This window comes from Mastacembelus armatus, chromosome 17 (genome assembly GCF_900324485.2).
Source record: "Mastacembelus armatus chromosome 17, fMasArm1.2, whole genome shotgun sequence".
Taxonomy (NCBI): Eukaryota; Metazoa; Chordata; class Actinopteri; order Synbranchiformes; family Mastacembelidae; genus Mastacembelus; species Mastacembelus armatus.
Genome location: NC_046649.1, coordinates 21430832 through 21575010, shown reverse-complemented (window position 1 = coordinate 21575010; position 144179 = coordinate 21430832). Strand labels below are relative to the sequence as shown.

Below are 144179 nucleotides of genomic sequence, written 5' to 3'. Positions count from 1 at the left end.
ACCCCCCGGACTCTGAGCAACACCATGTCAACATCCGCCTTAAAGTTCGCCCACACAACCGCCAACTGTCAGAAACCCAAGGTCACAACGGCCTCAGCCTCACCGCTGGACATAGTGCCCAGGTGAGAAAACCCAGGGGGAAGGTGGTTTCTGCTGTTCCACCCATGAGGACACTTTAATTGTGGAAACTGCCTCACTGACAGATCCACTTTGGTATTCACTGGTGCACTGAATGAAATATCCTGTTCATGTCCTCCATAGACAGAAATCATAAACTGCCTCTGACCATCACAGTATCACAAAAGAAAAAAAGACTATATTTAGCCCAGTGCTACTCTTTTGTACGAAAGCAGATTATACCAGATATGTTGATGCTAGAATAACAAAGCAAAAGACCAGGCAGTTTTGCTTCTGTTAAGGTGATAAATATCACTTTAAGTGGTGCCTGTAAAGCAGAATGGTAAAAGCCTTGCCAAAGCTGATGGTTTCCTTAACTGGCAAAAAGGGTTTCAATTAAATGTTGAGGAAATGTAACGCCAGTCACACGTTCTGCTTTTGTTTCCATTATTCTCCAGCTGCTTAGGAGCTAAATGTCTGCACGGCTGTAACGAAGTGGAGTAAATGTCTTAAGATTTCTAAGCAACCTGAAAACAGTACTGCAGTAAAAATGCCCATGGACTATTTGCCATGTCAGAAACGCAAATGTAATTCTACATTATGAGACAGTGGAATCATAAGTGTCTGTGTGAAGTGGCTGATTGTACATACATGAATCTGCTGTGAAGCTGCTTGTTACCAACGTTGTCTTACTATGTTTTGTCGTCTTCTGTCCTCAGGGAGAATCATGAGCAAGACAAGCCAGCACTAAACAGTCTATCAGAGAACACAGTGGCCATGGAGGTTACGTAGCCTCCCGTATGCAGCACGGGGGAAGCGGGACTCCTTTGTTGTTGTTTCTGTTTGTTGTTTTGTTTTTTCCCCCCGTTTTTTTTTTTTTTTCTTTTGTTGTTTGTTTTATTTTCTTTTTTTTTAAGGTGCTATGCATCGTTCGTTAGTCGTGAATGCAATTGGTGGCGGAATGAGCACGGCAAGGCTGGGTTTCCATGGCAACTGTTTTGGGACTTAATTGCAATGCTCGTCTCGTACAGTTTTTTTTTTTTTTTCTCTTCCCCATTTCCCTATTTGTTACTGTTAATAAGAGATCATCTGTAAATTCTTAATATGGCAATTATATGTACAGTACTGCATATTTGTAATACCCCCCTTCCCACCCCCTCTTCTTGTATATAACATTACTTGAATACAGAATTGTTCATTTGTGATGTTTTGCACTCGAGATATTAAAAAAAATCAAAATTAAAAAGAGAAAACGACAAACTGCAACTGGTGCGAGTATGAGGTGTGAAAGTTGTACCACAGAAAAAATGTATGTCATCACATGCATGGTGCGGAACCTGCTGTTTGATCTATTTATTGTGCCGTGTTTACAAAAGGTTTTTTGTTTATTTTTTTTATCTTTTTTTATACACTGTACCCCCCCACCGGTTCCCCCGTGCAGTAGTCAGTGTTTAGCTAGATTAAAAAAAAAAAAAATCAAACACAAAAAAAAAAAAAACTCTGTATTTTTTTGGATGTTGTGAACATGGCCAGGAGGTCACCCGTTTTTGTTGGGCGTTCTTCCACAATGTTCCCATGTGTCATGTTGAATCGATGGAGACATGCATTCATTCAGATTCAGGTGCAGGGCAGTAGAAGAAAACAGGTGTGAATTTGTTGTAGGCATCAGTTTGTCAGTGGGTTATTCATTTTCCACAAAGCTCTTCCATACGTATATTATTCCTGAGACAAGTAACAAAACAATGGGGATGGAGACTTTCCCAGAAGACTTTGCTGCTTCTGACGTATCTAAGCACTATATATATATATATATATATATATATATATATATATATATGTATATAATATGTTTTTTGTTTTTTTTAAATTGATTGATGCTGCTTTGATATGATTTTCATCTGGTTTGCACCAGGTGGCTTAATTTACTTTTTTTCTCTCAAAGGTTATTCCCTCACCTCCCCTCATTTTTAAAAAAAATATTTTTGTATGGCCCAGTTTATTTTACTTTAACTTTAATCACAGAAGACTTCATTCTTTTGTTACTTGTTGATCAAAAAAACTCTATGGGAGTTAAAAAAAAAAACAAAAAAAAACTGACATTTATCATTCCAGCTTCTACATAAGAAAGAAAACATGTATTCATTGAAAAAAAGACAATTTTCTCTACTTTTAGAAACTCCAGAAGGCTGAAAGGCCATGAACCACAAGTTATCGGGTGCCTTCATTTGGGAAAAAAGGTTTCAAAATAATAAAAAACTTTTTAAAAAATCGCTCTCTTCTGTGAAGAGTTTGGTACTGAACAAGGCTACTTGTAGTTTCTCTTTGTCTGTACCACAATCCCAATGCCCATTCCAATGGCCCACTCATGAGGTTTTGTTTCGTTTTTTTTGTAGACCCTTTCAGCGCGCGCACACACACACACACACACACACGGGAAAGACTAAGAATCCTCTTGAATTGTCACAAAAAGAAATAAAAATCCAGGGCATTATGTGTTTTGATCAGCATGTCTCGTTTCTTTGTCGTCTCTGTGCACTTGAAGTGAACGAGTTGGATGCAGCACATTATGGGTGAAATGCTGTTACACCTTTGGTTGTGGGTGTTTAGTTAGTCTGTCCCTTGGGCTCGTACCCAGCTAACGTTTGTGTATCTAATTTTAGGTGAGAACAGAGACCATCCACATCAGCAGCTCTCTGGCTTTTATTATTGAGGAGGCTGCTCAATGCAAATGGTGCAAGCGGTAAATTTGCAGTTAGAATAATCTTGTGACCTGTTTGGTGCTGAATGATGCAGTGACTTCACAAAACAAGCACAACCCAGACTCCTTTGTCTCAAAGTGTGTGCACAGTGTTCTGCATAAGCTTTTTGTTTCCATTTGCTTATGTAAAACTAAACTAACCACAGGAACTGATTTTTATTTATTTATTTTATCAGTGCATGTAACTAATAACGCATGCAAAAAATTCATGGATGGCGTGTCATGCTAGTAGTGTACCACTATTGTGGCTTTTTCAGAAGTGTGGGCTCTAAACTGGAGGAAACTTTTTAAATCCTCGTCAGTGCATTAGTTCAGTTTTAGGTGTTTTTGACAAAGACTCCTGCTGCTGCCCCTGTTAAAGGGGATCCTCTGTGTTGTGCAGTATTACTGCTGCAGTACCAAGTAGTCTGGCAACTATTAGATACTGTTCAATTTAGGAAAACTGATGAAATGTGTTTTGTTTTTTTTTTTAAATCATTGTGATGTGCATATTTTGTTAAGACAAAGGAAAAGTCTGCACATGCTGCAGCGAAACCTTAGCAACATAGGAACGATCATATTATAATTTATACACATTTATACAATGATCTGTGGTCTTGTTTATACCTGAAGATATTGACAGAACATGTCGGTGTTAAACTGCAGGTCACAGAATCAAAACAATCAGGTGGTAGCTTTGTTTTTTGTTTTCTGCTGTACTGCAGTATACACTTGACTCCATTAAAGGGGAGTTTAGAAAAACTAATTTTTGCTGAGCTCTTTTCGGTCCCAGCCAGGAACACTGTTGCTGTTTACCTGTGGCTCTTACTCCCTGCAGTAAACCCAAATTGGGTAGGATAAGGGATGACATTTAAATGTAAATTCTGCTTCTTGGAGGAAGAAAAGAGAAAAGTCGATAAGAGCTGGAAAATAAATAAGCTGAGCAGGGTGTAACTCCCAGAGAGGGACTGCCTTTCCTGTGCGTCTGACTTGATCATTTCTGAAACTTTGCCTGTAATTGCTTGTCCAAAAAAAAAAAAAAGATGTAGAGAAACTGTAAATGCAAACGGCTTTTAGAGATGTGAGATAACAGGCACTAAGGCTGTGCAAGATTCATGTTAAATAACCTGAGAGTAATAAATCTGGCGCCATGTTCAGAGCAGAGATGGCAGGAAGCTGTAAATGCAAAGAAAGAAATTGTTGGAGGTGGCAGAGCAAATAAAAATAGTCGGGCTGTTTGTGTCAAACTATCATTATCTAAGTGAAGTGTTTTTATAAGTTTGTTCTCTGTAAAGAAGTTAAGTCTGATCCTCTGAAAACCAGTTATCTTTGCTTTCTGATCATTGGGGTCTTACATGAACAGACCAAGAACAGTCTGTGGTTTTCTAACAAAGCTGTGGAGGAACCTGCTGCAAATAGACAGCAGTTAGTGACATTAACACCAGTCGGCATTATTACCTATAACCTAATACAGCATTTACTTTTGCCAGGTGACTTTATCTTTAGGTGAACTTCAGGAGTTGTGCAGGGTAGGGACTTTTTTGGTTTTGTTATCCAGCTATTTATTTTTCCCACATGGACTGGTATGAAAAATCAAACAGCTGGATTAAAAATGACAAATTTGTCAAGAATAATATCTTGGTATGTTCTGAGAAACTTGTTTTTGTTAAATTGGTAGTTTTCAGGCGGCTGCTGTGTGACAGTGGTTGAGGGTTTTGGTCGAGGTTATTTTCTGGAGAGTACGATCAAAGCTGGAGAGAGCGGAGCTCAGAGACGCGCTCGCACCGCGACCTCATTATCTGCGCTCTTGGCCTGCATGTAAACCGACTGCATCTCTCCCAACCAACTTCATAACTTCATCTGGAGTCGTGGCTTTGAATTGCCAGGGACAGTCCTAATGAACAGCAGACGCACTGGCAGGCTCATTAAAGGCCGATGAGTCACGGGGCTGATGATCAAGGTCTGTCTGCAGCTTTGACCAGATACACGTCTGGTTTCTGAGCGTTGAGTGCCTCAGCTTTTGTTCTTCCATCGCTCTCAATCTGTCACTCCAGAAACGCTGCACTGCACCAAGACGAAGGTCTGTATCTGCTGGAATTTCAATTAGCCATTTCCCACTTTCTGAATTTGATCAGTAAATCAGTGGAAACATGTCCAACATGTCCAGACACCACAGCCAGTAAATGCACCTGATAAATCTCAGTATGTTTGCACCGCAGGGTCTTTGAATACTCGATCGAGATTCTGCAGAAGACATCACAGATGTGATACGCAGCTACAAGACGTCACGAAGAAGCAGAAATAAGGTACAATTCACCTGTCACCTCCAAAGACTTGTCTAGATGTTCTAGATATTCAGTAGTAGCTGTTTTCTCCTCACTGCTGTCAGACTTGTAGAAAAGCTACTTTCTTTATAAAGAGTTTAAAAGTGCTCACTAATGTCTGTATTTAAAAGATGCTTTATATATCAGAACAAAAGTACTAGTACGTGTGAAGTATCTGTGAGAAGCTCCTTTGGCCCGTGTAGTGCTAATGCTGCCATGTTAATAAATGCTTGTGGGTTTCTCACAGTCCAGTAATTGTTCGAGTCTTGCAGTTAAAAGTATCTGTAAATCATCAAAAGTGTGTGTTTGCACTAATCCACTTTATAAATGAAACAGACTCTTAATAAATGAGTTTTGCTACTGATATTTTGCAGCTCTCCCAGAAGGTAAAGCTGAATTAGAAGCTTCATGATTAATTAAAGGCGGAGACGTGTAGAAGAGGCTAATGGTAAAGATGCACCCTTCTCTCCTAAAGAAGGGACCTGTCCAGGGTGTACCCCTGCCTCTCACCCAAAGGCTCCAGCAGATCCCCGAGACCCTAATTAGTTATACGCAGGTATAGATAATGGATGGATGGACTTAAAGAAGGAAAACAGACGGGGGAGGTCGGCTGTTGCTTGACCATCACACAGGAACATCTGTCGGAGCATGTTGGCACAGCACTGTGGCGTAACAGTTCAATCAAAGAGCAAATGTTCCTTCAGCAGCAGTGATGTCGAAGCGTCAGAGCAGGACTGTGAAATAAGAACCAACTTAAATGAAACTCTTGGGCAATCGGAGTCATCGCTGCAGCAAATGAAACGTTACAAACCACAGGAAAATGTAATTTAAATGATAATCGACATTTGTATTATGATAATTGCAAGACGTAAAAATAGAAGGTGTGAAGAACATGTTTCGTGTGAGGACAAGAAAGGGATGAGAAATGAGATGAAAGATGAGAGAGGGTTTAATGAAAAGACGAGTTTCCCCTGGAGGAGGGTTGGTGGATTCGGACCAAACTGAACTCCGTCACCAAAGGTCATGTTGTTTCTTTTGTTCCAAAATAGACTCTGGATGTGTTAAAATGTAAATTTAAAAGCGTCGTGTTTCAGGATGTGACCACTAGGACAGAATGTTATTTCTTTTGTCTTTTGTTTTTTTTTTTTTTTTAATCAAGTGAAAGAAAAGGCCCATGTCAGTGCGACCACAGAGCAGAACTCAATTAGGAGTTTTTGATTGTGTCAGCAGAAACCGTCCAAAAAGCAGCTCTGTGGTGAGGGAATCCTAATTTCACAGCCGCCCACATGCTCCGGTTCTGCAGATCTCATATTCCCCTGGATCCCTGGAGGGGCGCAGGATGAAGACAGGAATATTGGTTACACGATTGCATTATGTATCTGTGAGTGTGTGTGTTTATGTGTGGGTGTGACACAGAGAGCCAGAAGGGAGATATTTTTATGTAAACTTGTTAGTTCGAGGTGTGAAAGATGAGAGAAAGCGTGACTGTGTGAGAGAAATAAGTTCATTGTGTATGTGTGAGGGGTGTGTGTGTGTGTGTGTGTGTGTGTGTGTGTGTGTGTGTGTGCCTGGGATTTTTACAAACGTCTGCTCATTGTCTCCAAACGAGTCCTAAACACACAGTAATAATAATAACCCTGATTGATTTCACACTAGTTCCTATGCACAGATTAGTTTTTACTAAATGTTGAAAGCTTGTTGTTGTTGCTTCACTTCGTCTCTACTTTTGTTCAGTGTTCGGAAACACTTCAGCTGCACAGAGATGCTTTTGGAAGTGGGCATCAAAAAGCAGTTTGTCAGCAGCATCAGCAGCTTCTGAATCATGATATTTTAATCCCAGAGGGTTACATCTTCCCACGTGTGTTTGGGGATAAAAGAAGATCCAAATTCAATTATTCCACAGTGGGAAGTGAAGTAGGAAGGCGATGGCAAGTGTGGAAAATCCTGTTTTGTCCCAGTCTGTGTGTCGTGTGTTGAAGTTTCATAAGTAGAGAAGCCAGAGTGCAGAGATTGTTGAATTCATGGCACCATCTAGAGGTTAAAATGTGTTTATTAATGTTCTAATCAGAAACACTTGATCAAACACAGGATCTGTGTAATAGCTTCAGTCTGTGTCAACATGTATTGTGCAGGATTTCAAGTCATACTAGAATGAAAACATTAGGGTTGATGTGGAAACATAAACATGTAATGATCCTCAGATGGCTCATTTAAAACATGACCATGCTCAAAGGTTCAGTGTGTAATATTTATGATCTATTAGCAGAACACGGGTCATAAATATGTTCTCATTAGTGAATGAAAAATACCACCCGTTGCTTTTCTTAATGTTAGAATCAGACTTTTAAAGGTGCAGTGTGTGAAAATGTGAACGATTTAGCAGCATCTAGTGGTGGGATTGTAGAATGCAGGTTTCGGATGGAGGGTACGGTGATGGATGTCACCTTCAAAACAAAACATAAAAGGAGACCTGCTTCATGTGTAGATTTAAAAGGCTGCACAGGAGGTTGCATTCTGCAATCTCACCAGTAGGTGTCGCTAAATCTTTCACATCTTACACATTGCAGCTTTAATGTTTCGTGTGTAAAGCACATCCATGTTTGACGTGCAGTATAAGAAAGATATAGATAATGGCCAATATTTATCCGTTAAAAACAATCTATGACGTTGACGATGGAGCTCGTACTGTTTAGACAGTTCAGAAAGTAAAAAACATCCAAATCTGAGTTTTGACTGGTTAAAAGCTTTTAAAATTCAAACCCCTTACAAAGAAGCAGTTTTCTTGGACCCTGGTCACAGGTTTCAGATGTGTCTGAGTTACTAGCAGCTCCACCAAAGACACACTTCCCCTCCAGTCTCTTCAACTGGTTTCATTTAAGTAAATGTTTGAAGGCAAGAGGTCACATTGTTCTGTGTTCCAGGGAAGGAAAAGTACAAAAAGGAAAAACTAATTTGTGCAGCATAGCTTTCCTTCTTTATTCCTCCCCGTCTCTCACAGCACCACTTCATTTAGTTACCATTACCACCTGGTAGTGTCATGACTGTCAGGCACACTTTAAGTGTGGTGGTGTGACTGTAGGACATCTGCTTGTAATGCTCGTTGGGTCATTGTTTTTGACTTCTTCTCCCACCACTCGTTGGCTTTGCAGGTGAAATAAAAGGACAGAGGTCATTTTAATTAACCTTTATTTACTCATGGTGGAGAAATCAAGTATCCATTCAAACAGTTTCCCGTGAACACTCTGCTCAAAGCTCACGCCGTCGTGCACCGCTGCAGAACAGCCACAGTCATGTTTGTTAGTTATTGAGCAAATACACTGAAATATTTAGAGGTTAGGTGTCTTGCTCAAAGGAAGAAAACCGACATCTTACTTCAAAGATGTTGGTTATGGTGGTAAAAACCTTTGCTGCAGCACTTTTCACTTCACCCTACAGGACCTGTCTGCTGCTCACCTGCTTTAAACAACTCAGACTTTCCCCTGGAACTGGATGGACCTAAATGAAAACTTGCCGTTTTTGGTCAATTAATGTTTGGAAAATGCTGCTTGTCATTTGTATGTGAGACTGATTATGTGGTGAAATAACATGTTCAGTGTAACATGTTTCTGCTGTTCACAGTTGGATGTAGGAAATCAAAAACACAAAACTACTTCATAGTCAGAAGACACTTGCCATTGGCAATACATTCAAACAGCCACAGTACCCAGAGGCCGGTTCCAGCCAGAGTAAAGAAAACCAGCACGTTACAAACACTTGAAAACACATATTAAAAAAAAACATCAGAGCACTTGTAGTATTAAAAATGTGAAAATATAAAAATATACACATAAAAAAAAACAATGTTTTCTTGATTATGCTAAAGAAAGAATAAAACAAAGTGACTTCATAAAATGATTATTAGCAAACATCTACTTAAACCCTGATTTGGGGTTTTAAAGTATAGAAACCGTTAGTGTAAACACACTTTAAAACCTTTCCACATCATTTTTCTCAGATTCCTAAAGTTTAATACAATTAAATCACTTACAGTGTCCAAATACATTTCACTGACACAGTGTCAGTCCTTGTGCTGAGAACTCTGTCAGTTTGTGAGTGGTGAATAAAATGGAAAACCCAGAATAACAAGAGAAACAGTGACACGATTAAATCACAATAAATCAGGTGGTGACGCTGAAAAGTAACAGCAGCCACAACCTTTGAGAACAGGGCTTAAGAAAACCATCTGGTCTATCTATGTCTGCATTTACCTCACTCAGAAACAATGTCCTAAACACTTGAGATGCTGATACTGAAAACCAGCTCTGGAGAAACCCGTCGAGTTTTTCACAGTCCAGATGGACAGTCGGCGTCACCTCGGATCCCGGCTCTCAGACGAGATCTATGACAGTACATGAGCTGCGTGTGTGAACACAACGTCCAGAGTTCAGAACGTGAATGACATAAATAATAAATTGATGTTTTTGAGACGTTAAAAAAAAGAATCAACAGTTTCGACTGGAATAAGTGGAGCCAGTGAATGGACGTGTTTGAAAGAGGTTCACTTCAGCTGAGTGTAGTGGAATCAACTCATCCAGTCTTTTCACTGGTTTTAGGAAGCGAAGATGTAACGTGAGTCGACACCTCAGATGCGATTGGACATCATCCTGGTGTTGAGTTTAAGAAAGAACGACCTCAGTTTGCACAGAGGACACTTTGTCTTCTTCCTCTTCTTTTTACTGCTCTTACTTTTCTTGTACACTCCTTGATATTTTCCCTCTTCGTCCTCCTCTTCGCTCACCCAGGGCACCCAGGCTCCACCGTGGCGGCCGGGGTTGGCTCGTGGGTCATCAGGTGGAAAGTAAACCGGCACCGCCGTCTGGTTGTAGTAGGCGAGCCGGGCCAACAGCTGCTGGACCACATCTGGCCTCTCCTTTGCCACGTCGTGCCGCTCGTATGGGTCTCCCGTGATGTTGAACAGCCAGACGTTTTTGTGGGGGGAGGATTTGGAGAACGAAGAGAAGGTGCGTTCAAGGTTCCACCAGCGACCAGGGAGTGTGGAAAGTACCTGAGGATTGAAATTTAAAATGATTCGTGTTCTTCAATTTGAAACAGAGGAACAATAATAATAAACTGACCAACACGCGTCTGAATGTTTACCTGGGGGGGCACCCAGTCTCCATGGCCTGGGTCTCCTGTTAGCAGCTTCCAGTCTCCAACTCTGATGGCAGCCTGGACTGATGTGTCCCATACTGGCTGGGACAACTGGAGCCTAAGCTGGGGTGGTGGGTGGGATTTGGGCTCCGCTGTCCCTGTCTGGGACATGTTCTGGTAAGGGGATAACGTCCTCTTGGATTTTGACTTTACATGGAATTTGAGCAGTGTCTTGGATTTCGCCTGAGATGGTCCTGACCGTAACAAGTCCTTCCTGGATTTTGACCTTAAACCCGAAAGCAGCTGGGGCTGAGATTTAGGGCGGGATGTTCTGGACTGAAAACCTCTGGGGTGGGACTTCAGACGTGGCCTGGAATGGGACAGGGGCTGGTGCTGAGAGTGGACTTCGCTCTTGGATTTTAGCATCGGTTTTGATTTCAGGAGGGGCTTGGATTTCAGTCTGGGTTTGGCAGCATGTTGGGAAAACAGCAACGGCTTCTTGGTGCTCTGTAACCTCAACGCTGATTTCTGCTTTGGTTGCTGCCTCAGAATATTCTTCTTCTTTGGTGCCTTAAATGCTGGTCCTGGGCCTTTTGGAGTGCCTACTGACCAATCAGATAACAGACATGAGCAAACTTTCTTTTAACCCTTGCTTTAAGCTTTGCTGGTGTGTGCGACCAGCTTGTTTCTATACTGTGTAGTGACCGATAAAAGGTGCTTACATTTCCTTTCTTTGTTTTTCTTCCACATATTCCTCCTTCCTGCCTTTTCTCTCTGTATTAATTATGGCTTTTCTTTTCTTGACTTTATGTTTTGGTTTTTATTTTGGCAGTTACCTGAGTCTCCGTCTGTGCCCGTGTCCCTGGTCCTGGTTTTATCAGGAGGTTTGTGCAGAGGGTCGATGTTGTGAAGGATCTCGTGACGAGGAGAATCCTTCCCTTCACTGATGGTGGGCCAGACATCAAACCCATCCAGGCCCGGACTCTGAGGGGGATACGGACACATGTGGTATATATCACAGACACAAAGCACAAGGTACTGAGCGGTCCCTCTGATGTCCATTTTATATGTGCCAGTAAATACTGTGACACCCTAAAAACTGATCCCTAAAACGTCTGTGAGGCCAATGGTTAAAAATACTGCACATGAATCAGCATGATAGTAAAATGAGGACAGTTTTAGAGAAACCTGAAACCTGAACTTGAGGCCAAGGACTCATGTAGATAAAGCTGCACATTTAACTCTGACAACAAATACACTAACGCATTGATATAAAATCAGTGGGAGACAATGAACCAAAGAAATAAACTTTACCAAAGTAAAAAGTTTGGTGAGAATTAGAAAAATATATAAAACCTGAATCCAGTGGACTCTGAAAAGCCTTAAAGTGACTCATGTTAGTAGCTTTGGCGACTGTAGTCAGAAACACATCCAATCTCTGGTCCTTTTCACAGAGCAGTAATTACTTACCTGTAATATTTAACATTTAACTGTCACCGTGAGCCTAAAAACTGAGGTCTGGACTAGAATGGACCTACAACATACACACATTAATGGTGAGAAACTTCAAAAATCCACCACATATGATGCTGTGATGAGAATATACTGACCTGGCTGATGTTTCCTCCAGCCAGACCCACCAGTGTGGGGAACCAGTCGGTGATGTGGAGAAGAGCTGTGGAAACCCGTCTCCTGCGTTTCAGCAGAGGGCTGTGCACAAACGCCACGCCACGGACTCCACCTTCCCAGTATGTTCCCTGAAAACACAACAAATGAATCTCCAAGTACATTTTTACACAACCTTTTTGCAGACTTGTCCATAATCACACCTTCCGTCCTCTCAGGGGCCAGTTGCTTCCTCCTGTAAACGGCTGGGCCCCGTTATCAGTGGAGTAGATGATAACACTGTTCTTGTAGTATCCGTATTTTCTGAGGGCGTAGGTAATGTTTCGGACCGCCTCGTCCACTGTGGAAACCATGGCGGCAAACTTCCTCCTGGCGACGTTAGCCATGGCGTGGTACGGGTAGATGTAGGACTTGGGAGGCTGCAGAGGAGTGTGGACGGCCTGGTGGAAAACAGTTGAACAGCGAACCCTGCAGTTATACAAATTATTCATTGTAAAAGCAGATGTAAGTATGATCGGTATCAATATTAATATCATCAGCTATGGAGGAAAGATAGATTTATTCTTAGATAAACCAACAGTGGTTCTCTTTTCTCCTGCCTGTCGTATTTTTGGATAAAACTCTGCTTGGTTAACCCACTTTCCTCAAACTTCATTCTTCAAACTTCATCTATCGCTACCTGACCTGATTTTCTGAGTTTCTCACATGACACATTGTACTAACTAAAATGTAATAAACCCATTGTCTTAAAAAACATTCTGAGCAAAACTCAACAATAACATAAATACATCTTGTTTGAGTTACAGCACTTTTGTTTAAACATTGTGCAATCGACAAACAGAAAGACATTTCAGAAACTGTTGCTCCACAGTAGATTCATGTTTCTGCGACCTCAAGTTACATTTTCTATGTGATGTGCTTCTAATTATCTGGTTTGGGTCCATGTGAGACAATCGCTCTCTGAACAACAGGCGGCGAAACGCTTTAATGTGGCCTCTGTGGTCCCATCCAAACATAAACTAATGCAGCATCTAAACACGTCAGGCTGTATTCAGTTTGAGAAACAGCATCTCTGCACGTTTGTTGAACGCTGCAGTATGAACAAACGGCAGAGCTAGAAACAAACTCTGTGCTTTTGATTTGAAGTCACCTGGAGGGAGAGCAGCAGGAAGAGCGGCCTGTCTCTGGGGCTGTGACTCTGCAGGATCTTGCGAGCTCTCTGTGTGAAAAGCATGGTGGAGTATTTCCCCTCCTGGCCCCACGCCACGTCCTCGTCATCATGGAGATCGTACCCACACAAGCCTGGACCGTCACAGGACCCGTAACTGGAAACAGATGGGAAAATGTGAGTTAGAAAGATGCATTAGCCAGACATTAAAACACTGATATAAGTCTGCAGTGAACTCACTGGTTATAATACTCGTAAGTTTAGATTTTTACCTGTAGTAGTCCACACTTCCTGTTAAAGAACCAAAGAAACTGTCGAAACCCTTTCTGGTGGGCAGACATGCTTTCCTAAAGAGAAAGTAAACACAACATATTTCCCACTGGGGAAGGTTTTGAAGGTGTTCACATGCAACCTGACAGTCTTCTTCTGTCCTCACTCTCTTTACGTATTAAAGTCAGTGAAGTGGAAATGAATTCACCTTCAAGTCTGTGCATGTGATACAAACAAAATGAGGAGCTGTAGTGGCAAAGGCCTCCAGAGATCACCTTTAACATTGACAAAACCTGGAAAATATATAGGAGACGATGTGATGTGATATGATATAAAATCTTTTCCAGCATCGGATTCCGACAATTTCTGCAACTTCCTGAAACTGACAATCCAACGCTCACACCCACTTTACGGTTCGGTTGGCCTGGTGTGTGGAGGTGGAAAAGTAAACCAGATTTCAACTTCTTAGTAAACTTCATGGCAAAACTATGCACGCCTTTGAGGGAAGAACGTCTGAAAATGCTGCTGTTGAGAGCAACTCTAAATGCCTTCAGTTGTGTTTGGCATAAACAGATGGAAACGTAGGAATTCAGCGTTACGTTCACCACGAGCAGATAAAGAACAACAGTCCCGACCCAAACAGAAGCAAAAGAACATGTTGAAGCAGGACAAAGACAGAACAACAGGCTTTGCTAGTTTGGGTAAATCACTCTGCAGTCATGAAATTGTTAATAGTGACCATACAGTGAAAAGCCTCAGGTGTGGAGGTCCATCCTAATACAGTCTCCGTCCTACCTGTAGAAGCCGAGGTGCCACTTGCCGACCATGTGTGTGGTGTAGCCGGCCTCACGCAGCCTCTCAGGCAGCGTGTCCACGTGTGAAGGCAGACAGCTCGGCTGGCTGGGCCTGATGATGGAGTGCTGCAGGCCTGTGTGGATCTGATACCTAGAGGAAGAGAGATAGTTACTGGTCCCAGGTGAGCTGCCTGCACAGGATCTATTGAACCAGGGACTCAATTATTCCGCTCAGGTTGTCTAATAATCAGATTATTCAAAGCATTTGTCAGACTCAGTGACTGTTCTGTTGCATCAGCATGTTCTCTGAAGGGAGGATCAGTGTCTTATCTTGAACTAACAGCTACGACATGGTCTGACCACGTCTAGAAAAATGACTGGAAACAATCTGACAATGAAACCTGAGTAAAATAAAAACCAGAGGGTCGAACTTATTGCTGAAATGAAGCAAAAATACCAAACACTTCCTGTTTCACCTTCAAAAATCTTTTACGTGGTCGAGACTTAAATATATGGATGGACATCGCATTAGAAACTGTGAGGGGCCTTTCCGGTGCAGCGGGGTCAGTACCTGCCGGTGATGAGCTGGCTGCGTGACGGGGTGCAGATGGGCTGGACGTAGTAATTCTCCAACCTCACGCCTTCTGCCGCCAGTTTGTCCAGAGTGGGAGTCCTGATGGTCGGGTTGTGGTAGCCGATGTCATTAAAGCCCTGTTTCAGTTAAAGGTTCTGGTTGATAATCTTTCAAATTCAGATTTTTTACATGTAACTTGTGGTTCTAGTTAAATTTGGCTTAAACACTGATAAGACTGGCTGCACAGAGCTTTTTTCTTTTTCCTGAACACCTCTGGTGCTTGAAGCTGCTCTGTCAGCTCTGTCTATGCATTTTGTTTCTATGGCTCCGACCTGCAGGCGGAGAACTTTTCCTTTGTGGAAGCTGGAGGCCTCTGTCCATGCAGTTAATGTGTAAACTGGCCAGTTTACTGGAAGCACAGATCACTGATAAACCAGTCGACTCTCAGCAAACAGCGAAGCTGCAACAAGCTACTGTTTATGTTTTTAAATAATTCAGAACCAGAGTGGTTCACCTGCTTTAAATGGAAACAGACCAACAGCCCAAAACTAAGAAAACCTTCATTTATCAGCACATATGATAAAAACAAATTGCTTTAATAATAACACAACAATCAAACAGGTGCTAATTAGTCTTTTTGTCAACTAATTAACTAATAACTGATCGTTGCTGCTCTAATCAAATGAGGGTTTGAATTTATTATTTACCCATACGAGTGAAAACTGACATTTTTATTTGTTTTACTAACGATTAATTAATATTAATATTAATTGACTGAAACTGTTAAATTACTAATCCAGGGACTTTTCGTTTGTAGGAAATCATCTCTCCTTATGTAAATTTGAAATCTTGGGGTTTTGTCGTCACATTTAGCTCCTTGTGCTGCGTGAAATGAAACTGCTGCTCGGCGTGTGATCACACATTTAAGAAAACACACAGTCTGCTCTGTCACACACACCTGGTCGTCTGTGAGGATGAATATGATGTGTGGCTGGTTCTTCTGCTTCGGCTCCGCCTCGTCACTCGCGGCGTTTCCGTCACTCTGGTGCTGTGTCTGCTTTGGTCTGGGCCGGTGGGCACTCAGGCCGTCCAGGCTGATGAAAACACCCAGCACGGTGAGAGCAGCAGCAGCCGCCTGCATCTTTACTAGAGGCGCCTGCAAAAAAAACAAAGCAAAACAGAACAATACATGCAGAACTTCCAGGGCCCAGTGAAGTGCAGCTAAAAAATGTCTGAGTCTGCACAAATTCACACAAGCGTGCCACCACTGGAGGACTAACTGTAGATCATAAAACCACATTTGAGATGAACTTGCCAACTTGGCTGTAGCTGTGATCTGAAACACATCCATCTGGTAAAGTGAGAGAACTAAGACTCAGAGGAGGCCTTTTTAACTATTTACAATCTTTGGAACTGAGCAGTACCAGTAAAAAGTAATGAAAATATTAGTCGGGCCTCAGAGAGCAGGAACAGATCCGGTTAAAAAGTGCAGGGTGAGGATCTGAGGATCTGAGGACCTGAGGACCTGAGGACCTGAGGATCTGAGGATCTGCGATCGTGTGCCGTTGCATTTATGGAGTTTTAGTTGATACAGTGTAGGAGTGTGCAACATTAAGGAAATCTATTACTTTCTATAGAGTTTAATACAGTGATGTCGATATGGATTGTGATACTGTGATAGGTTTTTCTGGATAAATAAGTGAGGAACAGTTCATGGATAAAATATCAGATCAATAACAGATCAATGTCCCTGATCACACAGGTGAAGTCCTGCTCATTGACCAGCAGAGCTACCACAGTATAAATACACTAAGTCTAGTTTTGATGTATTTTACTTGAGTATTTCCAGTTTATACTTTTCACTCCACTGCAGTGATGAAGTTGGAACTGACTTCTTAGGATTAGGATTCCACATCAAGTCTAGTTAAGTCTATAAAATACGGTGCATTGTTCAGGATTAGTTCTCAGCCATGTGACCTCAGTGTGTGGTTGTGTTACGTTTCGCCAGCATTTTACAGAAAGGTCCAAAAGAGGAATGTAACTTTGTGTTGCAGATCTTTCTTACCCCATTAATGCTACCAGGACCCGTCAGATCTGTCCTGTCACCCTTATAGTTTGGGTCTGGACTCTGTCTGGTCTAAAAAAACAAAATGTATTTACTGCTGTTGCTCCACTTCAACCAGCTATAAATGTAAAATTCTGCTTATAACCTATTAATAATTTTATCTTCTTCACCTTTACCTTTTCTGTATTTAAGTGGGATTTTGAACACAGGATTTTTACTTGTACTGCAGGCGATGGCCTCAAACAGCTGGTTTTGTCTGAGTGACAGCCCAAAACCCAAAAGACGAACAATTTACAACATAAAGCCGACACAAAACAAATGATGTCAGATTTTAGACGGATAGACGGAGAATATTCACATCTATTATCAAAGAGTTTAAACCCACTGAAGTGTTTTTATTGGTCAACACTGTCTCAGTTTCAGTAGAGTTAGATTATAACTCTACTGGATGACCTGCAGCTTAGTAAAACCAGTGAAAAGCAGGCTGGATACGTCTGTTTAATGTCTGAGAGCAGCAGTGTTGAGCTGAATGAAAGCAGCTACTGAACTGGTTTCCCACTGGTTGAGACCCTGGTGTCCACACACACAGACACAGGTTCGTGGACTGGACCAGTTCTGCATGGGTTCTGCTGAAGTCTGCATCCTCAGTCAGGTTAAAATCTGACTGGACCTCATTAGAAATGAAGGATTTGCTCATATCAGTTTGTTGATGTTAAATGTGACAACAGAAAGTGCAAATAATCCAAAGAGCCTCCTGTTATGTTTTATATCAGCACTTTTCTAATTGAATACACATCTACTCCTCACAACAACTGTGTTATTTCAAAGACAGGCCTAAATCAATACCTCGATATGGGATCAATGAGAGTGAACGGCTCTTCTCCCCCTCTGGTCTTTCCCTGCGCCTCCGATTAGTTCATTCTCCACAGCGCGGCTCTTTCTTGGGCTCCGGCAAAGTTTGGTTTGAGTAAAGTTTGTAAGAGACGCCGCATGTCCCCTAAGTCTCAACAAAACCTTCCTTCTCTCAGACTCAGACTCCGCTTTCCAGTGAAATACCAGAGAAGTCAAGTCAAAACAATAACACGCTGACAGAGCGTCTGCCCTGTCAGAATAAAACACCCAGAGACAAGCGCAAAAACCAAATAGGTGTCTGGTTGTAAATTAATTGATTCCAAGCAGATATTAAGTACATTCATGTTAATAAGCCTATAAACAATAATTCTTTTCAAACCAATTAAGGTGTCCTGGGTTTATCAAATGTTTTGCTACATTTAATTAATAATAATCATAAAGTATTATGTAACCTACAGATCATCTTTAACAAAAAAAAGTCCTGCATACACACGCCGCTGTAGCAACAGTCTCACCTTTACTTGGGATCAATAAATTATATATTAAACCTTTATTAGATTTTCTTTACGCGGTTTTATTTTGAAGGCCGAATTGCTTAACATCTGCTATTCTTGGCTTTTATTTTGGTAACTTCACACGGGAGGAAAACCGTAATTAAGCTTTCGTGCGCATAGATCATCTCACGGCCATGCACGTTTCTTTAATGTGTTTCTTGTCTCTTCTGGTTATTGTCATTATAACAGAGTGCGCTCCTGGGGATGGTAGGAGCCGAGCCGAGCCAAACCGAGCCGAGTCGAGAGCTGTGCCTGCAGCCTGGGCTGTGACAGACGGGGAGCCAGCTGGCACAACACAGTAAACCCAGGAATTTCTCTCTTTGCGCAACGGACACATGCATTAAAATATCCAGGATGACAACGGAAATAAGTGAGCCTACTCACAAAATAAAAGCTCCTCTTATCTCATTATGAGAAGTGAGAGATGCAGGTTTAGAAACAGAAAGACACGAAACATTCAGATAAGAGATGTCTGAATAAAAATAGTCTGCAGCCTTATGATGACCTGGACACATACTGTGATATATACATACATAATATAATAATGTACATAATGTGTAAAAATACAAATACAGTATATCATCTATAGAAAACAACAAGGTTCAGGTTAGGAAATAGAGTATTTTCATATTGGTGCTTATAAATTGTTCTGTGCACTTACTGATGTCCAGCCCACATTAGGATCCACTGTGAAATATTCTCCAAAGATCAAATTATTATGATTGTTATTATATTCCCTGGTTATTATATTAGGAAGAGAATGTGGGTTTATGAAATCTGCGATAAACGATTTTACAAGTGTGATTAATTAAATAGATGGAATTAAACAGCATTAAGGCTCCACAGTTACAGGGTCACATTTAATTTCACTGCTTGGCAGGAGCAGCACTTGTGCTGTGGCTGGTTCCTCATTCAGTGCTTTTATTTTGAAGGTTATGAACAGAAGTCCTGTTGTTCTTAACTGTGACTCCTCAGTCATGATGGATGGATAAATGAATAAAATGAATGACTGAAAAAATGAAGGGAAGTTATTTTTCCCCAGTGAGTGGATGTTTTCTGAGATTCTTTAAAGACTGAAATATTTCTTCTGACATTTCAGATGATCTGTCTCTGTTTTAGACATACAAACACTGTGATCAGCTCTGGGACCCTCTGCCTCTGTTGGGCAGCCTCCTCAGCCGGCATTAGGTCCTGCTCCAAGTTTCCAGGAAACACAGCGGTGTGTGATTTATTAGGGGCTTATTCACTGACAGTGAGCAGTACATGGAGGAATGTTGCCAGACGTCGTTTAGCTCCTTAAAAGGAGAAACACGACACAATATCAGCCTGTAAAAGGCCTTAATTTCTCCATTAAACTTAACATCAATTGTTGGTTTAAATGCAAAAACCTTAATGATGGTTGTCGTGGACTTTGCACAGACTCATAGATGGAGGTTATGGAAAACTATTTCTGTCAGTAAAACAAAGACATAAATAAGGATGGAGAGTTAAAAATGTTTATGGAAAGAATTATTTCAAATTATAAAATGTCAAAGTGCTAAAAGATGTTTACTTTTTTAATTACAATTAATGATTAGAAGTTAACAGCCAGAATTACCATGAGGGTATATTGACTGTGTGTATATTCATGGGATGTCAGTAATCAAAAGTATGATCTAATGAGTATGAGACATTAAATCACAAATGTGAGTTAAGAAGCTTTAGTTTCTCACAACATTTAGACTTGGATCATTTTCAGGTCCTGTTGGTCCTCACAGAAATAGGCTCCTGGTAAGATCCGTGTTTTGGGGCCAGAGTTTGTTGCTGATCAAAACTTTTTCCATTAAATGTTAAAAAAAGTCTATTAACTGACTCCTGCCTGTACAATTAACACACTCCCTGTTTTGCAGGTTGCAGAATACAAGTGCAGACAATGAGCCTCCCACTAAAAAAAAAAAAAAACTCCACCTCCCATGCTGCATTTCGAGGGGGGCGTCGTCAGCGCACATGGACGCACGCCGAATAGCGACAATGAGGTGAAGTGTTAATAACATACACTTTTCGTAACATTACGCTTCTCGTGCTGTTTCGCAGTGGGACCCATGGCTTCCGAGCAGGACCCGGCTCTGCTGTCTCTGATCTACCAGCACCTCAGGGTGAGCGGCTTCAGCACAGCTGCCCAGCTGCTGGAGGAGCACGTTGCTCAGGTGAGAAGTTTTAATCCGACCTCATACCTCATTTCAGTTTATTCGCGATTTTGTTGCAGTTTCTGTAGCAGCCACGTGTGTTGGGCTTGTTTTATAAAAAACAGAATGAAACATAAATGCGATTTTAGGGTTTTTTTTGTTGGTTTTTGTTGTTTTTTTTTTGTTTCTTTGCTTCGGCTTGGTTGTAATTGAGGTCCAGGTGAGGTCCTCAGGCCTCCTGAAGGAGAAGAACACGGTGTTACAGAAGCTGCAGGCCTACAGTCGCACCCCTTTCAAAACCTTTTAGCATTTAGGCACAAAATTCATCTGCAGCTATTTGTGAATATAGACGAATCAGTTCAGCTCAGAAACATTTTCATGGTGCAAAACTTTCCATTACAGTTTTACTTTTCACAGTTTGGGACATTTTATAGAGCAAAGACCTGAGTAATTATAGACATCATTTATTAACCATCACCGCTGCAGCCTAAAATGTCCATTGTGCACGCAAATTGTAATAATGCAACCTACTTGCTGTAAATCAGGCTACACGCTCCCTCACTGTTCTTCAAACCCCGCGTTCAGTCAGTCAGAAGCAGGCAGAGCAAGGATGGTTGGAAACAAGGCTGCCACTCCTGTAACCGTAGCCAGACCTGAAGCAATGCAGAAAATTAAAGGCCCTACCTTGTGTCCGTGTGCTGTTCTGCTCACTTTCAACAGACCACAACAGACAGTGTCAGACTCCTTCACTACCTTAGGGGACGTTTCTCCCTCACACTGTCAACGTGATTTCCCCATTTGAACTTAAATTCCTCACACGTTCCCAAACTGTTAGTTGCTTCATGGATTCCTGAAGTTGCACAGGGAATTTGCTCCTTTGGACCTTTTTTCGTATTGATGTTGATCGTTGAGTGGCAGGTCCATCATCCAGCTGTTTGGTTAGAGACGTAACGTTCAGGGAGTCAGTGAAAACATGGAAAATGTGCTTTCTAGACCAATCTACAGTATTTATTGTGTGTGTCTGTGTGTGTGTGTAGGTACCAAATGAGCGCTTCAACCTGCGTGATGTCTACACAGGCTGGATGAAGTAAGTCAAACATGCCGGAGGCCTCTCAACATGAGTGTTAAACAGAAAAACAAATGCCTGCTGTGTAAAAAGCTGTTTTGGATCAGTAGGTCTGTAATATTGTTTTTAGAATGTGCTTTATTTCTAAATCTGCCTGTAAATAAATTGACTTGGCTCATTAAAATTAATAATTTACTGCTTTTTACCAGCAAGAAGAGAAACAAACAATCGTCCTAAATCCACCAGACTGCAGCTTTGAGTAGAAATCAACATCTCTTTTTTTAAGATTGACCCCTTATTCTGATCTGGTTCAGCACCGTTCACGATTGATTTAATTCTTCCCCCCATTTCCTCTGCGTGTTGCATCACCGAAGAACAGCTGTTTTTAATACGCCTGCTCTGACTGCTCCTTGTTCTTCCAGTGTGAGCTCATCATCTACCTGCTTAGAATTAGGATGTTGTATGGATTTGGGACAGACGGGTACAGTACATGGACCAGAAGGAGCCGGGTAGCCTGGCAGACAACACATACCAACCAAAAACCAAAAAATAAATCATTTTTTACATGTTTTCTCTGATGTTAGATGCTTGGCCATAGGAAAATAGTGAGTATGGTCACTTTGTGAAATCACCTTAGATATTTCTCAGTAAGAAATAAACCTGTGTGTGTGTGTGTGTTTTAGAGTCTGCTCTTTAGTCCAAGATGCCAAGCAGGTGACAGGAGAATCCACCGCTTCAAAGATCAAGAGCTTCAGCCCAGGACCTGCCGCAGGAGACGAGGAGGATTGTGATGGCACCGAACTCTCCAACGTCACAGGAGATGAGGTCTCTTCTCTCGGTAAAGTTTTTTAAGTCTGGTTTTCTTGTTTTAGAGTATGAACGTCATTATGTGCATTTGGCGGAATGACAGAAAATTCATCAGCAGCTGTTTTTAGACATAATTTCAGTAACTACCCAATTAAAAAAATGTTTGTTGCTTCTTATTTAATAGTGTTTTTATTTGGAAGGCAGCTCTTCAGCCAGACTGGGACATTTCAGTATGTTCCTTCTGCTGATTAACTGGTTCACTGAAAAGACACTAAGCTGGTCGTCTTAGTGCTGATTAATTATTCTCTGTTCTGGCTGTTCACTTTGTCAAAGACTTAGTAATAAATAGTTCCTCGTTCCGCCCACATACGTTCGTCTGGATTCGTTTGGTTTTAGTTTATGTCTCAGGTTTGTTGTGCAGGTTCACAAGATTGTGGGTTTGTTTGACAGCTACAGAAACATCGTGTGTGTATTTAAGTATGTATGTAATCAGCTCAGTCCCAGTGAGCGTGCCCCACTTTATTCTTGCTCTCACTCTTTCAGAGTCCAAGGCGGATGATGTGGAGTCCTCCTGTGTGGGGAAAAAGTGTAGCTGCACCTGTGAGCAGCAGCTGGACACTGCAGGAGAAACCGATTCCTGTGACGGTGGACAGGAGGAGCAGGAGGTGAGCAGGGAGGAGCGCCACACATATAAAAGAACTGGTTTACCAGTGATACGCTAACACACAAACGCACACGGCAGCTGTGGCGTAGAAGTGAGAGAAGCAGGTTTATGAGGGGATGGTCAGCAGTTTGGTATGTTCTCACACTGTTTTATTGCACACTGTTTTATTGCACGCTCTTGGTGCTGCCTGCTCCTTCCATCAGCTGTGTGCAGCTGTTTACCACCGTTGCCAGGGGACAGGAGTGGCAGCCGTAGTGACGTGTGCACAGAAAATAGTAGAGACAAACAATAAAAGAAGCATCCTTCACTACCTGTTGAGGGACCGACTGTGTGTTTTCTTGCTGGCGATAAGGAAAAACCACTAATTGTGTTATTATGATGTGCAGAGTCTAGATCATCCTCTGAGAACATGTGAACTGCAGTTTGGTCAGATAAACCTGTCGGGTTCGTTGGTCTGCACACAATTTTTACACAGTCGGACTCAACACAAACACAAACGCACCCTTAAACGGTTTAGTGAGTCCTGTAAGTCATGTGACCCGGAGTTTACCTGAAACACAAACAGGATGAAGGATTAAAACTGATATTTTTATCTTTGGTTTGTGGTGCTGCTGTAACTTGTTCTGGGTGTTGTTGCAGCAGGAGGAAGACACACACACACACACACACACACACACACACACACACACACACACACACACACACACACACACACACACACACACACACACACACACACACACACACACACACACAGACATAACTGTTGTCCAGTCACTGTAATAATGTCCTGACAGATGAACAGTGGTGCCAGTGTTATCATAGGCTTCTTAACTACAGACACATCTGATGGTTACATGAATTGTGTGTGTGTGTGTGTGTGTGTGTGTGTGTGTGTGTGTGTGTGTGTGTGTGTGTGTGTGTGTGTGTGTGTGTGTGTGTGTGTGTGTGTGTGTGTGTGTGTGTGAGGGTGTGTGTGAGGGTGTGTGTGTGTGTGTGTGTGTGTGTGTTATATTGTCCCTGTTCTTTTATGTTGGCCCAGTGATGCAGGACATAATGTTGTTTGGACAGAAAATGTATCTGACCGACAGATAATCTGTTGAGATATATAGAGTGTGTGTACTTGTGTGTGTGTGTGTGTGTGTGTGTTAGTTATTGGGTCATTGTGATGGTGTCTGCAGCTGCTGGAAGCCCTGATTGATTTATGTCTGGGAGCAGCAGAGCTGTGGTTTTTACTGATTTCTGTTTCTGCAAAGACAGAACCAAGATGTTCCCAGTGGACAGATTTAAAGCAGACTTTTTTTTTTCTCCTACCTCTGTCTATTATTATATGTAATAGAATAATCTGCTGGACACTTGTCCAAAAAAAATAATATCTCGTTCCAAGTGTAGTGTCAGAGGTTTCAGTTCAGTCTTTTTAACACTTTGTAAATTATGTCTGTCAGTCAACCACTTTGGTCCAAACTCAATTATCTCAGCAGCTTCTTGATGAATTGCCATGAAATCCTGTACAGACGGTGATGAAGAGCTTGACATTTGTGGCTATGAATGAAGTATCTTTTGCATAGATTACTGTGGCATTTGCTCTACGCAGCCTGTTGATGAATTAAAACTGCTTTAATCTGGCACCATCACCAGGCCTCATTTTCCATTTGTCCTGTTCTTTGGTTTGTATCAGATACCTGCGAAACTCACGACGTTCCCATCAGCCTCAGCTCTCTGTGCTCTGTGCTACTCAGCAAATATCTAAGTGCTAACATGCTGAACAAAGATGGTGAAGTACAGTTGTGACCCAAATTTATTTGACCACTTTATACTAAAAGGAAGCGACATAATGTTAATGAATGTAAATGTCCCTTCAAAGTAATGCCACAAAGAGAAATCAAGTTCATTTTCAGCTATGAGATACTCTTCAGCCCCCTTTGAGTGTTGCATTGTGGGAAAGTAATGTAATTATTTAATTAATTAATACTAAAAAATTAGCATTGTGTCTTGTTAATTTTCCACACATGAGAATAAAACCTGCTTAGAGGGAGTGAGCCACATGGATCTGGGCCATGGTGATGGTAAACGTTATACAAGCTGAATGTTAGCATTTATCTCAGAGCCTGCTGTGCCTAATTACAGCCTGACTGAGCAGCTGGCTCAGCTGTTTGGGACTGACATCGTCAGTCACACCCTGATTTCTGTGACCAGTGCATCTTTTAGCCGTGTCCGCTCTAAGTGGCGTCCTGTGCGTGTTTTGCAGTCAGCTCCTACTGAAGTGTCGGCTGAGGCAACAAACGGGGCCGAAAGCGGCAGCTCGGACTCCTCTGACTCTGAAGATGTGATTGAAATCACCCAGGAAGACTGCATCCTGCTCAGCCCCAGACAGACGACCTCTAATCAGGCTGAGGCTCGCCCTCAGACCCCTGAACCGCCCGAGACCTGCGGCTCCGACAGCGAGAGGAATGAGGAGAATTGGAAGGACGACGGTGAGCCAAAGCAGGTTAGTGGCCTGAGGCTGCACCTGAAGTATGTGGTTGTGCAAGCTCCTTCTCTTATTTTCAGGGAGTTGCTTCCTGGCTCAGTGAAGCCTGTTCCCTCAGCTCACCATCTGCACATGTGGAACTTATTTTGTAAAAAGCTGTGACTGGCTGAAGTACATTGTGTTGTTTATCTTCCCGTAGGAAACACTGCATGTTGGTTTCCTCTGTGAAGTCTCAGGATTTTTAAGGATATTCACATGTCCACGAATAGTTTTCACTAGTGTGACTTTTGAGAGCAGGCTGCCCTAGTGATCTTAGTGTTCAGCTGAGATCAGCACACAATTGTTAGTTTGACTAGAGACAAGTTCACACTAGTTATTAACCTCAGCAGGTCAAATTAAAGGGAAAAATAGTAATTCATAAACCTAATTTCTGCATTTCAGAGTAAAACAAGGAATATTGGGTTAGTCAGAAAGTTTGACCCCGAGATCTTAAAGCTACAATACATACAGTAAACCAACTAGCACCGACAGCTGAACTTTCTACCAACATTTCAGCTGTTCAGCTTCCTCTGAGCAGTGACTGGACTCATTGTTGGCTTGTTTACAGTTTTTCTAATCATCACACTGTGGGTTTCTTGTCAGTCGAGGTTTTCATTAAGGAGATGTCAACATTTTTCCACATCTCAACAGTTACATCAGTGCAAAATTCAATAATCTAGGGAAAGGATGGTCACAGCTACAAACAAACCAGACTAATCCTAAACTGCTGCGATGTCATTCAGCTAAACTTCTCTTCTCTGTGCTCTGTGTTTTTCTTGCTCAGGAGCCAGAAGGAGCCATGGATGCCTCTAATGTCAGAGAAGAAGCCTCTGAACCAGAGCACACACCCCCCAGCACCGTGCAGGCAGATGATGAAGGCAGTTCTGCAAAGGTGCAGAACTTATTATTATTATTTTCTTTTTATAGATTTGTTGATCACATCCTTTTTGGTCCCCTGATCCTAAAATCTGGTACCGTGGGTGAATAAAGATAAAGTTTAATTTAATGCTGTAGTGCCAGCAGACTGTTATTTTAGTGCTCATGGACTAGCAGCGTGTTGGTCACGTCTCATTTTTTATCTTATGTCCATGTTTGTAAATCAGAATTGGAAAAAACTGTAACTTAGAGAGAATCTGTGCTGTGAGTGAAAACATGAAATGAGAAATAATAAACTGTCTTCATGTCTGGTGTAGGAGACTGTTGTAGACCTGCCCAGCCTGGCTGAGCCCGCCTCCTCCCACCTGGCAGCTCAGCAGACCAATGAGCAGCTGGCAGAGAGTGAAGCCCCGCCTCCTGCAGGTACCTTTAATAAGCAGGTCATTCTTGACTGAGGCACCTTTTCTCTTTGTCACTGTGCTTATCAGACTCATGATGTTGGGAAGGAGCTGCTCTGTGTCACAGCTGCTAATGATACATGATGTTTTTCTGTCTGTCCTTTATTATGAAAGTCTAAACAGAAATGATGCCCGAAAATCAAACTACTGGTTTGATTGTACAGTTGTTATAAATTTTATAAAGTCAATACCTGTTGTTGCAAAAGCACAAGATTTATCACAAGGATGTAGAGCCAAAAAAAAAAAAAATTATATATCAATTGATCCTTTGTTCATCATATAAATATAGTCGTCATCATCACATTGATCTGTGTCTGATCAAACCTTATAGTAATTATTATCGGCACATGAGAAAAAGAAAATAAATCCTAAGTAGCTGGAGCCTTTGGCCTTTTTACTTAAGCAACTCTTTTTGTAATTTTACTGTAAAAGCATCATGTGTGTGAAAAACATTATCTTAGCTTCCTGCATCCTCAGATGATCACTTCACTTCCACAGGAAAACTTTTAAAATGAAGGATTTTAGTTTTACCTTAAGGGAGCAGGAAAAGAAACACACTTTGCTGCTGCTGCTTTGACTGACGCTTTAATCTGAAACAGGCAGATTTTTTACTTTATTGATTTTCCCAGAAGAAAACCTGGATAAGTTTGTTCACCACAATCATATTGAAATAATTTTCCACTGTTTTTGTGGTATGTAACCATAAAGATAGTTTCAGATTGACCAGGTTTTGATTAACTTGGATCATAGTATTTAAAAATTCAAGGACAACATGTCTTTCCAGAAATGTTTCATACTTGGGAGTTTTACTGCTGTATGTATATATATATATATATATATATATATATTTTTTCAAAATAAAAATATTTTTTCTATTACATTAAGGAAAAAAAGCAGCATATTTCCTTTTTGTTGGCAGCATTGTTTGAGCACAGACCCTTTGGATTCTTTTATTTGCAGAAAAGAAAGTAAAGCATGAAGTTGAAGACTTTATCTTCAGGCACTTTGACTTAACGGCAAAACTTGTAAAATCTTTGAAGCCTTGCTGCCAAAGCCCAGAGAAACAGCTCTGGCTGCTCCTTTTTTCCACAGTGTCGCTTGTTCACAGGAGTTGGTTAAGCTTGTTAATCAGACTGGACTGATAGCTGGTCTGGGAGTTATTCATCTGGAACACAGACACCTCATTTACTACCTTAAATTAGTTCAGGACTGGTGCAGAAACTAAAGCTGAATGGACATTATTTTTCACATCAGTGATTTAGACCATATCAGTTTTATATTACTTATTTCTCTTGCAGAGTTAGAACCATCCTTACTGCTGTCTGGTAAGAGTTGGATTCATTTGGAGAAGGAAAGAAAAGAAAAGAAATGAGTGCAGTGACTCTGCAGGATGCCCAAGATTTATTCTGGAAGAAAAATGATGTGCAGAGACAGATTTTTAACAGCTCACTGAAAACTTGAGACACTCATCAAGCAAATATGTGTGTGAATATAAAATATGACAAATCTTATCTCTGCTCTCCAGTTTGCTGTCAGCAGAGCCTTGTTTTAAACATGTGAGAGCTCTGGTGGATTTTTGGATCTCTACCCGAGGAAGTGACTCGAGGTCCTGTTGTCAGGGAACTTCTCATGTTTGTTATTGTTTTGTTTATGTCTGTTCTGCTTGACAACCAGGAACAAACCACAGGTGATGCAAAACTATAATCCTTGGTATAATTTAAATTCATGTTGGTAGAGATGAATTTAGAGGAGTGGGACTGCTGCCAGTGAAGCTCAGTCACATGTTTAATAAGTACTGGGGTTTCTCCTCAGTACTTGTGTTCAGAAATAACAATAGTACATTCTCAGCATATCTGTAATACCAGGGCCACTGTGCACGCATAAATAAATCATGTTATAGTGTGTTGATGTTACAGCCCCACACAGCTGCCAGCATGGCCCCAGTCCTGGTGATTTACACTGAATCCAAAGAAACATTAGTGCACAGAAGCCTGCAGAGTATTTTTTTTTAATATTATTTAAAATAAATTCAGCTTGGCTTCTTTTTGTTGTAGTTTCCCCAGAATTGTTACTGTGAAAGTTCTGAATAATGATTCATAAAATATCTCCAGTGTGTCTAAATGTTACATAAGTACTTCTGATGCTTTGAAGCAATAAGAAAATATTTGACAGGAGTTGCATTTGTTTTGTTTTTTTCAGACCCAGACCCTGAAAATCCAGAGGAGGGGAGAGATGAGCCGGAGGAGAATCCTAAGGTACCCCAAACAGTTTTTTCTCGAGGGAGTGATGTGAGTTGGTGGCACAACGGTATGGTGGTAGAGAGAATGGATGAATGGACTGATGTGAGCTCAGACTAACATAACAAATACTTACAGTGCTATTAGGCCTTTCCCACAGCAGTGATTAGTGTATATATGTTTATACAGGGCTGTGGCCTCACATCCCCCCTGAACCCCAAGGACCAGGTGGATGCGTTGACAACCACAGACCCTGCTGACCCGCCCCTCACTGACACTGGTAAGACATTATGGTCAGATGTTTTATCCAAATCATACATTACATCACATTTTCAACATGTACAGTCTTATTTGAAAAGAGCTGAATAAAAGTTTACTTCAATTTTCTATGGTCTGCACACAAGGCTCACATCACAGGTGCTCCATATGGAATAGATGATCTGATTAGGCTTTGGAGCACTTGTATGCATAAATCTGCATATTAATGGAGAAACTGTTGTAACTCCCTTAATTACCAGATATGTACCATGCATATACAAACGTTGCTAATTAATGAGCTAATTGGCTTCAGTAGGAGGAAATTGATTTGAACTATATATAGTCTGAGTTTCATAATTACACTGCATGTGTAATATTGTTTTTCAGATGTCTCTGCACACTGGACTTAATTTTTACATAATATGTGCAGTTTGACATGAGGATGATCTTGCAAGTTATGACTCATTTTGAAATAATGGCTGTAATATTCTATTTTTGCCTTATTTACCATATTTGTGATCATACATATCTCTTGTATATTCTCACCAGGATACAAGATAGTTCACTTAAGAAGAGTTGGACACTGTTTTAGAAACCAACTTTGTGCCATTTTATTGTACCTGTTTTAGATTGATATGAACTGCACATTTTCAAAATCAGCAAAAGAGAAAATGTTTAAAGTGTTAATTGTGTTCTGTGCCTAGAAAAAGCGACGGTGGTGCAGGCGGAAGAGCAGGAAGACCCAGACGACTGCATCATCCTCAACGATGAAGTTGAAAACAGCAAAGCAGCAGAGGGAGAATCCAGCAAACTGTGCCCTGAGTCCTGCAAGAACTCTGAAAGTCCAACAAAACAGACGAGCGAAAAGGACACACACACACCCACCACTGATCCAGTCAGTGACACTCCTCTTACCTCCGAGTGTGCCAGAAAGAAAAAGAAAGGCAGAAAGATGCAGAGGAAGGTGGCAGAGGAAGAGGATAAGCCTCAGGCAGCATCATCAGAGAAGAAGAATGCAGCTAAGAAAAGGAAGCGGAAGATGGAAGGGAAGGACGAAGAAATGCTGACAGAAAGTCCAAAGGAGGTTAAAGGTGTGGAGGAGGAGAGTGAGGCAGCAGAAGTGGTGATGGAGAGTCCAGTAGATACAACAAAGGGGACAAAGAAGATGAAGAAAAAGAGAAAAGGGGGAGGAAGACAGGAGAAAAAGAAGCAGCAGTCTCATGAAAGCCCAGCAGGGGGCAACAAAGACACAGACAAAAGCCTGGACACCACAGGTAGTGTCTCAAATACATCTATCTAATCAAGAGCTTTTAATTAAACCAAAGGGGTTTTAAACATTTTCATATTGAAGTGACAGGTGCCTGATAAGTTTTATTTAGTCACAGTGCTGTTACACATCAGATCAGTGAAGTGTACATTTTTTTCCTCTGCCGTAGACGGGGACTCCTCTCAGCTCTCCTCGGCCAAAAAGAAACAGCGTTACAAGAAGAGGAGGTTCAGCCTGAAGAAGAGACTGAGGTTATACAGGAAGAACGAGTCGAAGAGCAGCAGCTTCCTGGCAGGAGACACCACAAGCACGTCAGTGGATTTATTATCATTATCATCATTTGGTATATTTGTTTAAAAATGTTCGCTGCTGTTAGTGACGGCTTTTAGATTTCAGTGAAATTAGAGCAGTAAGACGGATAATTCAACAGGCCAGATATTTTTACTCATTTTAAACAGGAATTTATTTCACTAACAAAACAGCAAAGATTTTAAGTCCTGCCAAGATTTACACTGAAAAGTTTACTTATGGCTGTCCTCCTTAAAGGTCTTTTCAGACTTGATGTGAAACTAATTTTCCCTTGAGAGAAGAACAAAAAGTTTCTCTCCACTGTCTCATGTGGTTACTGGCAGAAAACTTCAGAAATTAAGCTTATAAATTAAAGTCTTACTATTTAAGACACATCAGACAAGAGATTTAGTTATTGTTCAGAGTTTTATTTCTAGTTCAGTCATGTTTTTACTCCAGCTGAAACATTTGACTTGCAGTGGCTTTCCTGTATGATGTGACACAGTTTAACATCTGTTTCAACACTAAAACTCATCTACTGCTTTAGTTTTACTTAGTTGAACCTGATAAACTGCCATCAGAGTATATCTATGGATAATATGTATATATTAACTTTTAAAAGTGAAAACACATGTTCAAAAAAAAAAAAAAAAATGCATCTTACAGGGATCACGTGGAGACGCCCAGATCGAAACCAACCAAAAGACCCCAACCAGACCCTCCTCAGGAAGAGGTGACACCAAAGAAGAAGAAAAAGATGAACACAAACACTGAAGAGAATTCCTCAAAGGAAAACCAACCTCCACAGAAGAAGAATAAACAGAAGAGCTCTGCAGAAGAAGAAAGTGGAGTGGTGAGCGACATGAGCATTGACTTTCCTGCAGAAAAGAAAAGAAAGGCTGGAAAAGGAAAGAAGTTCACACGAACTTCAACTCCTGTCACTGCGAGCCACGATACCCCTGCAACGAAAAACAGTAAGACACTTTCTACTTATTACACAGTGTGTTGTAAAGTGAACAATGGCCATTGACATCTACAGGTTGCTTGTTTTTGCTTGAACAGTAAAACATCAATCAGATGATTTGATTAATTATTTTAATCAATCTTTAGTGATCATTTCCTGTCAAATGCTGAATTGTTTAAGCATTAATCTTTACTGTTGCTTTTCAGTGTAGAAATGGCTTATTAACTCACCATAGATCACATGGGCAAGTTCATGTCAGACATAATATAGAAACATAAATTTGAACAGTTTGTTTTTTTTCTTTTTTTTAAACTGTGGAAATGTTTTGGACAAAATTCAATTTAAAAAATGTAAAACTGTCTGAGCTTGTCAGATTTTTAGAACTCAAAGTATTGAGTCAGGCTCTATTTTTACTCCTGTGTTGGCTAATTCAGAAATGAAGCTCATTATTTTTAGTGAAAGGCTAATAGTTTTCCTAATGTCACAGGGAACAATAAGCAGATATTCCAATGACCGTGTTCATTTGGTAGAGAACCAGTGTTGGTGTAGTTTACGATGGAAAACGTACCAAACTGACCTGCAGCTCTCAAACTTTCTGAGGCATGTGTGAGATTTTGAATTTGTAAATAGTTTTTGTGACATGACACTGAATTTAACGACGTGTTGTCTGTTTGCAGAGAACAGAAGAAAGAAAAAACTGGAAGAAACAGAAGCTGCAGCAGATGCCACCCCCCCTTGCAGCTGTTCCTGTGATACGACCCCTCCCCACACACATCTGTAATAAGAGAAACAATCTTACTTTCAGTAGCAATGTTTAATCAGAAGTTTTAATTTTAACATACTGTTTTTTTTCTGGCATTTCCAGAGGTAGTAGTCCTATAAAAAAGATCAACTTTGATTAAACTGAGGTAAGTAGCAACTCAGTGGACACTACAGGAGCAGCTTTACCTGCTCAAGCATTTCTTCTCTCACTTTCTGCTTTATAAAACATTGTTTGGGAGCAGGTTTGTATCTGTATGGTTTGTAAGCCTGTACATTTAGGTTTCTGTCTGCACGCTCAGTCTTATAGGTGTTCACGTTCAGGCTTACAAACTTAGTTTCACAAAATGTGTGTTTACAGAAGTTTTGTGAGCAGAGCTTCATAGAAGAGTCACACAGGCCATGAGAAGAGAGAGCAGGACATTCAACTACTGACCAGTTAGCATCTTTGGAGCCACTATAGCCCACGCAATTGGCTACGTTGTTCTGTCAGTCTTGGGACAATCATTTCAGCCCATCCAGGTAAAACAGTCACTTAACACCTGATGTATTATTATGTATTACTATCTATAGAGAACAGATGGGGCAACAGAGTCAAAATTAAACTGGCAACTCAGCACTGTTAGCATGATGTTAGCGTTAGCTTGCTATGTGCTTTAAGGTAAATTCAGTTTGTCTGGATTTGGGTTAGATGGAAATTGTTTCTCCTAAATGTCACTATTTTACCCTCATGTGTCAAATATCATTATGGATAAAATAGTGACATCTGTCACAAAAGATAATGACAGCCAGTAACAATAATGTGACGAATGTAAGTTAGCTTTTAGCACATAGAAAGCTAACACTAGCTGCGTTGCCTTGCCTTCCTTTAATGCCCCTTGTCCTCAGGTGTTGACTGTTTTACCTGGTTGTGTGAAGTCTGAAGGTTAACGTGTTTCTTAAAGCTTCTATTAGCTGATAACTGTCACATGATTCAAGAAAACCACAATGCTGCCGCAGCTCCAAAGAGGCTGATTGATCAGAAGTTGAATGTCCTGCTCTCTCCTTCAGGTCTTTCTGGGCCTGTTTTAACTGGGCAGGATCTAATAGATGCTCAGCTAACAGGTATATGCCTGAATGTGTTTTCACTGGTCCAAAGCCCTAAAGATAAAACAGTTAAGACAGCAGGAGATCAGAGATGGTTGCAGGTCACATACAGCCTCAATTAGCTCCAAGTGGGTGATTTAGATTCAATGTTTTCTAAAAGGAACAAAGGCATTCATCAGCAAATCACTACCTTAATCACTTGTTCACCCTTGCAAACAGGTTCTGTGGTGTTTGGTAATATATACTATATTAAATACTTGGAATACTGAATTAGTGGTAGAAAGAGTGAAAAATGACCATAGGCTGCACCATCTGTGAAAGCTGATCTCACATCCTGCTGTTTGTAACTTCCAGTTACCAGTATTACCACCAGTTCATCCAATCCAAGTAAATGAAGCATTGAGTATCTTGCATTATAGTAAGAAATGCAGCAATGGCTGAATAAATCAGTGTTAATACTAGTACCTGAAAGTCAAACACAACAGCCTATAGCCATTTTACCCTTTAATCCATTTCTTCCATAACTATTAATTCAATATTCCAACTAATTAACATTATCAAATGCACAAAATGAAACACTGACAAATACTGCTGTCCCATATAGAAAACAAGGAATCTGGATCACCTGCTTGGAGATATTTAAAGCTGCATGTCTGACCTCTTCTTGTCATCTTTAGGGCTTTGGTGATTGGTTGAGATCCTGTCCAGTTAAGTCTGGTTCAGAAAGAGTCCAGCAGAGACTCTGAAAAGAAGCAGTGATTGAAAGACACAGATCTGTAACATTAACACAAAATAAGCAAAACATTTGTAATTGAAATGTATGAAAATTCTTGTTTTAATCACACTTTTCAGCGTAAGGCCCATAATTTACACAAATTGTAATTTCATCGCATAATGGATCATCTCACGTTCAATTACAAAACAAAAAAGAACCAAAGTAAAAAATAAGGTCAGATCAATAGTTTCTATATATAGTCTACACTTTGCTCTAATGGGTAATAATTAGGATTTTTTTTCTTCAGACTTAAGTGGAGGATCATTGGATCTTGGAAACTACAGCTGAAACTGACGCAACAGCCTGCACATTGCTGAACATTTTTCTGTTTTGAGCTCATGTTCTATATAATCTGGGTTTTACTTCCAGTCAGTTATAAACCTGTTAAATTCTTTACTTGGAAGAGGTTTTGTTTACAATGTTTTGTTGTTTACACTGTTTTTGTAAATGCTGTGACCTGTTTATCCCCCTGGCTCACTGCTGTTATTAGAGGTTAAAATTTATGTTTCACTTCTTGCTGTTACATGTTTCAGAGACTGTGATACAGAATTGCAAAATAAAAAATTTAATTTTGCAGCCGTGATTCTGCTGTTACTTTCAAAACGGATTTACTCTTAATTATTCTCAACTGTATGATTAGCCTTTATACCTGGGATTAGACATTAGCAGCTAATTATTAAACACCTTAATCCTTCAGATTCTAAAAAACAAAAGCCCTTTATTCTTATGTTCTTTAAGTAGAAGCTCACATCCTTTATAACTGAATCTGACATCAAAAATGGTTAAAGCAGAAATAATGTTTTTGGCTCTGAGCTTCAGAAGAGATTATTTAGAGTTAACTGTTCACTCACCACTGCTGTTAGTCGTCTCACTGATACACAGACATGGTTTTCCCCTAAAACACAGAATTGTCAATGGGTTATTTTGAACTGCTGCAAGTTTATATATAAGACACTAAGAGCTAGTGCTCCAATCAACAGCAGAGAATAGGAAATCAACAACTGTACTTTTTCATTTAAAAATAAAAAGAACTCACAGAATATAATTATAGCAGGTCTAAGTCCAATTTCTGAATGTTCCTTTTTCAGTTTGTTTCTTCAATTAAAACATTTTCTGACAAAACTTAATTTTACCAGCAACTGATGCTCTTTAAACCAGTCATTTAAAGCATAAAACTAGTTTAATGCCCTTTTAACAAGACATAAAACCAGGCAACACATCTTAGTCATCATATATAGGATTGGAATTTTAATGCAGTTAATATTTGTTAAAAGTATTTTTTAAAACTAAATTTAAAATGAGAGTGGAGCAAACTGTTTAGAAATGCAAGCCACTGACTGGATAAAGAAGGAAGAAGCATCACCACCTTCTGCCAATGTGCAAAACTGCAGCCAAAATATCAAACAAGGCGACCGACATCTTTATTTTCTGACACATTTTGCAGCCAGATTCTGTGCAGCAGTAAGCAGAAGTGGAGCTGCCAATTAAAGCTGTCAGTCATGCCAAATATACCAGATTACATAATCAATTAATTAAAAATCAGAAATTTGACCACTTGTACACAAATGCCTGTAAAACTATCTACATTTTTTGGGGGGGAAAAAATGTATTTGACTGTAGTGATCCACCAGGGGGCGATTAAAACGTCAGGTGAACTGTCATGTCTTCCATCTTTATCTACAGTCTATGACACAAACATTCATATAACAATACTAACTTGTAATGTTTTGAAAAAATTAAGGGCCCAAACAAAAATGTTAAAATATTTTACAAAGAGTGAGTTACGTTGTGGTGAAGCAATACATTTGTAGTGCTCAGTATTATTTAGAAAAGAAAAGACTTAAAATGGATGAAATTACCTGGAGTTTGGTTTGGTGCAGAGGTGTTTAACTTGTGAGCTCAGGAAGTGAGCTGGAACAGGTTCCTGTCAGGCTGCAGTGGTATGATTTCCCCTGTAAACAAACAAAGATGAGGGTTACTAAAAAGTCAGGAAGTTACCTTTGACCTAAAATTTCTGATCATCACAATGCAAATACCCACGAACAGTAACAACAAATTTTCAGAATGGCTTGGGTTCAGCAAGTTGAGGTGGTTCGGGCATCTGTTTCAGACACCTCCTGGGCACCTCCCTGGGCAGGTGTTTTGGGCATGTCCCACCGGGAGGAGACCTCGGGGAAGACCCAGGACATGCTGGAGGGATTACATCTCCTGGCTGGCCTGGAAACGTGTCTGGGGAGGTGGGGGTCTGGGCGTCTTATCTTAGACTGCTGTCCTTGCAACCCGGCCCTGGATGACCTGAAGAGAATGGATGGATAGATTTATACACCTTTCAATAAATATAAACCTATGCACCAATTTCATCACACGACACGACATCAACTTTCTAAAGCGAAAAGACTTGGCTTTAAACTAATTTTGACATGACTCCCTCAGCAGCATTATACATAAGTCCAACGCAATTAAAGAGTGACGCTCTTGTCTGGATACATACAGGGATAGTAACAGACAGGATTTTCTTGACTGTAATTATGTATAATTACAGAGCTGAGGCAGCAACCAAGTACGGCCAGCAGCATTAAAGTGGCCATAATAACATCTGTGCCTTATATAGTTCTTTCATACAGTTGTTTATTCACAGCTTTCCTACAGCTTCTGTTCTTTTTTTTCTCCCTTTTGTAAAGAACCGGAGAAGTGATTTAGTATTAAAGTTTCTCTCATTGACTTAGTGTCGGTGTAAAAACATTGCTGGGTTTCTTAGACCTCTCCAACAGTAAATTGAATAACTGTGGACAAAACAAGTGATCTAAAGACATTATCTTGGGCATTAAGCAACTACTGCAGACATTGTTCACAGTTTTTTTTGACATTTTTAGACCAAATTATTTGATTAGTGAAAAGTGGCACATTATTTATGTTAATGAAAACATTAGCTGCAGCTACAGACCCAATTAGCATCAGCGTTAAAATACTGGACTTGAATTGTGTTAAAATTTGTTTGTTTTACCAGCTCTAGACAGTTTATGAAAGTTAAGGGAATTAAAGGTAAATTATGATGTTATTGGACAGATGTACTGTAAACAAAGTCATTCTGTCTGTTCTTTTCTAACACTTATGAATAACGTCAAATACTCCAAAATGTGCATTTGAATGGATTTCTATCAAGATGTGGGCACAGCATTTTGTTTTAATGCTGACTGAGCATCATTAGAGGCTGATGAGTGAACCCATAAAGCATACAAACCTCACATCAGCATCTACAGCAATTGCTCAGTCATTTGTACAGTGAAACCACCACTGCATAAGAGCTTTTGTACAATTTAGCCCTAACAAAAACAACAAAACTCCACATTTTAACCTTCCTGTGACCATCAGATCTTGTCCTGCACATTTCAAAAACGGCAGATCAGCAAAGAGCAAATCACCTCTTCAGCACCACATTTAAAAAAACTCCAAAGATCCTCAGTCTGACTCACTCTGCAACATCTTCTGTTCGCCATTATAAAGAGATATGTGATTCAAATATGTAGGTACCATGAAAAACACGGCATCTAAATACGTCATCTCCACTGCCACTGAAAATACATCAAGGAGAAGCAAAGTCCAGTTTGTGTTCTTCAGACAATTGCATTTTTACATGCAGCTCACCAAATGTACAAGTGCATGTCTGAAAACATGTTGCTTCATTAGTGTTAACTCATTTTTGAGTTAAATTCTAGTAAACAAGTGCTGTCGTTAAAGTAATAAAAATTCAGATCTGTTTAAACGTCATCACACATGAAAATAATTAGAATTTGTTTTATTTTTTTATCATGTGTGGAAACTTGTTGTTTAAGGTTCATAGTTTGACATTAAGACATTGAAAACAGATCTCTATAGTCTTTTAGGTTTGCAATGATAAGCCAGGCAGCATTACTACCAAACTAAAAACAAAATAGTTTGTGCTTTGATATCGATCTTTTTACACCACACTTTTAATTTAAGGTGAGCTTGAATTATTCAGTGCAGGCATTGATGAGAAAATTAGTATAATTTTCTTAATTTCTGGCAGAATAATTTAAATTTATTTATTCAATTTAATGAAGCTTTAAAGAGTTCACCTTGCCTGTGTCAGAGCGGGCTCGAGGCTGATTACAGCGCAGGTAAGACCACTCCATAAAAAGATTTCACACTAAAACTAACTAAAGAGCTCTAACCTCACATTAGACATCTAAAACAGGTAATTATGAGTAAAGTTTACTTACCAGTTGAAATAAATGTTACACTTTTTATAAGCGAGATATGGAAATTACAGAAGGTCAAGCATGTACTAAAACAAGTGTCTGCTGTTTAATCCCTGTAATAACGGCTGCATCAACACAACACAACACCACACAGATGTTTCGAGATGTTCACCTTCAGCAACAACATATTCAGCTCATCTACAAACCAAACGAGTCTGTGTCTGCTGGAGCGAGCAGAGCACAAACAGAGCCAGAGCTGCAGTAACTGGCAGTAATTAAAGCTCATTTCACAGCGCTGCAGTTTGTGATGCTGCACACATGGAGCTATTTGTCAAAATTAGTTGGGATGCTCAAAAGCACATCATACCTGTCAATCAATGCACAACCTCTCTGACCACTGATCTGGTGCTGACGAGACCATGCACTTAAGCAATGTGGGTCACGGCTTTCGTTTGTGATTAACTATATAAATCATATATGGAGTTGACTTGAGTATGTTTTGAGCAATGCTGTTTCAGGTTTTCACTCACTCAGCCCTCATATTATCAACCAAAATAGGTTGTATTACTAACTTCATATGAATATACATAAACAACTAAATTAAAAAAAAACCTATAACAAGGTTTTAAGTATTTCTCACCATATGCAAAGAGGTTCATCCTCATCACCCTGTGGACAACTGGCTCATCATCACCTCCAAATCTGTAGATGATGTGGTTTTATCTCCCTTCTCTAATTTTACCTGCAAGATATGAAGAGAAAAGCAGATATGATGACAACTGGCATTAAAAAAAATCTTATTTAACAAATAAATACGACACAGTGGTAAAAAAGTAACTAACGTTACATCCGTAAAAAGCAGACGTCAAAAAAACAACACAACAATCTAGTAAAACCACCAGTAGTTGGCTAAATGCTAATATACTAAGGAATAAGGCTTTTATTGCACATTTTCACTTAAGAAAATATAAAAACAAATTGCCGTTGAGTAAAATACAAAGCCCCTTAAGGATCAGGAGCTTAAGCTAACGCTAGCTTACTTAATGTAATCCACACAATGCGAATCTTTTTGCGAGCGAACACAAAACTAAAAGACTAAAAAAAAATTGCTACCTGATACTAAAGTAGTAAAAATGACTAAAATAAGAGGAAAATTAAAATCAGCTAACGTTAACTTAGCAAACACTGTCGCTCCCATTAGCGTTAGCTAACTAGCTAGCTAGCGTTAGCGTTAGCTGTATTTCATAAACACTAGCTAGCTAGTTACATAAAGACATACGGTCAAAGTTTAATCAAACAAAACCACCATATGCTTACACACAAACCATGATTTTGTGGTGGCTTAACAATACCACAAGTTCTCCATTTTACAGATGTGTAACTAGCTAACTTACGTAGCGTTACAAAATAACTGACGGTAACGCTAGCTAGCAACTGTTAACCGCTAGCGTCAGCTAAACTTTTAGCTTATGAGCTTATGTTTGTTTACATTTTGTATGCTCACGTATGCCGAATTAACTATTAGAAGCTCCTTTTGCAATGTATCATTGCTTATACTGTCAGATTTTGATTAATTGTGTAGATTCTGTAAAAAACTTAAAAACGTGATGGTTCTCAAGCAAGTTCTGTAACATTACCTTGGTTCTAGGGCGCATCCTGTTTCTCTGATTCTATGGACACGTGTTTTAAGCTAATAATACTCGCGAAAAGTCCACGTGAAACTAAATCTAAAAATATGGATTTGACTGGATTATAAAAACACAAACCGCTGCATTCAGGTGCTAATGGTTTGCCCAACGTGAAGTTGTCTCTGAGCTGCAGTACTACTGATAAAACTAACATTACTACAAAACTAGTTAAACTACTACAACTACAAGCAACCTGCTGTTCTTAGATCATATGCATGAACCTGTCCCTCTCACCTCACCTTAATTTAGACAAGTGTTTCTGTATTTTTCTCACCCTATTTTTATCAATGACCTAAATAAAAAGAGACAATTCTCTGTAAAATGCAATTCAACAGCAGCACAAATGACCAGAGTCAAGACATCTAGTTTAGTTTAAACAATTTAAATTATTGCTTTCATTTATTATAGGACGTTGCATTATTTTTAGATACACTTTTTTTTGTTAGGAAAATTAAGCAACACAATAAAAGACTTAAAATTTAATTTAAAACTGAATAAGTCATTTAAAAACACAAATAGATAAAACAGAATCTATGTGGATAGGACAAAATAATGAACTGTATGACCTTTAGTCTCCACACTGATTTCTGTTGGAGGTTTCTTCTGTTAAAGGGAGTTTTTCCTCTCCACTGTCACCAAATGATTGCACAAAGGAATTTATTGAGTTTTTGTAAAGTGCTTTGAGATGGTTATATTGTAAATTGGTGCTATATAAATAAAGAATTGATTTAGTGATGTGATTTAGTTCTTTCAGTTGTTTCAATTACAGTAAAATGTCATAGTTTTAAACTAAAGGGCTTAAAACAAATGTGAGGTTCTCTTTCAGATATTTCATTTTGCCACCACTATTTTAAAATAACAACAATGCTTTTACATTAGCCTTGTTCTTCTCCATTCTTTAGATAACAAAAACAGCATCCAGAGATAATGACCATTACCTGCTGTGTACTGTAACTTTGATTTGTTGGTGGAAAATAATCATTCAGTGCAAGTGGATGGACATTAGAAGGAAAAGAATAAGCAGCGGACAACAATCTGCCTTATACCTCAATGTGACATTGGGATTTTCATTTTCTCTCTATTCTTTCCTTACTGACCTCTCAACAGAAGCAGCTTCATTCCTACCCTCCAACACCAGCAAGGCTACAGATCTTCCAGCAGGGAGCAGTGTTTGTGTTTGTGAGGCAGGTGCCTGCTGAGAGTTGTCCCAGTGATTTGTTTGTCGTGCTGAATGAGTTTGCTGCCTGTCATTTAAGCAGTCAAGCAGGGAGAAACAAGCCGTCTTGTCACGAGCCCCTGTGTGGCTGCGCTGAGTTCAGCTTTCCCCCAGCTCCCTGTCTGCCTCTCTCCATATATGTCTGTGTTTGTCTTCATCTGTCTCTCTCTACTCGCCTCATCCATCATGGTACAGACAGGATCCCTGCTTCTACATTTCAGGCATTTAGCTGATCCCGTCATCCAGATCAGGTGAAATCATTTCAGTGCTGGAAAAAGTGCCAAAGCTGCTGCTCTTCCAGCAAAGAACAACACACGGCCTGAACTTTGACAGCACAGAGAAGAGTTTTAACTATCTTGCAGTACAAAAGGGAAATAATATGCACCTAGCTGCCAGTTTATAGGGTACACCTTGAAAAACGAATGCAGTGTAATACATAGCCCCCGAATAAATCATGAAGGTTGAATCAACTTCAGGCTGTATTTGTAGTGCAGGTGTTTCCATACTTTAGCCTACTCACACTGGAGTGGACAAAACAATACAAACACCAGTAAATATAATATAAAACAGTGAAACCGTTAGCCAAACTACGTATTAAATGATACAGCCGAATAAACACCTCTCTGAAACAAACAACAACCTTTCCTTACACCATTCAACCAAAAAAACCAACATTATGACCTTGACGACTTATTGGAGAACTTCCCGAACAGCACTCGAACCAAGAAGATGAGTTCATCTCTGCAGCCTGAGAGCGTCCTGAAGCTGTACATTACAGATCATTCTGACTGACTGGTTAGCTCTATATATTCTGTATACATATGCAGTGTCAGGATTCTCTGCACAGTCTCTATTCAAATACACAGATAGTAGAGAACCTATATCAACACAGTGTTCCCCTGAGGCTGTGATATATTACTCATGCCGGTTGGGGAATATGTTTGCACATTTTATGCATATATTTTTACCTGTGTGTGGATGTAAGTATATGTCTATTTATCAGCACCTCCCAGCTCTCCAGACATTTCATTTACTGTATATATGGATCATTGTGTGACAGTCCAGTCTATAGTAAACCTGTTTATTTCCTGGCGTCTCTGAATAATCACTGAGCTGCAGCCCTGCTCTCTGCTGACGTTAAGGCTCTCAGGTCGCTCCCATACATTTCAAATGTAATGGTCCCTTCTTTTTCAGATGAGATGAGATCTGGGAGCCTGTCTGCCTTTGTGGGAAGCTAATCAACTTGTCTGCCCGCCTGCTTGCCTGACTTTGCACTGTTGTGCTGCAGATACTAAAATCAATTTTACAAGAACTGCAGCAGGACAGTAAAGGCAGCAGCAGATTGAGCTGTACTCAGCATCAGTGAAAAAAAATGAAAATCATCCAGTATCACAGTCACCAAGATGGTACTCCAAAAGCAAGGGATGGAGGACAAAGTGGGGTGAAATAGTGGTCACTGCAACTACGCAATTACACAGAACCCACAAGACAATGACTTTACCCTGCAAGCACCACTGGCAGTGATAGTCTGTCTTTGTTCTCACCAGGGACAAGTATTTTTACATAACAAAAACATGAAAACGTTTAGTGGTTTATCTCTTTGGCCGCAGTCACAGGATTATCGATTATGTGCTGACTAAAAATACCTTAGAACCAGGAGTGTGAATATAGACAAGACAAGAAAAGAAGAGGGTGTGGATGGTTTCACACTTTAAGATGATTTGAAGCATCTTTAAAGGAGAATCCTTTGAGTATGCATTGCAGCACACTGCTTGTTTCTGTGTAAATATTATCAAAAGGAGGCACAAAGGTAGAAAAACTATAAGTCTGATTTTGCAGGAGTAGGGATTAAACAAGAGACAAAAAAACAAAGGGTCTGTTGTAGTAGAGAAGGCTGACCTGACCTAATAATTAAAGAATATTAACTGTGAGGTTTCAGGACACGCTTCTGTGCAGTTTAACACTTAAAGACTTTTGGAAGTTAATGATAACTCCCAAGGTGCAGTTTGGCAACACCCAAAAACAGATTTAAATTCTCTTATGTGCAGCCTTAGCTGTGGATGGCCTACAAACTGCAGCTTAGATTCATTTATTATTGAATTTAGCAACTGCGTACCATGTTTAGTTAATTTGAGTGGCAAAGCTTTTGAGGACTCACACATCTGGCTGGTTTATCCTACATGGTGACCAATGATTCCTTATTTCTGACCTTCATCTGTGATCAGCACCACCTGCAGCAGAATGACCAAAATGTGTTAACTCAGTATTGTTTTTAACATCCTGCACTTGACACTCAGTTGTGTAAATCAGCTGGGTGTTACAGAGTAAACCCCAGTTGCCAATGTTGGGGTTTTATTTTTAGAAAGCGGCTTTAAATATTCCAATACTCATGGTCTCAGTTAGTCGTGTAACTTCAGGAAACAAAGATTGAACTTAATATTTTCAGGTTTTCAAGGACTCTCCATTGGTCTTGTACCTTGAATGACTGACTGTGAATGAAATATTCCAGCGCTCATGGTTTCAACTAGTGCATCACTGGAATACTGAATTATTGAGGTAATCGCTGTGGCATGCTGTCTTTTGACCAGAGGCAAAATCTGAATTTTGAGCTGAATATTACAAAACAGCCTGAGGTGACAGGGGAACAGAGGAAGAAAGAAGTTCTGCAGTTGTGGAGTGACAGTAAACCACAGTTCACAATTTACAGTATTGACACTTACTGCTAAGAAACGTGTAGTTCAAATTGGAGTAACCAGCACGGACACAGCCTGACCTGAAGTCAGTTTCATGGTATAAGCACAATGAATGGTCCAGGATTGGACAGGAAATCTTCTCCTAGTGAGACTGAGCTCTACTTCAGAGGACAGAAAATTAAACTGAAAGCAGAAAGTCAAAGCTGTTTAGTTACATCAGTGTAATCAGAACTTTTCTATAGGCCACATATAATGGAAAATAACCTCAGGTCACTTACGAATCATCTACAGCCAAACAAACGTGTGAGACAAAAAAACCTACTCACTACACTCACTCCTCCTTCATGGAGGATAAAGAAAAAAGCTCCCATCAAGACATTTCAGTCCAGAGGAACGACACTGGCCTGGTCTGGTCTGGTCTCAGGACAGATGTGGTCATTGGACATCAAGAGGTTAAGACTTGATCAGAGAAACTAAGGGCTCCTCTCAACAGCATGATAAGGTTTGTTCTAACAGAGGCTTCCTTGGGATTTTCTTTCTCTTCACAAGGTTCTACACATAAAGCAGGAAATCCACCTGTCCTCAATTACACAGTCAAACACACACACGCAATAAGAAACCAAAACACTGTACCTGTCTAGAAGATAACTTTGTAATGTCCTGATTTTGGTCCAGTTAGCCAGGTGTCCTGCTCCTGTAATGGCTGCTCTTCTTCTTTGGTCTTTATTGCAGGCTACAGAGCAGCAGAAGAGTGCATAGTGCCACCTACTGTACTGGGGTGGAGGCATTTAGGACTTCATGCTCAGGATACTAAATACATACAAAAACATGATTATCACTTGATGAAACTGATAATAATAAATAACTTATAGTTTTATCAATATTTTGGAAAAAAAATCTTTCATTCATCCACTTACCCTGCAGGCTCAGTTTTCAGTACTTCAGTTTCTCTCAGACAGAGATCTGTTTGAACCCACTCACTGAAGTCTAAAGTCTTGAATTAGCTCTTCATTCTGGCCTCCACTGGCTCCAGGCTGAGCCTCTGGGCCAATCTCAACCTCCAGTCTTCATACCTCTACACTTTCATGGCCATCTTCCACCAGTTTGCAGCCTCTTCCTGGCCTCCTGCTTCAGTCTGTCCTCGTTCTCTTGCCCCTAAACTGTCAATCACCTGCAGACATGGATTGAGCTGTTTTTCACCTTACACAGAAAATCCAATTAGTGTCTGCGTTGGCTGCAGAGCTGCTGGTTGAGTTTCCAAACTCTTTTCTTCTCCCTGTGTCCACAAAAGTCTTGTTCGTTGACCTGTGCCAGTGCAGGTCAGACAGAGAGGAGGTGCTGCAAATGTCTCATTGTTTCTGTTATTCATTTGTCCCCAGATTGTCCAAATCACACCCCGTTCATCCTGCCCTGTGTTTTCAAAAGGGCTGTTTTAAGGTCTCTGGTGTGTTTTATCTTCACCCTAAAAACATTTAGACTTAATTTTCACTCAGAAGAAATCCCAGAGAGCATGTAAAAAAATCACAGCAACATCACCAGCAGAACTTATGTGACCTTCCTAAAGCGAGACACAAATGACCCTTGTGAAACTGTTAATTTCCTTTAGCAGCGTGCATCTGTTTTATTTGCATACAGAATCTGTTTTATTGTCCTCTGATGAGACATTCAGCTCTGTGGAATTTAGAAAACACAAGTTCCTACTTTTCTTTCCATTTGGCAAACAACAGGAGTAGTTAGTGTGATTGCTTCAACTGGAGAAGACAGCATGACTAAATGTTGTGGGTTTGTCTCAATTTAACAAAGACAGTGTGAGTAGTAACAATAAACCATCACAGCATCCGTTGTCTTTTCTTCGAATCATCTCATCAGCATTAGAGAGTCAGGAACCACTTTTCTAATTGTTGTAAAAGCCAGTAATTAAATGTGGTCTGTGTCAGTGATATGTCACAACTTCCCATTAACACAGAGAAGCCCTAGAGGGAATTCAATGTTCAGAGTTTTGCACTAAAAAACAATCTCCACCTGACAGCAAGAGCCTCCACACTTCACTATGCGACTGCTGAGGTTTGCTCCCACTCAGCCATAAGGGCATTACTGCCCACTCTTGTAAAAAATATACATTATTTCTGCAATATTAAACATTTTTTAAACTGGAATACGTGTACAAGCCCAAATCATGAAGGCCACCCTCCTACAAAACATGTCCACATGGCAATACTGTATATAGACCTTTACCTGTTACTTTAAAGCCCACATACTATTGCAGGAATAATAGTTGTAGGGGCAAGAACAAAGCCAAGCTGCTGGAGTCTAAAAGCTTTTTCCTGGTGATCAGGATGGACAGATGAGTCTGGAAGTTTGTGTCTCTGAGGAGATAGTTTTTTACTCCAACGGATGGAGCCGCCAAAAGAAAAAGAGAGACTGATGCATGTGGCAGTGGGCGAAACGATGCTGAAGTTTGTAAACTGGAGTCTGATTGGTTTGTACATAAGCAGGAGATGACAAAGAGGAGACAAAAAAAAAAAGAAGAAATGGACATAAGGATGAAAGAGAAGTAGAAAGAAATAATGACAGGATGAAGAGACAGAGAGGACACATCCAGACTCCGCTCAAGGTAAAGTGAACATTGTAGGTTTACCAGCATCTCCTCAGGCTTAAAATAAATGGCAAATGACTTGGAAGGAAGCGAGAGGTGGAAACATCACCAGGGAATCTGTATTTGATGCAGAGAAAAAGGAAAAGCGGGGAAGACAGATAAATGGAGATCCTCTGGGGAGTTACGCAGTGGAAAAAGTAAAACTGTTCCCCTCCTTCACTTTGACAGCCTTTCCCCGGCTTCCTCTTCTCTGTCAGTTTTCTTTTTCTTCCTTCCTTCTGACGTCCACTTTCTCCAACACATTCTCATCCCAGGGCATCAAATACTGATGCTCTGTCAAGTTCCTCTGGTGCCTCAAACCGATGTCTCTTACCCAGTTCTCCTCCTTTTACCGTCTTACTGGCAGTGCACTCTACCAATACAGGCTTCTTTAAGGTGAGGATTTACCTGTCATGTAACAGAAATAACGTTCAGTGTCAAACATACAGCACTGTTGCGGCTGTTAGCACATGTGTGTGTCTGCATGAAAAAGCTTATTGGGTTTTTCTTTGTATATATTTACTAGCTGCCATTTCCAAGAGCCACTTCTTAAGTTTAAATCAAATTCATTCCTAATTAATTATATTGTGTCTCCGAAGTGCTCACCACACTCTAGAGGAATTGGTTATGGATTTTATAGGGTGAGGAAATGATTCTCTTAGCATAATAAAATTCTCTCACTTATAATATTTGAACTGCACTGTTACCAATCTGCCATCACTGTTAGTTTTCCTTATGAAAATGTCACTTTGTAAAGATATTTAACTTTGTATAAATGTTATGGTGGGTAGTTACTTTAGTCAAGAGCTTTTTAAACTTCATTTATATAAAAGTATTGGCAGAAAATATGAGATGATTAAAATATGGATGTGGAAATCTTTTGACTGACAGCGAACTTGTGCGCAGAAACATCAGGCGGGCTAACGATCGGGCAGCTTCAGGCTGTGGAACAGCAGCAGCTGGATGGACTACCACTGAGGAGAAATATGTTGACATCATCAGGGATTTAAACACCAATACCCAGCAGGCCGATCCACTCTGCAGCGATTAACAGGACTCTGATGTTTTCGTGTGGGTGACAGACGAATTGGAATAAAACACTTCCAGTGAGTGAGTGAGAGTTTATATGAGAGCAGGAAGGAGTCACAGAGTGAGACGGTAAGAAAAAAACGAGACAAAGAGAAGGGCTGACAGAAAAAGACGCGGAGGTGAGAGGGCAGATGTGGCTTCAGAGGCTCAGAGACATAGTTGGGAGTTCATTCGTTTGTGTGTCTGTTGATAGAAACATCACAGGTCCATCCTCTGACTGAAGGCCTGCTATCAGCCAGCTGCAGCCTGGTGTGTGAAAGAGAAAAAAATAAAAAAGAAACTAAGTGAAGCAGAAAGTCACAGTTGGAGTTCAGCAGCTTGAAGTTCATTATGCAGATTGCACAGTTTAAAATGCCTCCATTCTTCCACTCTAATTTCTCTTTTGTGGTCTATTTGAGCGTGGAAATGATCCATTACAGGTTACCAACAGCAGTGAGGTCAGAATAATCAGATTAGAAATTCAGCTCTGCATATCTATCAGTTTTTTCCTTTTGCCATCTGCACCTTTGAATCTGATTTGGCCTACAGTGAGTGAGAGTTGGAAGAATTTTCTGTTAAAAATGTGAATATGAAAATAAATGCACAAAAGCTCAGGGTCAAACGTACACACAAACACACACACACACACACACACACACACACACACACACACACACACACACACACACACACACACACACACACACACACTCTCACACTCCTACACATAAACAAATGATCATTTGTTAAAAAATATGGATAAGTCCTTTATCTTCTTATGTCTGTTTGGCTGCAGCAGAAGCTGTAATTTAAATCTCTAATTATAATTGTTCACTGAAGGGAGACAAAGCAGCCCTGTACTGTATATACTGTAAATTGTGGTAATATAACATTAAGCTAGTACATTTAATTTTTACAGCTTCTGTCTGAACATTGTTCTGCTTATTATAAAAATTGTGGATGTGCTTGAAAATAAATTGTGTCATAAACTATTCTAACAAAAAACCCCTCAGGTGCACCAGTGGACGTCAGTCCTCAGGGACCATAATGCCCGGAGACAGCACGGTAAGGTAAGGTAAACTTTTAGGTCTTTATAAATTCACACACTGCAAATAAAATAACATGTGATCTCTGGAGTTTCTGTAGCTGTTGTCAGGTCAGGACCTCCACTGTGAACGCAACACTGACAAATCCTCACATGACATGGTGAACTAGTCAGTGAACAGCTGCTGCTGTGGAGCAACGTGTTCGACAAATGGGGGCATTTCCCAAGTCCCTTATTTTAACGTCATCTTTTTTAAACGATCTGGTATTTAAATGAGAGGACAGGCCTGGGAAAAACTTTTTAGTACAGAAATAATGGTTTGCTCCAATTGTGAATTTGGGGTGGTCCAGACTGAGACAGAAACAAAGACTCAGAAGGTTCGGACTCATGATGAACAGCTGCTGGTGGTTTTACAGCAGTGAGGATTATAGAAGGAAGTGACACTGTAAGAGAAGCAGGAAAGTTGTTGCTATTAGAAGAGAATAACAGGTATTAGAGTTGGAGAATAATAAATGGAGCTGCAGAATCATTCGTTGGTCCCTATGTTTTGGTGTTGGGCTGCAGAGTAATGAGAAGGTCTGAGAAACTTCACAGAAACAAGCCAACAAAGGGCTGTACAGAGGAGATGTGAGGCTCCTGGGAAATCAACATAATGAAACCTTCTCACCTGAAAACAGACCGTTGGGCTGCGGAGCGACTGCTGGATCAGACAGAAAAATGAGCAGATGACAAACAGGCTTCTAAGAGACAAGGATGGAAAGATCTACCACTGGTGCACGTTACCTTCTCTGCTGCTTTTAACCATCTAGTCCAACACATGGGAAACAGTCCTGGATGAATCTCATTGAACTGGTAATGTCTTAAATCTGATTAGTTATCAAATAAATTCCCAGGATGCTAGAAAGAACCACATGATGTAGTACAAGTTAGAACAGAGAGCAGATTGTGTTTAGGTGGCACATTTACAATTATTTCCAAATGCAAAGATAAGCTAGTAGCCTTAAAAGGATAACAGGTGAGCTGAACATGCAAAATGTAAAATGATGATGAATAAAGTTTATCTTATTATATCTTATGTTAAATATTCAACACAGTTTAAATGGAAGAATTTCTTTCTTGGAAATTTCCTTCAAGCCAAACATTCTTAAGGGTTTAACCTTTAGGAAAATGTAAAATAAAGCACAACAGAAAAACTGGTGGAGGTGGGTGTAGTGCATATTTTAATCTTTCTCACCTCTGTCCAGGACCAGCAGACAAGGGTTTTCTCTTGCTGAAACAACAATTAAAACAGAACATATTCAGAAAATTAACCAGCAAACACTTTTAGAAAGTGACACTGAGTCTCCCAGCTGTCTGTCAGGCCAGGCCCACTCAGGCGTTACAGTAGCTACTTAACGTAAATGGTAGAAAATAATGAATTTTAGTTGAAGTTTTAATGTTTATTAGATTATCACAGCGTTGACATATGTCATAGGACAATGGTGCAAACTGCTAGACATTAAAACGGAGCAAATCAAATGTCCAGACACAGGTTTGTCCCCGAGTCTGTGTCTGGGTTAAGTAGCTTCTGTAGGCTCCAGCCTGGCCCAGATCTAATATAAAGGCAATGGACTGACTCTTCACACATAATGAAAAGAGCCACTAACTGCAGCAAATGGGAACAAACAATCAAATGATGTTGAAATGAATATGGATCAGATCTCATTATGACTGCAGGTGTTTTTTTTCAGCCATGTGTGAATATATTCCCTGAAATTAGCTGCGTGTGTGTGTGTGTGTGTGTGTGTGAGTGTGTGTGTGATGTGAGGAGATTCCAACTGTGTTAAATACATGACACATTTCATCTGGACAGAGAGAGTGGTTTGGTCTCAGACGGATAGTATTCCTGCTGAATGCGATTATGGAATAATGTACGTCCATGTCTGTGCCATCTGCTCTGGTAGTTTCACTGCTTTTTATGGATCAGAGGAAACAGACATGAAGGCGTGGATGAAATATTGCACTGGAGCCAGGATGACCTGACTGCTGCCGGTTCACACATCTACAAATACGCAGCAAACACATCTTTTATTCCAAGGTGGCAGAAAATCAATAATTTTCTAGAAGGGAAGTTAAACAAGTGACACAAATGACAACTGATAGTCAGATTGTGTTTTATGTGTGTAACGTGCAAGTGTTGGTAGCAGGTGTGCTCTGTAGGGGGGAGCAGGTGGGCTCAGTGAAGTGGTGAAGTGAAGTGGTTTTGTTTAAGGGCACAGTCAACCATCCATTGCTCACCTATGGAGTAGATTCAAGATGTGTTCACATCTCACATTCTTCATTCTTGACAGGCCAAATTTATTTGTTTTTTGAATCTTGGCATTGAAGCAAAACCACCTGCAGCTCCTACACCACCAGACTACCCACTGCCACAACCTACAATCAGTTGTAGTATACACATTTCCCCACTGAGTAAGTTTGGATTCGTGGTCCCATTACCTGAAAGAGACGGAAGACGTGATAATGAAAATGTCAAACACTATAATTTTCAAGCGCAGATGTTTGTTTTTCTGGGCTGGTAACCGAGCCTCAAAAGTGTCAGTCTTTCCGGGTTAACAGAAACAGAAACTGTGACCAACTAGTGCGACCATGTTTGTGGCTGGGTGTCATATTAGCTCACCTCCTACAGTAGTTCACCAAATCCACCTGCAGGCCTGCAATCTCCACTTTATATGTGACAATGACAGGCAACCCCCACAAACTGCAAAATCTCTGTTGCCAGGTTTGACAGTTTCTTGCATGTATTATCCACTGTTCAATTACAAAATAACTTTGAATTATTCCTTTAAATGGCAACACGTGATCCTGACAGAGTTCACTCTCTGTGTGACTCAGATGTTTGCAGCACGGGACCAGATTAGCATGAAGGTCACCGTGGTGCACGTCCCCATTTCTCCTGTTCTTTCTAGAAAGCTAACATCCCTCATTTCTTTCCATTTTACCTGTTCATATCAAATTGTTTTTCAAACTCTAAAAGCCCTGAGGAGTGTTGAGTCGTGCCAACTCTTACCAAACCTCTGAGACAGGAGCTGGAAACAGTGAAACCACAGCAGGGCCATCAAACAAGGCGATTCGGTGGTGGAGGCTGATGTAACGAGCTGCTTTATTGTGCTGGTGTATTCAGCTCAGCCGTGACCGAACATGAAAAGCCCACAGCAAAAACAGGTTGTTGTTTGCCTTCCTGGATGAATCCTCTGAGAGCTCCTTTCCCAGTGTTCAAACAAAACAACACCGAGCAGCTGATAAGAGCAGAAACTGACATAAACATGAATCAATAATTCTGAGGAAAACAAAGCTGAATTATTAATTATTCATCAGTAAAAAAAAAACACTTGTCTCCTGAGACAACAATGAAAGGTGACTGAAATGGCATTTTACCTTTTTTTTACTGAAAGCAGCAGCCAAGGAGACTAAAAGAAATCTTACCCTTTGGTCGATGCATGTCCTGTAGTCTTGGAAATGATTGGCACTTCTTTGAAAACTTCTTTAAAGGGACAGTCCACTGAGTTTACCCATGACGTTCAGTCTACTTACCATGGGGCCTGAAAACAATTGTAAAATGTCTGTGGCTCTGGATACTTAGACGTTTTGACCCAAAGTGTGCAAACCAAAAGGTGTGGAGTCAGTTTTGGTTCATCTGAAACCATCCTGTCATATTATGGGAAAAGTATGATCCAGCGTCCTTGGAGCCCAGCCCATGATAAGGAGACAAAGCTGGTGTCCACAGTGACTAAGTTCTTCCATGAGAACCGACTGGTTGTAGAATTTTTTATAAGTGTAACACAAGTTTGACAAATAATGAACAGAGACATTGAGACACCAGTTCACATTCAGTCCACTAATCTTGTTTGCCTTGCAAACAGCACATTGACAAGTGTGACAAGTTACATCAAAACTGAGAGACTGATGTGACTCCTCGTTTGACACCCAGCTATCCTCTCTGCTGCACAGACATCACAGGAGGGACATGGGTTGTCTCACAAAAACAGAACGGCCCTGAAGGAATCTTCTGCTCAGGTTGTGTTCAGGTTGTTGCAACTGTTTCAACTTGACACAAATTTTGTCCTTCAGGCAAAGAAAAAATATTCCCTCACCAAACCAAACCAGTTTACATACAAAGCTATTTAGTGATGGTAGATTGCTGAGCACGATGCAGAAGGCCTGACTCTAGTGACATTTAATATTACAGTCATGAAAACAGAACAGAAGTCATTGGTGACCTAAGCCTTATCTGACCTAACCAATCAGCATCTTATTCTGAAGAATGGGAGCAGAATTTAGCAAAATATGAATAAAAAACAGGCTGTATAGTCTGTGCCTCTGTGCCATCTTTGTTTTGTGTTGCACTTTGCAAACAGATTCTGCACAGTAGTGACCAGAGGTGGACGGAAGGAAGGGGACGACTGACTTCATCATCCATTTTAAAATACCGCACAGTCTCCGATCACAGTCTGATGACAGTTGTGGGGCTGTTTGATTATGTTGCCAGGCCAAATGTAAAACTTAACTATGAATATTTTTTTTTGTTTGTTTTTGCAAATACATAGTTGTAATTCTTGGTGAAGTATCTAGCCACAGCAATACAGCCGCCACTATAATTGCAAATGGGTTTTAAAAAATGTTCCTTCTGGTTTTCAGACACAACGAAAACAACACATTTAGTTTGTAACATCACATCTTCTAATATGAGATCTGTCAGTATCTGCTGTCTGATTTTAGGATGCGTAGCAGCAGTTTACTATGTCTCAGTGGTGTCCTCAAGATAATTTGTCGTACATGATCAAATAGTATCAGATTGTGGTTCATCGTCCCACACGGGAGAATATGGAGGTCATTTTTCATTTGGCTGTTCTGATGCTTAACTGAGAAAGATACCAAAAAACAAAAAAAACAAAAAAAACCTGCCTTTTCCCGATTCACTGAAATCTGTCTTTGTCTCATGTAGTTCAGAACCTTGTAAACTAATAATCCATCACTGTGCTCTGACCTTGGAGCCTAAACTGCATCACTGATATGCTACAGACATACAGAGTGAGTAATGGCACAGCCTTTAACACCTGGCCTGACTGGCTCTCTGTCAGTAGGAATCTGGATCCAGGTGGGATGTGACTGTGAATGTGATCACAGCTGTAGTTACATAAAAAAAAACCAAGTGACATAGAGCGTTGGCCACAGTCGCTCCAGAAAGATTGATGTGGAACATGGTCTGTTCTGCTGCATGTGGTGAACATATTAAAAATAACAAACCTAATTAAAGGTAGAATAATTGTCAGTAGTGATAGACTGCAAACGGTTTTTTATCCCTGACACATGGATATGACAGCTTTTAGCTTGCTCTGATGCCACCACAACAAATGATTCTAGTTTCAACAATAGAAGAGAATAAATGTCAACATGAGTAAGTAGGAAGTGACTGAGGTAGTGCAGTTGAAGTGCTGCACTGTGATAGATGTGGACGATGTGTATCGCACAGTGGACTATTTTACTGAGAGACGGTGTGTGGGGAAGGGATTGAGGGGTCTTGGAAGACATGCAAAGGGCGGGCTGAGGGTTGATGTATAACGTAGAGAGAGTCAGTGGGGGTGAGAGTGTTCGATATTGAAAAGTATAATACAGCGTATATCTAATCTGACCTCAAGGGAGCACCAACTGTTGTTGCACACAGTGCCCTTTACACTAAATGATACCAAAAAGATGAGGGATGGAAAAGATTAAGGCTGGTGGTTTTACATTCCCTTAGACGGAGCACTTGATCTACAGAGAATATGACCTAAATTTCTATTAGGTCTCAGTTTGTGGGGTTGGGATGCTTCTTATTGGCGCCTGCCAAACTCTATATTTAAAAACATATTAAACACACTCTATATTTTCCTACAAGTCAAATCAGTTTAATTTGTAGTGCCTTTAATCAAGGCTGCAGTCTCACTGGGACTCACGACGCCTACATTATGAAACCATGAATGAAAACAAGGATAGTTTTCTAAAAACAAAATCTGCCCGGTAGGGAAATGAAACTGCACCTGTCAGCTCTAACTCAGCTCTCCTGCTCCCTGCGTGATCAAACAAATAACTACAGAAAACCCATCTTAGTTTAAATGGATCTATTTGAAAAATGCATTATTCATGTTCCCTTTAGTCGACACTAAACTGGCTGTAAATTACAGCTGGAAAACATTTCTCTTGCCTCATTGGGTGGATACATTGTGCTTTTAAAGAAGGGCTGGGTTGACACTAATGATTGCTGCAGTAGTTTACTGTAAGCTGCTTTACTCTGCTGTAGATTTGACATATAAATTCCACTGTCACAACAGAAAAACAGATTTTTGGTCATATTTACAGGGTTTATTAAAAAACTGCCTTCTGAGCATCTCACCAGGCACCAAAACACTAAACAGATGTTTACCCTGTCAGGCTACTGTCAAAGCATCTTGGTCCCCCTGCCTGTCACCTGGCTTAAAGCTAAATTGAAGCTAAATTGAACACTATAAAATGCCGCTGCTGTTGCTATGAGTGTCATTTCACACTGGCTTGGCAACACTTTTAATCCTATGAAACTAATGAGCAAAAAAATAAAATAAAAATCGACAATGTCGAAGAGAGACAGACTGACAATGATCAGCAAATACAGCAGCAAATTGAAGATGGAGAAAAAGAGAAAGGAACGAAAACAGAGGCAGTAATTTGAGGCAGAATGAGATGGAGGCCCCCGCTGAGCAGAAAATAGCTTACCATCCCTGTGTGGGAGATAGCAAAAAATAGGAGGCTTCTGTAAATGTCAGCCTGTAGGCGGGTGTAATGGGAGGTGTGCCACGGGGTAAATGAGAGACTTTAGGTGGAGAAAGCCTCATGATATCGATAGTAATGGGGACAGCTCAGGTGATACCTGGAGGAAAATGGAGCATTCCTACAGGGATAATTATATATGACTGAAAACACTGAAAATGCTCATACCATGAAACTAAGTTGGGCACATTGCATCTCATCTCAACAAGGCATTTAGGGCGAATATGAGAAATGTGGCACCTGCAGGTGGAGGAATCTTTATGTTACAGCAGAGCTGAAGGAACTAATGCTTTAAATGCATAGTTTCTGATACAGAAAGCCTTGAAATGTTAAAGATAACATCTGTTTTGCTGGTTCTGGTATTAAAACATGTTCAAGTGAATCTGATGAGCTCTATCACCAACTGGGAGCCAATTAAGTCTTACTTAAATAAATAAGTTTACAAGCAAGTGCAAGACTGTCAGACTTTTTCTGTGACTGCTTTTTATCTGTTTTTTTTAGCTTTGTATTTACACGTATCCAAGACCTGAAAGCACCAGGTGTGTTTTTTTGAGAAGTTTTTGGGTTATCATGCGGTTAAACATTAGCTGTCGCTGTTGACAACGAAATGCTTGTCAGACTTTGTCAGAAATATTTGACTGGTTGTTTAACAGAATGTTCCTACGGTCTCAGTTTATTCCTGCATGGTGCCACGGTTGATGTTTGCCGCCTGCGTCTGACTGACTGAATCTTCTAACAGGAAAACAGGTCGAAGAGGGAGGACAGAAGATAAAGCACAGGAGACAGACGGAGGAATCAAGAAAGCAATAAAAAGTAAAGAGACAGATAGCTTAAATGGTGCAGAGGTTCTTGAGTTGTGCTGAAAGTATTTATCAGATTGCTCTACAGTTTCACACCTTGATGCTCTCCAGCTTTCCTTCTGAAAATGAGATAATGATGCTCTAATATCTAATGGAAAAATAACACTTCCTGGAGAAACAGAGCTAATCTGTGAGCGGAGGACAAATCTTTAAACATGGCTGTCTGCAGCTAGTATGAACTTTGAGAAGGATTATCCTCACACACATCACTTTCTCTCTCTCCAAAACATTTCCAGCTTCTCGTCCGTCTGCATCCACATGAGTCAGTGTTTGTCCTGATGAATATCATGTTCATGGCTGAGCCACCTTACAGCCTCACTATCTACTAATAATAATAATATTACCTTTTTCCACAAACATTTTTCAGTTCCACCTCTGTATATTTTTACCGGGCAGGTGGAGAGAGGGAGCAGGCCTTTGACAAAACAAAATCCAGATGACCACGACTATTAACTAAGGTGTTTTGTTTCGCAACAACCACTACAACTGAAATGGCTGTGGTGAGCTGGTAAAAACTCAAGACTTCGGTGAAAATAAAGGTTTAGATAATTCACAGGACAGTGCACAGTGATAGCTTTCTTTATTTTTTGCTTTGCATCAGCAGCTTCCTGCATCTGTATTTGCAAACTACTCCTACCTACTGTTGTGATATATCGAATTCTCATATGAATAACATCATCCTGACATGCTAAACAAAAACAACAATGGCAACTAGCAGGATGCATGCCATTGCTATACTGCCCCAAAAAGCATTATGGCCATTCACACAGGAATGTGTCACTTAGCATAAAAAAACACTTTAGACTTGATGTATTTCAGTGGAAAATATGGACGTATCTTTAGGGCAGCGCTCCAATGTGCCAGGTGCTTTTTTTACTGAGGAGCCCAAGGTAATAAAGTAAAATAGTGTCACATTCAGATAGAGAAATATATGGTGCACGATTGGAGAAGTGCAATAAGCAAGGAGAGGGAGGCTGCATGCATTTTCTTATAAATGCAACAACATTCACAACTTCCTTCATGTCCTCACCTCCTGTCTTTGCTCCTTACAGTGTCCACTCCACAGACAAAGACAAAAATGCCCCAAAATTTAAAGGTTTAACCATTTTAAGTTTTTCATCTTGCCTGTGACAAAATAAAACATCTCCACTAGTCCCTGAACTTTGAGCCACATTAATCTGTCAGAAATACATGGAGTATGATCTGAGCAGATCACCTGTAAAACTGCAACAGGTGATGAAGACTACAGGGAACTCACTTCTATTCCATCTCTCCCTCTGCTCATTCACCTAAAACCCACAGCTGTAATTACTGCAGAGCAGGACTGCTGCAAACTACATTTCCACCTCAACAGGGGAGTTCCTTGTTGACTTACTTTCCATAATTTGAAGGTGTGCTAATGAAATCTTTATTTGTAATGCACTTCAAAATAACTGGAGCACAAAATGGATCGACAGCATCTATAGCAAGTAAATAAAATCCTGTGTGAGGCGACAGGATGTCCTGATCATGAACTTTAAGATTCCTGGTCTGTGTCCAGTCAGGGGCATTTTACAGGAACCTGTCACCTCTCAAAAGTCAGCAGTCCACTAAAATGCTTAATCAAAGTAAAAAGATGCTGGTTGGGCAGCCCTCAGGTAAAAGCACTGTGACCTGAGATTCACCCAAAAGACACAACCCAAACTGCCATGACTCTAAAACTCACTTGCTGCACATTTCTTTACTAGAGACTATATCTAGTATATTAATTCTGATCTTATTGGTTCATCCCAGACCTTTGGGAACAGTCTCAATTAAGTTACATCGAAACTGTAATGTCAATTTCCTAGCTGTTTCCTGAGCACATTTTGTAAATAGGATTGATTTAGAGACTGTAATCGTTGTGGTTAACAAAATACTGCTCTCAGACAAAGATTAGCTGTCTCTGTCATACCGGATAAAAGAAACAACTTCTTGCATTTCAGTGGACTGTAATTAGCTGTTCTGTTGAGGAGCTTCTCAGTTACCAAGCCCACACCTGAATGAAATGAAGTTTGTTCATTAGAGCTTCACTAGAGTAATGAATGAAGAGTGACAGTGGACTGGCTCCGCTGTCTCCTGCATAATGTGGGTGGGCTGATAATTAGCAGGACAAACGCTGTCATCTAATTACTCATCTGATTGAATTCAGAGCATGAGAAGCACCTCCGCACCCACGAAGATTATAAAACGCAGGCAGGCTGGATAATTACAAGCAGCCTGCACTGAGAGAAAAGAGCTTCATGACAAAACAAAGAGGTTCAACTCAGTCTTTGCCTGCTGTTTTATGAGACCAGGCCCGCTAAATATCTTCACATCTCCCCGGATTAACGTCAACAGGAGGCTTTCATAAGCTAAAACCACTGTCTCCTGAGTGTTCTCTGTGAACTTTGTCAACTTGACTCTATGCCACTGAAAAGGTTGGAGCTCGATGCCTGTGCAGCAAACAGAAGCTATAAAGATGCCATATTACTCCTGGAGCTCCAACATAACACCACAGGCCTGGCTGCTGTTTAGGGTCACTTGCTTTATGATGAACAGACTGTACTGCTACAATCCCATCACACTGAGAAAAACAACCAACAGAGCCTCCACAATGTCAAATACATTCTGCTAAAATTGCAGTTGCCTCCTAAAACACTACAAAAATACTATGACGTGGAATATTGTTTGTTAAATCAGTCGAAAACAGAAATGGAAAAATGACTGTTTTGGAGGAGTTGCATGCTGGAAGTAATTCTTGTTCTAACTGTTTTCATTTTTTAAGCTGATGATGACAAGATAACAGTTTGGAGTAAGTCAAAAATCATGAGATAATTATTCCATCTTCACAAGAAAGTAAAACCAGCACTTCCAAACCACCCTGCCTGCTTCAGCTGCTCTCATCAACATGCAGATCTGTACTGCTACAACCACCAGCAGCCCTCTGACATGTAAACAAACTGCTACAGCTGGAAACAATGGTAATTACAGCTTTCAAAGCTGCTAAGTACATGGCAGAGGGGGAGCAGAGGTGAATAATGAAGGAATTTAAGTCAACAAAATGGTCAAACATGCCAAGTGGTGGAGAAAACAGAAGCAGAATCAATGTGTGTTAATGTAAGAAAGTACAGATATATGAATGCCGGAGGTTTCTGATTCCTATTTCACTGGTATCAGCCTTCATTGCCTGTTAATGCCACTTATAGATCGAACTACACTGTCTGTAGATTTACAAAACAAAGACATGCAAAATAAACAGACTCCTATAAAGTTCATCTGCTGCCCTCAATGACTTTGGTGATATCTTCAAAATGATAACTTGTCCAGTATTTGGCTCATTGTTACGACCTAAAGACAAAACTAATGACATTCTCCTTAATATCAACATGCTAGATTACTAAACTAAGACGGTGAACATTACACCTGCTACTGTAAATAAAAGCATTGTTGCTAAATCCATTCATCATCTATACCCACTTATTCCTAACCAGGGTCACAGGGATCTGCTGGAGCCTATCCGAGCTCTCTTTGGGTGAAAGGCAGGGGTACACCCTGGACAGGTCACCAGTCCATCACAGGGCCACATAGAGACAAACAACCTCACACACTCACACTCACTCCTATGGACAATTTAGGATCTTTTGCTAAACCGTTATTTTGAATGAATGAATTACACAAATAAATACACAAATACAGAATTTTGAACAAGAGTATTTCTGTACTGAAATAAATGATACCAATAAAACCACTAAACCTAAGTTTTAACGATTCCTTCATTTATATCACAAGCTCCTCCTCCCTATCTCATAATGTCTTTATTTAACATTTTGTCAGTTTAACACTTAAAAGTACTAAAAAGTGCACATTCAGTAAAATATACTTAGCCCTTTATAAGCTAAGGCAGGCTGGATGGATCTTGATAGTGTGCTGTCAATAGAGCATCTCTGCAGCATAGAGGCAGCTTTATAGCCGAGTAGAAAAGACTGAAAGGATCAGAGGAAAAGTGAGCAATGTACAGTATAATCCATGAGTCGCATTAGCGTCAGCGCAGATGAAATGTATTGACTCGGCACGTCAAAGGTTTGTCAAATGTTTAATGTTTTCTCAGCTCCTCTTGAAGTTGACTGACTGACAGCAGATGGGGAAGAGACGGAGCTGCATCCAAGCAGTATTTACCATTAAGCACTGCTTGAAGATGAATATTTTATTTTCACTGAGACTTTGATATGAGTCATGATGCCCAAGATGTCAGTTATCAGCCTCACATCTTCTGATCACAACCAATGAAGAGGGTATTTATGTGAATGAAGCAGGGATCACTGATTGGAGGCTGTTCAATCATTTAGCAACCTCAGGCAGAAAGGCTAAGCGGCTCTTCACAGAGAATCACTTTGACAACCTCGGCTCTTAAATGCTTCGCAGCTTTACATAGCTCCCTCATCGCTAACAGCCATCACAAGCGTCAGCCTTGAAGAATGTGTAGCCTCCCACACTGTGGATCGAAGGAACAAGCATAAAAGAGGTAAATGTATGTAATCTTCTTCTGGTTGTTGAGGGGGAAGCTGTTGCTGTGTGTCAGCTTCATTTACCGTGGCAAAACAAAAGAGCTCCCTACTTTGACAAAAGTGAGTCGTCTTTAAGCTGGAAAGATGTCAAACTAAAATTAAAAACAGAATCTGATCTTCTTAAATAACTGGTTTATTTTCATCAAACAGGGTTTTGTTGATAACCAAACAACCAGAATATGGATAACCTGTATATTTCAGTGACATGTCACTCAAACTCACAAAATCACTGTTATTCACCAACACAGCAGTTGATAACACTTTAAATCAGTCAAAAAAAAAAAAAAATCACTCCTAAAAGGATAAGGCTGGACTTTTATATTTTATATATATATTTTAACAATGCAACAAATCTCATCAAAAGACCCATTTCAACAATGTGTTGATCAGTATCTGATCTACTGCCTGTGTCCACAGCCCTAAACCCTTTGGTTCCCACTGATGATGTACATTTTCAAAAGTTTGTTAAAAATATAGTTTTATTGTTTTAAATAAACAGCAGGGTGTGGCAGTTTTTGTTGGGGACTACTTTCAGCTGCACATTGATAAACACATGGAGCATAATGGTGCGTGAGTCAATACAGTGTGTGTGTGTGTGTGTGTGTGTGTTCATGGCAGTGAGTGCCGTAGTGCTGCTCATTTAACCGTTTGAGGGCAAACAATAGAGCTCTATGGCCGAGACGAACAGATACAGTAGAGTTTGGCCACACAGACCATACGGTTGATATTTCTACGGAGCCTCGAAAGGGACATGGGAGAGAAAAGCATAGATGGTTGGAAAAAATAAAAAAAAGATGACTTTTTGCGAGATCCCGCAAAATGTTTGCGAGATTTTTTTTGGCATTAATAATTAAAAAAAAAAAAAGTTTGCGAGATCTCGCAAATAATTTCATTGTAAATCTACTTCCGGGTAAGACTGTCTCCATGGAAACCACAGCGATGGAGCGCACATGTCACGTCCATAGGTTTTTATTTTGAGATTGCCCTCAAATATAGAGACGTTAAATCCGTGCTCGACAGTAAACACGGTTTTTACCTAAGTGAGAGACACCTGAAGAGAATACTTAACAAAAGGGGTTATTCTCGTCGTAAAACGTACTCTGCGCCATCGTTGTCTCTCTCACTTAGGTAAAAACTGTGTTTACTACCAAGCACTGATTTAATGTCTCTGTATTTGAGCCCTAGCTCAAAATAAAACTCTATGAACGGCTCCCATACTTCGTTCCATTGTTGTCGTTTCTGTGGTGGCCAGCTGACCCGGAAGTATATTAGCAATGAAAACAGCGAAACCCTAGCGCTCCATTGTGCCATTAATAATAAACGCCGTCGTTCTCTTCAGGTGTCTCTCACTTAGGTAAAAACCGTGTTTACTGTCGAGCACGGATTTAACGTCTTTATATTTGAGGGCAATCTCAAAACAAAAACCTATGGACGTGACATGTGCGCTCCATCGCTGTGGTTTCCATGGAGACAGTCTTACCCGGAAGTAGATTTACAATGAAATTATTTGCGAGATCTCGCAAACTTTTTTTTTTTAATTATTAATGCCAAAAAAAAAAAAAAAAAACAAAAACAAAAATCTCGCAAACATTTTGCGGGATCTCGCAAACGGTCATCTTTTTTTATTTTTTCCAACCATCTATTTTTTTCTCTCCCATGTCCCTTCTGGGGCTCCGTATATTTTACCGTGCTAACAATGAGAAAATTACTGAAAATCATCAGTGTTAAGGGCTGGTTGTATCAGCATTGTGGTAAAATCAAATCTTTCCCGTAATATTACAAGGGTTAGCAGATTCTGTCACGGGAGCAAAGTGAACCCACACAAATGTTTCATATTAGTGAACTGTAACCAATAACTATTGCAGCAGACTAGCACTACCCACAGGAGCTAAACAGGCTCAAATGTTAAAGTACTTTGATATTTTTGTTGTGTTACCTTAAACTGGTTCAACACAACAAAAGATGTTGACAATGCCCCACTGCACTGGGGCTAAAGGTCAAACTTTGCTGCAATGCGCTCAGGCTGGGTTACCTGTGGACGTCCCTCTTAGCAATCACGTGCTGCACTGCAGTCAGTTCTGCTGCAGGACTGAGGACATGCACTCTGGAGTCAGAGACAATGTGGGCTCTCAGCTGTTGTGAGGAGGAGAAAAAGAAAACAAACAAATGAATAATGCTCTTTGAAGTTTTAGTAACTTTTGTCATTAAAATCCCATCAGTGCTTCAGGGTCTCACAGAGAGACGGTGCTGTGTGTTTGACAAACAGCTGCTGTCGATACACTTTCTGCTTCTCAGCTTCCCTCTATCAGCAGTGCTTCTTTACACATGAGCTGTATTAACACAGAGGGACTGGCTTCATTTTCAGTGTTGGTATAAGAATGTGTTTCGACTGCATCTGTGTCTGCTTCACACTCTCTCGGAATATCTCTCCATCTCGCTCTGATCATCTCTCTGCTTTCTATTGAGTCACAATCCACCTGTCAGGCTGAAGCAGATTAGCATTTCAAAAATACATTAACTGTCTCTGCGGGCAGTGAACGAGGTGACAGACAGCCACAGTGTTACAGAGTCTGTGCTGCTGTCGCTGTTAAAAGCTTTAGTGTTCAGAGACGCTTAGAGAGCTGGGAGAGGACGGCTCCCGTCAGGCAGCATACAGCAGGGAGGAGAACGCTTTTAATAATAGGCTGAACACCTGATACAAGCTGCAAACTACAGGAAACCAAACAGTTCAATGCACATGAATGTATTTTTGTTCCCTGCCTTTTTTGTACTTAAATATTACAACGTGCTGACCAGAGCAAATGTCTAAGAGGAAGAAAAAAAAGGGGACAAACACAAAAATGAAGTGGAAAATTAAATCCTAATGAATTTCAAGGTCTATAGTGCCAGCAGTGCACCATTTTTCAAACAGTGGAAATGCACAATTTGCTCCTGGCAATGTGTGCAATTGTAGTAAGACTGTGTTGACCTTTAAGACACTATTTGATAACACCAAAATTCAGAAGGCAGGACAGAAAATAACGTCCTGGCTGAAGCTAGAAAATCACTAAAACATCCATGTGGGTGTAACACCGGCTGCAGGGACTCTGGAGGAACCTTCCTAAGTGTACAAGCACAAATTTCCCTTCAGCGGGACTTCAGGGCTCTTTACTGAGCATGAAGAAAACTGCATTACACATAAGCAAACCACAAACACAATTCTTTCTGAACGGCGGCTTAAGGCTCAAATATTTCCACTTCCAATTTAGCAATTTACCATCTATTCGCCATCCTCATAGAAAAGTGAATCAGTTTCACAGCACCCACACCTGAAATGAAGAAAAAGCCGAGTGAATAAATTAACCCAGAAAAAGGTCAGAGTATTTGCAACATATGACAAAGTGACACTAGCTAGATGGTTGTACACATTATTCCAATATTTACATTTTTTACTATTTACAATTTCTGAAACAAGGATATCGACACCCTATAAGTCCAGCACTGTTGCCTGTTTGTATCAGTATGTACAGTACACACAGAAGAAGACAAAAACGTGTGCATTGTTCTTTTTTTTGCTTTACATATTCTGTGGAGCCACAGTCTCCATAGAAGTGTCTGAGTGCAGTGTAAAGTCCTGAGGCATGGCAGGAAACCCTGTCTGCACCCTCAGCTCCAACAATCAGCAGTTCATCAGGTCATAGAGGCCTCCAGTTAGATGAAATACTCCTTTGGGTTTTCACTGGAGATGTTCTGGGAGTCAGTCTGGTTGTTGAAAGGGAAATCTGGGCTGTCCTCCTGTTTGACTTCCTTCACATCCTGGTTTCGATATGTTTCTTTTCTCCGGTACAGGAATCTGGCAGTAACTGCCAGGCCGGTCACAATCACAAAGATCACCACTGCTATGACACCTGCAAGGCAGTCAACATTTACTGACATTTACAGACTTATTGGGAAATAACTGCTAGTTTATGACGGTTTCATCCCTATGCCTGGAGAAAAGGTAAGCCTAGCTTAGTGGGGAAAGGCAAGGTAAGCTTTCTGACAACTAAAAACTGCCATGGGTTTATCTGAATGTGTAGATACACAGAAAACAACTGTGATTTAACAAACAGTAAAGCTGCTTGATAAGCTGCAGCCAACAGCTCAAACTGACTGATTCTGATGTAAACATAGTTAGGTTGCTAGCTACGGTGGGACGATGTATTTTGACTTTCCTATGTATTTGTCACTTTGTACTGAGCTAAGACAAAGATTTTGGATCCATGTCTTCACTAAATGCACAGATATAACTCAGGGTGAAGTATATTTACAGTGTTTCGTAAAAATATAATGTAAGTATATATAAATGAATTTTATTTCCATTTTGGTATTTTCTATATTGTTGCTATTTCTTTACAGTATGTCAGTCAGTTTAGTTCAGACCTGTTAATGATACATACTACACATTTCCTATTAGTATATTAGTATAGTATAACAATTTGACAAATGTGGCAACTGAGACTTTATATTTCTCTTATGAAAAGTACCAAATTACATAGAAATGTCTTAGTAACTTACTGCTAAATACTTGCTAATTTTTTAAAAGTTGTGAAGCAAAGTTTCCAGGAAATTAAACGGAAAATTTGAGACCTGTAAAATAAAGGATTATCCTGTACGCTGAAGTCCATATTGTAACTCAGCTGTGAACGTTTGATGAGTTCATGTTCCTGGAAAGCCTTTCTGAATACCGTGCTGACTCTCTGTAAAATAAATCTATCACAGTGGGTTCACCACATGATTTCTGTTCATCTCTCTCTCTCCCCTGCGTTTGTCACTGTTTCATTCTGGTCGTTCTGCAAATCCGACTTTAACGAAACAAAATTTCACATGTTTGGACTCTGCTTGTGTTCTGCACATTTCATTTATCCAGAGAACGTTTCATCCAAATGAAATTCCAAAATATAGCTGAAATCAATTTCACACTGTATTACTTAGGTTTTAAAACATCCAAGCATTTGAAGATAACAGTGCAAAGGTTTCTCCATCAGCAGAGGTTTAATTAGTCGAGCTCTTCTTTGTGCACTGAGACACAAAATCACAGAGATTTAATGGACAGCTTTAAATGACTTGACTATCTTGATTTTTTTTTTTTTTTATCTACTTATTATCTTATGCTTCACTTTGAGCCAATCTGACTGAACCGAAGGACAAAAAAATTTAATTTACTTTGACAGAATTTCTTTCTCATAGCATCACCTTTGCTGGCTTTCAGCAGAATGTTTCTCATTACTGAAATATTGAGTGTAACCTGTGACTAAGTCTTTTGACACGGTTTAAAAAATACAATACAAACACAGTGAAATAAGACGACACAGGTTTCAGCACAGTGAAAGATGGTGAAACAGTCCAGTACCTCCAATCAGCGCAGAGTCAGTCCTGATGGCATTGACTAAAGGTTGACCTGAACCCACTGAACCAGACTGGTCTACAGCAGAGAAAATGAAAGGAGGGAGAAATGAAAGGAAGGAAGATAGAAGCGAGAAAAAAAAAAGAGGAAAACAGACAAGAGGTGAAAATGAAAAACCCAGAGAGCACCAAGAGTTAGGAGGACAAAGAAAGACGAGCAGAAATTATGGCGGGAGGGAGGAAATATGAGAAGAAAATGAGAGAAAAGAAGAAGAAAAGCAAGAGAAAATAAGTCAGAGCAGTAAAACAGACAAGAAGAGAAATTCACACACAGATCACAGTATCAGCATTCACAGCAGCAGCTCTCCAGAGAAACTCTACTGCAGCAACATGGAGCCGTATGAGAACTAGAGGAAAGAAATGCCACTGAAATCTCCCTCTGTGGTCCAATTTAATTATCTCATCAAACATATTGTCACAAGTCTCCTCAACAAGGTGTACATACTTAATGAGCTCATTATACACTTTGAAACGGCAGCTCCCACGAAGAATACATATACACAGAGAAATAGACAGAAAGTTATTTCTATACACATTATTTTTAGGGATACAGTTCAGGAATTTAGTTTAAAATATCATTAGTGTTTTAGCCAAACTACCTGCACCAGTGCACCTTGGGAAAGAAATATGGGGACTTTTTCATTTGCTTTACCTTTACAGCTATGGGCAGATGAACCATAGGATCCACAGCTGAGCCCTTACTGGACCCCCCCCCCCCAGACTGTGCATTGTGTGAATATATAGCCCGTTAGCTCGCAGAAAACTTTACTGACAGATTTATTGTATCCAGAACCCAAGCAGTTCTGTGCAGACAGACTTCCTCTGTTTCTGTGTTCAACACAACAAAAAATAAAAAAGGAATAACTGTGAAAATGAAACAGCTGGAGGACAGTTTCATTATTAAAAAAAAAAAAAACACCTAGTATGGGGGAGGACGTAAAAACTATGGAACAAAAATAGAACCAACAGACTGAAATGAAAATCTAAAAATAAACCCGTGTCATGTGGAGAGCTGAAATGATATCAGTGCGATATCACATCCTCACAGGAGCATGATAAACTCCAAACCCAGACAAAGTCATAAACCCAACACACATCCCATCTCTGAATTAATAACCAACCAGCACTGGACGTTTTAACCTTCCCTAAATGAATGAAATGTTTGAAGTTTTCTGAATTAACAGACCCGACTGCTGCTCTTACCTGACAGGTGATGTGTGTTTTCAGCTGAGTAGGGATTAGCTGAAGCAGAGGATCCACAGCTGGACTGGACTAAAGGTCCAGTGATGATAACAGGGCTGGTGTCTGGGTGGAGCAGGGCAGCTTTCAGAGGGCTGATGAAATTAAAGTGAACCACTGACAGACAACCGGTAAAACCAAGAGACGCCAACCTGGCCAGGTCTGGATCCATCTCATCTGAATCTGGAAGGAAAAAAGAACGACAGGGAGGTTTTGACTTATTCAACAGAATAAAAAAAAAATCATTCTGTATTGTTGCTTTTGTCTGGTGATTCTTTAAATAAGCACAACCAGATGTTTTCCTCTTGTAATAACCACTTTCAGGCGTCTTTTGTCAGCCACAGCACTGAAAAACTGTGTGACTATTTTCCTAATAAATAAGAACATTAGATTATTCAACTTGCAAACATTAGAAGGGAGAATTACCATTTTCCTGCATGTCCTCAAAGGCAAAAGAAACAGCTCTAGATTAAATCATTTACATACGACAAGAGGAAAGTGATTGACAGCTGTCAGTAATGATGGAGTCAAGTTACAATTTCTCAGAATAGATTTTAGAAAAGACATATTCCTGCCATCTTGCCACTACTCGGATGAGAGGACTGATACCACTCTTACACCTACACCCAGCGGACGTTTAGCTTAGCAGTAAAACTAGCCTGGATCAGTCCAGAGTTTGAAAAATACACCTACTAACACCCCTAAAGCTCCCGTCATTTGTTTAATCTGTACGAAAACATCTTGGTTTTATGAGGCTTACATGCTGGACTATTTGTTGGCTGGGGCAACTGCTTTCTCCTTCCAGTCCTAACGCTAAGCTGGTACTAATTTCATACTTACAGAACAGACCTCATGAATGCAAGATACTATAATTATGATTAATATCTGTATTTTTCATTATGTAAAATAATTCCTTCGATACTAGTGAAGCAACAGGGATAATCATTTGTGAAACAGACAAAGAAAGAGATTAGCATTTGCAACCGTGCCGAGAGCAAAGGTCAGAAATAGCTCGGCACATTCATGTATCTGTACTGGTAAGTGAACTTTTAACCTTTTGTTTTAAGGCTGCACATTTACAACCCACACAGTGGCTTGACCCAGTAAATCATAACACACACTGAAAGGTTCACTGACACTGCTTCACATTACACTGTTATCAGAATAGGGCAATGATTAATACACATATAACCTCCCACATACCCACATTATGGCAGACACACTGTCAGCGTTTCACTTCAAGCCAGCATTTATCACTCTGCAAGACAGATGTGCAGCCTCGCCCCCTATCTGTCCATTTTATTGACTTCATCATTCACCTCCACTCCTTGGCAGCAGCGTAAACAGCAGCTGTGAAAGCCGACATTACCGCTGGGACCAGCTGCATCAGTGTCTGTTCAGGTGACTGAGAGGTGACTGTGGTTTTACTAGGACACATCTGCATGTCGGAGAGAGCAGCAGGAAACATTACTGCAGCCTGTAAGAGCCTCTCAGCTGATCCTCTCTTCACTCCATCACCTCTCTCCATCTGTCTGTCTCACTGTACTCCTCCTGGCTCCATTAGTTAGGCTGATGGATGACAGGCTTGGGAGGAAACAACAGAAAACCCACTTTCTCTGCTGCTTTTCGGATCCTGATCTGACTCTGGTTTGACAGAGGGGAGGACCGGTCACATGCGGACATGACTGTTGAAACCCACTGAGCTACACTGAGCTGCTTGACTCACTGACTTAGTTTAGGTCTGAAAAGACAACAGCAGACATGCAAAGACTAGAACTCATAGATAATGCTGTATTGTAATTTGTTGTGTAAACTAACCGTAGATATTGACACCAAGGTGCTTAAAGGTCAAAACCAATAACCAACAAGAAATAAAGCTGATAATCAAATACATTTTTCTAGCATTGGCAGAGTATACATTGCAAAAAATTAAAAAAATGAAAAATAGTACTCACATGACATATATATATATATATATATATATAAATAAAGGGTAAAATGAAAAAGACTCTTAAATTACTAACTAGATCAGTACATATTCGTGCATGTGTACAATTCAAGATTAAAACTTTAGAGATAGCTTATAATTAAAAATAAATGAATAAATAAAGCTTATTTTTTTATTTAAAGTACCACATACACTAATACACTCTGCTTTGTCACACTGGATTTGGATTGAAGATTCCAGAAACAGAAGCAAAACAAAGCAAAATACCTCACAGAAATCAGAAACATATAATTATCTTACGTTGATGATTCTGTTTTAACTTCTGGACGCTGACTCACGTTTCACACGAACAGTCAGTGTGTTTCCTTTTAAATTGATGTGTGTGTGTGTGTGTGCAGTGACTGTGTCTTATCAGAGAGCAGTGACTGCAGCCTGCGGCCTCTCAGCCCCTCATGTTATTAACAGCTTATATCTCAGTCTGTCTCTGAAGGGGCTGCTCAGAGAGAACATGAATAAGTCATGACAGAGCCAATTACTGTCTCACCCCAAGTCTGTTACAGGTCCCCGTTCAGGACTGGGAACAGCAGCTCAATGAAAATGTGGTTTATCCCCTCTCAGAGAGCAAGGGAATATTACCCAGATTTTAAAAAGTGTGTGAAACGTCTCAAAACTTAACTCAAAGTGTAACTTCTTTCCTTTTGTTCATGGTAGAAACTTCTACAATTTCTGTTCACATCAACTAATCAATCATGCTTCGAGTATTGACATCTAACTAGTATTCTTCCAGCAAGCCTGAAGTAAAACTGACTGCACTACTGTGCATTAAAGGTGGTTTACCAGTTCAGATCCTGCAGCAGCATTATGACCTCCTGGACTGTACTGCTCAGACTCTTAATCCTCTCAGCTCTTATGAAATGAAATACAAAAGTAATAGCCTGCTGTCTGGTGTAGGTGGCTCCATCTTCATGCTAAAGTGGTTCTTACACTTTGCCTCAGACTTCTTCTCCAAATAATTTGCATAATATTTCAGTCTTGGTTCAAACAGCAGAAGCTGCATTTATCTTCTTTAAACGTTCCTAAGTTGAGTGTCAAATGAGGCCAAACATCTCAGAGCTGTTATTCAAATGAGTTTAAGTCTGAGTGCTCTCTGACTAAAAGGACTTTGTCTTTGGTTTTACTGCCTCCTCACTTACCGTGTACTCTGCCCAACACCAGAGACTTGACTGCCCTGAATTCTCCATCAGATGTCAGGTTGAAGTCTTCTCTGGCATTCTGGTCAATCTGAAAGCAGAGTATTATTAGTTAGTTAAGTTAATTTCCCCAATAAAAGATTAACTAATGTTAAATGTAGCTCTGAAATGTTCTAACTTCTACTGGTGACTCTGACCAGTAGAGACTTTACAAGCAAAGACGAAATTTTGGCTTGAAGACGGCAAAAAAAAAAAAAAACTAAATAAAATCTCAAGTTTATCCTGTGGGAAGATCAATTGTGCACAGTAAATATGAGGATTTATCTACTGGGGACCAAAACACAGCCTGTTTTATGTAAATCTGTTGTAAATGGTTATAAGATACGTTTCTCCAGACCTTATCTCTTTACATTATGAAGACAAAATGATTCTGTGATGGTAACTGATAAGACGCACCTCATATTTCACTGGCGCCCCGCAACACAGTGAATCAGGAGGCTGCATCCATGCAAGACCAGGTCACCTTGTTGTTTATCTCACCGTGTTGATAATTATACAGACACCCAAGCTGCTGTATCCTGGTTAGATGAATTTTGCCTTATATATCATCTGAAGCCATTGTTAACAAGATAAGAGACTCAGTAGATCCAGACATGATTAGAACGTTTCATATATCATTTGTGGCTGTTTTAATGTGTAGTTTGTCCCTGGAGCTCTGTCGTAGCTGCACCCAGGACACCAGCTGCTGGTGGCTGCTGTGTGTACATCTATATGTGTCATTGTATTTGCCCTTTAAATCGGCGTCTCATTAGGAAAACTTGGAAAAAACTTGTCTACTCTGGTTGCATGCTGAAAGTATGTCAGCAACACAACAGCAGCAGCTGTGCTCTTACAACAGTTGCAGTCCAACATTAAAATGCATGAACTTGCAAAATAAGAGATGAGGAGACACAGGGTTGGTACGTTTTATAACTCATTGAAACAATGCTCCATGCATGCTAGGAAGTACTGTAATTAAAAGCTGTTTTAAGATGCATACTTTTTATTTGGTTGTCCATAGAATAAAATAAGATGCTGTAAAAACGGCTGAATTCTTGCTTATTCCACAACTGTTTTTCAAGCAGACTATTGACTTCAATTATTGATATCACGTCTTAAATCTTACAGTCAGTCATTCAGCGTATTCAAAAGGAGAAAAGTGCTATTGTGCACTTTGGTATGACTGTGTGAAGACTACCCATGGAAAAGAGAAAGAAGAGCAGAGAGATGTCCGAGGAAACATGGAAGAAAACAACTGCTAAGCATGGTCAAGGTAAAACCTACAACACCATCTCCAAGCCACGTGATATTGGGACTATAGCCCCCCCCCCAGGAACGACCCACTTCTGAAAGAGAAACATAAAACCTGGCTGGAGCTTGATCAAATGCATAACGGCAAAACTCAGTGCTCCTGGGAGAACATCTTTCAGACAGATGAAACAAAATGAGAGTTGTTTGCTTAAGTCCCATCAGCTCTAGTTCAAAGGAGAAAACAAACACTATGCTCATTGTAAAGAATGGAGGAGGCTCAATATACTATGGGCTTGGGTTGCCACGTCTGGTACAGGGCACCTTGAAGCTTGAAGATTATAAAGGCATTCTGGAGAGAAACATACTGTCCAGTGTTAGAGAGCTCTGCCTCAGTCTCGGCTCTTCCCTAAAACATCCATCTAAAAGCACCAAACAAGGGATGAGAAGAAAAACACTGGGCAGTTCTGAGGTGGTCTGATATGATGAGTCCTGGTCTTACTCCAATGGGGTTATCACATCACTATCAGTCTGTTGGATGTATATGTAGGTGCTTGCTAAGACATTAGCCACAATTATGTGTGTGTGTGTGTGTGTGTTACCTGCACAGAAACAGAGTCTGCCACTCTCCTGATGGTAACAGTGTGCAGCTGTCCATTTGCCAGGCTCCTCCCTCTGCTCCTCAACACTTCAGCTTCTCTGCTGCTGTCCAGCTTGTATCTCACCTCCAGATTATCTTCACACACAGACATTCACACACATTAAATCATGTCACTTGTACTTTTTCTCACAGGAAATATGCAGAACTCAACCCTCAGAGAGCAGGATTTGAATAAAGAACATCATTAGCATTGCAATCATACCACAATTTAGGCAATGTTTTTATGAAAGTTGCCATGTCTCATAATGTTGGCTAAAAGGGTGAGCATTCATTACTTCATTCTTCAAAGTTAAATCGGAACATTTTGAAGAAGCAGTTGTTGTATTAACTAAGATTTCTATATTAGCGTGATAAGAGTTAATTCCCAAGAACAGAACAGAACTAATCTAATTACGTCGTACTCATTCTCTTAATATTCAGAGCATTAAGATTTACAGTGACAAAAGCCCTTTTAGTTTTCAGCTAAAAGAAAGAGAATAAAATAAAGATAGATCTTCATTGTTTTTTCACAAGCTCACAATTACAAATCACTAACTCTTTTTTTCTACAGAGGAAATTATTACAGAAGGACCTGCAGCTACCCGCTGCTGCTGCAATAACAAATTTATCAAAAAGAGGCCTGACACTATGTAAAGAGATTGTGCTCAGGCTGAGCAGGCGTAACTGCAGTTGAGGATAAAAGGAAATGAGCCATCTCAGGGCAAACAAGAGAAAGCTCTCAGGGATTTAATTGGACACTTTAGTTTAAGAGCATTTACCTGACGACGCCACAGTCAGCACGAAACCTTAATGCTCTGCTGTCCATCAGCTTTCTCATGTCATTAACACCAGAAAAAAATCCATTTCCAGCTAATCAAGCAGCAAAGTGCTGGTTTTATTAGACTCCTGGATGCTGAAAATGGAAGTTTAAAGTCAAAGTACCTCCTACTACTTTTAAAAGCCAAAGTCACAACATAATTATTGGACTCAAAAGTTTCTAAAACACTGTTTCCACTATTTTATTCTGCACATGCTGACCTCCCAGCATTAGCAACCCACTAAATCTTTACATCCTCAGCATCAGTCATCAGGTCTCAGTGATGACACCACTGAGTACTTTTCAAACTGAGAGAAAACAGAATAGGCGGCCCAGCTGGACGGATTGAAAGGCAGCAGAGGCTGACGGGGTGAATCTTAGAGAGAGGAAAGATCTGACAGATCCTGATAGATCAGGTACAGCTGCAGAGCAGAGGATGAGGAGGGAGGAGGGTGATATTTCCAGATGATGACAGGAACGGAAGAGAGCATGAGGAAGACAGAAGAAGAAATGAGAGGATGAGTGGAGATGTGAGAACAAAAACAAAAAGAGAAACCAGGAAACTCCTGAAGTGAATTATAATCTCTCAGGTTCCAAAACAGCAGCCAAAAAGAAGAGATGAGAACAAAATGGAGAACCGAGAGAAGATGAAGCGAAACTAAATGTGTAGAATTTGTTCAGAAAGCATTAAAATCTATACACGCTACCAAGAAAAACTAAATCAAAACAAGCCACTCCACCTGAGGTTTGAACACCCATTAGAAGAAAGCACCTCTTTCAGAATAAAAGCCTTGACTGCGTCCTCCTCACCATGCTTGTTGATGAGCAGGGCCAGGTACTCTCTGTAGTAAGAGCTGACGTAGAGCAGCAGAGCCGGACTCTGGTTCGTCCTGAAGCTCAGGGAGACGTTCTCTCCTCTCAGGGTCATGTCAGAGTAGATGGAGGAGGGCAGGGCGCTGCTGTTCCTCATTAACTCATATGGCTCTTTGAAGGTGTAGCTGACGGACGTCCCCGACCTGAAGCTGGCTGACACCTCTGGAGGAAGAGAGTCAGATTATAAGATTATACGACAGTTTCTCCAACAATGACATTATGCCAACTATTAATACAGACTTTGTACATGCTGAAGTAATAAATGACATCTTGTATTTTTTAATATTTGTATTAACAAATGTCCCATTGTCCCAGTGCATGCAAATTATGAATAATTTCATTACTCCATCCATCCATCCATCCATCCATCCATCCATCCATCCATCCATCCATCCATCCATCCATCCATCCATCCATCATCTATTCCAGCTAATCCTGTGCTAGTTCTGGATGAAATTATTGATGAAATGCAAATCTCAGTACTGACAATTTTGGCACGGACAACAAGAAAACAACAGGGTCACATTTATAAGCACCATTCAAAGAAACAACTAAGGAGAATAAACAGAGTCTTGAAACTTATCACTTGTTAAAACCTTTTAACGTTTACAAAATAATCAAAAAACAGGTAATTAGTGATAATGAAATACTCCAATGTATAAATCTTGCTTAACTTTTTATCTGTATTTATTTATAACTGTATTTGTAATTAACTAACTGTACTTGTTTTAGCCCTGTACTGGAGAAATCTCCAAGGTTTCTTCTGAAAATGTACTGTTGCTTTGCTTTCTGTGAGGTCAGTTTCACAATTTGCCAGTGATTAATTTCCAGTGCAGTAAATAAAAAGGCTTTTTTGTGAAAAAAACTCTCTGATCCTTATTTAATTTTCAAAAGGAACAATAAACTCTTCATATTAACCGTGATTAAAGTGAATCACTGCGACTCAGAAAGACATCGGGATGATGTGGGAGATATGGAGGTGCAATAAACATCAATATCTGCTTGTAGGAGGCTGGATGAGTGTTACATGCAGTAAAAGAATATAAAAACTTTAACTTTAGACAACAGCAGATAAACACCCACATATTAAGTTTGCCATTACTCACATGTTCACTTCCATTCATATTTCCATAAGAGCTTAAAGTATTATTCATCTTCTAACAGCCCACATTATATCCTCTAACAAGTTTTTACAAGCCATCTTTATTGAGACAGATGCTTCCACTCTTTTGTTCTCCTCTTAAAGCAGCAGGCTGACACACAAAATCAAAATAGATGTCACCTTGTCTGGTAGAGATTCATGAGCCAGCTAAAATAAATGCAAGGAAGAGGGGAAGGGATGAATGAATGGGTGGAAACAAATGTCATCACTGAAAGATACTCCAACCAAAATTCATCTTTACAGTATCATCCATCCATCCATCATCTATACCTGCTTAGTCCTAACCAGGGTCACAGGGATCAGCTGGAGCCTATCCCAGCTCTCTTTGGGTGAAAGGCAGGGGTCCACCCTGGACAGGTCCCCAGTCCATCACAGGGCCACATAGAGACAAACAACCTCACACACTCACACTCACTCCTATGGGCAATTTAGAGTCACCAATCAACCTGACATACATGTTTTTGGACTGTGGGAGGAAACCAGAGTACCTGGAGAAAACCCACACAAGCACAGGGAGAACATGCAAACTCCACACAGAAAGGCCCCTGATGGGTTTCAAACCAGGAACCTTCTTGCTGTGAGGCAACAGTGCTAACCACTCATCCACCATGCTGCCCCCTTTACAGTATCAAATACTGCAATATTTAATCGATTTAATATAGTGTTTGGAGTGTTTTTCATGTTACAGTGTGCCTGCCTTCTGCTCTATCAGGGGTCAGAATGACTGACGGCAGCTTTAATTACTTTTCTGCCTAAACTGCTGGTAAAATAGCTACAGGAAAACTTATGTGTGTGCACCTGTATGGCAGAAGACTCCAGTGTATGCTGACAGGCCACAGTCACAGTGGAAGCCATTGGCTCTCTCCACACAGCGGCCCTGGTTCTGGCAGAGCGATCCGTAGCTGCTGCAGTGACCCGGGCAGCCGGGTTGAACCCCAGGGGTGATCTTCGCCCTCTCCTCCAGGTCCAGGGTGACCCCGTTCAGCTGCAGAGAGCGAATGCAGCCCCGAAAGCCTTTCTGCCTGGATGCTGTGCCTCCTGTAAACATAAACCATTGTATGGCATCAGAATTACATTTGTATTTCAGATATTCAGCTAACGAACCAAAGGCACGGCTTCCTGAACAAAGAAGAAACAATTATTCCTGAAAACTGAACTTCAATGCTCTGTCAACTGTCCTCTTTGTTCCAGCCCTTCTCTCATTCCTTTGTGTGTCGACAAGTTTGTGTATGTTCTTTCTCCCCAGTGTTTGATTCCTCCTCCTCCTGTTTTCTTCAACAGATCCACATGTCACCTCTGCTCCTCCAAAAAGCTCCAAACTGTCAACTCTTATGAAACAAAGGCACAAAACAGCAACGAGGCCACAAGCTGTTAGAAAAACAGTTTGCAGAACATGGCTTTCATCAGCTGTCACTGCCTGCCAAACAGAATACGTTGCATATGCTCACTTCAGTACATCAGTTCAAACTCTGCATTCAACATTGTACATGCTCTCTGAGAAGTAACATGGTCACCTATTGTTCACAGAGTTCAGACCTGAAAACTGCCTATTTCTGCAGAGATCACAGGCTGAAGCTCTTACTGTGCTCAGAGCACAATTTCTGCATCGTTTTGCAGAATTTGAAACTGACAACCTCCTGTTGTTCAGCAACAGAAGCTCTGTTAGAAACTTGCAGGCCTCCTCTCTCTGCTCTGATTTGACTCCTATGAATTATTGATCAGCTAACCCACACAGAATATGAAACTTGCCTCAACACAATGAAGAGTAATATAAGACTGAAAATCACCTCTCAACTCTTTGATGTTAAGACTGATGAAGCTATAATTCAATAATTACACTGCCCCCCTGGAACTATTAATCTTTAAACAATCATTAATACAGATGACCACTCACACACGCACTCTAATAATTTGATCTTTTCTCATTAAGGCACTGCTCTCATTTTTTATGTAAGTGCTTTAATAAGTTAATCAGTGTCATAATCACAGCAAGCTTAATCCAGATGATTTCTCTCCAAAAAAAAACTGGATTAATATGTGGGTAAACACATTCACTACCCTTTGCACACAAGCAGCTTTACTCAGAAATCACATGGGGACTACCAGTGTCAAAACCTCCTCTATCATCAGCTGTTTTCCAAGTTTTCCCAGAGACCTTTACCTGTGATTTTTTATCAAAAGAAAAATGGTTATTTGCTCACACTGTTGCTCAAATATTATACTGAAGATCTACCCAGGCCTGGAAAGTACTCAAACTGTAACCTTGGCCATGCAGAAAATAAGTAAGAATGTTTCTTCTAGAACTTGGGATTTGCCTCAAAACTCTACTTCAGTTTGAGAAACAATACTAGAAAGGAAATGCAATTTCTGAAATGCAATTTGTGTGAGAAGGATGATTCCAGCAGGGACAGACACAGATCCCTGAGGACCACCAGCTCTGATCAAAGCAACAACAGAACAACAACAGAAGAAGGAAAGGTCTATTAGAGAACAAACCCTCCGTACAGTAGGGTTTTTAACCATACAATCTGCTGAACAACTTCAGCTCCAACAAGCATTAGAGTCTCTCCATGTCACCAGTTTACCCCTAAACTATTTCCAACTGCTGACATTAAAGGATACTTTGACACAACAGCGTTTTAAAACTATATACCTGAACTGTTTTGCACCACAGCAGAGGAAAAAGCAACAGTGTATCAGTCAACATAGCTTACCAGCTAACACTAACTTGTGAGCAGATTGCTTACATGACACATATATGGAGTATGTGGCATCAATACTGCTGGACTTCAAGGGCTATATGAAGCAAAAAAACCTCAAAATCCACATTCAGGAGGGCACTTTGTCTATACAGCAGGAGAAAAAACTCAGTGTATGAGCACATCACTTGATAGATGGTGGTGTGGCACAAATAAAGGCTTAAACTATCCAAACAAGGCGAAACAAGAGCTTATAAACCTTCACAAAAGATATGATTTCTGCATTCATCATTGAGCTCAGTCCAAAGTGCTGCGTATGGATTTTATGAGTCTACGACACAAAAAGCAATAAAAGAACTGGAGAATGAACAATGCAGTGGAATATACAGTAAACTGATGTAAGGCAACAGCATGGCTTATTAAAACAATGGCTTTCAATGCCTTATAAGACAAGGCTGGATTATGGCTCATAATACAGTGTACACTGAAATTTGGCTTATGAATTTATACAAAACCAACACAGCAGCTTATAATCCAGTCAATAGTAAAACGTTTTGCCTTACAAATCAAGTCTTAGACATTCAATGCATGTGAAAAGATGGTTTATGAATGTAAAATAAGCTGGTTCTGAGGCCTGTGAATCCAAATTACTCAGTATTTTGTCTTCACATACCGTATGTCTCTGGGGAGGGATTGTGCACAATAGGATATTGTATTGTTTATGCATACAGAAATTCTGCATAGTTTACAGTCACACCAAAAGCCCCAAACACAGAAATGAAAATATCTCCTTAAGCAATCCACCAGTTTTACATATAAAGATCATTTCACAAGTCAAGAGGAGGTCTACTCAGCCTGAGAAAATGATAGTGTCTGCTTTGGCTCTAGAGGGAGTGAACGCACTTAACTTTTAATGTTTACACCTCTGAGCATGAGCCTAATGATCTGATTAATTAAAATGCCACATGAATTTATCAAAGAAATCATTTTCTTTAAAGCCATACTTTCACTATTTTCTTTCTTCTGTGACAGAGCATAGCACTGCTGACACATCAAACCTGTGATCGGTCTCCTCAAGTCACTGTACTACAACCAGCCATCCAGCTGTCCACTGGATAGCAGTTTATCTGATAAACACCTTCACCCAATCAATATTCACCTTGATTTCCCTGCTGCCGTCAACCAATCTCATCACCATTTGTTGGTCTGTTTCCTCTCCACTATGTGTTTGTTGATATGAAGTGATGTACAGTATATCTGCAGTATGACGACATCTGATGAGTGATGAATTTTCCTTACTCCTCCTCCCACAGATCTACAGGTTCAGGGTTAAACAGAGAATTGAACTTGCAGAACTGGGCTAATGAAGCTGAGACAAACAGAGGTGAACTATTGATGAGGTCTGCATTGGATTCTCACCATCCTGGTAGTTAATTACATGGCTCCCTATTGAATAACTTCAAGTTTGTGTACAGATTGTTTAAAGAGCGTGACTGCCACAAATCACATCACACCCTAAATATAACCATTGCTCTCTGGTGCATAGTTATTTATTGAATGTGATTATTGCTCAATGGTCAGAAACCATCAACTCAGCACTTTCGTATCCAATAACGCTGAGTAGCTGGTGGCATTTAGCCGATACAAGTTTACCACTGCATTATAGATTTCTTTCAATTTTAAGAGCCTGTACAACTGTGAGAAGAGGTCAGACGTACTCATGCCTCAGATCTGAGTCTATCAGGACTTTGTACTATAAGGATGTGAATACAAAGGTAGTGGAGATCCTATAGAAAAGACGTGCAGGCTCAGCAGCTTTCATATCCAATACAGCTGAGCAGCCAATAGCAGATTAGCATATGTGAAGAAAGAGAATATATTTAGCATTTCTCTGTGGATTTAATCACAGTCTCATGAGGACATGAAACGCTCTGTAGGATCACATCCTGTTCTACCAGTACCAAGTTTGGGTACAGTGCTATGCGTTGTGTATATTAATATATGAAATGTATCACCATTCAGAGACATTTGATCCATAACAGCCTAATAAGTGTAGACCAACATGGCAGAAGAGCTGGACTTTCTACCTTTTCTCCTCTGTAAAACCAAGCACTAGCAATAAACCTAAAATTATTATTGTCTAAGTTAATGCCATTACTTCAGTTTATACAATGGAGCCCCTACAGGTACAGTTTTTCTAATGATATGAACTCCAAATGCAGTCAGGGCTCTTCACACATAAAACAAAACGACTACTACTATACAGTACAGTATGTGTGATCTGGCAAAGCATCTGTCTGCTTCATGTCCATACCAGCTGTTAAAACTCACCTTTAAATTCCCTACATTTTTTTATGATATGAATCATCATCCATTTATCGTTGCTCCTGGACAGTGGCATCTATTAAATATCATGCAGTGCCGTCATGTTATCATGTACACATCTTTAATAAATGTATAGATATTGTAAAATAGACTGAAAATATTATTTACAGCTGTTGGTAATATATGAGTAGGGTTGCATGGTGTTTTGTGTATGTATCGTTTTCGATTAATTGATTGATCTAACTGCAATGTAAATAAAGCATGTACCTGTGCAGTATGTACCATGTTCATTGACAGGTTGGACACTTGGGCAAGTAAGACCCAGTAGGATTGTCCTCTGTCCAGTAAAGTTATCTCAGCTTTAATCTAGTTTGCAGATATCCTGTTTCTCCTTCCTGTTAATCTTGGACTTGGCCTTTAATACCTTACATGGCTACATTCCTGCAAAAGTCACCAATAATAAAACTGGTGACTGTCAGAATGCTAGTGAAGCTAGCCACACTGCTAATTGGTACCTGATTTGACATGACTCCACTGTCACAGAAAATGTTACTGCATAAATTACTGGTGCATCAGTCACAAACACAGACATCAACACATATGCAAACAATGGAAAATTGCATTAGGAAAAGCATCTGTTAGAACTGGAGGCTGACTGGAAGACACCCCCAAACCATATTTACTCTATAAAATAGAAAATATGGCCTTAGAAATGACAATAAAAATATCATGAGCGTGTTTTGTCTTTATAAACTTGATTGTAATTTGTAAACCTCCAAACAAATGACATCTTGAGGGAAATATTCTCTCTGGCACGTTGCGAAGTTAGCTGCCATGTAGATTAACTGTTCTATCATAAAGCCCAGAGGAACCAGAAACAGCATTGTACAGTACAATGTTTAATGTCCTGTGAGGGAGTTGGACTGCTGGGAGAGAACAGTATCTGACGAAAAGTTTCATGATTAAGCTGCTGACTCCAGGAGATGCATCTAACAACAGTAACACTGAGCTACTGGTTCCCTTGAGAACAAAAAAGACAGTGTGTGAGAAAATATACTCTACATACACTACTGTATATGCTTTACTATGGTGGGATACAGAGAGACAGACAAATGCTTCAGTCCACATCTATTTCATTCTCACCTATGAACAACTGGCTGTTGAGCTGCAGGTGGAAGTGTCCGTCAGCAGGAGCCTCCTGTGTGGCAGCGGGAAGATCATCCAATCGAAGAGATGCCTCCTTCACGTTCCGCTCGGCTCGGACTCGATGCCACCGGTCGTCGTTCAGCGGGACGCTCGACTCCACACGAACCTCGAGTGGGCCATTACCCACATCGAAGGAGAAAACCACCTGAGTGGAGGCTGAAAAGAAAAGAGATGAGACACAAAGGTGAAGTGATTGTAGAAAACAGTGGAATCAAAGGAGCAAACAAATATGGTTATGAATAGACAGGAACACATTGGACAATACTGAACAGGAACTGAAAGGTCCAGTTGTCAAGTGGTCTCCTCTCCTCATAAAATCTCAGTTCATTCCCACAAAGGGAGAGAATATTGGAGAATATTGGAGTGTCTGAAAAGACCCTAATCCTTCATGTTTTAGATGGATGAGGTGTATTTTTCTGGGAGAACAGAAGAAGAAGAAGATAAAACTATATTACAGCATCAGACACACACTATAGTAACTTCATTTAGAAACTGTACTCAGGCCCAGCTGCAGTGTTACAGAGCGATCTGAGGCAGCTGCCAACAGAGCAGCAGCATTCAGTGTAGGAACAACCACAGCGACGATGATTTCCCCGAGGAGAGGGGCTGTTGGTGCAGCAGTGTCCCTGTATTAGATTCTCGCTGTGTCCCTTCAAATCCCCACCACAAGAAAATGTGAAATGCAGCATAGAAACACAAAACAGCAGATTAAAGTAAAACCAAACATATGAGATGGGCTGAATGAGCTTCAAAAGTCAACCACAGATGACTCTAATAACTAATTCAATGCATTTATATGAGACGCTGAACAACAACCCACACCATCTTTACCTAATACTTGCTTTATTACTGCCATAGCCATCAGCACATAAAAAAACACCCTTGAGTATTTCTGCCATATTTTAAATGGCACTGCAGCACAGAGGGCTGTGTGCACCTTCATTGGTGCGCCTATGAAGCAGAAGCTAAAAACCCGTTTGGTTATTGCTGTCATATTGTAAATGACACACATCATGGGTGAGAGCCATTCAAGAATACTGCTGAAGCAGCGAATACACAAACCAGCTGGTTTTCCGTTTGGATGCTGGTCGACATATTTCTGACTTTGGACAGAGTCAAACCAGCTTTTCCTGCCTGTCGATTCAGTTTTGGTTGTAAATTCCAGAGCTGCTTAATAGACAAACATGAGATTGATAGAAATCTTTGCGTCTCACTCTTGGAATAAGGTCATTTCTCAAAATAATGAACTGATTTGCAGCGAATAATAAAGACTAAATTCTTGTGGAGTAGGTTGAAATTGAGGACATGTAGACAATCTGACCTTGATCCTGGATGATCTTTCATGAAAAACCTATTTTCCTTCTTTGAGTGAGAGTGTTTTATACTCTCAAAGTTTTTGCAGACGGTTTATGGGTTTGGGAATGAGATGAGACTGTGCTGGGAAACTGATTGTGACGTTAAAGTGGAGAGAAGAAGGAAGACAAGTTCAGCAAACCTAAAATAAACAATATTCTCCCACCAGATTAGGTCTGTGGGTTTTACACAGATCCAGATTAAGACTTTGACTTCCAGGTTTTACTGACACATCACTGTAATCCGGATTAAATCTTTATCCTGGAGCTCCTACTTACAGCTCAGTTCAATCCGGATAAAGTCTTTGATGCCAAGGTTTTCTAGGAACACACCCGAGGAGGCCGTGGTTTTAAACAGGAAGGAGATATCTGCGCTTAGCTCTCCGTGGAAGGTGGGAAAGTGGAGGTACGATGTCTCCTTGTCAAAAAACGCAGCATTCCAGAAGTTCCCTAAGAAAGACAATAAAAACTCACTATTAAGGCATTAAATGGAGCTCAGAGCACACAAATGAGGCAATGTGTTCGGCTAATGAGCTTACACAAGGGTATAATTTCTGTTACGCTCTCTTGTTTGATTAATCACACCAAACACTTATTTATCTATCTACTTGGCTAGATATAAATGGCTGTAATTATAGTTAATTGAAAGAAAGAAAAGCAGCATGATAGTTTGATTTAGCTTGTAATGGATTTAATGAAAAGCAAGTATCAGAGTCTGCAGCTTTAAAGGGAAATATGCATTAGCAACAGTTCTGTTAATGAAAATTAGCTTCTGGATGTCAAGGTACTGTCCCCAGAGGGATTTCTTTACACACAATTAGGAGGTGAAATAAAATATTAGACACATAATCCTGCATTTCCATATCAACAATAGATGCAGCAGAGCTAATCTCTAAAACATAATGAGTTATTATTATAGTATTAGAAACTATTCAAATCTAAACCTTTGTTTGTTTGACAAAACAGGGAAGCAGTAACAGTGTTTTTCTTAAAGATTTCTGTCATCTCTCCATCAAATGTAACTAAGCAACCAGATCTGGACTTACTGTCTCCATGACAACGGAGCGGTCCCACCCTGTAGGCGGCCTCTGACCCTGGCCTCTGGATGTCACCCAGTACAAGAGACCTGACAGGGAGGCTCTCTTTATGGATGAGCAGGCCCGAGTCCTCAGTCCTGTAGGAGGAGGAGGAGGGACAACATAAAGAAAACAGGGGATGAAGATGATAAAGACAAATAAAAAACACAGAAGAAAGAAAAAGAGGAGATGGAGGGCAAGAAAACAAGAGGGAGAAAGACGAGGAACAAGAAGACAAAGGGGGAAAGAGGAAGAGATGAGGAAAAGAAGACAGATGCAGAATCAGGGACAGAGGAATAGAGAAGAGACATGGAAGGAGCCAGAGGCAGAGGAGAAAGAAGGATGAGGGAGTGAAAAATGAAAAAAGCAGAAAGGGAGGAGATGAAAAAAGGTAAGAGATGAAGCAATAAAGAAGAGAAAGTGCAGAAAAGTGGAGAAACATAAACCAGAGTCAGATAGAGGTAGATCAGAAAAAGATAATAACGAGAAAGCAGATGAAAAAAGACATAATTAAAAAACAAACAAACATGAAGGGAGAACACAATAACCTCAATAAGGTCAGGAGAAGAACATTAAAAAGGAACCGAATAAAAGAAACTGGCAACTGTGAGAGGAGGGGGAGCAGAGTCGACTGAGTAAATGTTAATATAAACAAACTAAAATAAGAATAAAGGACATTTATTAAATGATAACTTTACCTAACTCTTACAAGTAGCAGTCGTAGGCAGTAAAGTTACACAACCTGTGTTCTCAGGAGAACATTATAACAGAGAGGCAGATTGTATCATGCCCATCCTGACACTCAGTACTCCATCTCTGCCACTTTCTAGGACGGAAAGCTGGACAAGCCGCTCCATCCACTTAAACCCATGTCCAGCTTTATGCACTCAGGAAATCACTTTTCTGTCATCACACAGCGATAACAATAATCTTCATGTATTTAAAAAGGTCAGTACCACTCCATACGGCTGGCGTCACAGTTGCAGTAGTGCTGTGGATCCACGCAGTCGCCCTGCAGCCCACAGGCACACTGCTGGCTGCCTGGCTGAGCTCCACCCCAGTAAGTCTGGAGGTGACCGGAACCAGGACCACCGAGCCACCAGCTGAATGGAGAGCCCTCTGAAACACACACACACACACACACACACACACACACACAGCACAAGCAAACACACAACAGATAATTTGGGTTGTTAGAAAACAGCAGAGTGCTTTAAGGAAAGCGCTCCCTGTTCTCCCACGTTGGATCAGGCGTCAGAAGCAGAGGGATGTTTGCCAGCTCCCACCCCTAACTCTGAATATATTGTGTTGGTATGGAAGGCAATAATAGTTTATAATGAAAAATGAGGTTCACATTCAGAGCATGTGTAGGTGGAGAGGATGGTGAGAAGGTGATTGTAAAGGTCTCTGTTGAGTCAGCGCTTCTTTATTTTCCCAGAGTGCAGTGGGGAGTTTATATAAGGGGACTTCCATTTCTTATTCCACTCTTCCTTTTCTACCAGTTTCACTCTGTCTGTCAGTCAGTTTACCCCAAAAATAATAGCTGCACCACTCAAACTTCTCTCTTAGATCATATTTTGGAGTTTGACAGGGGAAGGAAACTATGAGCTTGTGTCCTTAAAGTCAGTGGATTAACATGTTTGATAAAAGGCTTAAAACTTTATTGATTTAACCAAACTGTGCTTCATTCATTTTAGCCATGATAGTGGTATGGCTAAAAAGTTTGTCTGTTGACCAGTTTATTATTTTAGTCCAGACTGAAAATTCTATAATTCCCAGTCTTTACTCATCCTGTGAAATATTCCAACATCTACTACAGTACATGGATTATCAGCAGTGTTTGAAGTATGTATCCTACTGACAACACAGTTTGGTGATGAAAGCTGACCTCATTCTTCTGAGTCAATATAAGTTCAAGAAAATATAAAAACGAAAAATACAACAAATCGAACTCAAAAGTAATTTCCAAAGAAGGAGGCGTTAGATCCCGAACAATCAATTTGTCCGAATCGCCTGTGAAGAGGAAGAAAACCCCTGTAATCCCAACCGGCGTGCAGCAAATACCGCAGGGATTTTGTTCTTTCTGGCTGAGAGTGGGAAAAAGGTGTGACGACAGCCTGTTTAACCAAGGTTTCATCAGGTTTTACTTAACTCAACAGGTCAATTAAGAACAAGTGCTTGTTTACCTCCTTCTTTAAACAGCCACTTGAGGGGTATTTATGGTAAAAGCAAGGGAATAAAATGCTGGAGTCCTCTCCCTGAGATAAGATCATCTAAGATTAAAAGATTAAATCGATTGAGATTAGATAAAATCTACTTTTGAATTATTAGTGGAATCACGGCAGTGAGAACAACAAATCGAACTTTGACTCATCAGACTAGATGATTTCATTTTTTCAGTGATGAAATTACAAGTGGTTGACCTGAAAATGTGCTATATTCTGTACATGTTTATGTGACAGTGACAGCATCAGGCTGTAACTACAAATCCTGGAATTATGCTTTAATATATGAGGATGTCCAACAACCACTGCCTGGATAAATAAACAGGCGTCACCTGGGGTATTGAGGAGGCGGGACATCCTGCAGTGGTAGGACAGGTCCTGCTCACAGTGCTCTGATTGGCTGATAACAGCCAGTAGTTGTTCATCTTCCGAAGAGTAGTCAAAGTGAACTGAGTGCTGGTGTACCCCTGGAGAGGGTCGGACTCTAGTCAGCTCTGTGTTGTTGTGCTGGATCACCATCCACGTGTTCTCCTCTGATGGGAGCAAACAGATACAGTTGATAATAATTATTAATAAACTGTTTATCAATATCCTAGATTCTGTACAGTTTAGTGCCACATGCTGCACATGCCAGTGGATGACATTTGTCTTTAAAGCTGTAAATAAAGTGAAAACTGAGCTAAAATAACCTTTCAAGTGTTAAAAGATTTAACCTACATTTGTTTTATATACTGTTTATTCTCATTTCACTTCTTTACAAAGATAAGTGTTCGGTACATTTAACAGTGACCAATAAAATGGAATCATTAAAGTACGCAGCACTTACATTCAAGCCTGAATGGGAAACATAGAAATGCAGTGATGACAGGAAAATAATTTGTATAAAGAAGAAAGAGAATATCAGCACTTTTTAAATGTTTGCAAATTTATAAATTATATGAAGCAACAACAGAAAGATTCACATGTATATGATTATATAAATGAGACGAGGCGTCGAGACGCAGGAGGACGAAGGGAAGAAAGATTGAAGGAAGAGACAAAAGGAAAAAGAAGATGGTAAAATATGAAGTAAAACAGAGCGTGATGACAGGAGCCCCATCCTTTATAATTATGTAGATATTATTCATATGTTGAGTGATGATGGGAAGCGATGGGATGAGTTTGTTGAGTTTGTATGTGTCACCTGTCATGTTGCAGTAAACCAGCTGTGGTTTGACTGGTCCGCTGCCGTCCACGTCGATATAAAAATGCCCCGACGTGTTGCCGTTGTGTTTGTACGCCTCGCAGGACGGTTCATACACAGCTGGGTGGAAAATAATGAGATCAGCGTCAACATCAACACATCAGCTGGCAGACACACAGGAGCCGTGAGGGGATGAAGACAACACACTGTGGAGGATTAGAGCTGCTGCTTCATACGTATGTATCAGCACTGAATCAAAAGCAGAGTGAAGAAAATCATCTGATGTTTTATTTCTGCAGCCGCGTCCCATAGAATCCAGTTTAATCCAAGTGAAGAGGACAGTAACGACTGATGGGAATACAAAGACTCAATAAATAAAACCTCAGAGTTTTATCAGCCCTGCCTCTTCCTCTCTAGCTCCACAGATAGAGAGGAAGAGGCAGGGCTGATAGTCTGTGTCACACACACCAGTGGATCCTCTGCAGTCAAGGAATCGAGCCCTTCAAGTCAAATCCATATCTAAAGGTTGGCTCTCTCTGCTCACCTGTTTATCTCTCTTCTCCTCCGCAGCCAAAGGCCTTTTACTCATCACAGCCTCAGTGTGGTTAGGAACAGAGTTTCAAAGAAACTTTTCATCAGCAATAAAAATGTGACCTGTGGTGACGTGTGTAGGAAACGCCTCAGGTTTGATCTCAAGGATTTGATCAGTAAATCTCACCTATAAGCTTCCCTTTCCTCCATGGCTTTAATTATTCATTCAGTATCTGGCAGTTTAGTCGGACCCATTAACCTTCATCATATCACACACACACACACACACATACAAACAGATTTAATAATATGGTGGCCAGCACCCAAGAATAAAGGATGTACAGATATTATAGCTCATGGGAACAGTCTATTTAAAGGATGGTTCTGGTTTTAAACTGCCTGGGTATTATTTTTGTAGTTTTGTGGGTTTCCATATCTATTGTTTTATTATTTTTACATTTGTCATATATGAGAACACTGTCCTCTTAAAGATAATGGTTGAGATTTGGGAGTATTGCTACAGTTTTATCTGACAGGTCAAGAAACATGATCAGCTGGATGATCACACACATGGACTGAAGTATGATGCCTTTGATAAAAATGTTTTAAAAAACATGCAGTCGGTGATTTAAGCAGTGGGTTATAACTTCAGTTTTGGTTTCCTGCATGTGTCTTCATATTGTGGCCAGTTCTTAGCGTTTAAAGTATATACAATTAGTGGTTTTATCACAGGCAACTTCTGCCTGTAAAAACAACTGTAGTTTTGTCTGGTCGCGGCCTGTTAACTACTTGAATGTTTTCTGTGATTTCTGTTCAGTTTTGATTGAATTTCCAATAAAGCAGACTGAGGTGCTGTTTAAAATATGCCACACACATAAATTAGACTTTTCTCATCTTTGTCTAATGAAGATAATGTGTTAATGAGTTTTAATGGGGCTGTAGCAAAGAGGATTTATTCTGATCTCATGGTATCAGATTGTTTTCTGTTTACACAGCCTCTGGGTTTATATTATGCAGGAGGAAATATCATCCTTCTTTATTACTCCTCATTTATATTTCATCTGTCCCATCACAGTTCTCTCCCTGTCTATCCATCTTTCCTGATTCGGTTTGGTCTGCGTGTTTGTCTGACAGGTGACTTACAGCTGTGGCAGGTGGCTCCGCTGTAGCCGCTGTCAGAGCAGTTGCAGTGAAAGACCGTCCAGGACTGACTGCATCGACCGCCATGTTCACATCGACTGGGGGAACACCTGAGGGAGAGGAGTGCAAATTGGGTCAATTTTCAAGAAGACTAAGAGCTAATTAAAGATTAGGATTGATTCATACAAAATAATTCCCTTTGATCCACTCTGTTCCCAACGAACCTCCACAGGCAACAAAGGCGCTAAAAGGCCCTTTATCGGTTATTGTCAGGAGAACATAAGCAACATTTTACATGGAAACGTCATTTATGCAGCAATTTATCTGATTTACTTTTGACTTACATACTGTTTGTAAGAAAGCGCAGCGTTTTGCACAAGGGTTCTTCAATATTTGCACACACGGTTCTTGAATACCCAAATTAAAGATACGCTCCCTGATTTTGTCATAATGCCCAATCCCAAAACTTCCTCTCATCAGTGGTGATTTGTGATGAGTAACATCCACAGTGAGCTGATAGTAATGTTTTTAAGATGAAGGGATTACAGCAACATCACTGAATTTGATTAGAGTTTAATTACCACATTTTTATGGTTCACAGGATACCACAAATGTAATCAAGTTAAAGAGAAAAGGGACATAATGTCTAACAAGAATATCTATGTTTCTCTTCCATTTTAATTTCTCTTTTACTTAATTACATTTTTTTTCACTGCTGCTAGCTATGAGACATTATTTTGCACATGATTTACTACGTGAGTAAAAGATTAATGACCAGTCCAGGCCAGCTCCTAGATCTTTACTCTAATTACAACCTTAAAGGAGGATTCTGCTGATTTTTACATTCTGAGACGATTACTAGACCTTTCAGCCCACTCTTCACCTCTGCTTAAGGTTTGAGGCTCAATCTGTGCCAGGTTTTAATGAAGAAGAGGTAGAACACCAGGTCACCAGGATGGTCAAGTGGTTAGCGTGTTAAAAGTCAATGGGTAAATGCCCGTGTGGGTTTGAGCGCCACTCCTGGTATTAAGTTTGTCTGTTTTGTCCTTCAATTACTTCTAAGGGCTCAAATTTAGATCCATCAGGCTGTGAGCTGAACAGGTTTTGCTGGTGTCATTAGACATAATGTGAGATAATGACACTGTCATCTTGTCGAGCAGCAGTGACCTGTGGAAGTTCGCGTTTACAAATCAACACTGGTCACAGATTTTTGAGCTTTTGCACCATGTAAGTAATTAGCATAGTGATCAGTTCTGATCCTTTCTGAAAATACCGTACATTGTGAGTCTCACAGTGTGATGGGAGACCAGTGCTGTTGCCTAATGTATGCCCTGCTGTGTTTATAATGACAGATGATGGGGTTTTAAAATTTCGTTTTAAACATCATCATCATCATCATCATCATCCTGCTTCCTCTTTATAAAAATACAGAATCGAGCTTTTAAACTCCCACACTGCCTTTCAAAGAGAGAAAAATACTTCATTAAATTAAAAAGTGCTCTCTAAAAAATCCACTTTGCCTTTGACTTTTAGCCAAAGCTCTTCAAGGTTTTTTATTCGAAAGCCATCAATACGCCCAACAGCAGTGTAGGAGGACCTCAAACAGACACAGCTTTCATTTTTAATATCTGTTTGTTATTTAGGTAAAGTTGGGGGGGGGGTTGTTGGCTGAAAAAAATCCCTGGGGTTTGAAAGAAAAATGACATCTGAGGAATATTGATTTAAAATGCCTTTCACAGATCAAGAGAACAACTTCATTACTTCAGACTTCTCTCTTTAGATTTTTCTTCAATTTTAGGTAAACAGGACAGTTTCTCCTGAACAGAGTATCTTCTCCACTGGCAGCGAATAAAACGAGCTGCTCTGAATTTCTGCCAGACTATTTGAAGGTCTGACTATTTGAAGATGGAGGCGGAGACAATACATAATACATTGTTTTGACACTGAAAATGAAATCGATTGCGAGTTTAGAGATAAACAGACACTCCAAACCAAACACAACTGTTGAAATGTGTGTTTTTCAACACTCTGCATATAGGTGGGGTATAGTATATTGCATGTGATAGAGGCACATAAGCTGAAAAAGGAGCTCATGCCTATGAAATGAAAAATGATGGGAGAAAAAAGATCCATATTTATGAGCATCCACTTATCCTTTTAAACATACTCACACATTCGTCACTGAGCTGTCAGATGCACAGTGTTAGTGTGACTTCAGTCCCCTGTGGGCTCCTGTAGGTAATTAATGGCAGCCAATGATCAGGTAATATTTTTCAATAAATACTGAGCGGTTGATCATTAGAAAGAAAACACGTAGGCAGCCGGAAGCAGTAGAAAGTATTAGTACTGTTGCAGTCAGCAGGAGAAGAACTTTCCAACTGTTTTCAAATATCGTTGATCAAAAATCTTTTTCCAAAAAAAAAAGGTCCAAAATGTCCTAAATAATCACCTCATGTGCAATTGAGTTCTGCTCCAGTACACCCGCACTGCTTCACACTGAGGCAACAACTACAAGAACCAACCTGAGAATATCAAGAAATGGGTGAGGGCAGGTTCTGAAGCTGTGAACTTATTCTCAGATTCTTGTGCACAGTTTCTTGTGCTCATAACAGGTTTATGATCTCAAAGTAGGATTGTGGGAACTGGTTCTGTAGACATCACAAACTGCAGGCAGGATAACAACATTGTGTTTTAGCTGGAAGTCCCAGCTCTCTGCTAACTGAGCACATCACAAACATGTACGTATAGTGAGCAGTCAAATCTACACAGTCGGGGTCATATTGAATCACAGTGGCATCATTTGTCACAAACTACGTGGCTGAGGAACAAATTCAGCAGCTTTTAAACTTCTGATTGACGAGGGTAGAGTAAATATCAGAAACATCTCTAGTTATTCTGTAACAATGAAAACATGTTTTGTCAAACGTAATTCTATTTATTTCCATCGTCTCTGGTAAGAAATGTAAATACATCATGTGACCTCATTCTGCCGAGAGAAGGCCAGACAGGAGACGATGAGTAACAGTGTTTGCATCCACGCTGGTTTCTTTCCATCTGTTTCAGGACCGGCTGGCACCTCCAGGAGGTTGGACACAAACACAGACACACCCACACAGGTTTACATCACTGTGTTTGCAATGCTTGGCACTGTGTGAAGAACATATTGGCAATGTGTGTAAGTCATATTTCTATGTCTTTGTGTTCGCAAATGGATGTTCCAGCGAGTGGTGTCGAGTGTGTTTGTCCAAACCGAGGCAGGAATTTGAAGAGAAAACTGATGATTGTACAGAATCTGCAGCCTCCCTTTTAGTTAGATAAATGTGCTGAGTCAGCAGCCTGCTACAGTCTGGTTTTTACCTCTATTTATCTCCATATAGCTTTGATCTAAGAGTAAGCTGGAGCCTTGCAAATAAAGCACTTAGCTTTCACTTTAAATTTACATTGCCACACTGCTTGGTTCTTATATATTCAGAGCCTGTGTATGTGTGAGTTGTAGACTGAATTTCGGAGATCTCAGTGTTTGTGTAATCAAATTTACTGCTGTTACATATAAGAGCCTTGATCTGTTTTAAAGTAAATCCTGTTTTAGTCTAAACAAGTAGTGTATGTGACTGACACATTTGGACATACTCACCCTGAACACCTGAGCGTTTAAAAAGGGAGATCTAACAAAAGACTGATTGAAAGCATTGATTAAAGAGAGGAGCTTTAGCCAGTTCAGCCTTGTTCACTAAAACAGAAGCTGTAGCTGTTGATGTACAAACTTCATGTAAATTCATGCAAAAACTGGTAACTTCTTCTTTGACACATGTAAAAACCAATCTATCACCACGAATTGATTAATGCTGACAAGGACCAGGATGGCCGAGTGGTTAAGGCGTTGGACTTAAGATCCAATGGGTAAATCCCCACGTGGGTTCAAACCCCACTCCTGGTAACATATTGATGAACAGGAGGATGGTCTTTGGTTGTTTACAGGCTTATAGTTCCATCAGTCTGAGCTGAATGGGCAGCACAATCATTACACACGAGGTAAGAAAAGCAGGTTGTTGATTCAAACCTCAGCTGTTGTGTCTTTACAAATCCACTTTCATGACAATCACAGTGCTGACCTCTCGCCCCACACATTTTACGTGAAATAATCAATAAAGCCATTTGGATTCAACAGTTTATATAGTTTGTTTTAAGGAGGTTACTGCATTCAAAGTTTAGCTACAAAATCCAAACCATAGATCAGTGTTGAATCAGCTCCAGTCCTTTACCAGGACTGATGGGTCAGGTTTATTAAATGCATGGCTGCTTCTACATTGAACTTCTTGGACGGAGTTACATTGCTATTAAGTCAGCTCACAGCCAGATGTAAAAGCCTCCTCTCAGGAAGGAGAAGCATATGGAAGCTAAGTCTATAACTCCATTTTCTTAAAACTTTATATCCCATGAACCCCAGATTTAATCAACAGAGAAACTGCGAGGGGAAACATGCAGTGGGAGCTATATAATTCTTCTCTTGTTATGTTCCAGTGAGCAGTCAGATTTGTGCTGGAGCTAAATTCTGCTGGATAATAATCTGATAAAAGTTGAAACAGGAAGAGATTTAATTAAACCCATTGGAGCAGATTCTCCCTCTTATGTGAGGCTGTGTGGCTGGTGTGCACAGTCAGGTCCGTATGTATTTATACAATATGCGTATGAGTGTGCTGGCTGTTGCCTAAAGGAGAATGTACAATTGTTCCTTTACTTGTGTTTTCAGTGTCACATTGACACAGCAGGGAACTGGTTCTCCTCCTCGTGACCTATTTATTACTTGAGATGAAATTATTACAAATGACTTTAACAGAGACAAAAATGGAAACGACAAACGGTTGCTCCGCTGTTGTTTTGTATGTTGTTCTGATCACACCTGGAGGTGGTTTGTAGTCAAACTAGCACACACGGCTCTGTTGATGGCAGTGGTCTGGTCGGTCAGTCTAACAGAGATGGTCATGAAACCCAGTAGAGATATTTATGGTGCCCAATCATGTTGTGATTCTCTGACTTTGCTATAGCGCCACCATGTGGTTGATATGTACTGTTTTAAGAGGAATATCTCAACTATTGTTTAGACTTCCACCTTCATGTTTGTCTGAATGTTAATTTACTTTGATTTGTGATATCATAGTGACAATACTGATCACAACTAACTGAAACAGCTTTGCTGACAAATCACAGCAGAAACAAACACACAAGTGAAAGTCACACGTTATTCACATGTGAGAAAGAGCTGAAGAAGAAAGTAGCAGAAGCGTTGATTTGTAAGCTATCAGGAAGAATAAAACAAATAGGGCTGTCACTGGTTATTTCACACCTCAGGTCTCCACTGAACAATAATTCTCCACTCTTTAATGGAAATATTGTGAGTGTGGGTGCATGCTTTTGATTGTTTGTGCATGTTTGTTTGTGTCTTTCCTGGATCCAACCCTCCACACCTCACAAATAAATTACTCTGCCAAAAAAAAAAAAAAAAATCAAAGAAAAGAAAAATTACATTTCACTTCCACAAAAGTTGTGTCTCATATAAAGTTGGTTCTAAAAATAATTGAGGCAGCTCAAAGAAAAATAAAAAAATCAGAAAATAAAACATCTGAGTGACAAAATATAACAGCGGCTGGTCTCACCAATGTCAGAAAAACATTTGCTATTAACTCTGTACTTTGTAGTGTTGTTATTTCCTGTCCAAACCTTTATTAGCACAGTGTGTGCTAATATTTCTAACAAGGGCAAATGTCAGATTAGGTTTTTATTTATTACTAATTAAAGCTCAGATCTGGCTCTTTAATGTAGTTTATATGAAATGACTGTGCTGAAGTACACACACAGAAGAACAAAAGTCTGTAACTACCCTGCTACTTACAGCCTGGACTGTGTGGCATCGTACCTGATGCTCAATAATATGAGTCACTCTGTCAACCTTTTTAAACCTGCAGGTATGGTATGTAGGTACTAGGTGTGTTGGTGTGCTCTTCATTAGCATACAAAAGATAAGCAAAACCTTATGAGTCAACTGGCTGAGAGGTTAAGTGTTGGACTTCCCATGTGGGTTCAAACCACACTCCTGTCTCCCCTGGGGATGGTTTGACCAATTAACCCATGAAGACAGTGGTATGTTCAGCAAAGTTCCAAATATACTGTCCTATAAAAGTGAAACAACAGTGCAATGACACTACTTGCTCTACAGAGATAGCTGCACCAATGCAAAGCACTGCTCTATTGGGAGGAAATATAATTTCACCTAAGTCACATGCATTTCCTCAGGATTCAACACACCAGGCTGCAAATGCTGAAAGTGGTAAACACAATGGTATATGTGTTTGCAGGGATGAATCCATGCCTCAATAACAGCAGTGAGAGTAACACAGTATTTTAACATAAAACCATTTAGATGTGTTGTAGTGGTTCTGACCTGTCGATGATGCCGCACATGTCAATCTGCAGCTGACTGTAGTTTCCCAGCAATCTTTGCTGCACCTTGATCAGGTCCACGGGCTGGTTGTCCATAGTGAGACGACGCATACAGCCTTGGAAAATGTCAAAGGGGTTTCTGCATTCTTCACTGTTGTCTCCAGCAGGACAACCTGGAGGAAAAAGTAAAGAAGGCAATTACAGCAGGTAGAAAAATCAGTGTTTGCGTTTAAAGACGAGCCAGTAGTGAAGCACACACCTTTTACCCAGTGTTTTATAAATTTAGATTTATTTTACCTTGATATATCATAGCTCCTCCCATTTAAATCAACACACGTTGAAAACCGTAAATGGATGAAAATACATTGTATGCATTATATATCTATATATATATATATATATATATATATATATATATATATATCTATATATATATATATATATATATATAGATATATCTATATATATATATATATATATCTATATAGATATATATATCTCTATATATATATATCTATATATATATCTATATCTATATATACATCTATATATATATATACATCTATATATATATATATATCTATATATATATATATATCTATATATATATATATATGTCTATATATATATATATATATATCTATATATATATATATATATATATATGTGTGTGTGTGTGTGTGTGTGTGTGTGTGTGTGTGTGTGTGTGTATACTGCTGTATGAAACCATGCAGGCTCTTCTATATGGGAATGAACCTACCACATCCTAAAAAGTACTATAAAGTGACGGATTTGCTGTGCCACACAGAGAGCTGAGCTGTGATTTGCGGCTGGAATATTGCACACGTAGGCTAAGTGTTGATCAAATGAATAGGTTTTCTTTTTCTTTTTAGTATATTTAATGTGAAAAAGGGAGATAGTGAGTGTGCACATGTGTAAAATTTGTGAGTGTGTGTATGCTGGATGGGAAAAGCCCCAGGCAGTTGAAGAACATGCAAGGACTGCAATATTGCAGAGCAGATATAGGACAAAAGATGAGGTTTAAAAAAGATTCTGTGGAAAAGAAGATGGAGAGAAAGGGAGAGCAGAGCAGCAGGAGAGGAGGACAGGGAGAGAAATGGAAGGAGGACTGGCACAAGATGAAGCAGACTTATAACTTTCATTATAAAACAGCCAAAAGCCAAATTTGGCTTAGTGCACACACAACTGTAAAGGTCAGTATTGATGACACCAACTGTACCATACAATATATAAAACGTCAATAACTTCCAAATATTAACACTCATCCTTCAGGGAAAAACTGACAAGTTCATAATGTACAGTGAAACTTTAGAGTAAGCCTAGATGATTACTGATTGTTGACAGCAACTGAACTATTACACCCCCAAAACTCAGGATTACAGATATAACGGGTAAGCTATAGCACAGTTTCAAGTACAAAGGTAAAGTTCAAAAGGTTCTTCTTTGTGCATGCAAAGACACAATTTTAACAAATTGACTGCTGAAGAACTCACTAATAAAATAAAAGATGGAGGGGGTAGTTGCATTCATGTCTGGGTTTTGCAGCTATCAGGATCAAAAGAAGAAGAGGCCATGAGTGAAATGAAGGTAAATCCAGACGTGAAAGGCACCAATAAATTGTTCCATTTATAAATGAGGTGCATTAAATTCATACTTTAGTTAGATATTCCTAAAAATAGAAGAAATCCAAACTCATAATACAGTTTAACTATCAAAATGGGCACTGTGGGATTACTACTTCTGGGTACTAATGTCTGATATTACTATCACTTATGGTGTGTTTCTTCTGTTGGTGTTACTAGTTTTGTGTACTATAACAATTCAGTAATCAGCCCCTTCCACAGTATATTAACTGATACTTATAATACTTGTTTCCACTCACCGCCAAAGAAGAGTTGATGTCCTGCAGTGAGTGGAAATGGGGGGGTGGTATGGGCGACACCTCCTTCTTCTTTATCTATGGCGATGGTGAAACGTCCTCGTCTGGAGATGAGATCCACTGAATGCCACTGACCGTCACTTAGACCAGAACCTGATGAACATTCAGTGACACAATCACTGATGTTTACTGATGCTGATTCAAACCATGATATGATTGACAGTTCTCACAGCCAGATTAACATCCTAGATGGTCCTGGGCTAAACATTTGTTGTAGGACTTTTACTGATTCCAAATATACATTTTTATTTTCCCAGGCACCCAGAAACCAATTAGTGCTCTAGAAAGCTCAATAAGTGGATAAATAGTTTAGTAATAGTATTTTCAATTAAAATGCAAAATCACTTATATCAACATGGATCTTTAAACAGATGCAGTCATTGTACAAGACCACTTTGCATGGAAGGCAATTATATCTTGGCAGTTCATGTAAAATCAATATATATATATGAGCATTTATGTTTGGTATCTGTCAGTGAGAAGTGTTTGGCCTTAATGGCCAGTGTTTCGCTCAGAATCAGATTTATAGGTTGTTAGACCAACCTGCAGTGAGCTCCAGCAGCACCCTGCCATCCTTCAGAATCTGTAGCCGGAGTCTGGCCTCACTCAGGTACAGCCAGACTACGCCCCCTTGCTGAGGGAGGTCAAAGGTGAGCAGAAGCCCCGCCTTGTTCCATGTCCTGAACTGAAACCCCACAGACCAGTCCCCCGAGGAAGACGCCATCCCCCCCGGCAGCTGAAGGAAGCTCTGGGGTCCAGGGAACGTCACAGCAACAGAAACTGGTTCAGCACAAGAAAAGGTCACATTGCCCTGAGAGACAAAGATGCAGAGTGAAGAGAGAAGAGATGGGACAGCAAAATGATTACTAGAGAGATAAAACAACATTTTAAACATGAATATTAATCAGTTGCAGAGGGTGTGTCGATGTGACCTCGTGTCACAGTGATCTCATCAGCAAGTCTCCTTGAGATTAAAAGCCATGAATGCAAATTAGAAAAATCCAATGTCATATGCATGCGAATGAAAGTATGTAGAGCTTTCCGTTGTGGTCCATTGTTTTAAGTAGTGGTAATGACAGTGGACCTGCAGCAGCAGAAATATATTACAGTCTGAGCTCTCTGCTGGGAATATCAGCCTGCTATCTTTATAATGCTCTGGAAACACAGATGACACCTAAAAGCCCTTTATGGAGTTGTTCAGGTGATATATGAAAGTACATGGTGGAGGATGTGGCACCACTGCAAAACATATAGTAAACAGAGAGCTATAAAGTCCTCCAAAAGCCATTCATGCACACCCCAAAACCTCCTCATACTCCTACTGTACACACAGATACTGTACTGGTTCTACTTCATTTTGTTATCACACCAATACATGTTCCCTATTGCACTGGTCAATAAGTGGGTTATCTCTGTGCTATCCTAACACTGTGGAGAGTTTCAGTCATCCAGGTGAAGTTACCTAGAAGCTGAGTCATGGCAGCTGGACTCCTGGTTGTTTCACGATTCTTCCTTTGAGGACCCCAGCTTGTTTCACACCCGTATAGTGTTTATAGTGTTTCCTCCCTGATGGAGGTGTTTCTTAACTTCCTTGGATGGATAAAAGGGCAGCATGGGAGGCTGCATGTTGGACTGGTCTCTGTCACAGTAGGTCTAAAGTGAACCAGTGTGTGGTGCTTCCCAAAGAGCCTTTCAAACCTCTTTGACACACCCACCATGTAGGGAATGACCAGATTTTTCCTCGGTGAGTCTCAGCTTGTTCACTTGTCTTTCTGCCCAATGTTGGTGTTGCCTTATTGAAGGGCCATTTTGTGTATTGTAATGGAAAAATGAGTTTCAATGATTGGTTATTCTTACTGATTATGATTTTTATTGTTTCTTACTGTATTCTTGGTTTTAAGGGTTTCACAGGTTTTCATTTACAGGTTGATTCACAGAGTTCACTAAGGCTCATGTGTTTTTCATAATCATATCTGATTTTTATGTTCTTCCTGACCTAGTATAGTCTGACACTAAGGGACACAGTGTTCTCAAGGATGTTAGTGAGGAGTATCTGGGAGAAAGGTTCCTTAGGTGTGAGGAAGGGGACAAGTATAACAGAGCACGCCCAGGATGGATGGTTAACTGTCGAATAAGAATATAGAGTTTTAGGATATAGCCTTATTAGGAAATCACTTTGTAGAACAATAGGGAAGTACAGACTTAATTATCTGATTATGTGAATGATTATTTGCATTTACTTTGCATGTCTGTATAAGTAGCAGCCTAATAGGAGCTGAGCAACTGGGGAACAACATGGGAAGACTCTGATCAATTATATTCTGAAAAAAAAAAAACAGTCGGTCTGCACTCTCTTTATTGCTCATCCAACGGGTTTTGCCACGACAGTATCCACAGGTTTTAAGGGCTGCCTGCAGAGCCACGGCCAAGAGGAAGGAGGTGGTATTCAGACACAGGTCCAGAAGCAGGCAAATCTGGTCTGGGTTGAGACTGTTCCTGGTAGTGAGGGTGCTGTCCTCTTTCAGTCTTCTAACAGATGTTTGCATCGGGCATCGATGCTGGGGATGCTAGTGAAGAGATGAGACATCAAATGATGCCATCGTTTCATCTGTCTCCACTTTTAGATCTCTGAGCTTGGAGGCAAATTCCTCTGAGTTCTGGATGTGGTGGTCTGTGTGTCCCACCTGTGGTGCTAAGATGGTGGCAAAGTCTTTAGCACTGTTATATGTTACTGAGTGTTTCTACTCAGCAGCAAGTAGTCCAGTTGCCTTAACACAGCTTCTAGAGGTGCTAACCTTAAGACCTAAAGCGCTCATGTAAAACAGCCTTTGTTAGAATTTTAGCCATGCATGTGATTCTCCCAACCTTTTTATCCCAAGAAGACTTCTCCACTCTCTGGTACTTCACCGTAACTTAACTGGCAGCTCATTTATTAGAAATAGTTCAGAGCTGCAATCCAACAAAACTCGCTCCACTTATTCATGGTAGAAACATCATAAAATCTTAAAGAAAAGGAAGAGCTACTGAGGGTCTAGCCAATATTTCTACTCTCCTCCATCCTCTCATCACTCACTGTCCTTGTTACACACTCCGCAGCTTTATTAACCAACTAGCAGCTCGTTAGCAGCAGCATCCAGATGATTTCCCAAAGGTGCTCTGAGGACATCAACATGTACGTACACAGCTGCATATAATCTAGACAGTGATCTGTAGTTATTCATACATGTGGATGTTTAGTCAACAGTGAATGTATGTTGTGTAATAAGCAAGTCAGAAAAATTACCAAGCAGAATGTTTTATTAGCTTTTTATGGGCCACAAAGAATCGACCCTGCAGTTTCTGTTTTACGGAAGGTGGTGCCAGCTATTGATGCAGTATTGTCTCTCAGATCTAAAAGCACACGGCCCAGAGAGTTTGAGAAACTGAACATCAAAGCTCCTTCCTCTCCCCAAATGATTTATATGAGCTGTCATTATCACATGGGAGTAGAAAAACAAAGGCTATAGCATATGTTACCGCAAACACACCGAGCACCGAGCAGCAGCAGTACCTGCTACATGAGACAGAATAAAAGGTAAAGCAGGAGAGAAAACGGTGAAATGGATGAATGAAACTTAAAGCAAAGGAAGCTTGGTGAATAAACTGTCAGATGTTTGTGTAGCAGCCAAATCAGAGTGGTCTGCTCCGACTGTAGACGCTATAGACACTGCTGCCATCACTGTGTTTTTATTTTGTGGATAAACCAAATGCCTAAAATAGGCTAAAGAGCAGTACATTAATGTGGGAGCCTCACTGCTGCAGGCTTTCACTCATGTTAAAGCACACCACACACACACACACACACACACACGCACACACACCCTCACACACCCTCACACACACACACACACACACACCCTCACACACACACACACACACACACAAACACACACAAGAGATGTCCTGACACATTATTCTCAAATGATATTATCAAGGATAATTTGTTAGCAAACAGTCCCACATTAACAAACACACAACAACATTAGCATTCTTTATGAAGCCTTCCTGAATTAAATGTATTATTTACTATTTTTAAACTCTATATTTGTTCAACACAGACTTCTGAGACTCTGCAGCTGCTTGATGCTCCTCTCTTCTATGTGTATGATATATCAGGTCAGCTAACTGTGTAGCTACAGGAAGCAGGAATAAATAAAAAATAAAGCTGGTGATACTAATTGTTTTTTAATCTATTTATTTTTACTTATTATTCTTATTCTTATTATTGTTCTCTGTAGCTAACCGTTAAAGCAACTGGGTGCTGATGGTTTAACGTACTTACCAGCACAGTAACCTGGTGGTCGCTGTTTTTAACTAGCTCTATCAGATTGAGGTCGTTGTACAGCAGGTTTTCCAGGCAGCCGTGGTAGTTACTCCTGGAGATGACAAGGTTCTGGACTGCCCCTACACTCAGCTGTGTGGGGGAAAACACACAGAAACAGTAAACATAAAACATATTGGCCAGGAAAATGCATATGCACATAGGATATATGAATGTATTATTAATCAGGTATGTCTGTGCCAGGGCAGTGTGTTGATTCCCACCTCTTCGATGTCCCACTGGCTGAACTTCGCAGGAGTTTGAACACTCTGAGTGTGTTTGTCCACAGTGAGGTTCAGATGGGCACTTTGCCTCTCCAGCACCACGTGATGCCAGTGCTGATCATCTAACAGGCTGCCAAGAGAAACAAGACGCTGGGGTTCAGAGGAAGAAGTCCCATCTGGAAGGGAGGAAGAGAAAAATAAGGGATAAGCAGAGAGGAGGTATGGGGCTGAATAAGAGAGAACAAGGAGCAGATGACAATGGAGGAGCTGATAAAGACAGGAAGGAGGACTGAAGACTGAACAGCAGGGGAATATGAAGACAATGAGGTGATGAAGAAGGAAGAGAGTGAGTAATAGGAGATAAACTAGTGGGGAGGAAAACCTACAGAGGAAGGAGAGGAACAAAGAGGAGAAAGAAGGCAACGGATACAAGAAAAGGGGAGAAAAAAAACAAAGGTGGTACAGGAACAGAGATGAGGAAGAGTGAAATTTGAGGTAAAGAGGAAGGTGTAGCAGGTGGGGAGAGAAAGTACAGGCATCAGTGGACCGATGGAGAGTCCTCAGGCAGTCTAGGCCTAAGGGATGGTTCAGGATTACCCTTCAAATACTAATAATAAGTCGGTCTGATAGCTGCGTAACACAGCTTTTTCAAGGATTTTAGAAATAGATGGTAGGTTGGATATTGGTCTATAATTAGCCAAGACTCCTGGGTCAAGACTAGGTTTTTTTGAGTAAGGGTTTGATTACTGCAGTCTTAAAAGCCTGTGGTACGTGGCCTGATACTAGAGATAAATTTGCCAAGTCTAACAAACATGAGCCAACTAATGGCAGGGTGTCGTTAAGCAGTCTAGTCGGGATGGGGTCTAAGAGACACGCTGATGATTTAGATGAAGCACCTGCTGATGTGAATTCAGAGAGATCAGGTGATTCCCTAACTTCTTTCTCAGAGGAGCCACAGCATCAATGAGCCAGAGGTAACAAGTTAAGTTTGGAAATAATAAGACGCACTGGACAAAAAGACGATACTCGACTAGTACAGGAATATGTAACAGGTTGAGTTTTACAGAGAATCTAGCTAATTTTTAGGTGAAGTAGACTGGAGCTAATCCATGAACAACCAACCACACAGCGCAACACGCTAACAGGAAGTGAATTCGCTTAACGGAAACAGCATCACCAGGGAAACATCCTTCACTTTACTGATCTGTCCTGACTTGTCTGGTAATCTGTTGATTTTTCATTATCTGACCTGCAACAATCTGACCTGGTGTCAGGGGGAAAGCAAGTCCAATGACAGCTACAACACCCCAGCCTCCATACCGTGTCCAAACATTTCACTCTGAGCACCCCACAGGGAGAGGCACTGCGAGGTCATATTCTCTCATCTCATTAGGAACTACTGGATATTAGCATACTGAAGCCAAATATGTGATAATGCCTAAAAACTACAGAGGAAACATGGGGAGACATCATTAATGATAGATGAGCACCAACTGATCCAAATAAATGGATGCATTTCCCCAAAGTACTGAGACAGAAAGTTTGTGTTTCTGCTGAGAGAAGGAGCTGCACACAGCCGGTCATTAAAAATGTATTAGATACTCTTTAGGGAGTGACAATTCAAACTTCAGAGAGAAACACAGACAGTTTGGGAGATGATGGACAAATGTCTCTTTGATATTTTAATCCATTTCATGAGCAGGTTTGTTTGACTGTAACTTGGATGAGAAAAGCAACTTCAGAGACAGAGATAAGATGTGGACCTCATGATACAATAAAAGCCAGTCAACACTTCCATTGTGATGACTTGATCAGAGTCTGGATGAGTGGAAAGAGACAGGCAGCGCAATCAATACGAGAGGAAGGATGACACGACTTAAAAACAAAAAGATTGCTGTGTTGGTATTGATTAATGGAACAATTATTATGTTGTGGATGGTAGAGAAGGGAAAGCGAGATCTTTATGATTGTTTCATCGGATGGATGATTTGATTACTGCCAGACGAAAGAGCAAGAAGGAATCAATATGAGAGATCAGTGGGCAAACAAATAGAAAATCCCCTTGATATTAATATATTGAACCACATCTATTCTTCTATTAATAACTCTATTCGCCTGTTGTTCTTCTCAGCATTGAACTCACCTCCAGACGTGGCAGACGACAGGGAGAAATCTTCTCTAGTAGCATCCGACTACAATAACTTTGTCTGAAAAATATCTATGTTTAACATTCAGTACAAGTTCATTTTATCTTGTGATCTGTAACACGAGCTAACAGACAACAGCTGACATACCTGACTCTCATAACTAGATGCCATTTGAGTCTCTGATATTAAAATGTGACTTTTTTTTAAAATTTCTGATAGGTCAGAGTAATGTTGGTGAAATTCTTTTGTAATAAAAAGAGAGAATTAAAGTCAGACATCGGTTCGTGCCAGCCTTCCAAAGCCGAACCACATATCATAGGGATCTTATTTTGCTCTGCACTGTGATACTGACTATAGTAAGGAGTTGCTGTGTTTTAAATCCCCCTGAACCCCATGAAAATGAAAAGATACGTCCATTTGTGTTCCTCGTTTCTGATATCAGGTTTTGTTACTGTAACCAGGACCTGTATTTTATAAATACACTGTGATTGTGTCAACATCTTTGTCTTTTACTAACTCTACAGTGCAATACTTTATCACTCTACTCATGTCCTCAAGACACAATCATCTCTTTGTATCTTGCCTGCTATTATATTGCAGCCGCTCTAAATCTGATTATGGAGAATGACAATGAAAGCTCTTATCAGAAACAGTCTGGTATAATAATTTCAGCAATTCATTTTCATAAGGAACTATATCTGTCACATAATCAGTACAAAGCGGAAGCTCTCGATCACAGAGACAGAATATAGGCTAAGTCACATTATGATCAGCTGGAAATTATACCTGACGAGGGCAGTCTGCTGATTATAATCCTGCAGAACAGAAAGGTACATGACTGACTGACCTGTATTATATTATGGCTCTGAGCTTTTCATGTCTAGATGGAAGTGATTGTTAAAGCTTTAGGCACTGAGTGGAAAACAGGCAAATTCCTATAATAGAGGAAAATTCCTTTCTTTTGCTCAAAATTATTAAGATGCTTCTCGACATTTTCATCAGATCTTTCAGAATGGAAGCTTTTTCTTTAGTGATGACACAGTTTGAAGGATGTGAATATTTTAAAATGATATAAAGTTTCTGTGTTTCCAGGCCAGTCTTGTGGCTTCTGTGTAGGGCGCCTTATTCAGGCGTATTAGCATTAGCAGGGCAGAACGGTTCATGCACAAGCTCAGGGTCAATGCACAGAGCATATGACCTAAAAAACTGTAACCTAAAAAAACCTGTGCAGTACATGAGTGAGAAAGAGATTTGCGCAGTGAGGGAGAAATAAAGTAGAAACTATGAAAAGGAAAAGTGAAGTGAAAAAGGGCTTATGATAAAGAATTTCACTGGCATATCTAAAAGACCAAGACTATAATGAAGAAAGTGGGAAAAGCAAAAACGGTTGGGTTGGGTATCAAAAGGCTCTGTGCGTGTTTCAGTAAAATGAGGAGACACAAAGGAAGAGAGTAAAGCTAAAAAAAAGGCAGATAGGAAAAATCAAAAGAACATGAGATCTGGGGACAGAAAAAAGACAAACACTAGTAATTAGATGAGAAAGAGTAAAAACAGTAAAAAAAGCAAGGAGGGGTTCAGAGAGGAAGATGAAAGAAAAGAAGAACAAAGCCTGCATTGGCCTATTGCAGGAGAATCACAGCTCCTCTCAATCGCTCTTCTATCAGTGCAATGGATGGCTTTAATTTGCTCCCTCTGACAGCGTTTAAGGTGGAACTGTCTCACTATGCGATGACACAGACTCTGTCTAAGGAGGACCAGCCTTCACAGGTGGTAAATGTGTAAAACTGTTTTTATCAGTGTGACACAGTCAGTCCTCTAAAGGACAGGCTAATCCACTTTTTACAGGGAAGCAGATGTTGCTCCGATGCCTTTAGAAGACTTTTAACTCTGTACATGTTTAGGGAACACAGATGCTGTTAGTGTTACTTTTATTTAAATTTAGATCCTTTAAGGATATACTGTCCTCTCTTCTTTAGGTGAAGCCATTTCACAAGTTTCACTTGGGATAAAGAGAAAGAAGAAGAGGATGGTTAGATATATAAACGGTAGGACAGACACAGGATAAAAGGATAGATGAAAGAAGTTCAAAGATTTGAGAAAACAGATGGTAGAGATGTAGACAGAGAAAGTTGAAAAGAAAGGAGGTGAGGTAGAAAAAGAAAGGAGGTGAGGTAGAAAAAGAAAGGAGGTGAGGTAGAAATGTTTAGGAGATGTCAAATGGAGATGGCAGAAACAGGAGATAAGTGGATGGATGGATGGATGGATGGATGGATGGATGGATGGATGGATGGATGGATGGATGGAGAACATACTTCAGCAGCCAAATTGGAGTCCTGATGAGAGGGGAGCCATATGGTGATGACTCAGCATGGTGGTCTAAAAGCCCCTGGTTTAACCCTGTTTACATACACTTACACACACACACACACACACACACACACACACACACACACACACACACACGCACGCACGCACACACACATACACACACACACCGCCCTACACAGACTGTAAGTTGTGCACCAATTTGTGCAGAGTCCAGCCCTAACACATGCTACACTGAGTGGGAACCATCCATCACGGCTGTAACTAGACAGAGCAGCAGCAGCGGAGACTGAATCAGGTGGCAGCGTGCATGTTGGCCTGACTTCAGAGGGTTTACAATATGTTGTCCTCAACCTTATACACTGGATCTTTTATTTAAACTTCTACTGAAACATCATGTTGAGACTGTCTATTAGTTTAAACTAAAACTTTCTCTTCCTACTCTGTTGTTGTGTTTTCAGACTTTTTAACGTCTGAATACACAAACTGTTACAAATAATCCCCTCGTTTACAGATTTGTGTGTTATATTCCAGGACCCGTCTGTGGACATGGTATGTATTTGATGTGTAGTACCTTGTCTAAGCAGCAGCAATAGTTTTCCTCTCTCCAACTCCAAACTGAGGCTGAGTCCTCCCTGTCCCCCTGCCTGCAGCAGTATCCCAGCATTCCTCTGGGTTTTAAACTTCAGAGAGATGACCTCTTTGGACGTCTGCCTCAGCCGGGGGCTCAGCCTGTACATCAGACTGCTGCTGCCATCCAAGCTCATCACATCAGAGGCTGCAAAACAAAACAAAACAGAACAGAACGGAGACAATGGGATCTGGACTTTATCAAACAGCTAATCTAAACCAGAGCATATTGTGCTCCTTCATTTCTTCTTTCAGTCAACAGCAGATTATTGTTTGACACATTTAGAGTGTGATTCTCAGGTATAAACATTCAAAATGTCCACATGTCACTGCAAACAACTCTCAAGCACCTTCATCTGCATGTTACTCTCAAACTCTGTGGCTGCAGCAGAAGGTACGAATCTATTCTGTTTATTGCTTCTCCTCAACAAAATCCACCTTAAGTTCCGCTTTGTTCTGAGGATTCAGGTTCAGCTGAGGTAAACAGTGTGTGTGTGTACAGTATGTGTGTTGGGAAGTGTGTGGTGTGTAGGCAGCAAAGAATGAACTTAAAATATTGATTCGTTTAAAAAGAACAGCCGCTAAGTGCAGCATCAGTTTCCTTTTCCTCTTTACAACTAATTTGTCTGACTGAACATTTTTTTTAATGAACCTGGCAACTCCCTAACACAAAGAGTCGCACACAATCGCACAACATCTTCACTTACACTAATGGTCTTATTGCACTGTGCAGTGGATTTCCTGCTGATTACAGAGCATCCTCAGTGTGCACAGCTGAAAACACTGTTTTAAGTCTACTCTACTCGTCTATATACTTTCACTCCAAATAAGATAGTTTCTTAACTGTATCCCAAACAAATACCCTCCGTCCCTCACCCCAGCTCATGGCTCCTGTCACACACGGTCAGTATTTACAGTCAACAAACATGGGATGGATAGTAGAAGTAAGAACTAACATACAAATGTCAGTGATTTAGGATGGCTGCAGCTTAAAATGAATAATAATTGAATTGGTGAAACTGAATCAACACAGTAGAATCCTGTGCTGAGATGAAATGAGCTGAAAGACGCTGATACACTCCGGAGAGATGAGCACAGATACTGTGACTCCTTTCACACACACGCCCTCGAGTCCCTTACCATAAAAATATCGATTGCAGCTGTCAAATCCTCAAACAACTGAATCTTATTTTTCGACAGGAGGAAAATATTGAAGATTTCTCTCACAGACCTTCTTGCTTGCATCAAAAGTTACACTTTTAGCTGAAATCTGTCTCAATAAATGATTCATCTCCGCAACTTTGCAGCACAAAAATGTCATAATTTCTATATTAAAAGACCTAGACTCAATTTGTGCCTCAGTGAGAAGGAAAAACACAGACAATGTTTAGGTTTTACCTCTGAACGCCTCTGACTGTCAGGGAAACTCTGGTGTCCAACCTTCTACTCTTCTTTGGAACAATCCAGTTAGACTGGCTTCACTTTTCACACTGTGATAAACTGTTTGCTACCAGCAGCGTATTTCAGCTTGTTTTTTTAAGCAGGATTTTACTGTGCATGCTACATTAGTTTTCTATGAGTTTTCTCTGCCAACTGTCACACTGGCTAAGAAATGTATTACACAAAAAGTATCCACTGTATCCTTAAATATTTCCAAAGCAATACAAGCTATTTATCAAAATCTATCATTTCACTGTTTATCCTAATTCATCTTCCTCCAGACACACACAAAATGGTTTTTATCATAAATCATCTTTCCACTTCATAAACTAATATGATGAAAAACTGATGAGGAAACATGCCGGACTCCAGTAAAAGAAGTGAGAACGTAAACGACGCACAGGGGCCGCAGTCACTGTGACAAACCAGAAGAGCAAACACAAACAGTGAGGCACTTTCACTGCAGAAAGATGATTGTTTTGTGCAGAATATTGTTTTTATCGAGGAAGAGGCTTAAGACAGGCTGAGCTTCTACTCTGTCTCCAGCAAACTGCAATGAGATGAGTCTGTTTACTTAGTAGGCAAAGTAATTAAGCAGGTTCTGAGCAGTATGAGCAGCAGCAAGTTATGTGTCAATATGGATATTTTTAAAATATGACAAATACAGTAGGTGTTCAAAGCCGACATACATCTTTCTTTCTCCAAAATGATTTTCAAATCCTTTCACATAAAAGCAAAAACTAAGTATGAGAAAAGACACTGACAGCTGTGAATAGGATCCCGGGCACAGACACTCCATATGGAAACCATGACTGCACATTAATATCCACCGTCTGATTAATACTGTAGAGTACATGTGAATGTGTGGAGCTGTTTTGATATGTCTGTGCAGGGGACAATATGGTAAATAAACAGCTGTGAGTACAGACATCAAGGTAAAGGCACAGCCTGAAACTAATACTGAGAGAACAAAACATCACAGCACCTGCTCCTTCAGTAAACTAGGCCAAACAGGTCATTTCACCATTTATTGGGTGTCTGGTATATTTGTCAAGGGAAGAAAGAAAAAGACAAGGTGTATTCAGCAAAGATGCAATGAGGGTAAAACTGCAGTTGTCCTAAACCTTTATTGGAGAGAAATCTATTGCATGTGTGCTGCTTGATTCTGGATATCTGATCTGATCTGATCAGAATTCATATGAATTGGCCCCTCACAGACCAGTGAAAATAAACACTGCAACACACAAAATGTGCAGAAGGGGGTCTAGATACTTTCTGAAGTCACGGTAAATTGAATGTTGAGATGCGTTTTAAAGCTTTAACGCAAACTAAATTTCCCCAGTGGCCAATGAACAAGTTCTGCAGGTTGTTTAGATAAAACCAGTGACACCAGTGCCCAGACATTACTCCAGCTGGACAAAAAGCCTGGAGAGCAATCAGATCAGTGAAGAGTGAAGAGGACCAGACTTACTGTAGGGACATCCATAGGTCTCCAGTCGCAGTCCGATCCTCCCGCTGGGGTTCCAGTCCAGAGGAATGAGGCGAAGAAAGCGAGCGACCACCGGCTGCTGCAGCTTGTACTGAACCACACTGTCTGCATTACTGTTACCTGGGAAAAACTGAGCACACACACACACACGCAATGGACATACAGAATCTCAACTGATTTTATATATTACTGTTAATTTGACTCAAAAACACAACATGTATTAAAGTGCAACTACTGAAGTAACAGGACTAAGAAGCTACAGCCACACACAGTTTCAGTTTTCAACACTTATCCTTTAAAAAAGAACATCAAAATGAAAGAACGCCACCACCAAGTTTTTTTTTTGATGTATATAATGAAACTGACCACTGGGCCATCCTGTTTGATGGTCATTTTTCTATAAGGCACCACTTACTGGAAGCAGAATGTATGATGGGAGTTTTACAGCAGTTTTCTGAGTTGGAAACTTTTCCTTTGTGGAGATTATGCTCATTAAGCTGCTTCACACCAAAATCCTTCTACAGAGTATGAACAGTGGTTTGATCGTCTGTTTCTGCCTGACTCTGGGCTCGACGCCTGGTAGATCACTCTCTTCATTTCTTTCCATCTCTCCTATCTGGCTATCTGTCCTAATTACATCCCTGCCACTGCTGAAAACAAGCTGAGGCAAGTAATTAACTTATTAATTCCTCTGTAATCCTGGCAGAGTGGAGGTGGATCTCCTTATATGAAGAAGCAAAACCCTGTGTTATTGGAAAGAAACAGAAAAGCTGTTGAATGTCAACCTTGCAATGACAGTACTGTGCAGAAGTTAAAATATCTGTTGGCTGATGTTTTCAACTATTACTAAACATTTTAAAAACCTGCACGTTTGTTCATCGGTTCCTCGTCTGATGCGTTTCCATTTTTTTTTGTGTGTACAGTGTGTGTACATTCTATAGACGACACTGTCTGTACAGACTGTAAATGTGTTTGAGGCAAATTGGTGATTGGTGGCATTGAGCAACGCTGAAATAAAAAATAAAACTGATATGACAAGCTGTTATTGTTATATATACTGTATATATATGCTGCTTTTTGAAAGAGAGATTAGAGAGACTAGCTGGACTGTGAATAGAAAGCAGAGGAGGTAGAAGAATTAGGAGAAGAGTGAGCAAAGAGTATCCAGGGGAAATGACAGAGGGACAAAATGAAGCAGGGGAAAGAAAATCACACAGTGGGAGGAAAGAGATGAGCAGAGGAACCAGAAAATGAGAAGAGAAAATAATGTGAGAGAGGAAATTTGAGAAAAACAGGAAAAAAGTAAAAAAAAACAAAAAAAACAAGAGCAGGAGCACTCACATCTCATCCTCAGCCCTCCAGGCGAGACGAAACAAACAGATAAAGAGGAAAGAGACAATAAAGGAGAGATGGATTGCTACATTTCCTCAATGCCACAGGCTTCTGGGGGATGAGAGAAAGGCAGGATGGACTGAGAGAGAGACACAAAGGGAAAAGAAAAGGCAGCTGGACTTCAGCAAAATATGCTAAAAGAGGAAGCCCAGCGTGAAATATGTCATGTTTGATCCACCAGCTCTGCCACCAACTGTCCTCTGACAGACACAAACACTGAAATGTGACTGTGATCGTGCAGAGACACAGTAACATGTCAGATCAACATGTCTGAAAACTGTGTGAAGCTGTTCTCCGCTCTATCAGAGAAGATCCTCAGTCATCGGATTAACTGGATTCTCTACGTATGAGGACATATCCTCAGATCTACTTCTTATCAAATGCTCCTCTGTGCAGCACTGAAACAAATTAGGCTTCGCCATGGGCCAGTGCTAATGTCCACACACAGGGGAAACTCTGCACTTGGTTTGGCTTTGGACTTTCTACATACAGGTAAGAATCTCAAATATATTTCGAACTGTCTCACCGTGCTGACAGGATTTACCGCTGTGTTTGCTTTCTACACAAACAGGATCAAAGCTGCTAAGTATTCCAGTGTCTGTATACTGAAGCATGTAGCATCACTACAGTGGAACAAACACAAGTCCAACACGACACTTGTGCGATGGGAGAACACTGAAAGTAAGATGCCTCTGCACCTCTGCTGTCCATCTGACTGACTTCTTCATTCATCAGCTCCACAGAATCCAGCTGAGCTTTTTCACACTGTGCCTTTTGTTGTGCCAAGTTTCTGGGTTTCCTCATGATCAGTGTTGGAAAGAGCAGTTTAAATTCCCAATAAATGTGATAGTTAGTATTAAATATAGTAAATCTCACCTGTAAAAATCAGTGATTATAACAGATTCCTAGATGAAGAAGACAGAGAGATACCACTGAAAGCTCTTCAAGCGACAGTAAGCAGTGTAAACAGCGTTTAATTTTTATTTTAATTATCTAGATAATTTTAATTTCCCAATAAACTTTCTAAAAACATTTTTTAAAACTTTTTAATATCTTTTTAATATGTTTATTGTGCAATTGCAGAAAACTGCGACTGCCAGATAAACAAAGTCGTAAATAAGAATAATATAATATGTTAATGACTATACTATAAGTATATCCATATAAAAAATGTATTACCATGCACCAAGAGGAGGTGGGTGACTAATTGCAGTAAAAAGTGGGCCTGTTTTATATCCTTTCCTGCTCTTTAAGTGTTTTTTAAAAACAGTTACTTATCAGTGCCAGTGAAAACACTGTTTATCCTACAGTCAACAAGCACAACAAGATAAGGTCACAAAGAAACACATACAAACAAATCCTTCCAGACATCCACTTGATCTCAGCCAGCAAAGTGCTGCTCATCATCAGCAGTTAAAATGTTTGGCAACGTGTTTGCGCAGTCAGCAGAGCGCCTGCAACGGTTTATACATTATAAATGAAGTGGTAAAATCATGATGACTGAGTTTATCTGAGCAGTATACACTGCCTGACACTATATCACCTCATATGAATTAAACAAAACAAGATATGATGACGTTTATTGATCCCTGAGGGGAAATAGAGCCAATACAAGAGCAAAGAAGAGAAGTGTAGCTATAAAAATGATGACTGATGGTTCTGTTTCTGTCCAGTACGGACTCACCCCTATACTGTCCTCCTGTCTGTACTGCTGCCAGTTGTGTCCCGTGTCACTGAACATCAGTAGGTAGGATATCAGCCAATCAGAGCTGCCGTAGCGGCCCTGTGTGGCGACGGCGGTGATCTTGGTCCGTTCGCCCAAGTCGACCTCCAGCCACTGATACCTGTCTGAGGTGAGGGGGGACCAACCTCCAGCACCTGGAATCAGAGAAACCATTTCACATTAGGGATTTATTAGATTTCCATCTGTGGGTGATGAAACGAAACAAGCTTTGGTAAATGCTGAAAAATAAATTACACTGCTTTACCTTTTCACTCTGAAACTGGAATGAAGAAATTGATTGAACCACAGCCAACATCTTTAAATCCATTTTAAAGCCATAATGAGACATAAATCATAACTTAGGAACTTTCCTGAGGAACTGAAATCATTCACACTGGTTATGTGACCCAAAGTGACACTACTTTTGTCAAATCCATCTGAGAAACACATGTATTGGCATTTATTCTGAAAAGTATTTGACATGTTAGTCAGCATGTTCGCAAAATATTAAGAAATCAATTTTAAAAAGAAGATCTGTAAATCACTTTTGTAACTTACTGCAGGACTGTTGCATTAGACTGCATTAATTTTAGCCTTGTGCAGCTAATAAACTGGTAGTTGTGCAGAAATCAATATCTGCCTTTAGGTTCTAAATTTGTCTCTCGCCCTCGGGACCAAAACTCCTTCTAGTATGAGCAACTTGGCCTTCTCTGTAATTTTCTGCGTAGCTGTATCACCCAGCTCTATAAGGCCTGTGCTGTGATCTATTGATTGGTTTTGCTTTGGGTCAACAGGTTGAGATCTTTTCCCACAGCAAACTAAAAAGGTGCTCGATAAGAGAGAACTGAAATATGGTGACATTTACATAACACTGTAGTGAGGATATGGTATTATAAAACACCACATGTCTGCAGTCTGCATTAGCCATTATTGTATCCTGTTTGGATCATGTTTTACTAATCATGATCGATCAGGCTGCTGCACAGTAAATACATTTAAAAAGAAAAAACAGAAAAAGGCTGTGTGTGTGTGTGTGTGTGTGTGTGTGTGTGTGTGTGCAGAGAAAAAAAGCTTCGTCAGGCCAAAATGACAACGCAGAGCTCAAACACCAGATGGACGTACTGAAGGAGGAGGCTGCTGACTACTGCCCCACTGAGCACACACACACACACACACACACACGCACACACACCCTCACACACACACACACACACACACACACACACACAAAACGAGTGCCAGAAAGCCCTACAAAGAACAACAAGCACAATGAAAACAGCTTAAATGCCACTTGACTTTCAGAAAGACAATGCAGTTCTCTTTTCTTTTTTTTCCCCACCAGCAGCAAGACCATTTTTCACCCAGCAGCTGCTGTAGGTAAAGGCTGTAAGGTACAGGAACGAGATATTATGTGTTAACGTGCTTATTGTAAGAAACTAAACACGTGCTGAAAGAAAACTGCTCCAACTATCTGTGTTTGTAGCTTTATCCTCAAAAACAAGAAGACAGTTTGTCAGTTCTATGGCAAAATCTAATGTGCATATATTATGTGTCCGACACCAGACTGCAAATCACTTAAATACCTGCTGTGTCCTGGCTGAAGGACACGTCAGACAACACACTGACCTTGTGTCTAGTGCTCGGGTTAAAATTCAGTGATGACCACTTTTGGTTGATGACCAGGTGAATATTCTGTGAATATTCATGTTCCCCAGAGGAGGAATCCTTGTTTCTGTTTTATTATCACTAACAATCAAATCAGGCTAATGTCAACTCCTCCTTTTTTGTTTTTAATTGAGCATTAACAAGATACTGAAAGGTCTGTCTCATAATGTGAAAATGCAGATTATAGTTACGTCCACAAATTCAAGTCTTTTGATGATTCACACGTCATTTGACATTATCTTTATTTTTTCATTTATTTAAAGTTTATGGACTGACAGCACCGTCACATTTCTGTGTGCTTTGTCCTAATGTTGTGTAACAGGATTCACTCAAAATAATCTTAAAGGAAACCATCAATACAATTTAACTTTACTGTTTTTTAATGCGATTTTTTTAATAAGTTGTCGTCTTGTGAAAAACTACAAGGTCTGTCCAAAATCCAAAGTCTTCTTCTTCTAAAGTGGGGGCTCCCTTCAGGAGTCGCCACAGCCAATCATCTGCCTCCATTTAACCCTATCCTCTGTATCCTCCTCACCCACACCAACTATCCTCATGTCCTCCTTCACTACATCCAAGAACCTCCTCTTTGGTCTTCCTCTAGGCCTCCTTCCTGGCAGCTCTAACCTCAGCATCCTTTTACCAATGTATTCACTGTCCCTCCTCTGAACATGTCCAAACCATCTCAATCTGGCTTCCCTGGCTTTTTCTCCAAAACATCTAACATGAGCTGTCCCTCTGATGTCCTCATTCCTGATCCTATCCATCCTGGTCACTCCCAGAGAGAACCTCAACATCTTCAGCTCTGCTACCTCCAGCTCTGCCTCCTGTCTTTGTCTCAGTGCCACTGTCTCTAAACCAGACAACATTGCTGCTCTCACCACTGTCTTGTCCACCTTTCCTTTCATTCTTGCTGACACTCTTTTGTCACACATCACACCTGACACTTTCCTCCACCCGTTCCAACCTGCTTGCACACGTCTCTTCCCTTCTTTTCCACACTCTCCGTTGCTCTGGACTGTTGACCCAAAGTAAGTGTCGAATTAATACTTGTTTTAAATGGTTTGTTGTCGTGTATGTTATGTTAAGTTTCAAAGGTCAACAGTGGGAACAGCTTTTGTTACCACTCAGACATGGACAATGTGTGGCGACAGGACAAGTAAAAAAAAAAAGCTCAGCAGTGAAAACGAATCAGTGTCGGTCTGGTGGCTGGTGGAGGCTGATCTTTAAAGAACTAAAGGCCAAAGCTAATAAGCACTTGACTAAGAGACATGTCCAGTGACAGCAGAATAGAAAAGAGCAGACACTCTGACCTTTTACCCGTGAAGATTAGACTGCAAAGGAAAAGAGAAAGAGATCAGAGGAAAACAACGCAAAGACCACGAGGCGAGACAAGGATTTACTGTGTCCACCCTGATGGTCTAACTGAAAATTATAAAATTGAGGTCAACTGATGGCTCACAGCCACAACACGTTTTGCCATGGCTGTCACTTTAAATTTAAAGCTTTCCCTTTTTACCAGATCCAGCCTCACAGTGAGAAAAAAAAGAGGTTAATGGAGGTTAGGATTGTATGTGGATGACAGCACCTTGAGCCAAGCAAAGAATGAAACTATCATCATAGCCAGACACTGTCCCAGTAGACATCTGGGCATGTATGACCAGATCAGCAGGGACCTACTGTTTTCTCTTCTGCTTTGCTTTATTTGTTTGTGGAAACAAAATAAGCAGCGATATAAGTTAAGGAATTCTCACTGAGAACCAAGCTCTCTCATGCATGAACATACTAACAATGATCCAACCTGGAAGATGACTAATGTAAACACAGTCTGACCTGCAGCTCCACTGGAGCAAATGGAGGTAACAAGCACCTCAGTGCTGCCTTTTCACCATCACGGCCAGATTTATTGGCTTTACTGCTTCTCCAGACTCTATTTTTATTCTGCTGCTGTCAGTCATTATGATTTTATTGATCATAAATACTTCCTCTAATACTCTCTCAAACTAACATGCACTAACTTGCACTTGCAGACCCCTGTCAATAAGTATGGTAGACTTAATAAAACTCCTAATAATGGCCATAGATCAAAACTTGCATTCAATTTCAGAACACACCTGTGTGGGTGAACCTTGGGTCTGCTTTCACAGCAGCATTTTCAGTTGTTCCCAGTGTCGTCCGTCCCCACTGAACAGCCTAAACAACTTCATCTTTTCTTCTCTTTCTGTCATTTAACAACAAAACCATCCATCACAGCCAACAACTGGTGAAAGGGGGAAAGATGCAGCCTGGTAACTTTGCTGAGTCTCAGCTCATTAAAATGGCAGAGAAGCCGAATTCTGAAATTCCACCACACAGCCCTTGACCTTTTTAAGTGCTCCCCTTCCACAGAACAAGACATTTTCACATTTATCTGTTCTGAAAAACATGTTGGAAAAGCCTCTATTGGACCGTAGAAATGCTGGTTCTGTGTAGACAGAACGACAAAACAGAGACAAAACGTTGTGTTTTCAGAAATAGCTGTCTGAATGTGAAATCATACGAGATAGAGCTCAGGCAGCCTGTCTGAGCCTTGCTGGATGGATGGATAACTAAACAAATATTTCATCGTCAATAATCAATTGATAGTCCATCAGCAAGTGGGAGTCACAGAAAAAGGTAACGACCATAGTGGAAGAAAAGAAACTGGGGCAGACAATTAGGTAGGACAGATAGACTCAGGGTTTAAATGGGACCAAAAAGCAGCTGCAAAGACAAGTAACAGACAGGCTGTTCAAAGTGCCAGGCCCAGAATGAGTGCTGGTCATTTGCATGAGAATACAAAGTCTGCAGGGTAATTTCAGCAGCCTGATAACATGTCAGTCGAACACTGAGTCCCACAGGAAGGTAATGGGCTCAGTGCAGCCCTGACAGCAGGAGCAGGCTGGACAACACTGCAGGATGTCTGCAGGTGAAGCAGAAAGATTTCCATTTTCTAATTGCCACTGCAAAAATGGGCAATTTGAAAAAAGTCACAATGTTATTCGAGGATGATTAAATCTTATTTTTTCATATCCAAGTGTTAAATCATCTTGTCAATTACAGTTGGAATCATAGATTATGAAACTTGCTCAAGGCAATTGGTTTTCTTTTTCAGAGTAAGACATTCAATTTCTTCTCAACCAGAAAAAAAAATCACATGGCTGAAAATGCGATTGCATGGTTGTTCTACTAAAATACCATTTATTGAGAGAAAACGACATGTTTTTACTCAATGCTGCTCGATCTTACACAATATTGTTTTTCCAAGTACTTTTTAACAATTTATGAGAACCAAGACCGTCTACATTCTGCAAATTTATTGCAATTACTTTGACCTGAACAATGCAAATCAATTACATGCATGAGGCCCACAGATAATTAGGTATGTTCCTGAATTAACAGTAGAACATTGAAAACCTGATTAGTGAGCCACAGTTACAGTCAGTCCCAATTTACAGGCTTGAATTAAAGTTTAATTCCACCTTCCAATCTCACTCTTTGTGAAAACGATTACTATGGCGCAATAAGTCCATTCCAGCATAAGTGGAGTGGGGTCACTGATAACTGTAGGTGTGACCTAGAGGGAAAAGAGAAAATGCTCTCCTGGATGAGGAGCGACTAGCTCACATGGCATTATTCTGTCAGTGCTCAACATTTGCTCCATGTATTTAGTTTGCTGCAGATGGATGTTAGCCCAGAAACAGACTTTCCAACAAAATACCAACAACTTGCTGTGGACTGTCTCATCTGAGCGAACCTCCCACCTGTTTTCACCTCTCTTCCCACCTGCACACTGTGCATTCTGTACCTGGCACCAAAATACCACGTAGACGGGCATCGCAAACTCTAAGGTCAAGAAAATACCAAGCTGTCAGAGCGCTGCCCGTGACGGTCACTGTGCCACCACAAAAATAGAGCTTGGTGATTAAAATTTGGCAGGAAGACAAGCACTGACTAAATTAGTTCTTACAATGAAAATGTTACTGTAGACAGAGTGAAGCTAACGATTGCGACAAGACAGGCAGTAAAGAACAACATGATGGACAGGGACAATTCAGAAGGGAGAGAGAAAGAGACAGTGAAGTCAAAAGAGAAAATCAAACAATAAGACAGAGCAATAGGAAGACTGACAAGACAAGTCATTCATCCTCCAAATATCTGGTAAATGGCCAGTTCATCTCCAATCAATGGACCATCAGGGCTTTCATCAACTTCTGGTGTCAGACTCAAAGCCTCCTAACCTCCATGGTGATCAGCCTCATCTGGTTAGAGTCTGAAGTGTAAGGTCAGGTCCTCTGATCTCACTGCACAGAGAAACTGGACAAGTGCTGAGTTTTGTCAAGTGTCTACAGTGAAAAATGTTAAAAGAGGTTATTTAGCACCGACAGTGTGGAAAACTAAAAAGTAAGTTACCATGTTTTTTTTTTTTTTACTTGGTTATTCAGCTCTAGGATGTGTAGGGAACCAGCTCAACGTCATGAACTGACAGATGGATACTCATGGTGCCCAGAGGTTCACTCCTAATGACTTTTCTCCCACCTCTTCTGGTGCCACCAGCTGTTTCTGGTTTTCACATATCAACTGAACCTGGATGACTCCCACTACATAACAATAAGGTCTGGACGAGTGTTGCTGCAGGGCTGACGGTGGGATTAAATCCTTTGTAAAGGTGCGTGTGTAGGACTTTAATAATCTCTGGTCACTTAGAGAGTAAATGAATTGAGAGTGAAGCTTCTCCTCTGAGAATAAGTGGAGGAGGCAGAGTGTTAGCAACAGCAGGAGATGGAAATGAGATGAAGACGTTCAATGATTTCTCACTTTGCTCAGCGTGCAGCTGGGATCGCTCTCTGGCACTGTTGCTGCAAAATGTGCCACACACAGCTTTCCAAATCTACTGTCTCCATACTACAGCCAGATTAGATGAATATGTGCTGACAGAGCAAAAATTCAGATTAAATACTATACGCAGACACATAATGACCAATCTGCTCACTAATACATTACACTCACTTTGTGATAAAGACATTTGTCCTTATACCCACTGTCTTATTTTGAAGGTTTCCACTGTGCTTTGTACATTATTTTTACAACACAATAACAGAAATGAAAACGTACATTGTGCTAACATGCTACTTGTGGACAGGTGAGAAACAGCTTCTCTCCGAGGTCTGTTTCCACTAACCTCACAGAGCCACAGTGTCAGTGACTGTGACGGCAGCAGAAAGAAAAAGTTTCTATCTGAGAAATTACTCAACATTCAGGGCATTTATGTGGCTGCACTGCATTCTGGTCTTTTGGGGCGAAGGGTCTGTGTTTCCTGCCTCTTTTATATTGGACTTCTGTGTATAATATTGCCAAACATCAGCACCAAACACTGTTCATCGTGGATAATTTGTGTTCAGTAACTAAGGAATCATTAAAAATCAAGACCCAAATATAATAAAACCCACCTGTTATCAAAAGCCTGAAATTCCACACTTCCAAATCACATGGCAGCTGAGCTCAACTCAGTTTCAATCTCAGCAATAATACACAAATGGTCATGGGTTACAGTTTTCATTAGAGCTTTGCAGACGTTCCCACACTTTGATATGTTTTCCCTGTTCCTTGTAAAACTTAATGAAAGACCAGGAAATGTCAGCAGCATTACTGCAGCGTGGCTTTGGACCAGACAGTGTCAGCGAAGGGCACCAACGAAAGAAAGAAAATTAGTTATTCAATTCTCCACTACATGACCAATAATATCTCCGCAGCCTCTGACCACGACAGCTGACAGCTTGTAATGTTAGTTGTGCACTTTGGGTAGAGTGTCATATAAACTAGATATAAATTAATTATGCAATGTACTGACACATTATGGAGGATACGGTTGCAGATGATGGAGATACAAATACTGCTGCTATTACCAGAATATATTTATGCAGTATCTGTAGTCCTGTCAGCTCTCTCTTACCCAAAAAATCTAAGTCAGATACTAAACAAGGAGAACAGACATTGGTTAAAGTCTCCACTATCCAACTAGCAGAGGACTGAGCAGTGTTCTGCAGGCTCGGCTTCCTTTAGTTTCTCAGGTGGTGAAAATTATTCCAATCCAGATTAAACTCATCGCACCCTCCCGGTGGATTCTGGGCTTTGATGTCAGGATAAAGCAGCAAAGCTTGCTCCCTGCAGAAAGCTCCACAACAAACAATGCTCTTCATTTTGTCAAAGCCTCACATCAGCATCCAGTGTGTCCCTGCTGGGTTTACATGCTGAGTGAAAAAACATTGTTCACATTTACCCTTCTGGTATAAATCTTCAATGCAAAAAGCAGGTGGAGATAAACACTAAAGATCCTACATTCGCCCGGATTGACGGAGAAGCATAAACAATATTCCAGGCCCTGATACACATTAACAATAACACAAAGTGACTGATCAGCTTTGTTAGACACACAGAAACTCTTCCTCACCTTCTCTCCTGTTGAGTTTGGCGAAGCCTGGTGCATGGCTGCTGGACAGCTGGGACGAGCTCCCGAAGGACGACGGAGGCAGACTGGACACCAGTGGACTGTCGCACACCTCTGTCAACCAATCACAAAGCAACAAAAAGACACTTGAGTACTGCGTGTCTCTGGAATAAATGGATATGCTTAAAATCAAGTATTTTACACACAAACTATGAAACAGTTGTATAATAAATCATCTGTGACTCTGAAGGAGCCAAATTGTGATGACTTGTAATAAAATGAACTACTGAGTTGAATTGTGCCAAGATACATTAAAACCAATGTTTTTTGTCATTTCCCTCTAAAAGTGCCAGTAAATCTGTGGTGTCGATGTTTTCTCACTCTAACAGTTACATAATATTATTTTCATCAGAGCCTAAAACAGGTTTGGACTCCAAATACCCAACTCACCTGACACAAAAACATGATTCAAAAAATATTATTATTTTATTTACTATTTAGAGGAATACAAAGTGAATTTGCTTTCAGCTTTCTGATTGAAACATTAATGATCGAGGTATTCAGCAGTGGAAGAGTTGGAAAACAAACAGGGCAGTGGCCTTCAAGGAACATGGGCTGACTTAAACACTAAGCATTGAAAAAGTCTGTCATTCAAGATGTAATTTCCCAGCATTCTCTGCAGTTGTAGACTTAAGATTTAAGCAATAAAATCTACTTGGTTTGCTGAGATTTTCACATTGAAACTGCACAGAAACATCCACTCAGAGTAAAGGAAAATAAAACCAGAAGGCTCAGGAAAAAGCAGGCTGGATAGAATAACCCACATTAAATCTGAAGGATGCAGAACCAAAACTAACTGAAGAGGAGTATCACAATTTCTCTCTTACCTCTGACAAAACACCACTGAGTAGCTGAAGATAAGTGAAGTTGTTGATTTTTGTGGTTCAATTAAACTCGTCTGCAGAGTGAAGAACACCGAGTGGTTCAGAGAGCAGAGACTGACAGACTGAGGATAATATCAGTCACAGGATAATATCAGACGCAGCAAGAAACAGATTGTTCTTCATCTCCTGGTCTATAGTGAAAAACTGGTGAATTGTTAAAACCAACTAAGTGGCAGATTGGAGTCTAATCACTGAGAAGCAGCTTTAATGTTCCTCAGGTGGAAACAGGCCTTTCAGCTGTAATGACCCCACATTGGATGAATGAACAGTGTAATAAAGTCCAGTTGGACGAATAAATGGTGTAATTCTGCTTGGATGGATAAATGAATGTTGTAATCAGGTTGTTTTATGGAGATGAATGTTGTTCTCATTAAAGACTTGATACTGACAGAGACACAGCAGCGTTGTCAGAAGAATCCTTCACATTTCACACACTTTGTATATGGATGATTGACTGCAATGAAAATATCATATATTACACATCCTGCAATAATGACTCGGAACTGAGCTCGTTCTAATCAGCATATTCTCCAGAAAACATGCACATATGGCACAAATGACTAGATCGCTATTTTTGGTAATTAGCAAAACCATGAGAAAATACATTAAAGCGTAAAAAGACACAGTAGAAACAAGTATTTGTGTCATGAGATTGTCTGTGGTCTGCAGAGTGTGACTGTATCTCAGACAGAAATACACACACAGATTCATTAACAAATCAGCTCAATAAACAGCTTCTCTCTCGAGCTCCAAACTGTAAGCTAAAGCCAAACCAACGCTGCCTCCATCTAAAGCCTCTCTGTTAATGGATGTTGTTCTCCACGGCTGAGACAAGAGCCAATTACTATGATTCACGCTGCAGTCCGATCCCGGCCCACAGCTCCGACAGCAGGGTTTTAGCTTCCATTACAGTGTCAACATTATAGTTCTTCATCTCAGCACCACAAGGATATTCACCTGATAGGCCTGATCATTTCAAAGCATAATGATGGATTCCTGCCAATTATTAGAGCACACAAACAAACACATCTTAGAGGTCAGGGGTCATAGCCTGCCCACAAAATAATGGTCTCGTTGATTTCAGCTATTTCCACTAATGTCACACTATTGATGTGTTTGTGATCACAAAGCACTGCAAGCATCATGGGGTCCTACTTACCAAACCTGCAAACTGCAACCCATACATGAGGGTGTGACAGATGCATCTGCAATATGTGAACAACATTTGCTTGCAAATTACTTCAGTGGCACAAGGCCCTGAAAGATGTTACACCAGTGGTTACTTATGGTCGTGGAGTTTCACTTCAAATGACCCAAGTGTCGCCCAAACGGAGGAGTAAACACACTAAACATCCAACCTGTCACTTGAGAGGTTTTATAATTGAATCACTAGAGTTACAAAGAACCCTGAAGAAGAGAGTCGCCACTGTTATCCAACATTTGCATTACATTATATAACCACACGCACCAGCTTTGGCCTTCCTCAGCACGTCCTGTGCACATCCATCTTTTCCTGTGAATCCTCTTTATACTTAATACCGTTTAAATCATGCACTGGAAGGCAGGAGAAACTTCTACTAGTATATAAAGACACAAATGAGGATGCAACCACAATGGACAGCTACCGCCAGTGGCTATACTCAAACCTCGATGATGAAACCAGAAAGAATTACATTTTTATACAAGCTGGTGAGCACACTGGAGCATTTAGCTGCTAAAGAGCCAGATATTTCCCTGAGGAGTTTGTGAAGACCAAAAGCAGAACCAAAAGAAAAGTGAATAACCAGCAGAAAAATGAGTTTATGCCTCTTCGATATGTAAACAGGCAAATGTTTGCCAACAAATCCAGCATAACAACTTTACAAGATAATGTATTTGTTGTTGGTCAGTGAATTCACGTTTAAGGATTATAACAGTTTCAGATATACATATGAGTTTGACATATTTTAGCCCAGCTGTTCAGGAACATCAAAACGCCTCCAGCTTCTTCTTTTGTTAATAAAAGAGTCTGAACACAGTTTAGGACGTTTTCTTCCAACAGCTATCATAAAGCTTCCTGATCCAGTCATATTACACTCAACACTGAGTCTTTAACAGTTCTATTGTTAGTAATGGAGTGGTTCTGAGCTTCATGCATATTTAATTCCACTGTTTTAAATCCAGTCCGGCTACTTGACAATCATCCCTCCCCCTGATAATCTTTATCCCCACAGGCCTTGGCCTGACAGACACTTGTCACTGTGGGTGGTGGGGCCCTCAGTGTGAGAAGCAGGTGAATTACAGTAGTCTGAAGAGGTGAAATGAGAGCGACGCCTCTCCAAAGCCGAGTGCCGTAATCCCTGAGGAGAGAACGTGTGGTGGCAGCGCAGCCTCTCTGAGGTACCGCTCAGCAGAGGAGAGTCGGAGAGCAGAGATTAAAAACACCACGTTGGTTTTCCTCAGCAGAGCTTTGGCATTTAAGAGTGGCCGTCCCTGACGGCGTGAGCAGTGGAGCACAAACGCAGACAGCTCGGAGGAAAAAGGAGCTCAGTGTTGAATACCTGCTGGACTCTGCAGCCAACGAACCTCAACACTGACCCTGGCTGTGTTGGACACACACGTTCATGAATATTAAACTGCTGCACCTTCCTCTCCTGCACAACTGCTTAAAAACAAACACACCTCCCTTCTCTCTTTGTCTCCTCGCCTCAGTGTCTAATTGAGGGTAAACAGTCGTCTTCTGCAGGACAAGAGCACTTGAGACAGTCAAGGAGCAACATGATTCTGAGTGAAAATATGATTTTCAATCTATAATAAAATGTAAGCAGTGACTTCTGCCTTCTTCCCACTGAGGTGCAGAATAACAGCATTAACTGATCTAATACTGGCTCACAAAAAAAAAAAAAACAAGTCCTTCCTCAGGTGAAAAAATAAAAAAGGGAAGTCCAGCAAAAGCAGGAAACCACTATGATGACTTCTGAGTGATGGGAATTATCTTTTCATTTCAATCAAAATTCCATCACTCACCCTCTGCCCAATCAATTCATCCATTCACTGTCGGGATTATCATTTTGCTGAGCTGATAAATGCTGAGTGTGACTGCAGTGAAACGCCTCAAACCATTTTAAAAACATCTAAGTAGGAACGAGATGTTCACACTGTCAGACATGTTTAATCACCAGTGACATGGCAGACTAATGCCAGAGACATTCACCTATACTGTCCACTTCTGACCCTGAATACCGATGAGATCCATCTATCACCTTAACAAACAGCAGTGTACAGAAGGTCCTGCTCTTCAGAGCTCTGTAAGCTGCACAAACACAGAGTTGAGTGCTTCTCAGCGTGAGCCCAGCTGACTTATTTAGACATTCAGAGCATGTCGCAGTGAGCAGGATAATGAGGCTCCAGCAGTGGTTGTTTTTACTCCAGAGCACTAACTATCATCCTCAAGAAGAAAACGCCAACGTTCATTTTACTAATCCGCACCACTCCTACCTCCATTTTGACTCAAAGCCCAATCCTCCTTGGATATAAGAATTTAAAATAAAATATATCAAGATACTTGAATTTATTTTTTCTTCAGCTCAATAATACAGAGAAGATAAACTGAAAAAAGCTAAATTGTCAGTCACCAACTTGTGTTTAGGATTAATCCCCAAAAAGAAATTTTAAAAAATGTTATTAAGGTTTTAAAAGGTGAGCAGTGGATGACTGTGTGTGTTCCTGTGTGAGAGAGTTTATTCACAGCCTGAGTGTGTGTGTGTGTTTCCCATAGAAAAGCTTAGCGGAGCAGCAGTGAACGGCTCTTTATCACAGGAGAGAAAGTGAACAGGCATAAATCTGCCAAACCAGCCAGTTACTCCTCATGTTCTCTTTTAAAAGCCAAATATTCTGGTGTATGTTTTAGTTGAGGACACTTGAGACTCTCAGTAGCAGGAAGTCGCTTTGGATTGGGACAGTTCATCACTGAGACCAAAAGACATTGTCTAAGATTCAACGAGCAGCTGCAGCTGCCGACAGCTGTTGTCTTTAACAACAGGAAAACATGCTGGAGAATGTGGATTTTCCACCTGGACACTAAGTCAGTTGGAAAACCCACACCAATGGTCAAACACTTTTGAATTTCAAGACAAAACAAATTCTCAGGATATATCAATTAGTCACTGTTTTCTAGATGTTTTAAAGAAATACCTGAGCTGCAGAGCTTCACTTCTGGCTTCCTCTTCTTCTCTGACAGTCCTTCACTCTGACTAGAAAACTGTCTCTCTCCCAGCTACCAAACTGACAAGCTCAGCATCTTTCACATCTGGCTCCTAACAAGAACAAGAATATTTTTCCTGAGCTGCAGTGTTTCATGGGGCTGTCACACAGTCGATGCCGATTCCTTGTGGCCTTACAGCTAGAAAAACACCACACAATAAGCCCATTAGGTATAACAAATACTGTACATGAGAGAATCCAGCCCACAGACTTACCATGCAAATAGCATCCTATAATCCATACACCACTGTGTGTAACATGAATGTACAATCGTCTGCTCATTGAGGCTCATCACACTGAGCAGCGATGTGGGAGGCTGTGTGGGAGAAAGACATCAGCCAAATGAAGTGATCAAAACAGCAACAAGCCACATCCCAGCAGCATTTAAAATCTCTTCATCTTTAAAGTGCCAGGATTAACTCACACAAACACAGGCAGAGCTGAAACAAGCTGCTGAGGAACAAGCCTTTCACCAGGGTGGAGTTCAAACTCTACAGAAACCCCCAAACATTTACTCGGAATCATAATAGCAGAATTATGCAGATCTAGAGGCGATGCTGCAGACTGCATCACTCGCACTAATGGCTCCAGAAGGAAATAAGTACACAGAAATATCTAATTCACCAGCTGAACTAAATAAATAATTTGAATATATTTGCCTTCTTAATAGATGGCATGAGCAACAAGTCTCCATAGAAGAAACCTTTAGCACAACACTGTGTCATTCAAGCACAATGGAGGACGAGCAAATCTAATTGATTTCAGAAATGAAACACTGAAGTGGACACTGGGGATTCATAAAACTGAAACGTCTCCACAGTTTATACTACAAACTGTTTGTATGCAAATGAGCGCAAGAACAGCATAGTGTACATTCAGTGTTTTTATAGGTACAGTCGAAAAACTACCGCTCTGATGCTTTATAAGAGCAGTGAGAGTTGAGCAATAAAGTAACAATAAAACACATATATAAAGCTCAGTGTGTGTGTGTTTGTGTGTGTGTTTGTGTGTGTGGGGGGGTATCTACTTTGGTGCAAAAGCAAAATGAACTGAAGAAACTTTAACAGCAGCTATTTGATTTTAGCAGGATTTGAAGATCACTCGTCCGATATACGAGTCATGTTTACATGAATCAGCACAGTTTGCTTGTACTCTTATGTTGGTCAACAACAGGAAGTTCAACATACTGTGATAGGGTTTCTCTTTGGTTTGAGGGAGTACATGCAGGTGTAAAGGAAATACAATAACCTTTATATCATCACAAGGGAGACCTGCACTTCTTTAGCTCGTCTATTTAAAGGTTTTCAGATGCAACATTAATCTTGTAAACACAGCTGTGGTGCCCTGCAGAGCTGTCTGGGCATGAAAAAGAGCTATATCTGAAATACATTGCTGAGGTGAGGTGAAACATTGTTTCTATAACCTGAGGACAGCAGGCATACCAACACCGTAGACAGCTTCTTTCGGCTTTCACCTCAGCCTCTGGTCTGTGGAGGCCAGGAAACCTCACTGCACTGACACTGCAATGACACACATTTATATCAGCTCCAAAGGAGAGAAATTAGCTGTCATGACCAAAGGCTCTTTCTCTCTGCCTGTGTGTGTGTGTGTGTGTGTGTGTGTGTGTGTGCGCAGCCTTTTTACACGTTCACTAAACCACAACAGGAGCTCCACTCACAGCATCTACTTAGTTTTACTTTACAGCCATCCTCCCTCAGGAGACATTAGGAGATAAGTGCTCTTTAAAAAAACTTCTCTGCAGATAATCTGATGTTCTCCATCTTCCCCTGCCTCACAAACACCAACAGTTCAGCTTTCCTGAGGCACAAAACACAAAGACTGCAGATTTCTTTAGCTAAGAGTCTGTCATCTCTGAAAGCTGTGGAGGCCTGAGCTACTAAACAGGGTAATTGGGGATGGCCGGGGTAAAAATCTTGACGGATCCCACTTCGTGTGTTACAGTGAAACTAAGGACATAAGAGTGAATCTTTTCTGTCGCAGCTTGTAGCTCACATCTTCCACTGACCATTTTCGTCCAACAACTACCATGACTCAACCAGGCTGTGAAAACAAAAGAAGCAGTTTCAGCCGACAGGAATAAAAACGAGAAGATCACAGCCTTTACACCAGATAAGACTCTTCACACCACAGAGATTCTCTGCTTCCTCTTCAGAAAAATCTTCTGGCTGTGGTGATGCTGGTGGTTTGGGAGCAGAGGATTGTATGCAGCATCGCTCTGGACCACTATTACACACATTTGTTCTCTGCCTGACTTAAATTTAATCTTTCGCTGGAGCTTGAAGTACTTTATCTCTATGGTGATAATACACACAGAAATTCAATTCTTTGCTGTTTGGTTACTGGAGTCAGAATTTATCACACTGCTGTGACATGACACTGTTCCCTGAAGACCAACAGCAGACTGCAGATATGAGCCGGGTAGTACTTTACATTACAGCTTCAAAACAAAGGAACAGTAGAGGAATATAATATAATATCATTTGTACAATGAACAGTCGGAGGCCAAAAATCCAGAGGTTGTATTTGACATTGTTCAAACAGTGTGATATGTTCTCAGGAAACTTTCTAATGAAATGCTAACAAACGTGTTTGGCCATAACAGAAAATGTCCATTTCGGGTTTGGGCAGACATTAATATTCACCAGTGTAGTGCTGCTGTTGGAGCACTGCAACACACACACACACACACAGATGCAGTTGAGATTGTCCCAGCACAGAAACAGACTGGGGAAATTATTAGGTACAATAAACATTTTCTTATCATCCTTTTTTCCTCCTCTACCTCTCACCCTAATCCTCCTCCTGTCTTCTCCAGACTCTTATCTTCAGCCTTCTTCAACTCTCCTCACCTCACTTCTTTTCTCTCTCGTTGATTTCAGTCCCAGGCTGTATTCCTCACTTTCCTTCATACCCTCTGTCCTTCCTGTCAGCATCCTCCTCCTCCTCTGGCTCCTCTCATGAAGTCAAATTATCTCAAAGATGTGAGGTGGTGCACCCAGAAAGCAGATGGTGCAACTCCAAGTGCTGAGCTTGGATTCAGCTCTGTCTCATCGTGTTGCAATTCAGCCTCATCCTTCTGTCTTTAACGGCCACTGACTCGGTTCTGTCCTCCTCTCTAATGAAAACTGACTGGGCCTGCTTCTGCCGCAGAATATCAGAGCAGCAGGCTGCAGAGCTGTGGTCACTGTGTTCATGTAAAATACAGAGCAGAGAAAACAAAGTGTGATCACTTTGTGTCGTAGTATGAGGAGAACCAGGAGCTTGGACTTTGTATATATGAACTGGACTGGTATTAACATGGACAGCATGGATCACAATGAAAAGCTGATGATGACAACTAGTGTGTAGTATCAGGCTCTACAGAAAAAACATAATGCAAAAATAATGAAACTGATACTGAATCTCTGTTGTTCATGGTGTGAAAGACCCAACATAACAAGCCATTAACCCAAAATCTATGAGCTAGAGTTGCTAAGTGGAAGGAAACATTTCAGGCAGTTCTGCCTCTAAAAGTAAATAAGCCACATATTTGTCATATTGTTACGTGGATCCCAACCTGAGCATTTCTAGGATTTCTTCAATTTGCATGAACCGGATTAAATCATCAGTACATAACATATATACCTGCAACAGAACAGAAACGAGGTAGACATAATTAAAACTAGTGGTCCCAATACATTACCTGGAGAGACCTATATGTGTTGAATAATAATGAAAATATTATGCAAAGAAATATCTACATGGGAACACAGAGCAGGGAAATGAAGGAAATATAATGGGAAGCAGTCCTGCAGGACCGCAGCTATATGTCACAAAATGAGAGGCTGAAAAGCTGTCAGTTCTCTGGCCAAGTGGTACTATTAGAGCAACAGATTCAACTCTTCCATAGGTGCAGCAAAAGGGTCAAACGATGGCGAGAAAAGCCATTTTCATCTGCGAGCCCCATCCAGGGAGCAGCTGTGTGTAACAGACAGACAGGGAGGGCAGGAACACAGGCCTCCGCCGTATGACCGCTGTTCAGTCTCTGGTAGCCTCTCATTTAAATCCGAAATAGAAAATCTCCTTTCCCTCTAAGACTCACCATTCGCAGTCCTCTCAGGCTCACGACGCCTGAAAGTCCATCACCAGCAGAATAAAAGCTCTAAACACCTCCTCACTTCAGACTGGCTTCAGAGGGTCACTGCCCTGACCTTTTGTCTAACACCACTATATAGTCACAAAAAAGCCCCTTCCTTCATTTGATTCCTTGATCATTTTCTCCAAAACTAATAAGTAGAGTTATGTTAAATTTGGTGGTCCAGGGAAGAGAAATTCTAATGATTCTAGTGTATCTGATGGTTCAGGGTGTCCAGTTTTACGCAGGAAATATCACAGCTACAGAAATATACTAATCATTTTCATGTTCTAAAGCCAAATATTTATCCGTTTTTTTTTTTAGGTTTGTTCAACTTCATGCACAAAACAGTAACAGGCCACATTTAATCAGGTCTAATGCTACGAGTGCCCTGCAGAGCTTTAAACTAGCACCACCAACAGGCCAAGGTTTGGCCCCTCCACTACAAAAACCTGTCAGGTGTTTTTGCTTTTGGTCTTGTTTTTATTATTGTGACTGTATGTTACATTTCTTAGAGTAACCTGCAGAGTTTGCACCAATAGAAGAACAAACTCTCCATGGTATGAACATCTATCTAGTCAAATGCTTATCCCAACTGTGTTAGTGATTGAAAGAGCATGGTGTCCTTGGTAATTAATGCTGTTTAGAGACCACAGTGTAATATCACATTCTAACAGTCATATCATGTATAAGCTGCTGCAAATAGAGTTGAAAGTGTAAAATCCATTTATTGTTTGAGTCTCAGAGTGACGGAGTATCATGACCTCTGCAGATGAGAGCTGATATCTGAAGCGACAACAAGTCATCTTCAATGACGACGCTCCAGTTGATAAATGGCTTCATCTTTTGGGAGCCAGGCTTCTTCTGGGGACGGCCCTTAACAAATACAGAAGTCCAGGAGGTCCTAATATCAAATGCATGGACTGCAGTCCTCTGTCAGCTCTTCACTTAACTATCTGTTTTTGGGTTAATAAATCCAGATTCATGGCTGAAGGCTCCACACTCATTCAGTAACCTTGACTTCATCAGATTTCATGCATTGTTCCACTTTGCCTGCACATATTTCCATAAATGACACTAAAAAAAAAATGAAGGGGATGTATCCTCAGCGGCGTTTCTTTCTCTTCATCCTGGCTAACACTGATGCCGCCCTCTCATGACTAATGAAGTGCTGGGGAAGTTTGCAGAGAATTACACCATACTCACACCTGACCTGTCATGGCTTTGTTCTTCTCTGTGCAGGCAACCAGCTCAGTGGAAATCAGTACATTTCCAAGAGACAAAGTAGTGTCGCACCTGAAACGGGCTGCTAAATTTGCATCATCCTAAGCATTTGCTTCAACAGATTAATCCTTGATTAGATGAGGGTTACTTCATGAGCTTAAAGATTTAATCACGGACCTCTGATATTTCCCAGGAGCCTCCCCAGCTCAAAGTCTTTCTAAAGGCACCCAAATGTGAGTAATAACACCCCTAAATTTGCTGATCAGCCTGCAGCATCTCAATAATTCACTGTAACTCATATTAAATCCCCCCACAGCCTGCAGCAGCTGAATAATCATACTGTTCATTCCACACCAAGCTCGTGAATAACCAAACCATGCAGATTGTACAGCGTAATTAGCTGAGACACTGGTCACCAAGTTCAAGGCAAGGAAATTATGATTAGCTGTCCATCATGTCAACCCTCATAAAGTTTAATCACAAGACAACTGAGCAGAACCTGGATGAATATGAATGAATATCACCTGCAGCGCCTCGACTGCCTCCGTCACCTGACACTGACACACACACACACACACGCACAGATTTTTAAATGTGACATTCAGGCAGGACAGGAGGTCACAATTTCTCACTGCAGGCAGAAAGTAAACAGAATGCAAAGTTTTAATTTTATTAGCTGCACTGTGGTGACTCACACACACATATCTTTTAAAAACCCAGGGACAAGGGCAGAAATGCTAATCAGCACGCGCACACACACACATGCACACACACATTGTGGTGTTGCAGTGGTTTTATCTGTCATTAGGCTAGGATTAAAGTCATTTAGTGTTCTTGAGATTATCTGTCATTAGGCTATGATTATAGCACACACTCCAGTGGCTTTATACCAGCTCCAAGGGGAGATAAAAAAAAAAAAAAAAATAACTTCAAGGAAGACTGATGGGACTCAAAGAAAGTATAGATGAAAATAAAACCCTCTAATACGGCCGAACAATATGTGCCAAATCTCCAGTTTTTTGAGAAATGCTGCAATTTAAATTGTCATTATTTTTTATATTCAATAATATAAGATTGCACCAAACACAACCACCAACATATGTTGTTCCTATATGAGCAGATTATAGTAAAATAAAGCTGCTCATTGCTAAAATCCTCTGCACAGCTGTGGCCATGAAGTGTCAGCTACAGTTTGTGTGCACACTGACTCTTATAGTTTGAAAACTGCACATTCATTGAACTGCAATGACGATAGATTCAGCCCTGCCTTCTAAACCTTGTGTGCATGGATCATAAATAAAATGTTATTGTTTTACTAAAGTAACATTTTTATCAGCAGCTACAGCTGATCCCTGGGAGGCCTGCATTTACAATATGTGCCATTTTAAAACTATCAACAAATCCTTTCATTGTTTTTTTTTTTTTTTAATGTCATGCCCATGTCTGTAAGAGTCAAGTTCAATACATTGTGTGAAATCCATTACTACTCTTTCAATAACCAAGCCAGTCAATTCAGAACACCTATTGTTCCTGTGTGGTAATGGGCTGTGTAAACTACAGCTATTCCCCCTCTAGGGAAAACCAAGATTGCAGGTTTAGCTATTAGCTAAAAAGTCTTCACAAACAAGATAAAGGTATCAGACCAAAACCAGGATGAAAGAGGAACTAGAAATAGGAATAGAGCAGTAATGTAGGGAGTCCTTTCAGTCAGTGGGAAGGGAAAAGAAATGCATGCTGACATTTAGTACTGATGCCAGGGTGCAGGTTTTTTAGCTGTTCACAACCTGCAATTATTTCAGCCATGAAACACACAATGTCTGCTCAGTCGGATTTGAAGCTATTACATTATGAAGTTTGCCACATATGTAATTTGTGCTCCTGACTTGATGCTCGCAGCTAACATGCACATATTAAGTCAGATTCTGTCACAACAAATAGAACAGACCATAATTATTTGGACAGTTCGGGCTCTGTGCTTCAACATACGAGAAATAAATGAAGGACACTGCATTAAAGCCCCACATCTCATCTTTAATTTACATTGTTACTGGACAGATACACAAGTAAAACAAAATGATCCCATTTAATGACGGAAATCCACTGCGTCTTGTGAAATGACACAAGAAACGTTCAGCAGCCAAGTATCTGATCACTACTGAACCTTTAGATACCACGTGTTAACAAGACTATATCTCACATGTAGTTCTCTCATTACTCACTTAGCCTCTTCAGATTAAAGCTCCCAGCACCTGAATAATACTAATATTAAAGAGGGAGGAAAAGCAATTTGACTTAGAGAAGCGATTCAGGTGGACTGCTTAGACGCTGAATTCTTAAGAGTGAAGAAGCACAAATATCAAACCTCTCAGGACGTACCTCAGTGTCTTCAGTTCGCTCTGATGAACAGCTCTACCCAGACCTTCCCCCTGGCACTTGCAGGGCACTAAAGCAAATGAAATGTGGAGAGAAAAGTTGGCATGCACGATTATCAAGTGAGTGATGTACTATAGGTGGGCTCAGGGGAATAAGTGGCTGAAGGACAACTTATTGGCTTCAAGGAGCTGTGGTTTATTTCTGATTTTTAACCGCGGACTTTCCTTTGGTTTATATGTGATAAAGTCTGTGGTTTTCTTTTGGCTTCCTGCTCTGCTGGTAATCACTTTTTAAATTCATCGTTCTCTTCAGTCCTTCCCCTAAATGGTAATTTACTTTATTAAATGCTGCAGCATGTTAGTCTATTGAAACTTTGGCTTCTCAATTCAGCTACATTTCTCAGCCATTATGTGAACCTTAACACTCATCATGCAAATACAATCATCCCTCCTCTGCTTTTCTATGACAACTCTGGCAACATTAAAACCTCATGAAAGCTAAAATATGAGCCGACACCATGTTGGGCTTCAACATTAATTCTGTTGTGTGATCCATTTTTATCTGTCTTTTTGTTTAATTAGGCTTTTATTCAGCTGCAGTCACTTCTTAGCCCAACACAGAACATTAAACTTTCATATTGTCTCATCTCATCCTGGCTTCCTTTCTCACACTAGTCCTCTGTGTATTGATCACTCCTTAATCCTCCTTTGTCAGTCCAGCCTTAGGTCTCTCTGTGCTCGGTTTATTTCATTACCCCAGTATAGTTAAAGTGCTTCTATATGTAACAGCAGCCTCATCATTTCATTCACAAATTAAATATGACAGCATGATGTAATCGATGAACTGAACTCATTGTCTCCTGTGTGTTTGAATGTGTTTTCCCCTGGGAACACTGTGGTGTACCAGTATTCAGGACTGAACAGAATAAAAAGAGCTGCACTATTCAATACTTTTGGTCTAATGACTACATGTAACAAACCCCATGGAGAATTAACACCCAGGTCTGTACTTCCTCTAGCTCCGTGGAGCATTTTTGGTTTTACAACCAGCAATTTTACAGTTTTGATTCCCTCTCAGTAGTCTCATCAGCTTATCATCTGCTCCAGCTTGCACAGATGCACGATCCACTACCAAGCCAACATCAAACTGCAGACAGGCACAGTTAGTGACAAGCTATTGAGCAAAGTGGGACAGTTAGTAGCTAAAGAGCCTGATATTTCCTTCAGCAGCTGGTGGAGATCAAAACAGAAAAACTTCAAATCAGCGCTGATGTGTTTGCTAAAGGTCTGTTAAATCTAGAAATACACATGTTCACCTTTGTGTATTTTGTAAAATGACAGATCACTGATGTGTTTAGAGTCTGTTGCACTGCCTCAAAAAACAGTTTACAGTTGTGCAATAGCTCCCCATATGTATCATCACTGCACATTTAAATGCTAATAAAACAAAGATATCTGTGCAATTAAGCACAGGTGCTGAGTGACTGGATGTACAATGTCAACTGTTGCTGTGGTTGAAGTTGCCAGAATCATGGAAACTGAAATGAACTGCACTGCACAGATGCTGACATCTGTACCGTCGCATCAAAACGAGCACTAAAGAGTGTGAACGTGTTTCAATCCTTGGAGCAAATGTGATTAAACTGATGCTTTTCTGAGGAGTTGAGCTGCACGGGACACCAAGGGGCAATGAATTCACAGCGAAAACACGTGCAACAGCCCAAAGGTGCTAATTATTTGACACTTCACCGTATTTTTTATTATGCTGCCAACTCTATTTATGATGACTATTAAGAAGAAAAAAAAAGAACGACTCCATCAACGCTAAATATAATGACAAGCAGTGCATTATTTTTATCCCAACAGATACCTGACTGAATGGACGGGGGATATACAGACAATATTAAGCAACAGCAGAGATTAACAGTTACTGGAGGGTGAAGCTGCGATGTACCACCTCATAATTAAACAGCAAGAACCACAGAGTCAGCATTTTTACACCAGTGTTCATGCACAGAGATTAATCATAGAAGAGATGGGAGACCAATTCTGCACCCAAAGTAACCACTTTAAGGGCTTTATTATAATTTGAACAACTGAGCACAGCGAGCGACGACATTGTTCTCTCTACACTCTTAATTTTGCTCCACTGGAAGCTCACGACTCCTCTAAAGTCCCTGTATGCAACAGAGAATAAGCTGCTGAGAAAGATCTTGAGAGACATTCTGGGAAATGAAGTGTATGATTTTAGAATTAACAACACTTCAGAGATGTACTGCTTCAACTTCACTGAAGGATTAAATGTAAGACCAAGCAGGAATTTAAACTGGTAATATGCCATTTGATCATTTCCAGTAACACAGATCCTTGAGCAGCGGGTCAGATGTCGTTTCCCTCCAGGCACTACATCTTCACACTAATGTGCTTACATAAACTTTAACCTTTTAGCTTCTTGTCTGTCTGACACACCCACTGAGGCAAATCTAATTAATTTAAACCAGCCGTGAGGAGAGCATCATATATAACATTAACACACAAGTGTGAAACCTATGAACAGTGTCAGTGTGGATTTCATTTCTAGATAATTGCACTTCAGTTTTAATGAGGGCCCAGTTATTGTATTACACACCTCATCTTTGAATTATTAAGGACTTTTATGTAGAATAAACAGCTTCACTCTCTGTAATACTGTTTGTTCTCTGCTGCTATTTTACTTTTTTGATGTCCACACTTTTACATCAGGCTGTTTGAGGATATAATGGACGCTCTTACTAATTCAGCATTGCTGTAGTCATGATGAACAGTTAAAATAACTTGGTGCCTGCAGTACCCACAATGCAGCTCGACCAGCTCGGCATTGTGTTGTGCTCACAGCCTCGAGCAGAGATGAGGAGAGGGCTGCCGAGGTCTGGTGAGTTCACTTCGTTCCAACTCGACACCTCCACCTTTTCTAACTTCAGCCTCACCAGTCACATCGTTTGTGGCAGTTCATTAGATTTAGTGAATCCTCCTCTGCGGGGTCCTCATAGGTGCATGAGCACTAAAATGTATTGTGGAGGATTTTGTTCTGCTTAGGTTTATATTAGCACAGAGTAACATAATATCTGCTGAGGAGCACAAGAGAAACACTAAAGGTGCACTTTTCTAAAACAATAAACAACACAAATCCTCTATCCTGACATATTTGGTGCAGCTACATTATCCAAAGACGGAAATGCAAACTAATAAAAGAATCAGGAGGATTTCTGAAACCTGCTTAGGAGAACTACCAAGTAAAAATGGTGCAAACCTTATTAAACCCAGTAATTAATACAGAAATACATTCACAGTACTGCGATGCTCGAAGGAACAATGAAATAAATCTGAACAAAACAATTCGTAAGACAATTAAACTTTCTGAGGGCTCAATTAGAGAGAGTGCCAACTCCCAATACAAGCTAAGAAGATGAAACCATTGCTACCAGTGATTATGTGTGAAGAACAAGAAAAGAAACCTCTGATCGCGTTATCACCGGAAGATTCACTAAACACTTTTGCCATTTGCTAGTTGAGAAACGCACACTATGGTGGTAAATGTGCCAGACCAGAGTTTGTGTCCCATCACAGACCTGTAATTAATTTTTAGCTGAACCACTGGCATGATAAATAATGGCCGAGCCCTTGTCTCACCTGAGTTACAGCCATCCTATTTAATAAAATGCTGCTTTGAAATCGTGTCTGTACAGAAAAAGAATATAAACTGATAATTGCTAATAGCTTTTTCAAACCTAATTATTCATTGAGTTTTTCCATAAGAAATAAATTGTACAGCTCACTTCATTTCTTTAAAACTAAACTAACCTGCAGCACAAATGACTGAACAACAAATATTGTCTCTGGCAGCCATAAGGCACATTTTCATTAAGATTTTAGTCATTTGGCTGCTGGTTTCTGAGATGTTAGACTCTTTCATGTTAGAATACTGGGCGGCGATTAAACGCACAGTGACTTTACAGCCCTGCAGGTAGCTGTTCCACACACTTCCTCCTTTGAATATGAAGTGAACTCCAGTGACTCACTGGCTCACTGCTCCGACTAACAAGTCATTGGAGCGCCATCTGTGGCTGCTAAAATATGTATTTCCACTTTGTTGTCATTTAGTACCAGTAATGAACAGAGAGCTGTCTCCAGGCGGGATAGAGATGTGAAGCTTTGTCTGAAGCTCTGTCTTAACTTATTATGCTGCTGTGGTTTATGGTCTGTGCATGATGAGTGTGCCGCTGGGTCAGGGCAGGTGAAATAAGCAGAGACAGACAGATGCAGGAGAAATAGGGGCCGAGGAAAAGAAAGAGAAACTTAAAAATGTGGCACAGGTGGTATGACACACAGTGAAACTAGAAATGCACTGGCAGAAAATCAACATATTGAGCCAAACTTAAACTTAATTAAATATTCACACTGATAATTCTGTTGTTGACCTGTAAGAAGACAGAAGCTTCTCTCTGAACACTGCATGAGAAGAACAATTCTAAATAAAATAAATATCTCTAAAGCTGTTAACTTTTCATTTAAATGCAGCTTTGGATCAGACTGGTTCTGTCACTGAATATAGGTGATGGGTCACGAAGCATCTGCACGAGTCTGAACTTCAGTGCAGGTTTTAAAGTCTAAAGCTGAAATTATACAAAGATCCACATACATGTCTTTGCAAAGGAGAGCGGTAACTGTAGGTGAGGCAACATGCACACCTGTCCTTCCTTCCCTTTTATGTTCAGGTGAAAAAAGACCGGGCAGCATGGTGGCTGAGTGGTTAGCACTGTTGCCTCACAGCAAGAAGGTCGTGTGTTCGCAACCCGGCCTTTCTGTGCGGAGTCTGCATGTTCTCCCTGTGTTTGTGTGGGTTTTCTCCAGGTACTCTGGTTTCCCCCCACAGTCCAAAAACATGTATGTCAGGTTGATTGGTGACTCTAAATTGCCCATAGGAGTGAGTGTGAGTGTGTGAGGTTGTTTGTCTCTATGTGGCCCTGTGATGGACTGGTGACCTGTCCAGGGTGGACCCCTGCCTTTCACCCAAAGAGAGCTGGGATAGGCTCCAGCAGATCCCTGGGACCCTGATTCAGGAAAAAGCGGATGGATGGATGAAAAAAAAACCCTCTAGTGGTCGTATGAATTATGACAGGAACAATGCAGGGAATCAGGTGACGCTGTTTCACAGAGACAAAGTCCTCTTAGCAAGGCGATCAGGGTGGATGGATGAAACCACCGAAAACACTGCTGCTGTTCATTTCAAGGTTTTAAGCATGTTATTGTAACCATGACAACAGTGTACCTTAACGAAACACTTAACCCTAACCACGATCAGAAAAAGCTTCAGCTATATGTGTTGATCTGGAGCCAGGAGGAAGGAAGGAGCAGGAGGGCAAAGAGCGAGACCAGGGAAGAAACAACACAACAGCTCTTGGATTCCGATACAGCCGGAGGGAAGAGATCCAAGACGAGAAGTCAAAGAATCAGAAGAGAAGAACAGAAGGACAGTGGACAATAAGAAAAAGGAGGAAGAAAGAAGATGATGAGGCTGACACAGAAAGAGAAAAGAGCAATGAGCCCACAGAATGAAAACACACCCTGTGCACCATTTTACCAAAATCACATTTCAGTTTCAGTCTAACACTTTTGGTGTTTGTCAAACTTTGAAATCCTCCACTAGAATTGAAAACAAAGCTCTGTGAGTCTGAGCAAACCCCACCTCTTGGTCAGTATCAGCTGGGATCGCTCCATAACGGAGGATGATGGATGGATGGATGGACAGATGGACAAATGGGTTTGAGCAGAGTCTGGATGCTCAGTGCCAGTTTGTAGTCAGTGTGGGGCTTACGAAGAAAACAAAAGGAAGAAAGACAGAGACTGTAAGGAGCCAGGCAGAGGAGACAAAACTGATCCCTCAGAGAAGAACTTGACAACAGAAAGAGTATTCTGCACATCTCATCCTCTTTAGCAGTAAATGTAGGAAAGGCATGAAACCAGACAAGAACATGGAGACAAGAAAAAGGACAAGAGACCATTGTGGTGCGGAACAGGAGGATAACACAGTGGATGGATGGATGTCTGTTCTCCATCTGTTTCAATTACATATACATTTTCTCTTTGTCCTTGATTTTCCCTCCTCTCAGGCAGAGAGGGATAACAGCAGCACCCCCCACACACTGACACACAGCGTCAGACCTGCAAACCACCAGGTGCAGCTGGCACAATAACCAAGAGCATTTAGATGGATAAAGTTTTCCCTTCATTTTCCCATCAGAGAGGTCAAAGCCCTGTCAGTCCTGAACCACCTTCTCCCACCTGCACACAACCCTTTTCTCTCTCTCACACACACACACACACACGCCCCTTCAGACTCTGGGTGCAGGATTCCTGCACTCCAGAGATGCTCATCGCGCTGCAGTGACCAAATGAGTCAGAAACCAACAAGGTTGTTACAAACAGGATGAACTGGATTTAAACTGGTGCTTCTTTCAGTCCAGAGAGTCAAACACAAACACAGGTAGCATTTTTGTACGCAGCTCTGTGAATTAGAAAGCCCAGCATGTGAAAAGCCAAAGCTTCTCAGCAGGACATAATCGCCACAGTGTGGCCGAGAACAATGAACATGATTAAAATGTAGTAAATCAGTGAAATCAGTCATGGCCGTCGTATAAAAGTTGGCTCCAAAATATTTACAGATGACGCGTTGTGTTTAAACGGTACTGCTGTAAGAATGAGAATAAGATTAGATCAGTTTTCTCAAACAAAGACTAAATTAAATCTTCATTCCCAACAAACAGCCTGAACTCTCCTTGTATTTCTCCTTTACCACCCATCGACGATGCGCCACCGATACGCACCAAATACCACAGATAAAAATCCCTGTAGCTCACTTTATCCAATTTACCATAATACGCATATGAGTCAGACAGCTGAGTTTATATATTTATAATGTATGTGGTTAACAAAATGAGCGCGGTATGAAAAATGAAGCCCATTTTAAAGGCTCTTCTTCGGGTCCGCGCTGCCCGGACTCGCTCCATCTCCTCCGGGAAAAGTAAGAAAGCGCACAGCCTGCTCACCTTCTCCGGTTGTCCCGTACGAGCTGGAGAGAAGCAGGGCGACCTGAGCGATAATCCCAGCGACTCTTTTAGTCCGCAGATCCATGGTGAAGAGGAGAGAGCGGCGGCAGAGAAGAAGCCCTGTGGCTGCTGGAGGAGGGAGACGGGTAACCTCTCCTCTCCAGCTCCAAGAGAGATCTCCTCAAACCCGACTGGAAGAGGAGAGGAGAGAGGGAGGGAGGGGGAGGAGGAGGAGATGTGGTTTTACTGTGCGGTCACAGCTCCCGCTCCCACTCTTGTGTTTCATTATCTGTGCATTACTGCCCTGTGCCAAAACCTATTGGCGTGATACGGACTAGTCTATCTCTATTCAAACGTCTTCTTGTGTCCCACAAACACACACAGATATTCACTGTCATCAACAACCAAAAAGGTGTAACGTGTGTAACAACTGAGAAGCTGCAGCAACAAATGTTTGGGAGTTTGGTTTAGAAAACAGTCATTTAGAAAAGAAGCTGATTCATTTTCTGTTCAATTAACTGTTTAAAGGATTAATCATAATAAATCTACATCACACACAATAAAAAACTCCTTTACATCAAATATTTAGCGAACTGCTACTGAGATCCTGCTGTTGAACCTTGAACCTGGTTCTGGTTCTGGAATATTTCAATCTCGTCTTTGAATCTAAACAAAAATGATGCCTTCTCTGAGCAAAATGGCTGCTGTCCGTTATTTCCCCCCTATCCATGAAAAGACAACAGAAGACAACAAAATCTGGGCTCCCTTCAATCCCAACCCAATGAGGTTCGACGGCCTCATCACATCCACTGCAGATTCTCCTGAACGGCACTGGAGGGACGCTGCTCGTCACCACAGCTCAACCTCTCAGCAGGGTGAAGCTCCAGCATCAGACTGTCTCCTGGTCAGCCATTATGAACCTCTGGAGGCCTTCAGTGCATCAGCAGAGGATCCTGGTCCTGCCTCGTGGAGTGAACAGGATGAGATCTGTGAGCTCTTGATCAGGCTGAAAGAAATCGAGTTAACCGACATGATCAGAGAGACTTCAGGCATCCGACAATGTAAGGAGACTTAAGAATTACCTGTGCTGCTATCAGACAATAGGCCACCACAGGGACGGTTCCGATGTGGCTCATTACCTTTCAGTCCTCAACAGTGGAATTAGAGTTTAGTCTCTTCAGCTCATCTGGTCCAGTTTCTAAGAAAGTAAAGTGCACAAAGGGTTAAAAGGCATTGGAGGAAAAAGAAGTGAGGTTATTAATAATCTGTATTCAATCTAATGTGAAAGAATAAGGGTGATGAACAAAACCCACACAGCAAATTAAACCAACAGGGAATTTTGTGTACTCGCCACAACATCTATGAATCCAGACACTGGTTTGGTTTGTTGGTCTGTGCCGTAGAACAGTAATATTAAAACCACACTGCTGAGCCTCAGAGCTGCACTGGCTGGACATGCAGGCTCAGTGGAGGAGGCTGTGGATAAGAGAATCAGCATCACACCGTTTTCCATTATGAAGACCACCTCTCATCCCCTACAGGACAGCCTGAGTGATGAATTTCCCTGCCATGGGATCAATAAACTGTTACCTAATCTAATGTTTCCATCTCACTGAAAATGTGGGCTCCATCTTTTTTCAGATTAGATCTCCAAGGCTGAGAACAGTGGAGATTACATGCATGTGGTTCTTTCTTACTTCAGAGATGTAAAGAGTATTGGCTGTTTCTGCCTTTGGAGCCCCAGTTTGAAAAGTTTTAAAAAGTCATTTTGTGAGGAAGAAGCACGGATGAATAAATTAAATCTGGTCTAAGTGCCACAGACATAAGGGTAACTACACAACAATCAGTGTGCTCAAGCCTTATCCTTAGCACTCATACTGTCTGTGTGAATGTCTCCTTGCTGTCTTCCAGACAAATTTCTGAGGAACATCAAATTCTGCAGGATGAAGCAAAAGAAAAGAAAAATGAAATAAAAAACAAAATAAAACTTGTCAGTTTTTCTACATCCAACCATTTTGCTTTACATTTCTTTATTTGGACTTTCAGTGACTTCTCAACATCTGCTTCTGTGCCTGAACACAGTTGGATGTTTTGCAAAGACATTAGTGACTGTGCCTTATGCATTTACTTTACTAGCATGAACTGGGGTTTCGCCTTCTTTTCTCACAGCAGCCTGGGTCCAGGCCCCTGACTTGCAATTCACATAGTAAATGAATGTTAGCAAAGTGACGAGTGATCAGCAAAGTGACTAATGATGTGAAGCAAAACAGCAATTCAGCCTGCACCCAGGAGATCAAGTTGTATGAAAGAGTAGTGAATTGGAGATTTATGTTCTCAATTAATAATCTGTAATGACTAAGTGCTAAACTGAGAGCATGGTTCAGGGGAAACAGCCATTCAGG

At 40.6% G+C, this 144179-nt stretch overlaps 4 protein-coding genes, 1 long non-coding RNA gene and 1 other non-coding gene across 9 annotated transcripts in view; 4 read left to right on the top strand and 2 right to left on the bottom strand.

Moving 5' to 3' along the window:
- LOC113134529 (enhancer of polycomb homolog 1) overlaps positions 1-2421 on the top strand; it is a 27498-nt gene extending 25077 nt beyond the window's left edge. For both annotated transcript variants that reach the window (XM_026313957.1, XM_026313956.2), the window contains 2 exons: positions 1-122; positions 837-2421. The exon at positions 1-122 is cut by the window's left edge and continues 239 nt beyond it. In XM_026313957.1, the coding sequence (XP_026169742.1) occupies positions 1-122; positions 837-909 (195 nt within the window). In that variant the 3' untranslated portion in view covers positions 910-2421. The remainder of the gene's footprint in view (positions 123-836) is intronic.
- Positions 2422-8347: 5926 nt separating this feature from the next.
- LOC113134535 (arylsulfatase I-like) lies at positions 8348-17839 on the bottom strand. Of its 3 annotated transcripts, XM_026313968.1 has the most exons (12): positions 17652-17839; positions 16806-16877; positions 15699-15896; positions 14738-14877; positions 14168-14317; positions 13375-13449; positions 13085-13259; positions 12138-12374; positions 11919-12065; positions 11145-11292; positions 10315-10913; positions 8348-10222 (listed from the first exon to the last, which is right to left on the bottom strand). In XM_026313968.1, exons 3-12 carry the CDS (start codon positions 15879-15881, stop codon positions 9800-9802), a joined length of 2277 nt encoding a protein of 758 aa, XP_026169753.1. In that variant the 5' UTR covers positions 15882-15896; positions 16806-16877; positions 17652-17839; the 3' UTR covers positions 8348-9799. The 3 variants fall into 3 exon arrangements, with proteins under 3 accessions (XP_026169753.1, XP_026169752.1, XP_026169754.1); XM_026313967.1 differs by lacking the exon at positions 16806-16877; XM_026313969.1 differs by lacking the exon at positions 16806-16877 and having other exon boundaries at positions 10315-10910.
- On the top strand, positions 10906-18701 carry LOC113134634 (uncharacterized). The gene is made up of 5 exons (XR_003296082.2): positions 10906-11022; positions 11141-11316; positions 11939-12438; positions 13081-13279; positions 18401-18701. It is a non-coding gene; the product is annotated as an uncharacterized LOC113134634 (long non-coding RNA).
- Positions 18702-19910: 1209 nt separating this feature from the next.
- On the top strand, positions 19911-34916 carry LOC113134537 (axoneme-associated protein mst101(2)-like). The gene is made up of 15 exons (XM_026313971.1): positions 19911-20397; positions 21414-21463; positions 22126-22280; positions 22793-22914; positions 25162-25401; positions 26207-26314; positions 26616-26721; positions 28956-29011; positions 29183-29273; positions 29956-30525; positions 30688-30829; positions 31473-31780; positions 32448-32547; positions 32636-32678; positions 34638-34916. The coding sequence occupies exons 1-14, from the start codon at positions 20293-20295 to the stop codon at positions 32670-32672; spliced, it is 2190 nt and encodes a 729-aa protein (XP_026169756.1). The 5' UTR covers positions 19911-20292; the 3' UTR covers positions 32673-32678; positions 34638-34916.
- A 29976-nt stretch (positions 34917-64892) lies between these two features.
- Positions 64893-141891, bottom strand: LOC113134011 (contactin-associated protein-like 4). The gene is made up of 24 exons (XM_026313176.1): positions 141778-141891; positions 121779-121889; positions 113609-113802; positions 110515-110662; positions 107548-107751; positions 102502-102677; positions 102239-102370; positions 98461-98728; positions 97861-98010; positions 95959-96130; positions 89523-89629; positions 87849-87968; positions 86998-87198; positions 85397-85559; positions 84411-84538; positions 83644-83814; positions 81950-82168; positions 76581-76820; positions 74558-74782; positions 72893-73026; positions 71007-71094; positions 67830-68048; positions 66574-66645; positions 64893-65089 (listed from the first exon to the last, which is right to left on the bottom strand). The coding sequence occupies exons 1-24, from the start codon at positions 141860-141862 to the stop codon at positions 64893-64895; spliced, it is 3924 nt and encodes a 1307-aa protein (XP_026168961.1). The 5' UTR covers positions 141863-141891.
- Positions 93374-93456, top strand: trnal-uaa (transfer RNA leucine (anticodon UAA)). The gene has a single exon. It is a non-coding gene; the product is annotated as a tRNA-Leu (tRNA).
- Positions 141892-144179: the final 2288 nt, after the last annotated feature.

Excerpts from the sequence above, each read along its gene's own strand:
- LOC113134011 (XM_026313176.1), bottom strand. The coding sequence starts at position 141,862 with ATGGATCTGCGGACTAAAAGAGTCGCTGGGATTATCGCTCAGGTCGCC. Across the intron at positions 76,821-81,949 it reads CAACAGCCAGTTGTTCATAG|GAGGCACAGCATCCAGGCAG; the intron begins GTGAGAATGAAA and ends TTATGTTTACAG. Across the intron at positions 74,783-76,580 it reads TGGAGTCTTCTGCCATACAG|AGGTGTCAGCCAGCTTCAGG; the intron begins GTGCACACACAT and ends CTCTTCCTCCAG.
- LOC113134537 (XM_026313971.1), top strand. The coding sequence starts at position 20,293 with ATGGCTTCCGAGCAGGACCCGGCTCTGCTGTCTCTGATCTACCAGCAC. Across the intron at positions 22,281-22,792 it reads AGATGAGGTCTCTTCTCTCG|AGTCCAAGGCGGATGATGTG; the intron begins GTAAAGTTTTTT and ends TCACTCTTTCAG. Across the intron at positions 29,012-29,182 it reads AGCCGGAGGAGAATCCTAAG|GGCTGTGGCCTCACATCCCC; the intron begins GTACCCCAAACA and ends ATGTTTATACAG.
- LOC113134535 (XM_026313968.1), bottom strand. The coding sequence starts at position 15,881 with ATGCAGGCGGCTGCTGCTGCTCTCACCGTGCTGGGTGTTTTCATCAGC. Across the intron at positions 13,450-14,167 it reads TGGCACCTCGGCTTCTACAG|GAAAGCATGTCTGCCCACCA; the intron begins GTAGGACGGAGA and ends CTTTCTCTTTAG. Across the intron at positions 10,914-11,144 it reads GGGCACAGACGGAGACTCAG|TAGGCACTCCAAAAGGCCCA; the intron begins GTAACTGCCAAA and ends CTGATTGGTCAG.